This window comes from Amblyraja radiata, chromosome 32 (assembly GCF_010909765.2).
Source record: "Amblyraja radiata isolate CabotCenter1 chromosome 32, sAmbRad1.1.pri, whole genome shotgun sequence".
Taxonomy (NCBI): Eukaryota; Metazoa; Chordata; class Chondrichthyes; order Rajiformes; family Rajidae; genus Amblyraja; species Amblyraja radiata.
This window is the reverse complement of record NC_045987.1, coordinates 10,336,221-10,446,604: the sequence shown is the minus strand read 5'-3', so window position 1 is coordinate 10,446,604 and position 110,384 is coordinate 10,336,221. Positions and strand designations below refer to the sequence as shown.

The following is a 110,384-nucleotide window of genomic DNA, read 5'->3' as shown; positions in this document are numbered from 1 at the left end:
GCAGTTGCAGGCTTATAAACGCCATATCCACAGATAATATACGATAACACAATATTACAATTAATAACCCCAATATTAGATTTTAAAATCCCGAAGTCCTTACTGCAACCACAGACCATAATAGGGAGGTTTCACGGCAGTCGGGTCACGACCCATGACCCGTACTGTTGCTAGGCTACTCCAAATGGATTACACGCGATGAACTGCAGGTAGGCGCTTACCATCAAAGAGCTCTGCTATAGGATCTTTGCTTACCATTGTTTCCAGCGTAGCGGGCCCGTTAAAACCCGCTGAAATTGTCAATTTTTGCGCTGTAAATGATTATGGAAATCGGGATAAGCGTGTGAGACATTTAGCCCACTTCAGAATTCCAAAGGTGAGGAGAAATTACGGTAGATAGAAGTGAGAGCTGAAGGGACAACAACAGCCAGAGTGCTTGGCGAACATTGGCCGTTTGCTCACTGCATTTCATCAACAGTAAGGCATTATTTGTGTTTTTTCTTGATACCTTTGGCATCTAAAAAGTTTCAGAAGTGATAAATCCGGATGTAATTTTTTTAAATCGCCCATGGTTCTCGTGCGTTTTTACATACAAAATGAAAACGCATCTGAAGAAAAATTTACAGCCAGATTTATCACTTCTGAGAATTTTTAGATACCAAAGGAATCAAGAAAAAACACAAATAATGCCTTACTTGATGAAATACAGTGAGCAAACGCGATAATTCCCAATATTTTCAATGTTTACCAAGCACTTTAGCTGCTGTAGTCCCTTCAGTTCTCGCTTCTCTATACCTTCATTTCGCTTCACTTTTAGAATTCTAAAGTTGGGTACATGTCTCTCACACTTACCCCAACCCACTATTTTTTTCAGCGCAAAAATTCAACATTTTGGCAGTTTTTAACAGGTAGGAAAGTATGCGTTTCTAGCATTAATAACATATACCGGAAGTGACGGATGTCTTCCAGTTGGATTTAGCGGCTCTGTGTGTCGAGCCCTATGACCCAGTGACCTTTCGTGCAACCTCCCTATACATAATTGAAGTTGTGTGAGGAGGGGAGGACAGCAAGAAAAAAAGATCTGTTTTCATCTCTGGGAGAATTCAAAGCATTATAATCAGAAGATAAGCTTTATTAGTTTTTAGATGAGAGAGGCAAGGTATAAAGGAAATGTCAAGTCAAGTCAAGTCACATTTATTTATATAGCACATTTAAAAAAACAACTCTCGTTGGCCAAAGTGCTTTACATTTGTTATAAGAATAGTATAAACAAACAAACTACATACATATAGCCCTCGCTCAGTGGACGTCAGGAAAGGCTTGGGAGTATAGATAAGATTTTAGTCTTGACTTAAAGGAGTCGATGGAGGGGGCAGTTCTGATGGGAAGGGGGATGCTGTTCCACAGTCTAGGAGCTGCAACTGCAAAGGCGCGGTCGCCCCTAAGCTTATGCCTAGACCGCGGGATATTCAGCAGCCCCAAGTCGGCCGATCTGAGGGACCTGGAGGTGGAGTGGTGGGTGAGAAGACTTTTAATGTAGGAGTGGGCGAGCCCATTGAGGGCTTTGTAGACATAGAGGAGGGTCTTGAAATGTATACGGAACCGCACAGGGAGCCAGTGGAGAGAGGCCAGGATCGGGATGATGTGGTCCCTTTTTCGGGTGCCCGTCAGGAGTCTCGCTGCGGCATTTTGGACCAGTTGCAGGCGGGACAGGGAAGATTGGCTGATGCCAGTGTAAAGAGAGTTGCAGTAATCTAGGCGGGAGGAGATAAATGTGTGGATGATCTTTTCGAGGTCATCAAATGTGTAGTGCAAGTTATATGCAGATAATGGTGACTGCCCGGAACACGTTGCTAGGGGGTATGGTGGAAACAGATGCAACAGTGGCATCTAAGAGGATTTTGAGTTGGCACATGGATATGCAGGAAATGGAGTGATGTGGATCATGTGCAGGCAGATGAGATTACTTTAACTTGGCATCATGTTTGGCATGGACATTGTGGGCCGAAGGGCCTGTTCCTGTGTCGTACTGTTCTGTGTTCTAAAAGGCTCGGTGACTGTATCCGGTAGAGTTTGTTTACTGTGAGCTCCTGGCAAGGCAAAGATGTGGGTGCTGGAGGTAGCACCAGTGCAGTCGTCGATGTAGCGGAGGTAGAATTCAGGGATAGGGCCACAGTACGTCTCGAACAAGGATTGTTCGACGTACTCTACAGATTTGTAGCCTACCCTACAAGTCTGAAGAAGGATTTCGACCCGAAATGTTGCCCATTTCCTTCGCTCCATAGATGCTACCTCAGCTGCTGAGTTTCTCCAGCATTTTTGTCTACCCCCAATTCCAAGTGTTTGGGATTCCCTCACAGTTACTCCTTGTGCTATGGCTGCAGCAAACCTCAATTACCCAATCAATCACACCTCTGGAACTTGGACCAAGAAGGCAACAGAGGAACTGAAAAAAGACGAGTTGCTAACTTGTTAAAAAATTCCACAGATGTGCATTGAATGATTTCATTACGGAGTCAACGGTTTGTTTCCACTTTGAAATTGCAACACGGTACTCTCATGCCTATTTTAGTGGAATTGCACAGTGTGGTGAAATTACCAAAACCTGCTAAATACGTCAGTGATTTACACTGCCCAAGTGTTATCTCGTGTAACCTGCTATATTATACGAGACATATTCATAGATGATGTGTTGATATTCATTTAAAATGAGATTGCCATCAGAATATTAACCACAAAGCTAACCTGATCTGAATTTAAAAGCAAAGTATCAGACAACTATTGTAGGTACACAAAAATGCTGGAGAAACTCAGCGGGTGCAGCAGCATCTATGGAGCGAAGGAAATAGGTGACGTTTCGGGCCGAAACCCTTCTTCAGACTGATGGGGGGTGGGGGGGAGAAGGAAGGAAAAAGGGAGGAGGAGGAGCCCGAGGGCGGGTGGATGGGAGGAGACAGCCTGAGAGTTAAGGAAGGGGAGGAGACAGCAAGGGCTAGCAAAATTGGGAGGATTCAATGTTCATGCCATCCGGACGCAAGCAACCCAGGCGGAATATGAGGTGCTGTTCCTCATATGGATACAACTATTGTATCCATTTTCATTGCAGCACTGAGACCTGACATTTAATGCTTGGCTTATTATGAACTTATTGAAGCTATTCCAAATACAAACATATCAAAGGAGAAACTAGATAACAAGTATATTGAGATCACAATCCAAAACAGATTCCTATCATCAATGCTCTACTTTCCGCTGTCTAACATTGTCAGAATTATTTACCCAAGATATTTGAAGTAAGAAAGAAGGAGCCGACCAGATGAATAATGAAAGATGATTCTGCAGATACAGTGTTTAACAAATCAACACATCACTATATATATCCTGTTGCTGTATCCAAACTGGTTCAGAGGGTTGCTGTCATTTATTTGGATGATGGTATTTTTGAAATTATGATTTATTTATATTCATGAGTGCTGCAAATATTTGACAATTTTTAAGACACAATTCGCCAAGGTGTCCAGGACAGTGACTACCAAAGCCACTGTACTCAAGCGTACAATGTGGTTTTGCAGGGATTGCTTTGTGAATTGGCACATTTATCAATGTAAAGAAAAAGCCTAAGATAGACACAAAATGCTGGAGTAACTCAGTGGGACTGGCAGCATCTCTGGAGAGAAGGAATGGGTTATCCAGAGTTACTCCAGCATTTTGTGTCTATCTTCCATTGAAACCAGCATCTGCATTTTGTGTCTATCTTCCATTGAAACCAGCATCTGCAGTTCCTTCCTACACATAAAGTAAAAGCCTGATTATCCAGCATGTTACAAACTGACATGGAACTGGAATGGCTAAGCCAGTGGAGGGACAGTAGTAAAAGAGTACCCGGCTGGCATCAGGATTCCGCTGAAGGATGAACCAGGCTAACCTCAGGATAATGTTGAGGGAATGCTTGGAATGAGATCTGGACAGAGTTGAAGAGCACCTGGGCAAACTCTGGAATAGCACTGAGGGAGTATTTGCACTTATTTATTTATTTAGCGAATGCAAAGTCCTTTAGCCAAGCAGTTGCCTCTTGATCTGCTGTATGAAGGGTGACAAGTCCTCCTTTGAGTCTTTGTTGAGGGCATGCTTCAATGATGTGTTGCATTGTTTGCTGCTCTACACAAGCACACCGTGGGGTTGGGCTGCTGCCCCATTTGTGAAGGCTGGCCAAGCAGGGGCCATGTCCAGTCCTGATTCTATTCAGCGTCGTCCACTGCTTCCTTGGAAGATTGGTGCCAGGGACCAGTAGGGTGGGGTCTGACACCAAATGTTTATTTGGGACGTCCTTGGACTCCCATTCCTTTTTCCTAGCTGATTGGATGGTGAAATCAGCTGGTGGTGGGTTCTTCCAAATTGGTCGTCTAGATGGAAGTCGAGCAGTGGGTGGGTTGAAGATGTCCATGTGAATTGGCAGGTGAGAGGAGTTTTTGGTCTTTTGGAGCATCCTTTGAGTGATGACTACTCGCCGGATGTGTGGAGGGGCTATGTTGGATAGGACAGGGAGCCAGGGGAGTGGTGTTGAGCGGATTGTTCCTGTGATGATCCTCATTGTTGAGTTCAATTGGGTGTCCACATGGTGTGTGTGGGATGACCTGGACCAAACAGGGGCACAATATTCGGCTGAAGAAAAAGCAAGGGCTAGTGCTGAAATGCGCAGTGTGGGGGCTGCTGCCCCCCACTTTGAGCCAGCAAGCTTACTGAGGAGATTGTTTCTGGACTTCACCTTAGCTGCTGTTCTTTTGAGATGTTCCTTGAAGGATAGGGTCCTGTCAAGGGTCACTCCGAGGTAGGTTGGAGTGGGGGCATACTTCAGTTTGGTCCTGCTCAGATAGATGTTTGGTTCTCTTGTGGCTTCTGCATTATGGAGGTGGAACACACTGGAGACCGTTTTTGCTGGGCTTGGTTTTAGGCGCCAGGCTTTGCAGTACTCGTCCAGTTTAGCAAGGTCTTCATTGAGCACCTGTTCCAATGTACCAAAATCTGGTGCTTGGAAGGCCAAACAGATGTCATCTGCATAGATGAATTTGCAGGATTTGGTGGTGGGTAGGTCATTTGTGTAAAGGTTGATCAAGGTTGGGGCTAAAACTGACCCTTGCGGGAGCCCATTCTTCTGCATTCTCCATGCACTCTTGTGTATTTGCACTGTCACTATAAGACCACAGGGTGGAGTTCCCAGGCTAACATCAGGTTAAAATGGATATATAATAAAATCACATGTGTCATGTCTGGCACCTGCTGGGTAACGTGCACACTGAAAGCCTGACCTGCAATCAAGGGGACTTTTTAAAAAAGTTGACAAATTTACTGCTTCAATGGAAATTACACAGACCGTAAAACACTGAAGCTTCTAGATAGCTTCTTTGCAGAACCAGAAGCCGCGGTCTCCGGTAAGGAAGCTGCCGTCCCAGGTGGCCCAGCCGCTGAGAGGACTCTCCCGACGCCGGGGCAACAGCACCCGGCGAGAATGGCCAGGAACATCGGGCCTCTGTAGAGGAGGTCTCAATAACGGAGGCCTCAATAGGCCTGACTTTGGGAGAACTGGGGATGGGGACTGGACATTGTGATTGTTGGGATGATTTTTGTGTGTAAGTGATTATTTTAGTTTGTGTCCAAGATGGCTGTCGGAAGGGAGAGTGTACGCTGGCGCGGTTTAGCTGCCGCTGCTCTCTCTTCACATTGTGTTTTTGATTTTTTTTGTCTTTGGATCGAATTCTGTCTTTAATTTGTGTATTGGTGATGTCTTTATTATTTATTTTACTCCGACTATATGTTTTTTACTCTTGTTAAGTCCTGTAAGGTGTCCTTGAGACTTTTGAAAGGCGCCCACAAATAAAATTTGTTATTATTATTATTACCTGACAATAGGGTGATTTCACGAAAGGTCACTGGATCAGAGATCCTCACCCACGTGACCGCAAAATCCAACTGGGGTACAAGCGTCACTTCCGGTACATGTTATTGATGCTGAAAACGCGCACTTTCAAAGCCGTTAAAAACCGCGAAAACGGCCCGTTTTTGAGCTGTAAATAACTGTGCCAGTCGGGGTGACCGCGAGGCACAATTATCTTACTTTAGAGTCCAGAAGATAGATAAAAACGAAGGTAAATACAAGAGGGAGCTGAATGGGCAAAAACAGTGGAAGTGTTTAGCAAACATTGGCCGTGGAGATATAAAGATAGAAAATATCGGGATTTATCGCGTTTGCTCACTGCATTTCATCAAAAGTAAGGCATTATGTTTTATCTTTATTCATTTGTTATATAAAAAGATTTAAAAGTGAAAAATCCATCATTAAAATTGCAAAATCTTCCATGGTTCTCAGGTGGGTTTTAACATGCAAAAAGAAAATGCTTCTGAAGCTACATTTACCATTTAAATAATCGTAAACCATAAATGCGTTTTGAAATGAATTTTACTCAGATGCAAGCTAAGGAATGGGATAATTGTCAGCTGTTAATTGGATAATAATAATAAAATGTCCTGATTTTGTCCAATTAACAGCTGTAATTATACCGGAAGTGACGCTTGTACCCCAGTTGGATTTTGCGGTCACGTGGGTGAGGATCTCTGATCCAGTGACCTTTCGTGAATCTTGAGCAAAGACTCCTGGGAACGTCACGCCCAGTGCCTAGTGGGTAATGTAGTCCAAATAACCGGAAGTGCGTTGGCAGACCGGAAATGTCCATCTGCCAGAACCTTCCTCCCCGTTGTTAATGCGCAACGTAGCTCGGAGTGGAAAGACGGTTGTCACTTGAAGTGAAGAGTGAGAATCGCAGGAGAAATGCCGGCGGGGAAAAGTTACAGGAAGAGGCGAGAGGAGGAGTCGGAGTCGGACGAAGAAGATGAGCAGAGGGTGGTGGAGGTCAGGTAGGAGCAGATACCCCGCTGGTCAACAGGAAAACAGTCCAGCCCGGGCTTTGGCTGAACCACTGATTAATGCAGGCAGGCTCCCTACAACTTCTCGACACCTACAATAGGCCTTGATTTGAAGAAGGGTCTCCCCCCCCCCTCCCCCCCTCCTTCCCCCCTCCTTCCCCCCTCCTTCCCCACTCCCCCCACAGATAGACTCAAAAAGCTGGAGTAACTCAGCGGGCCAGGCACCCTCTTCAGACTGAGAGTCAGGGGAATGGGAAACTATATATATATATATATAATAGATGGTTATTATAGAACAAACGAATGAAAGATATACAATGAGGCTAAACAAGATGACTCTGAAGCTAGTAAGTTCAAGTTCAAGTGAGTTTATTGTCATGTGTCCCTGTATAGGACAATGAAATTCTTGCTTTGCTTAAGCACACAGAAAATAGTAGGCATTTACTACAAAACAGATAAATGTGTCCATATACCATGATATAAATATATACACACATGAATAAATAAACTGATAGTGCAAATAACAGAAAGTGGTTGGTAATAATCAGAGTTTTGTCCGAGCCAGGTTTAATAGCCTGATGGCTGAGGGGAAGTAACTATTCCTGAACCTGGTTGTTGCAGTCTTCAGGCTCCTGTACCTTCTACCTGAAGGTAGCAGGGAGATGAGTGTGTGGCCAGGATGGTGTGGGTCTTTGATGATACTGCCAGCCTTTTTGAGGCAGCGACTGCGATAAATCCCCTCGATGGAAGGAAGGTCAGAGCCGATGATGGACTGGGCAGTGTTTATTACTTTTTGTAGTCTTTTCCTTTCCAGGGCGCTCAAATTGCCGAACCAAGCCACGATGCAACCGGTCAGCATGCTCTCGACTGTGCACCTGTAGAAGTTAGAGAGAGTCTTCCTTGACAAACCGACTCTCCGTAATCTTCTCAGGAAGTAGAGGCGCTTGGGTGGGGGAGGGACGGAGAGAGAGAGTGTTGCAAGGGTTACTTGAAGTTAGAGAAATCCATATTCATACCACTGGGTTGTAAGCTGCCCTCCAAAGACGCTGCCTTCCCTGCTGAGTTCCTCCTGCTCATTGATTAAAATGTAACTGCCCTATACTTCATCCAGTCTTCATCCTCAAAATATCCTTCAGCTTGGAGAAATTGGGAAAAGTTACTACTTTTCCTGTAATATGTCCTTTATGTTGATAATCCTGTCTGTTTAATGATTATTTAGATATGGGAAGCATGGAGGCATATTCTCTCATTAATTGACTGACACATCAAGGTTGCATAGAGCAAATGAAGACACAAGGAACTGCACATGCTGAAATCTTGAGTAAAACACTACTCGAGTAACTTAGTAAGTCCGGTGATGTCTGTGGAAAGAATGGATTTGATATTTCAGGTCAGGAGCCTTCAAACCAGAAAGTGAAGACATTGAGATACTGAAATTGGTTATGTTGTGTTTGAAACTATCTTTTCCAACCACAAATTGAAATCCTCATCAGTCTCCTAGGAAATGTCTACGAACAAGCCAGGCTATTTACAGAGGCATTGTTATTAATGAAGTTGGGATTGCATGTTTCCCTCAATTAGACAGATTATATCACCTTTGACTTTGCGCAGACTGCTTCTGCTTCAGTTTATGTTGTAAAACCATCATTTCAAACCTATCTTCCCTCTACATATGAGAATCCCAGTGCATTTCCCTTCTAACTCTTTCATTCTCTTCTCTGTAAACATGGTCATCCACAAATCTGCTGTCCATGTCCTAATTTGTACCAAACTCTATTTGTCCATCACCTCTATTTTTGCTGACTAACATTGGCTCTTGGTTTTTACAACTCTTGCCATGTATTTAGATCCCCACATGTCTGCACTTTTCCACAACCTATTCAGTTATTAGCATTTCTCTGATTCTGGCCTTTTATTCCATAAATGTAGTAATCCTATCATTCAGCTGCCAAGACTGTAAATACAAGTCGGAAGAAGGGTCCTGAATAGAACCATCGGCTATCCATTTCCTCCACGGATGCTGCGTGAGCCACTGAGTTCCTCCAGCACTTTGTGCTTTTTTTTGTCAACTAGCATTTGTAGTTCCTTGTATCTAAATAAAAGATGTTGTGCATGACACACAATTGTGTGGTCAATTGGGTTACTGATCTCTACTGCGTTGTAGTAAATTAGCTTCGGGCATTGTAATATGCCATGTTACAGGTCATGTTTTTATCAGTTATATTTATTTTCTTTGTATTTTCAAGTCGATGGAGACATGGAGCCTCTATAAATGATTCTGATTGACATGCAATCTATATAGTTATGCTTTCGAAATATTTTGTGCAGATCTTGATGTTTATTTATTTATGACAAAACAGTGTACCAAATCCGTTTTTGTAAAGCTTCTTGTTTCCTAGGTCAAAACTAGACGAACTGAAGGAAATTCAGAGTTTAAGGAAGAGACAAAATGGAGTGAGGTAGGTACAATTCACGTGGTGTGAAAAGAGCATGTGAGCATTACATACAAGGTGTGTGCATCAAATTACATGCCTGGTTTACAAATAAATTATTTTATTTGGTGGAGCCAGTGAAAATGGATTTAGGAGGAGCCACGTCAGCTAGTTGTATCTACCAACACAGTTCCTTTTTGGCGTGGTACCCAAAGGTGGGTGAGGTTTTAAATGTTAGTGACTGTAGCATGATTACATTTGAAATATTAAAAATCACAAATAATAAAGAACCCCAGAATAAATGACTCAATTTTAACTGTTTGCTAAACCTTGGCAAAGTGGGCCTATGCGTTTTGAAGGCGGAGGAACTTCCTACAAGGAGGTGAGTCCAATGGATCAATGAGTATACATGTAAAGCCAATATTCCAAGTTTAAAGACTTGGTCTGAAGAAAGGACCCAACCCGAAACGTCATCTGTCCATTCCCGCTACAGATGCTGCATGTCTGGCGGAATTCTTCAAAGCCTCCTTTGTACTTTGCTCAAAATTTTAACATCTGCACTTCCTTTGTCGCCCAAGTATAAAGTCTGCTATTTAATAAAATAAAAATTTCAAGCCATTCATAAAAATAGGTGAAAATCGATATAATCTTTAAAGCAAATGTTACAAAATTAATACTGATTCCTACTCAAAGGCATATTTGGAACATTGTCTCTCCCTATCGCTATTCCTTTAAGTTGATCTCTTTGACCAAGCTCTTGGTCATCTAATATTCCTGTGTCTGACTAATGCCAGATTTTGTAAAATGTCAGCCTGCCTTAAGTCAACTCTTTCTCTGCCTGTCACAGTGCTGCCGCCCTGCTGGTTGGGGAACAAGCACCGGAAGAAAGTTCAAATGTGGTAAGTTGTTACGTTGTTTGTCAATGTCACTGCAGCGATATAGAGAAGGGTCTGTTTATTTAGAACATGAGGCAAAATATAAAGCATAAGCCCTGGAGATTAATGCAGTTTAGTCAATGTTACCAAAGATGCGGTGCCACAGCCGCGGTCTCTGGTTGGGAAGAGCCGATCCTGGACTCACCTTGACTTTGACTTTGTCCCTTACCATCTGGACGCCCGCAGCAACGGCTGTGGAGGGTGGTGGTCCCGACCACGGGGGGAAATGGAGGAGGACTGGCCAAGCTCTGTACCTTCCACCACAGTGATGAATGCTGTGGTGGATGTTTGTGTAAAAATTTTATTGTGGTTGTGTTCTTTATTATTGTACCGCTGCTGGCAACCCAAATACCACCGACCTTGGTTGTGTGGCAATTAAATTATATCAATCAAATTATATCAATTATATCAATATAACCAGAGAGAACAACAGTAAGGCATTCATTCTATTGTCCCTTTCCAGCTCTTTGACAGTTATTCATCTAAATCCACCCATCATCTTCTGTCATTATCGTGTAAGTTTTACTCCAGGAAATAACTTGTAGACAGTAATTGCAGGTGAAATAGAACCAAAGGGTCTTAGTGCTCATGAATACATTTGTGTGCCCGAGTAACTGGCCAAGGGCAGATGCATCAAGACTTCATCCACTATTATACTTCCTTATTAGTAAATGCATTGCCACACTTGTATGTACACCTGGCAATAGGTCCACCTGAAGTTTAATAGTTGCTCATGAGTTAGTCCACCAACTGCCTGGATGCCTTGGACAGGTACATAAATAGGAAAGATTTAGAGGGATATGGATCGAATGCGATCAGGTGAGACTTGCGTAGATGGGGCATCTTGGTTGGCATGGACAATTTGGGCCAAAGGGACTGTTTCCATGCGGTGTGACTGACTCTAAAGTGTAGCAAATAAATGTTGTATAGGTTTCTTCCATCAAAATTCTACTCGGAACATGAATTTTCATCAATGTTTGCATTTTCCCTCCGGATCTTTCTTGGCACTTCTGTCATCCTCTTGTACAGCACAGGTGACTGTTTACATGACTAATGTGTATAAAAGCAAATAGTGAATTCCCTGAGATTGTTATAATTTGTCACTGAGCTGGGATGTTAACCTAACTGCTTTACCTGGGGGTGGGGGGGGGGGGGAGAAAACTTGCAAGAGAATATTTTTGTTTAGCATCTGTTTTGCAGCATTTTTTTTCCTTTTGGATAGGATGACCCCTTTAAACTGAAGACGGGAGGTATGATTGATATGAAGATCCTGAAGGACCGAAAGCGAGAAAAGTGAGGAATCGGAAAAGCCATTTATTTGTTCATTTCATTATTATACACAATAATAAAGCCCAGGAGTCAGCCTTTCAGCCCGTGCTGCTTCGACATGGTGTTTTTAAATAAAGCTATACTTGAGGCCCAAATAAAGCCTGTTGCAGCTTTAAGACTAAATAGCAATCATGTAACTATATGTTGTGTCACACCCACCAGTATGGTTATGCTGTTTCTGTGGTATAGAAGAATATGATGTAGCTTTACTGTTTTTATTTTCCATTCATTCACCCAAATGACAAAAATGCAAAGTACATAAAACAGAAGTTTTGTTCATTTAAGATGTGTCTGAAAAAGGAACGAACTACATGGACTAAAACTCCTATAATCTGCTATCTGCATGTATGGAAATTACTATAGCCTAGCATTTGGCTCACCTGATTGTGTTTGCTGTACACCCTTTATACTGGCCAGGGTCCCATTTTGACACACTCCATTCAAACTTACCTGCTTCATTAGAAAAATTATCATTTTACAGTGGCACGCCTTTTCTTGTAATGAAGGTGAATTAGAGAAATGTTGATGTACTAATAGGAGCAATACCCAACCGTCCAAAAAAATGTGCCAGTTCTGCACCACAGTGTCGAAGGTGCTGAATTATCGGAGTTTACTGTAATGTGAAGGGCAGAAGGCAGTGAAGTACCTTAGTAGTATGAGGTGCCTTAGTATAATTTAGACTTGACGCCTCTTTTCTCTCCTCCCCCTTCCCCGCCACATCTCTCCTTGTACCTCCATTCATAGAATGGTACCGCATGGGAACAGACCTTTCAGTCCAGGTCGAACATGACACCAAGTTAAAATGATCTCTCTCTTGCCTACATGTGATCCATTTCTTGCCATACCCTGCATATCCATGTGTCTATCCAAAAGCCTCTTAAATGCTATTATTGTATCTACCTGCACCACAACCCTGGCAGTGCATTCCAGGCACCCACCAATATGGGTAAAAGCAACTTGCCCTGCACATCTCTCTTAATCTCTGCTCCCCTCACCTTAAACCTATGCCCCCTAGTCTTTGACATATTCACCCTGACGGAAAAAGGGCTCCATCTATCTTATCTAGCCCTTCCATAATTTTTTATAACATCTATCAGGTCTCCCCTCAGCCTCCAACACTCCGGAGAAATTAATCCAAGATAGTCCAACATGCCCTTATAGCTACCTCCCTGCCTTTAACCTGTCTGAAAGCACTTGGCCTATTTTCTGCACTCTTCTGCAACTTTGGGAAAGTGTTAAGAATGAAATGCAAGCTATCAGCCCTTGGTATCAGTTGCAGGCATTGTGATGATCATTATAAACTCTCCAATCTTGCAATTGTGCCAATGGAGCCCAGAATTGCCATTGAAGCAGAATATTGCTTAATCTGGGAAGTAATTGTGCAACTGACCCTTTTACTGCAGTCACAATGTATTTGGTTTCTAGAAACTGACCTTTTATTTTCCCTTTTCCAGGGTAGAGGAGGAAGACACAGACTTGAACTTGGGCACATCATTTTCGGTGGAGACCAATAGACGTGACGAGGATGCTGACATGTATGTTTGGCCTTACGTGGCACATTTTTGAAATGAAAAATAGCCTTTTCCCCGAAAATAAGAAACTGTAGGTGTTTGTAATTTGAGATTAAAACAGAAAATGTGGGATCATCCTCCTGTCTTTGGCTAGTGCACTTTATCCACTCTTGCAATTTATTTCAATTATTTATCTGGTTCCCTTTTGTAAATTAATATTCAATTTGCTTTCCTGCTCTTTAGTCAATGAATTCCAAATCAGAACTTGTAATTTTTAAACAAAAACAAAAAAACATTTGATAGTTACTGTAAATCCTGCTCTCCCAAGTTATTGACGCTTTTCCTGGTGGAAATGCTTTTGTTTTATTCACTACATCAAAACCGTCATAATTTTACACCTTTTTAAATCTTGGCTTCCTTTTTGAACTACATCTGTAGTTCATTGTTCCTCTGCAATATAAAGTCTGTTGTATCATCCTGGTAAATTTCTAAGGCTGGGCATCCCATTTAATGTTAAAAATAAGGAGGACAGATACGTTGTTGCTATATTGATGTTTCTGCTATGGGCATTGGGGAATGCCAAAAGTAGATGGATCTAATTGCTGTTAAACTTCTAACACAGGACAGTAAGAATCTTAACCTGTCATTGCATACTAAGCACAACACAAAATGCTAGAGTACCTCAGCGGGTCAGGCAGCTCCAGTGGAGAGAAAGGAGAGATGATGTTTCAAGTCACGACCCTTCTTCAGAATGATTGTCATAGAAACGTAGAAAATAGGTGCAGGAGTAGGCCATTCGGCCCTTCGAGCCTGCACCGCCATTCAATATGATCATGGCTGATCATCCAACTCAGTATCCTGTACCTGCCTTCTCTCCATACCCTCTGATCCCTTTAGCCACATCTAACTCCCTCTTAAATATAGCCAATGAACTGGCCTCAACTACCTTCTGTGACAGAGAATTCCAGAGATTCACCACTCTCTCTGTGAAAAATGTTTTCCTCATCTCGGTCCTAAAAGATTTCCCACTTATCCTTAAACTGTGACCCCTTGTTCTGGACTTCCCCAACATCGGGAACAATCTTCCTGCATCTAGCCTGTCCAACCCCTTAAGAATTTTGTAAGTTTCTATAAGATCCCCCCTCAATCTTCTAAATTCTAGCGAGTACAAACCGAGTCTATCCAGTCTTTCTTCATATGAAAGTCCTGACATCCCAGGAATCAGTCTGGTGAACCTTCTCTGTACTCCCTCTATGGCAAGAATGTGCGTCATGGGGGAGAAAGCTGGAAAAGAGCTTTTGGGGGCAGAACAAAGCCTGGCAAATGATAGGTGGATACAGGGGTTAGGGCTGCGATTGGGTGGAGTAAATGACAAAGACTAGAGTGAAAAGTCGATAAAAGGGCGTCAGATAAGGAGGAGTCAAATATAAAGACAATATTGGGGGAAGATGAGGTAGGATAGTTGGAGAAATGATGGGGGTGGGACACGGGAAACTGAGAGGGTGAGGGTGAATATTGCTTGAAATTGAAGAATTCAGTGTTGATACCTTTGGGTTGTCAGCTACTCGAGCGGTGCATGATGTGCTGTTGCTCCAGTTTGTGTTTGGCCTTCCTCTGGTAATGAAGGCAGCCCAGGACAGAAAGGTTGGATATATTGATCCCTTTGCTTCGTCTCAGGATGAAGTATATTGAGACGGAATTAAGGAGGAGGAAAGGAATCCTGGAAAATGAGGAACTGAAGACAAAGGTGAAAAATCCAGAAGATCTGCTCTATGAACTGCCTGATAATATCAATGTTTCTTCCGCCAAGCGTACAGAAGAAATGCTATCCAATCAGATGCTAAGTGGCATTCCAGAGGTTGATCTGGGGATCGAGTAAGTATTGAATCTTTCTTTTGTCCCAGTGAGAGCCATTTGAAATCTCCCTGAAAATTCTGGTTACATGGTTCCTATTGCACAATACACTTCATCCAGAGAACTACTCCATCTCATTGGCCTACAAGGGTTAGCAGCAATAATCATAACAACAGATAATAAATTACAGAATTTATCTTGCTTTAGCCAAAATGTTCGAAAGAATGGATACATTTTGCCAATTATTTAACATGGTTAGATGCAATATGTTGTTTGGGTAGACCTTTCTTTGTCTTTAATTGAATTGATTGAAAAATGCAGCATGGAAACGGGCCCTTTGGCCTACCAAAACCATGCCGACCATCACTCATTCACACTAGTTCTATGTAATCCATATTCTCATCCATCTACTTTTCATTGGGGGTAATTTACAGAGGCCAACTGGAATTCCATGTTCTGCCATTATGAGATTCTCTGTAAACATTCATTTGTGAATCTACCCACTATCCATTGAATTTCCCCACCAAATCATTTTGAGGCATTCCTAAAGTTCTGTAATCCAGAATTCTTTTTAACAGGCACGGCTAGTCTCTTTTAAAAACAGACTTATTTCTGGACCTTTCAGATGGTCTGTTCTACACTTACCACTGTTTGAAAAATTGTTGGCTGAATTTCTATTTAATTATATTCTTTCTCTGAAATGTGATCCTATGTTCTTTAATTTTGTACTTTTGCAAAAGGAAATGTGATTTTCAGTTTATTTTAAAAAAAAAAAAGAAAAACAATTCAACAAACCAATGATGTGTATATGTTGATACATTGACTTTGCATTGCTGCACAAATGGGAACTTATTCAAGACCATGTATGCTCAGGAAGCCTGAATTTACTTGTTCAATTGCTTCACCATGCTTTCCCTACGGTTCTGAAAATATTTTCATTTCAACTATTTATCCCTTTAGAAATTCCTGCAACCATTCTGTTGGACAGTGTGTGTCAGATTTTCATCTACTGCATGATATTCCTTTCCTTAAATTGTTATGTTCTTCCTTTTATTTTTAAGTGCAAAAATAAAGAATATTATCAGCACTGAAGAGGCAAAAGCCCTGCTCTTAGCTGAACAACGCAACAAAAAGAAGGATAACAGCACCTCCTTTGTACCCACGAATATTGCAGTCAACTATGTCCAGCATAACCGGTGTAAGTAAAACCTACTTAATGACTAAAAGTGCTGGAGGAATGTACTGAGCTGGACTGCATCTATGGAGGGAATGGACAGACAACATTTTGGGTCGGGATCCCACAGACTGCATTATAATATTGGGATTGGTATTGAGTGAGCGGGAGGCAGCTTGTTCGGAGAAAGAGGTTAGAATGGGTAAGCAAAATGAATAAGGCGAGACAGTTGATATTGTGGCATATATGCTGCCTAACACACTGCATTCCTCCAGCACTTTGTTTTTAGTTTGAGATTTCAGCACCTGCAGTTTTTGTAGATATAAAGTAAAAGCAAGAAGACTAAATATGTCAGAAACCTGAAATAAAGGGAATCTTAGTCGCCTGGCCAACAATCTCCTTGCCACCAATCAGTCAATTTTGTCTTGGGGATCTTACTGTGTACACTCTCATTTTGCATTCAATGCAACTGCTCCACATCAAAGTTATTACACCGTTTGAGATGCAGGATAAGCTATTGTTTGAATGCTAGCCTGCCACAACATCAGTTTAAATCCAGAAGTACCAACTATTTTGTTGGACTGAATTCGTAATGGCCTTACATATTAGTGACCCCTGAATGTATGGAACGATGCCCGTAATACCAGCCACACCCTCAGATTGCTCAGATATTCACTTAATGCAGTCATTGTATTATGAATTTCCAGATTCAAAGATATTATCCGAAAACCAAAAAGACCTGAGAGTAAATAGATTGTGTTCTTGTCTGTTAGGAGCTGATTGCACAGTAAGGAGAGGGCATTGGGTGATTATCCAGTTCTTGTCAGAGATTTTATTTTAAACACTTGTTAGCTTCCAAACCTGACCTATCTCAAGGGCACATGCAATGCCCCTAAATGGTGCTGCCTTGTGTTTTTACTGATGCTGAGTAGTTTAATTCTCTTCGGGTCATCAGAGGTACTTGGCTGCGTAGTTTTCTCTTTGTTTCGATCTCTCCCGAGAGTTTACAAGTGGAGAAAGAGAGAGGTTTTAAGTTAACAACGTTCCAGTCATCAGCTGTGAAAAGGACCTGATCGACCAACCTAACTTTTCATGCCTGCCAGTTTCCTAGGTCCTACATAACCAAGTGCAACCTCGTGCAATTTGTATTTGTCAGTCAAAAAATAAGGATCTTGGCAGCAAAAAGTTGTTTTCTACACTGCAATGGGAACAAAATCAGTTTTCCGTTATTGGTCAATTGAGACATCTGGTTCTAAGGGCGGTTGCTGATACAGACAATTTAATTCCATGTTCAATACAGGTTTTAAAACTATGCAGTTGCTTTTTTGGCCAACTGTTATGGAACTGCTTTCAGCATTGCTGTTTTCTTCTCCTGTAGTCTACCGAGAGGAATTGCATGCACCTGCAAAACGCCATAAAGAGGAAGCCAAACCTCGGCCCTTGAGAGTGGGAGACACTGATAAACCGGAGCCTGAACGTAAGTAACATCTGTCTTAGGAACATCACAGCAATGGATTACAACAATAAAATAGGGTTAGAATCATTCTAATGATTTGCAACTTAAAATCATGGTTAACTGCTTGTAATTACTTTGGGACTTGATCATGTGGAGCATGCTTTGTCGCTTTCTGTGCTTTGCAGCCCTTCAGGATGGAAGTTCGAAGTCCTGTTAAAATAACATTTACACTAAAACACTTATTATCTGTAGCTGTCTCCCTCATTAAAATCAACGTGGAAGAACAAATTCTCCACTGTAAATGACAAATGGAAACTGGTGCAACCCTCACTAGATTCCGAGTTCTCCAATATTGGAGTGCGCTAAATATGATTACAAACTGCTGACATTTCCCAGCAAAGCAAATGGGCTATTATTTACACTCAGATCTTTCAACCGTCAGTGATTTTAAAATTCCTTCTGAAATGTATTCTCTTGCATTGCATCTCACTGACAATCATTGTAAGTCCTACTTGATGTATGCTGAAATACAAATGGGTTTAACCAAACAATATTGTTTGTTTCAATTCTGAGCTTTTTCCACATTAAACAGCATGAGTCCTTTAAAGTACATCGCTCGAATGCTAATATTTATGTTCCATCCCTTTTAAAGAGTGATTCTGTGTCGACTATATTGACATACATTTGGATCTGTGTCACAACAACAAAGCTATTAAAATGTTGCTCTTACATATGCAGAAACTCCTCCAAATCGCAAACGGCCTTCGAATGAAAAAGCAACAGATGACTACCATTATGAAAAGTTCAAGAAAATGAGCAGAAGATACTGAAGAGTTGCTCAAACTATTCCAGGTGTTCGTGTATTTTAAATGTCTTGTGGCAACGAAACTGCAGACCGAATCTGGAAAAGTGAACAGGAGTTTATCTTTCAAGAGTGAACCTATAATTCTATCCAATGTTTGTCAAAAAGATCTAAACCACAGAATATTTGTATAACGATGCAGACCAAACCACAACCACCCTGAGAAATGGTCACTCCATACTGTTCTGAACTATTTTCATTGCTTTGTATCTGAGTTGAATGGTGGTGAAAATGTATAGACTTAATAGGTGAGGGAGAATTGGAGCACAATAACTTTATTTGACTAGCCTACTCCAGTTTGTTTGACAATTTCCTCACCTGAATTTTGTGTAAAACTTGAATTGCAGGAACGTGGTAGAACACAAATCATTAAAAAAAACATGATACCATTGGTTCCAGTGCTTCTGTTTGTAAATCTGAGTGATACATTAAAAGCAGCACTGTCACATATAGTGTTCCACAGTAACACTGCTGTTGTAAGAGCTAGTTAATCTCATCTCTTAAAGTAGGATTTGAATTCCTCTATTTTATCTTCTGCAAACCTGAAAATTTGCAAAGATTCTTTAGATTAAGTTACGGATTTTTTTTTTTTTTTGGGGATTGTCTGTAGTGAATGTATCCAAGATAAATTTCTTGTTGAAAGATTTTCTATAAATGCTTTTCTAAATTTAATTTGCTTGGCCTTTCTGCATGCAATTGGTACTGTATTTGAGAAATTGTGCTTTGTTCAGGAAGCTGCAATTTTAGGATAGATGTGAAGGCTTTGGAAAGACTGCAGAAAATAATTTCATGGATGACGGATAGACTGGAGAAATTGGGATTGTTTTCTATGAAGGAAAGTAGGTTGCAAGGAGATCTTAATAGCATTATTTACAAACCATAGGGAGGAAATACCATTTATTATGTTCTAGGAGCAGAATTTGCTCATTTGGCCCAAGTCTACTCTGCTATTCAATCATGGCTGATCTATCTTTTCCCCCACAACCCCATTCTTTTGCCTTCTCCCCATAACCCAAACACCATTCCTAATCAATAATCGTGTCAATCTCTGCCTTAAAAATATAGATTGACAAGGCCTCCAAGTTGTTAATTATTCGAGTGTCTCAAATGGCTGACAATTTTTGAAATAGCTTGCAGGTCTGGTACATTTAATGTTTATGTGGGTAAGGCATTTTTTTTAATGTATACAGTCTAGCATCTCAGTACTCCACAATTTGAGAATTGTAATAGAAAAAAATCACATGTGGTTAAAGTGCACATTCAGATTTTAATAAAGGCCATTTTGATACATTTTGGTTTCACCATGTAGAAATTAGAGCCACCCGGGTTCCTCTGGAGTTGAAGCGGGGCTGGGCTGAAGTTGCTGTTGGCTGTGGGTCTCTGGGTTCTCCGTGCTTGCAGTGGGCCTGGGGGTCGGTGTCCCATTGGTCCTGACGTCTCCGGCGACTGGCACCTGCTGGCATCGCCGACGTGAAGAAAGTGCAAAGCCCCCGCGCCGGTGCAATGGGCAGGGAGCTGGAGAGGGGAGGGAAGGGGTCACACACATGGCAGGGAAGCAGAGGGGTGTAGGTGGGGGTGGTGACAGATAGGGCCAACAATGAGTGGAGAAAGACAGAAACACCGACGTGCAAAGGAGACCTACAACAGTGCATGATCTCTCTCGCGTTATGGCAGGTGATTGTCGCCTGCCCACTGTTCCTGACGCCTTGGGGTCGTTGCCCTTCGTGTTGGCGTGGAGGGGGGGGTTATTGTGCTGTTTGATCACCCCCTGCTATCCCAGGGACAGGGAGACACAGTGGCTTTTGAGACTGGTGGGCAATCACTTCCAAAGTGTCTGCCCACACAGTCAGTACACCTCTCCTACATTTGTCTCCCGCACTAAGACCATCCCGCAGAGAATGATCCCAGCCTAACCCAAGAGCCATGTCACCCCAGACAGATTAATGACGCCCCCCCCCCCCCCTCCCCCTCAACTCACGCCTGGGCACCAAAGCAGCTCAGGAGGCGAACCCTGAGCTCCGTCTCACAACGATCTGATGTGCACATCCGTCCACATTCAAAGATTTAATCTCCCGTCTCCCCGCAGTGTGTAGACATGGCAGTAAATTCAATTAAAACATATCAAACCTGTGTGTTTGAAACAAATCATAAGTATAGGGTTATTTCACGAAAGGTCACCCACGTGACCGAAAATTTTAACTGGAGTACATGCGTCACTTCCGGTACATCTTAGAGAATGGGAAAACACGCACTTTCACACCCGTTAAAAACATCAAAAACGGCCAGGTTTTGAGCTGCAATTAACTGTGCCAGTCGGGGTGACCGTGAGGAACAGCTACCTAAATTTACAGCCCAGAAAAAAGATAGAAACTAAGGTAAATACAAGAGGGAGCTGAAGGTGTCAAAACGGTGGAAGTTGTTATCGGACATTTGCCGTGGAGATTTAAAGATCGAAAATATCGGGAATTATCGCGTTTGCTCGCTGCATTTCAATAAAAGTAAGGCATTATTGACTTTTTATCTTTATTCATTTGTTATATGAAAAGTATTAAAAGTTAAAAATCCGTCAGTAAAATTGCAAAATCGCCCATAGTTCTCAGGTGGGTTTTAACATGCAAAATGAAAACGCTTCTGAAGCTCCATTTACCATTTAAATAATCGTAAACTATCAATGCGTTTTGAAATAAATTGATAAATGGGATAATTGTCAGCTGTTAGTTGGACAAAAGCAGGACATTTTATTATTTGCCAAAATATATTTCTCAATGTTTCTTGTTTAAAGCCTGCACAATCACCCAAACTACTTATTTATTTATTTATCATCTAATAACAGACAAGCCTGCAGCATGGAATGATGTCAACAATCCTGCTTGGGCACCCACTGTGAGCAGGATAGACAATGTGCACAAGAACGCCATCAACTTGCAGAGCTATAGATGCTTGAGCTACAACCAAATCTGCTTTAATACTCTCTTCTTGTTGCACGTGCATGGCGTTCCCATTCCTTAGCTTGCATCTCAGTAACATTTATTTCAAAACGCATTGATAGTTTACGATTATTTAAATGGCAAATGGAGCTTCAGAAGCGTTTTCATTTTGCATGTTAAAACCCACCTGAGAACCATGGGCGATTTTGCAATTTTACTGACGGATTTTTAACTTTTAATACTTTTCATATAACAAATGAATAAAGATAAAAAGTCAATAATGCCACTTTTGATGAAATGCAGCGAGCAAACGCGATAATTCCCGATATTTTCCATCTTTAAATCTTCACGGCAAATGTCCGCGAACAACTTCCGCCGTTTTGACACCTTCAGCCCCCTCTTGAATTTACCTTAGTTTATATCTTTTTTCTGGACTGTAAATTTAGGTAGCTGTTCCTCACGGTCACCCCGACTGGTACAGTTAATTGCAGCTCAAAAATGGGCCGTTTTCGATGTTTTTAACGGGTGTGAAAGTGCGTGTTTTCCCATTCACTAACATGTACCGGAAGTGACGCATGTACTCCAGTTAAAATTTTCGGTCACGTAGGTGCGGATCTACGCTCCAGTGACCTTTCGTGAAGTCACCCTATAACTGCTCTGGCACTGGATGGTGCGCATTTTCCCTTTGTAGGTCACATATATAGATGCGGCCGCGCTGAATTCTATCTTTAAAACAAAGCCACAGGATGGAGAGGTCTTCTTTAACACTGTTACTTATTAAAACATAACACTGTTGCTTATTAAAACAAACCTTCAATCAAGATTGGCTCAAGAGTAATTCGGGAGACGAACTTGGAACATCGCAGAAATGACAAGTAAACGGCAAACTAGTCATACCCGTGGGAACTCGGTTAAACTCTTGATCATCCACTTGCAATCTCGTACACAACCACGAGTCTTTCACTCGGGGTACCTCTTGTGTCAACTCGCAACGTGAGACTCAGCTTTAAGAGAGCTGCAAGATTATCTCAAGAAGTATTAAAAGTGAAGCATCCAGGACTTCATTAACTTCACCACTAATTTCCATTCTATACTCAAATTCACTTGGACCATCTCTGACACCTCGTTCTGTGCACCCCTCTTGAACTATTGACTGTTGCCTGTTATAAACCTACTGACTCCCACAACTATCTAGATTACACTTCTTCCCACCCTACTTCCTGCAAAGACTCTATCCCCCTACTCCCAATTCCTCTGTCTACGCTGCATCTGCGCCCAAGATGAGATTCCATTCCAGGACATCTGAGATGTCCTCATTCTTTAGGGAACGGGGGTTCCCCACTTCCATCATTGATGAGGCCCTCATACGTGTCTCCTCGTTCCCCCTCATCTCCGCTGTTAGTTCCCGCCTTGTCACAACAGGGACAGAGTCCCCCTAGTCCTTGCTTTTCACCCCATCAGCCGTCACACACAACACACAATCTTCCAACATCTCTGAAACACGGTGGTGGGAGTATTATGGCCTGGGTATGTATGGCTGCTGAAAGTACTGGCTCACTTATCTTCATTGATGATACAACTGCTGATGGTAGTAGTGTAGCGGCCCCTAGTGGTGGCCTTGTTAATATCGAACCCTCGCGTTTGGCTGGAGCGGTCACATGAGCGCGGGAGCTTCGTTGCGGATTTTTTCTGTAACCGTTTATTCAAGCGCCACCCGAATAGATTACACATCGTTAAAATTTGGCTGTCTATCTCGACTCGGGTGACTACGTTGTTTGCGTTTCAAAATAAAGAATTCTTGCACACCTTAACGTCTCGACTCGCCAAAGTAGAATAATGAATTCTGAAGTCTATCGACATAACCTGTCTGCTCAAGTTCAAACAAATGTCTCAAAACTCATTGGCCGGCGGTTCATTCTACAGCAAGACAATGATCCCAAACATACTGCTAAAGCAACAAAGAAGTTTTTCACAGCTAAAATATCACCCGATCTGAACCCAATTGGGCATGACTTTAATATGCTGAAGAGAAAACTGAAGGGGACTAGCCCCCAGAACGAGGATAAGCTAAAGATGGCTGCAATACAGGCCTTGCAGAGCATCACCAGAGAAGATACCCAGCAACTGGTGATGTCCATGAATCGCACACTTCAAACAGCCACTGCATGCAAAGTATATGCAACAAAATACTAAACATTTACATGACATTGCTGTGTCCCAAACATTTTGGTGTCCTGACATGGGGAGACTATGTATAAGCACTGTTGTAATTTCTACATGGTGAAACCAAAATGTGTAAAAATGGCCTTTATTAAAATGTGACAATGTGCACTTGAACCACATGTGATTTTTTCTATTACAAATCTCAAATTGTGGAGTACAGAGGCAAATAAATAAATTATGGGTCTGTAAACTAATGTATTCTTGTTTTACAGTGCACTGTAAATATATAATGTTCCAACACCAGTTATTTTAGATCTAAATTGCTTTAGAAATGCAATTCACAAAAAAAATCCAATTGAAAATAATCTGAGAAAATAACATGTATTTTCACATGGTGAAATTAAAAAAATAAAATAAAACCTCTCTACAGTGGAAAAAATGTAGTTAAAATATCAGACTTTTCATGTTTTACCAAGTAACATGTATTTATTTTAATCATGAGCCTGTCACATAACTGGACACTATAACAAAGTAATAAGATTATTCTGGTATCTGTATGAAATATTTTGTATAGTAAAAGTAATTGCTAAAACTAGCAATGTTACAAAATTTGCTAGTTAGATTTTAAGTCTGCAATTTATCCCATCAGATAAAGCATAAAAATAAGTTTAATTTGACACCTAATTCACTTTCATATCTCAAGTATTTAAAAAGTTATGGCCATTTTCATACTCGGAAATGAGCATCTTGTTCCCTATTGATTTTCTATGGACATAACAAAAAAGCTGTGATCGTGAACAGTCAAAAGCCCATAACTTTCTTAAAAATTAAGAGAACTGAATGAAATTTTCAGTTATCATAGATTGAAGCATTCTGAAACAAATATGAAATAATCTTACTTGGATGACCTGAAATTAAAGCATATAATTAGTTAGTTACCTAATTGTAGCTAATTTCAGACTTCAATTACTAGATCTAAACATCTATCCATTTCTTAATAAATGATTAACATTTTTAAATAGCCTAAATGTCCAAATAATATTCACAAATAATTCACAATAAAACATGATTTTAAAATCTCATTTACATTAATTTATAGACCAAATGGAAGGAATTTGGTGTTTAATTGCTGTAAATAAATGCCCATTTAAATCAGCTGTCTAGTGGGATCCTGTGAACTCGCTGGTTTAGAACGTTCACATTGCGGTAGATTTGTGCCCCCAAATGCCGAGAAAAATACTGTGGGATATAATGGGCCCAAAATGAGCTACTCGCAATATTAAACTTTGTATAAAGGGATCTTTAGAAGCCCTTTTTAATGTAAAAATATACAGCCTTCCTTCAGTTGTCTGCTTTATGAGACCCTGCGGTTGCTGGTGGTCGCGGGTTTAGAGATTGATTTTTAAACTACTATAACTATTATTCAAGGCCTTTAAAACTAATAATAGCTTTTGCGACGGGGTCTTTCAGCGATTTTTCGTTAATATTTTACAAGGCTGAACATCTTCGATTTGAACAGCCTAGAGAAAATCGCATTTTAAACCCGCCCCCCTCTAAACGGCGCCAAAATCGCGCACTCGCAGCGACAGATTTTCAGCGACGCTTCAGGTAGGCTTTGCAACATACCTACTAAAACAGACACTATTTGCCTTTTTAGGGAAATGTATCTATCTTAACTGGCTTTAGTTATATATAAAAAAAATACACTTTACATGATTTGACCTGTAAAAATGTTGACACAAAAATATCAGTAAACGCAAAACAAGAAAATTGTTGAACAAAAATCCCATGTTGAATATGCTTTTTCACATTTGCGACGAAGGAGAAATTGAGTACCTTGTGCATGAATGGATCATTAGTGCATTGCAAAATAAATTAGTCTCTTCTCTTTGTCATTTCTTTAAGTGGGACAGTGGGATTAAACTTGAACATAATACATTGCTGATTTCTTAGCAGGGTTCATTCGTCAAGAACATTTACTCAATTTTAAAATTATACAAAAAGTGTATTTTTCAAAGAAGTGCAGTGGCTCAATCTATGCAATCTGTCAAGCTATGCAATCATTTTCAACTAATTACTTCCCTACTGTATGTATGTAAACATGTATGAAATTCTCAATCTTTAAATAGCAGCTTAAAATCACTACAGGAACAAACTGACAAATTCAGATAGATTGAAATAGCGCGATCCCCAGGTAAATCCATCAACTGCAGCAATCAATGACCCCATTAATTTTATTTTTTTTATTAAAAAAGTGTCCAGTGTCGAAAAGCAAAATATATTCAATTAAAAAAACACACATTCTACAAGTAAAAATCCACCTTGGTGGCTACGGTTTTGCAGCCTTTGTCTGAATAGATCTTTTCATTTTCTGGGAAGTATGTCATTTCATCAGCTACAGCAGTAATAATTTCCTCATCCGCCTGATAACCCCTGGCTACCAGTTCATCCTTGACACACAACTTGACATGTTTATATTCCAGAGGAAGGAATGGGATAAAGTAGTCAATCACGTTTCTATCAATGAGGCTGGTGTGCCAGAATCCACCTATCCAATTAAACAAAAATACATTAGTTTACAAAGATCACATCAGGCAAAGCGTCAAAATCATACAGCCATTCATATCTGAACTTCGGTTTTGTACCATTTCCATTTGCATGGTATTAAAATTCTTCATTACCCTAAACACATCACAATCTACGTAATCTTGACCAAACCATAAATCCGTCAGGATCTCTATAGATCACCAGCTCTGGTCCTGCATAATCATTCCACCATTTGTTCAGCTATCAGCATCAGCATCCTCCAGTTCCTTCCCTTAACCTCTGTCTTTAAGATGCTTCATTGACCAATCATTTGGTCACCTGTGCTATTATCGTTTCAAACTTTTATTGGATAACAATTTTTATAGAAGTGAAGCCTTTTCAATATTTTACACGCTTCAAGCTCCTGCTGCACTGAATTAGCCTTCAACCAAACATTGTGGAAACTTAGCAATAAATGTCTGTGCTCCGGAGACTCCAAGAAGAAACGGCAATCCGCCAGTGCAGTAACCTTTGATGGAAAACAATAAAACTGTAGATGCTGTAAATCTGAAACAAAAGCAGAGATGCTAGAAGAACTCAAGCATTATCTGTGGAAATATAAACCAGTCAACATTTCCAGTCAGTGATCCTTCCTCAGAAGAACTTTCAGCACTTTGATTACCCTCAAGTAGTCAATACTGGAAAGCGCATAAATGCAAACAGCAAGCATGTCAGAATAGAATTAGATGTATGCAGCTCCCAACATGAGCCCGTCATCCCTGTATAAGGAATGCCATAGGTGTGCACTGGTAACTAGAATACTCATGGAAGTGAAAAAAGATATGAACAGATAAACAAAGTCACAATGTCCAAAAACGTCCAGCAGAGCCTTCATAAAATTGACAAGGATGTTTAATTTAGTTTAGAGATACAACATGGAAACAGTCCTTTCGGCCCAGCCAGTCCACGCCGACCAACGCTCACCCATACACCCGTTCTATCCCACTCTAGGGACAATTTACAGAAACCAATTAACCTACAAACCGGCACCTCTTTGGAATGGGGGAGGAAACCCACACCGTCACAGGGAGGATGTACAAACTCCATACACACAGCACCCGTAGTGAGGATCAAACCCAGGTCTCTGGCACTGTACGGCAGCAATATTGCTGCTGCGCCACTGTGCCGCCACAATGATTGTACAGGTTTCCAATTGGCGAGCATATTTTGTTCCAGTGTTCTTCATTGCACATTCCTCATTTTAAGCAAAAAAGTATATATTAATTAAATTGTACAAAGAAGATTCCAATAATTCTAAGTTGAACCAGTGTAGCTCATTTCAAACTGCCAACATTTAGCATACATACTTACTGTTTTTGTTATTGAAGACTCCGATAGACAGTTTACTGTCAAGATCTTTCAATTGAATTTCCTCCCTTTTGCTTCCTCTGTGCCAAAAGTCCAGTGCAATCTCAGTAATCCTCTCTCCACCGGCATTGCTGTTCACAACAAACAATAGTGATTTATAACAAAGAACCAAACACTAGCTGCCATAGGCTTAAGGTGAGAGGGGAGAGATTTATGGGGCAAATTTTTCACTTGGAGTATAGTCTGTGTCTGGAATGAGCTGCCAGAGGAAGCTGTAGAAGTGTAAACAATTATGCCTTTTAAAAGGCATTTGGACATCTATATGGATAGGAAGGTTTTTGAGGGCTACAGGCCAAATGCAGGCCAACAGGACCAGGCCTGTATACCAACTTTGGTCAACTAGACATGATGGACCAAAAGACCAGTTTCATGCTGTACAGCTCTATGACAATTCACAAAGGGTATCCACTGGAGCTTTAATACACCTCAACTCAACAAAACATAACTACCCCATCCTTCTCAAGCATTTCTCCATCATGAGGCTCCACAGAATTTATCATGAAATCTCTGATGGCATCTCACTGTAGTACTGATGAAGTGATGGAACAGTTAGAGATATCTTCTTTAAAATAAAATGTTAAATATGCCCTCCAAGCTGATTGTCGAATATTCTATTGTGTTATTTTGCAGAAGACCAGGGAGGCTCCCTCCCGTGTCCTGACCAATACAAATCCCACAATCAATTTCAGGCACAGAAATTATCTGACATTATCGAATGTGTTTGTGGGAGCTGTTGTGCTCTGATCAGCTGGCCTGCTTCCTATGGGCAGCACAGTGGCATAGATATGAGAGCTCCTGCTTCAGCGCCAGTTGCCCAAGTTCAAATTTGATTAGGTGCTGACTGTGTGGAGCTTACATTCTTTCCTGTAACAACGAGTTTCTTACTGGGGTCTCAAATTTTCTCTCACATCCCCAAAAAGTGCTGTATGGTTGGTTAATTAGCCTTGCGTGGGGTTGGGTGGTAGAACCTGGAGGGAATTAATGAGAGTGTATGTGAATAGGGAAAATTAGTGGGGGGGGGGGGGGGAGAATGGGACTGTTCTGACTGGTCATAGGTTCAATAGGTTAAAATAAACTCCTTCCATTAGGAAATATGGAAATTACCACTTCCAAGGTATTTCATGGACTGTATAGTATTCTGGTCAGTATTATATAACAAGATATTACATGAATGCAAGTTAATTCTTATTCTTTAAGATGGCTTGTTTGGTGTTAAGGGGTTATGGGAAGAAGGCAGGAGAATGGGGTTGAGAGGCAAAGATAGATCAGCCATGATTGAATGGCAGAGTAGACTTCGCCTTCCGGTACACATTTAACATTGAATTCTCCCAATTTTGCTATCCCTTGCTGTCTCCTCCCCTTCCTTAACCCTCTAGCTGTCTCCTCCCACCCTCCCATCTGCCCGCCAGCGGGCTCCTCCTCCTCCCCTTTTTCCTTCCTTCTCCCCCCCACCCCCCATCAGTCTGAAGAAGGGTTTTGGCCCGAAACGTCGCCTATTTCCTTCGCTCCATAGATGCTGCTGCACCCGCTGAGTTTCTCCAGCAATTTTGTGTACTGGCAGAGTAGACTTGATGGGCTGAATGGCCTAATTCTGCTCCTAGAACTTATGAACAAACACAAATATAGGTCTTGAGGTTTAAATTGAACATCATGTAAAATGGCATGCTTCAGTTGTTGCTCAGCTCTTAGACCACTGTTTGCTTTGTTGTCTGTTGTTCTACAATGACTGATCGTGCATTACATTTATTCCCTCCATTATAATTTCAATAGCATTTACAATATATTACAAAGCCTTCAGTAAATGTGCAATAATTGTCAATAAAATAATGTGCCCAATTACATTTCTATTTCAAATTCAGTATCTTTATTCCTTAAAGTTGATGATAGACTTTGTTCATGTGATTCACTATAAATATATCTTTTACCTCAGAAAAATGAAAATCGCCTTCCGGTACACCACTCCATCAATGTTATCATAGTACTCCAAATAAGGCTTAATGGCATCAATAAGGCCTGCTTGCATCTTGTCCATTTCATCAAAAATGAACATGGACCTGTCACACGTGGACACATTACCACGGATCCATTTCTGCAGCTGCTCCTAAGGATAGACATTTATTTTGTATGAAATATATTCACAGAAGCAACAACTCTTCACCCCACCACCACAAATCCCCAAACACACCTATTCTCAACACAAACACTGTTTCATACAGCATCACTGAGATGATTATATATTATCCCCAAGTCAGGGTTGATGATATTACAGGACTTTGCCTCGTTATGGCAAGAACAAAAGTCACTATAAATAATTGGTTGGCTGTTGAAGACGAGTAAATTTGACACTTGATATGCACGTATTGTTATGTAGCTGTCTGGTGAAGCAAGAAATTTAAGTTCAGAAGAGGCTTAGTTTGGTCGATTCTGCCTGTTTCACCACATAATAGAAAAACAAATATTATCTCCACTTGAATCACCAACTCTCACATATAGAATGTCTCAAATACATGTTTATACTTGGATTTGGATATTGCTGCTTCTTATAAGGATCTCTGTTGTCGTTGATGCCATTTCCATGAAGAGACTAAAGAACAATTTATTCCACAAATCCTTTAGCTGTGGGGCAGCCATTTTTAAGGATGTAAATACATATGCACTCAAGTCAATAAACTTCACATGAATTACAAATTTAAGCAGAAGTACTCGGCGATGTAACCAGAATCATTATTTGGATGGCAAATGGTCTGATTTGATGTGATACCCATTCCCAATTTTCTTTCCTACATCTGCCAAGGTCTATCTCCAAAGCACCGTACCAGTTCCAATAGCTCTCAGAATGTACCTACATTACATGTGTAACAGGTTATTCTCCCTGATACCAGTCAGGCATCAGAAATGAGTCAGATCATCAAACATAGCCAATTTATCAGTATATGAAGCTTATCTGTCCTGCCCAACTCAAAGGCACCAATCTGCATTATTGATTCTCCCAATGTAAGGGTGGGTGGCCTCAATGTGTTATGATTTTTTTTTAAATGAAAGAACTTTTATTTTCATCAATGCTACATTTATTGCTTGTAATAAAATTGGCTCATTTTCTAGCACTGTGATAGTCCCTCGTGAATGATTTTCAATAATTGCCTTAAATCTAGCATAAGGAAAGTCTTGTTAAGTGTTGGCACTATAGCTTTTTATGATTAAGTCCTATCAATTGACCAAAACAAAATTGATGACATATTTGTCAATTCCTCAATGAGTATGCTACCAAGTTATCTGCACTGAGTATTTAGAGCTCAACGTTCAGTTGGGTGGGATATCCCAGGCAGCCTCGTTTGTTTTATCTTCTGTAATCTTATGACCACCCAGTTAATCACACCAAGTCACTTTTGGGGGCATTTTTTCCCAATGTATGATTACAATTGCTTTGTTTGAGAACAATCCTCTCAAATGTCTTCGGACTTTTATACTACGTTAAAAAGGCACATTACAATGAAGCTATTGTGATGACATGCAGGAGAAGAGTAGAAGCAAATAATCAGTATTGTTTTAATTTATATAATGAAACATTAAATACAAAGAACTGATTTTCATGCACCACTTTAATCTCAAGGTTTGGAGGTTGTTTAACTACTTATATTTTTTCTTATGCATTCACCAAAAGTCTACAATTAGATTAAAACCATAATTCACTTGGTGATCCATTATTTTATAAAGAAACTTTTTAAACTGCATGTTTAAAACACAGCATTCACCATGCACCAAATTTCCATCGTTTCATTTATAATCCTTCTGAACACCTTAATTAAAATGCATAACTCACTGCTGATATCCAATACTCTCTATGCTACCCTTCACGTTTTGATTCTTTAACTGCGAGGAGCATTGCCCCACACAAAATATCCCATCTAACAATTTAAAATGTACCCATACTCTGATGTTACCTTATAGTGGCTGAGATATTCAGGGTGAGGGAAGTGCAAAGTAGAGATAAACTGATGAACATATGCACTCTGCAGTCCATTCGTGTAAATGTTCTCAGCTATTATTTTACTAATTAGGTTTTTGCCTGTCCCGGTCCAGCCATGTAGAGACAAAGCTAGAGGTTTTTTAGGGTTTGGATTTGTGATGAAACCATTAACAGCCTTCAAAACAGCTTGCTTGGCAATATGTTGTCCAAATAGTTTGTTATCCAAGTCCATCTTCAAACCTGGTTATGGAAATAAAAGGTTCAGATTATCACACAAAGAACAAAATTCCTTAAAATGCAGTTTAACTGTTACACACATGTTCCACATTTTTAGTGCATAGCTGAAGGGATGTTAAACATTTGGAGATATTGCCTCTCCATCAGTACATAAAGCGGAGGCACTTTGCTTTCTAATGTGGACATCACAGATCCCAAAGCATGAGGAAAGGGGGAATTATCCCTTGTGTCCTGGCCAATGTCTACCCTTAAGCAATGATCGAGTTATGATGTTCTTTGGTGCACACTTACTCTACACCAATTGGCTGGCATATGAAGCAGGTTTATAATAGAGGCTATACTTCATTGGTTGATGAACCACTTTGAAATAGCCCAAGGATAATTTTCCAGCGATTCAATGCTTAAAAATGAAAGCACCATATTAATGTGAAGTGCATTGGACCAAGTGCAGTACATTAAAAAAGCAATCATAAGAGTGAAAATGTCTAATTTCTGACCTCGGACTGTTTCTGTACTCAGTTACACATCTGCCATTCCTTAACGTCTTAAATTTGCTTCTTTTCTTACCCTGTAAATGTTTTTGACATTCCTAACGTCATAAAGACCGCCTACAATTCCAACTAGGAGAGAAGTACTGTACATGGGTTAAATTGTTATATTCTAACCCAACAGCTAGAATATTAACAAACAAAATGTTATCAACTAAATTTAATCTCTCTAGAGGCTGTAGACAAGGATGCTCACTATCCCCACTATTATTTGCTCTTGCAATCGAACCCCTAGCAGAAAGCGTTAGAAACAATCCAGGAATATTTGGATACAATACTAGAGACACAAGGAATAAAATCTCCTTATATGCAGATGATATACTAATATATATTACAAAATTAGAAACTAGTATTCCAAACCTATTAAATCTAATAACTCAATTTGGTCAGTTTTCGGGATATAGAATCAATTGGAATAAAAGCGAAATCATGCCAATAACAAAATTCAATTTGCATACAATACAACAATCCCCTTTTAAAATAGTTAAAGATAAATTTAAATACTTAGGAATCTATGTAACTAAGACATATACCTCTTTATTTAAACTAAATTTCCCACCCTTACTGAATAAACTACATAAGAATATTCAATACTGGAAAACACTCCCCATTTCAATGCTTGGGAGAATTAATGCTATAAAAATGATTTTTTTACCGCAACTGCTGTACCTACTTCAATTAATTCCGGTATATATCCCAAAAACCTTTTTCAAAAAAGTCGATTCCATTGTTACAAGTTTTGTCTGGGATTATAAGAATCATAGAATAAGTAAAAAACATTTATGTAAATCAAAGATAAATGGAGGTCTGGCTTTGCCAAATTTCTTATTTTATTTTTGGGCAGTCCATATTAAAAACATGAATTTTTGGCTGGAAGAAATGGATCAACAACCAGATTGGCTAATGATGGAAAAGGAAGACTGTCTACCTTTTGAAATTGGACCGATCATATTTGCCCCCACAAAACTGCACAAAAAAACTTATAAAGAAAACCCCATAATACATAGTGGAATACGAATTTGGAAACAAATAAAAAAAGATTTAAAATTGAATAATATACCACTCTGCCTTCCCATTGTAAATAATCCTTTATTCAAATCATACTTTATGGACAAAGGTTTCACACAATGGAAAAATCATGGAATCAAAAATATAGGACATCTTTATGGGAAAGGTACTTTTCTTTCATTTCAAGAGTTACAACAGAATTATGGACTGCACTCAAATAATTTCTTCAGATATCTACAAATTAGAGATTATGTTAAATCTAATACACAAGTTTACAGGAATAGGGAATCAGAAATTCTTGATGAATGTCTGAACAAGCATCCTAATACTGAAAAACTAATAGCTTATATTTATAACACCCTACTAAATAATGAGGTACCACCGACCGAACCATATAGATACAAATGGGAAAATGAAATCGGTCATCCTATCACGAAAGATATGTGGGACGAAAGTTTACAACAAATACATCAATGTTCATTAAATGCCAGACATACTTTAATACAATTCAAGGTCTTACATAGACTACACTTCTCTAAAATAAAACTAAATAGAATCTTCCCACAAATCTCTCCTATTTGTGATAAATGTCTACATTTAGAGGCTAATTTAACACATACGTTTGCAAACTGTATAAAACTTAAACATTTCTGGACAGATATTTTTGAAATAACTTCAGAAGTTATTAATACAAAACTGGACCCAGACACAAAATTAATAATACTTGGAATATCAGAACAAAGCTTAAAACTCACAACAAACCAAAGAAACGTCCTCAATTACAGTATAATAACCGAAAAAAAAATAATATTAAAATTTTGGAAAGGCCCTACAACCCCCACAATTAAAATGTGGATTACGGAAATGTCGGAGACCCTATACTTAGAAAGAATTAGACTTGTCTTAATGGACAAACAAGATCTTTTCCATAAAATTTGGGCTCCATTCATTAACTATCTGAAGGGATAGATTGGCACAGCACGAGGACCCAGCTGAAACTTGAACTCAGGAACAGATGAAAAGCTATACTTTATAACCTACGAACCTATCTCCATTGATGTATTACAGGTAACCCATTCCACCTCCCTTGTTTTTCTGTTGTGTCTTTTTTTTTTTGCTTTCTTTTTTATTTGTAACTTTCTACCCTCTCTTTTTCTCGCTTTCCATAAAAAATAAAAATACTAGAAGTAGAAGTAATTGATAATGGAAAATTTTAATAATGTATGACTGATGTATATGAAAAGTTCTTTTTTACTATAATATGTAACTACATTTTATAATATGTCTACTTCTAATAAATAAAATAAATAAAAAAATAAAGACCGCCTACTTCCATCTTTGTTTCATCATCTGTCCTACTTCATCTAATATCCTTAGAAAAACCTCATTCATTTACTTGTGTCACTCCAGATTCCAGTCCAGGCAAGTCCTGGCAAGTCTTCTATCCCCATATCTGGAATCTTCAATGCAGGCAGATTCCTGCTGCTGGGCTGTGACAGGAATCAGTGTTGACCCTTCATGATTTATATTACAAATTAGATTAAGAGACTGTATGAAGCTAAAACAAAATATGCGAGTAAAGAATAGAACAACATGTTGATTGGTTTAGATGGTTTAGAAGTTTATTGATAATACTGATAGAGGTGGATGTTTCAATGTAAAGAGGAGTTCAAAATCATGATAGATATGGACAAATGACATGACTTGGAAACAGGGGGCAAAGGGAATTCATTCTCTTTGATAGGAGATATAAAAACAAATATTTTAAACATTGAGATTGGTAAATAGTGATGTACAGTGTAATCTTGACACATTGGTTCATTTAAATGTGTAAATAAATGTAAATAAGTGAGTACCAGCAATTGGGAAAGTAAATGATTTGAACATCTTAATTGCAGAGTTTTTAGTATTAGTTTTAGAGATACAGCATATTTTGGTCCACCAAGTCCATGTTGACCATCAATCACCTGTACACTAATTCTATGTTACCCCACTTTTGCATCCTACACTATAGGGGCAATTTACAGAAGCCAATTAACCTACAAACCGGCACGTCTTTCGAATGTGGGAAGAAACCGAAGCAGTCGCAGGGAGAACACGCAAACTCCATACAGGCAACAACCACAGGATGTGGAAGTACAATCTCATTTTAGAATGACTGATAACTAGAACCACCGTCTCAGAGAAATAAATGAGGATCACAGCCAGAACGTAGCAATTGGACAGGCGCATGGATTTGCAGGGAATGGAGGGATATGGGTTACGTGCAGGCAGAGATTAATTTTAGCCCAGCATCAATGTTCAGCACCGATATTGTGGGCTGCAGGGCCTGTTCTTGTGCTGTATTGTTCTATGTTCTTTGAGTGTTGGAGGTCAGGAGAGACTAATAAACGTATATCAATTTATGCGAGGCTTCCTGTGGTGTACTGTTTTATCTATTTATTACATTATTATAGAAACAACACTATTTCAATGACCACATTTCACTCTCCATCCATCAAAAGAGACAAATAAAGTTAAGATTAAAAAAACAATTGCTTCTCCCTATTATTTAGGGCCAAGTTATTACTGGATTTGTATCCAAATCTGAATTTGCATTGTAATTCCCATCAGCAAATATGTGTTGTGCATTGTTCATTGTCACAACTACACTGGGGAGAGCAGACGTGTTGCAAGGTGGCCTGTGCAATCTGCATGCAAAAGTCCTGTGGATGCAGCACAAATAAATAGCCGGTGTATGTTAACGTGGCGGTGAGATGTCACCATTTACCTGTCAGGTTGAGTTTCACCCACTCGTCCTCACAACACTCCTGGAACTTGCAGTACAGTTTGGGGAAGGTGGTTAAGAGGCCGGTCAGAGCGGTGGCCACGCCGACTGCGATGCCCATACTGATGGGCTCCATGGCCGCCAGAAAAGGGGTGGACAAGAGCACGAGCAGTACAGCCCGGACCATCACCTTCATGTTTTCGGTTTCCTGGCGGCCGCCCCCTAACAGGCGACGAGGCACAAGACCCCGCCTCAGCGCAGCGGCCAGCGAACCCTGACAACCCGGCGGAAGAGCAGGCAGCGTCACATCCGCCCCTCTGACCTTTCCCGCCCGAACCCCTCAGCCAGACATGTTTGTGAGGGGCATCCACACACGCAGGAACAAAGATCTTATAGCGGAGCAAGATGGCCTGCTCCTACGCAAAACACGTAGTACGATCATGCGCAGATTCATGGGCGATTATAGGACCCATTTTAGCAACCAGCCTCCGCCATCTTGCTTCCGGCCAAAGATCGGATCTTTGCTTCCGCCTCCGCTCTCGTATCTTCACTTTGGTCTTTGACCATGCCGTCCACATCTACCAGTGTTGCCCAAAGATCTTATAACGGAGCAAGATAGGCCACTTCTGCGAAATGTAATGGGCTGACGTGTAGTACGCTACGGAGCGGATCCTGGGCATTTCCCCCCGCCCATTTTAGTAACCGGAACCTACCCGACTCGCAGTGTAATTAACGTTGCGGTGGAGCAGTTTGTGTGTGATATAGGGTTAGATTCATAATTCTGTTAGTTCATAATTCGGTTAATTCTTGTCAAGAATAAAATTTGACTCTGGTAATTGTCTTTTTTAATGTTTTTTTAAATCATTTCTTTTTAAATGGCTCATAAGTTGTGTTTGAGTTGATTTTGTATTAACCAGAACCTACCCGACCCGACTCGCAGGGTAATCAAAGTTGCGGGGGAACAGTTTTTGTGCGTGATATAGGGTTAGATTCATAATTCTGTTAATTCTTGTTAAAGAATAAAATGTTTATAAATTTTGACTGGTAAATTTCTTTTTTAATGTTTTTTAAATCATTTCTTTTTAAATGGCTCATCTGCTGTGTTTGAGTTGATTTTGTATTACACTTGCACTCTGTAATTCATTCATCTAATCACACTGATGTAATCACACTGTTCACAATTGCAGTATTTGGGAAAATAATAGCAATATGAAGATTCCAGTTGCTCTAGCCCTGGAATGTTACTGAATGTTTTTGTGCTTATTTTCTATTTTCTATGGAGTTGGTTCTCCACAAATAAAAAGGGGTCTGGTCTTCCCAATACCCAGAGAGTGGAATGAGATCTGCCTGTAATGGTGGGGTTATCTAATTGAAGAATTTCACAAAATTAAATTTGTTTTGAGCAAGATTTACAAAAGATGTATAACTTAAGGATGGTTTTATTCCATGAGCATACAACTGACTAGATTGTGCTGGAAAGAACACACATACATGAATGTGATATAGATGTATATAATCATATAACACACACAATTATATTTCTGAATATAAGGGTTTCTGAAATTATATTTCTGAAGAAGGGTTTCGGCCCGAAACGTTGCCTTTTTCCTTCGCTCCATAGATGCTGCTGCACCCGCTGAGTTTCTCCAGCTTTTTTTGTGTACCTTCGATTTTCCAGCATCTGCAGATCCTTCTTAAACAATTATATTTCTTCTGATTTTTATATCCAATGATGAACTTTATTTCAGACTAGAGAAGGGACATTAAATAATAAACATTGTAAACCTCCCCGCAACTTCACTCTGGTGTCTTGGCCGTGCTGATCCGGGCCAGGCTCCCCGCACGCTGTGGAAGGAACATAGGCATCTTTTCGCTTTTATTGTAATTTATTTGTCTTTTCATACCTTTCCTCCTTAACGGGGAACCTGAAGAAAGACAAGTCGGGTCGCCTACATTGGCGATTGGAACAATTCACCGCAGAGCAGTAGGCAACACCAAAGAACACCAAAGGCCCCCGACCGAGGAAGAACAAAAGGAAGGGACTTGAACTTTATTTCGCCTTCCATCACAGTGAGGAATGTGTAGGAGTCACTGTGGTGAATGTCCGTATTAAAATGTGTTTTTGAGTGCTGTTGCTTTTAATTGTATGTCTGACCTGGCCAATGAAATTCCTCGTATGTTGCAAAACATGGCAAATAAAATCTGATTATGATTCTGAAAAGCCTTTCCCTTCCATACTCTTTCCTCTCTGATCTTTTTGCAGTTGCCTGCCTTTCTGTACTTGTTGCAAGAGATTGTCGTGGCATCCAGCATCCTCGGAGAATGTAGAATTAAAGGCAGGCAATGCCAGTTTTAAAGATGGTTATTTGCCTCAAGATTGGATTATTGTATCTCCAGAACCTCCCCAGAGGCTCTGGGAGACACAAGGTTCAAGAGGGAACACAAAAAGCCTAATTAGGAAGAATATTAAGAGTAAGATTTTCAATTAAAATACTGTAATCGATGGAACCTTGCCTTTAAATTGGTTCTTGGATGAAACCCTGATGGTTCTCACATTGTCTCTTTAAATTTACTCTCCTTTTCACACTTGCATTAAAACACACAGCCACCGCCATTCACAGTGATACTGCCCGGCAGTCTCATAATTACAGTCAACACAGCCACCTTGACAGCCACACAAAATGATGTAAATAAAAATTGTTTTCCTTGTTTAAGAAGTTCAATTTACAATTATTTGAAATTGTGGGGGTTGGTACAAAATACTGCTGACCCACAAATGTGTTGCTATGAGACATTCACATTTAAAAAATCCATGTCTCAAAAAAAGCAAGAAGGTGCCCATGTTATTTGACCAACTTATCAGATGAATTTAAATATGTAGGTATGTATGCATTAGTTTTGCTCCTAATTCCCTTTCCAAATCATTAATATTTATGGTAAACAGTTGCGGCCCCAACACCAAGCCTTGCGGCAAAAAAATCCAGAAGATTAGTCAAACATGATTTCCCTTTCATAAATCCATGTTGACTTGGACTAATTCTTTTACTGCTATCCAAATGCCCCATTATTACATCTTTAATAATTGACTCCAGCATCTTTCACACCACCAAAGTCGGGCTAACTGGTCTGTAATTCCCCGTTTTCTCTCACGCTCCTTTCTTGAAAAGTGGGACAGCATTAGCTATCCTCCAATCCACTGATCGTAAATCTATTGATCGTTGGAAAATGATCATGTGTATACATATATATGTATGTGTATATATGCATGTATGTGTATAAATGCATGTATATGTATATGTGTGTATATATGTATGTATATATATGTTTATATGTGTGTGTATGCATATAAATGTATCCATATGTATGTGTGCATTTGTATGTGTATACGTATGTATGTATGTGTGTATATATATGTATGTGTATAAATATATATATATGCATATATTTATTACTATATAATTATATATATAATTGCCTTTATGGTTTATGCACATCATCTTACAAGACAAATTAATTAATAGTGATTATTTAAATCAAAGTTGCTTCTGATCCATGAGAATAAACTTTATTATCTCTAACTTGCCTCTCACACACAGACACACATTCATATAAATATATAAAATATATATACGTTAAATTTAATTTTGTGCAGTGTGTGTTAAAGGGAAACTGCACAATACAATGCAAGGGAAACTACGCAAAGGAGGGGGCTGTTCCCGCTACAAGATACTCGAGGATCTTTGCTTTGGATCAAAGATTATAGAGGAGCTCTATAATCTTTGCTTTGGATCATAGCGGGTGGCATACCGGAAGTCGCGTGTCGCTTAAAGAAATGGCGGCCGTGACGTTCCATCACGTACTACACGTCAGTCCATTGGATTTCGGAGGAGTGGTCTATCTTGCTCCTCTATGATCTTTGGTTTATTCTAGCGCCACGCGAATAGAATACACATCATTAAAATGTTGCTGTCTAACTCGACTTGGGTGACTACTTTGTTTGCGTTTCAAAATAAATAATTTTTGCACACCCTAAGTCTCGACTCGCCAAACTGGTGACCCCGTTAGTCCGAACGGATTTTGGGCATTTGACATGCAAGCCGACGCCCAGCAAAACGTAGTGGGTCTGAAGCTGCCCGTGTTCTGGGCAGAGCAGCCTCAAGTGTGGTTTGCCCACATAAAGGCCCAGTTCGACCTCAGGAATATCGTGGTCGACGACACCCGGTATTTTTACGTCGTCGGGGCACTTAAACCAAGAGACGGCTTCGCGGTTGCTGCCATACTTACAAGACCCACCGGTGCTTGGCAAGTACGACAGCCTCAAGGCCCTACTGCTCCGCACCTTCAGGCTCATCCGCCGATATCGCGCCGCCCGCCGGCTCCACATGGGTGACCGAAAACCGTCCTCCTTGACGAGCAAGATGCTCGCCTTGATGGACGGCCATCGATCAAATGTTTCTCAACCTGTTTCTCAAACAAATGCCGGAAGACATCCGCTTGCTGCTCGCCGGGTCCGACTTCGCCGACCCTATGCAGCTCGCCGAGCGGGCCAACGAATTGTGGCTCGCGAAGCGGCAGGTCCGCACGCCAACCGCCCCGCAGAGATGCCCAGCCCTCCACACCGTCGCGGAGCCGCAGCCGCACGCTGGAGACCGGGGTAAGCGCCAGTGGTTCTTTTATCACCTCCACTGGGGCGCTGAGGCCTGCCGATGCCGCCCCCCCCTTGCACGTTTTCGGGAAACGCCTCGGCCGATCGTCAGTAGGGGCTATCGCGATCGGCCAAAACAACCGCCTCTACGTGCGCGACCGCCATTCTGGACTTCGTTTCCTGGTGGACTCCGGGGCCATCGTGAGCATCCTCCCCCCAACTGGGCTGGACTCCGGTGCTGGTAAGCGTGGCCCTGTCCTGACTGCTGTCAACAGCAGTACTATCCGCACCTACGGCACGCGGCACCTCTCCCTAACCTTCGACTCCCGCCCGTACGTATGTACCTTTACCGTCGCGGACATGGCCCAGCCGCTCCTGGGCGCCGACTTCCTTCGGGCCTATTCCTTCATGATGGACGTGGCCTCATTCCACCGGCGGACCTCGGCCCCATGACCCAAGGCAACACCCTGCCCGCAGCTGAAAGCGGTGGCTGAAGTCGAGGGCCCGTATGCCTCCCAGCTCGCGGAGTTCCCGTTGCTCCTCACCCCTCCCGTTTCCGCACGGCGGCCCCCAAGCACGGGGTGGTGCATCATATACCCATCGCAGGATCGCCATTGCATGCTCGGGCGCGCTGGCTCCCACCCGACAAGCTGCGCATCGCCAGGGAAGAATTCCAGCTGATGGAGGACATGGGGATCATGTGGCGCTCGGACAGCTCGTGGACGTCCCCATTGCACATGGTCCCTAAATCATCTGGGGGGTGGAGACCATGCGGGGATTACAGACGCCTTTATGACCGCGGACCGCTACCCGGTCCCACATATCCAGGACTTTTGGCCCATTTATGTCTGTGTTGGACTATGGTGATGTTTTATATATGAATGCATCTTCAAAATGCCTACAGTCTTTGGACACGGTCTACCACGGAGCACTGGGATTTGTTACTAATTTTAAAACCCTCACGCTCCACTGCACTTTGTATGCTCAAGTTGGATGGTTTGCCCTGTCCACCCGCAGACTCCATCATTGGCATATCCTTATTTATAAGACTATCCTCGGTGTTCTTCCTTCATACCTGCAGAAGTATGTATTTCGAAAAAGCACAGGAACTTATCAGCTCCGCTCTGAGGACTTGTTCTTACTAACTGTACCTAAAGTCCGTACTGAACTGAGGAAAAGGGCATTTAGTTATGCTGCTCCCTTCGCATGGAATCAGCTGCAGAATGAACTAAAACTTAAGGAGCTAGTTTCTATAAACAGATTTAAATCCCTTCTTAATGATGTTGAAGCGGGCTCTTCTGTCTGTACATGCTTTGTTTGATGATGTTCTGACTGTGACTCTATTTATATGTTCTCTGTTGTTTTTTAATTATTGTCTGTAACTGTGGAACTGTGCTGCTGCCTGTCTTGGCCAGGACTCTCTTGTAAAAGAGATTTTTAATCTCAATGAGACTTCTCCTGGTTAAATAAAGGTTAAATAAAAATAAAATTAAATAATCTGGAGGGCGCTACTTTTTTTCGAAGGTGGACCTGGTCCACGGTTATCACCAAATCCCTGTTCGCCTGGACGATGTGCCCAAGACCGCCACCATCACCCCCGTTTGGGCTTTTTGAGTGGCTCCGTATGCCTTTTGGTTTGAAAAACGCAGCGCAGGCGTTCCAGCGTCTAATGGGCATGGTCGGTCGGGTATTGAACTTTATTTACATCTATCTAGATGACATCCTGGTTGCGAGCCGCTCCCAACAGGAACACCTCACACACCTGCGGACGCTGTTCCAGCGGCTCCAAGACCATGGACTTGTCATCAATCCCGCAAAATGCCAGCTTGGCCTCCGCACTATTTTGTTCCTGGGGCACAACGTCACCTCGCAGGGCTCCACCCCATTGCCCTCTAAGGTGGAGGCCATCCGGCAGTTCCCTAGGCCGCTCACTGTGAAAGGCCTACAGGAGTTTGTCAATATGGTCAACTTCTACCACCGTTTCGTGCCGGTGGCGGCCAGAATCATGCGCCTCCTCTTCCAGTGCCTTGCTGGTAAGCCTCAGGAACTTGTGTGGTCCACCGAGGTGGAGGCCGCGTTCGAGGGCGTGAAAGCGGCGCTAGGTGGAGCCACCATGCTGGTACACCCGTGGGCCATGGCCTCGACGGCACTCACGGTGGATGCCTCCGATTCGGCCATGGGTGGGGTGTTGGAACAGCTCATTGACGGCCGCTGGCAGCCGTTTGCCTTTTTCAGCCGTCAGCTGAGGCCCCCCGAGCGCAACTACAGTGCTTTTGACCGAGAGCTCCTTGCCCTCTACCTGGCCATCCGGCACTTTTGCTACTTCCTGGAGGGCAGGCCTTCCCAGCCTTTGCCGACCACAAGCCCTTGACGTTCGCCTTGGCCAAGGTGTCCGACCCATGATCCGCTCAGCAGCAACGACACCTGTCATTCGTCTCGGATTTACGACACGTACAACACGTGGCCGGGAAGTGCAACAGTCGCCGACGTCCTGTCCCGCCCAGCCCTCCCAGCTGTGGACCACGGTGTGGATTACAGGGAGTTTGCTGCAGCACAGCGTGCGGACGTCGGGCTGGCGGACTACAGGACGGCCGCTTCAGGGTTGCGGTTGGCCGACGTTCCATTCGGTCTAACGGGAGTGTTGGTGCTGTGCGACGTATCCATCGCCTGGCCCACTCTTCAATCCGGGCAACTTCCGCGCAGGTGGCAGACAAATTCGTCTGACCGGGCCTCCGCAAACAGGTCGCGGTTTGGCCTAGAGCCTGCGTCCCCTGCCAGACATCCAAGGTGCAACGCCATGTGCGGGCCCCGGTGCACAACTTTGTGGTTCCCTCGGGCCGCTTCCATTACATCCATGTGGATTTAGTGGTCCGGTTGCCGCTGTCCCGCGGCGCCACGCATCTCCTCACGGTGGTGGATCGGTTCACGAGGTGGCCTGAGGCTATTCCGCTGTCGGACACCTCCGCCACATCTTGTCCCCGGGCCCTCGCGGTCAATTGGATAGCTAGGTTTGGGGTTCCGTCAGACATTTCCACCGACTGGGGGGCTCAGTTCACGTCCTCGTTGTGGGCGTCGCTGGCGAAGTTATACGGGGCGCGGTTGCACCACACCACCGCTAATACCGCCAGGCAAACGGGCTCGTGGAGCGGTTCCACCGCCACTTGAAAGCGGCACTAAAGGCACGGCTCACGGGTCCGGACTGCATCGACCAGTTGCCTCGGGTGCTCTCAGGCATCCGCACGGCCCCCAAAGTGGACTTGGATGCATCGTCCGCTGAGTTGGTCTACGGCTCGGTTTTGCGGGTGCCCGGGGATTTCCTCCCTGCGGTTCGAGGGCAGCTGGAAGATACCCCGGTGGTGTTGGCGAGTCTCCGGCAGCGAGTGGGCGGCCTGGCTCCTGTGCATACCTCGCGGCATGGGACAGCCCCGGTCCATGTGTCGCCAGAAAATAAAAACTGCTTATTTGTTTTTGTCCGCAGGGATTCGCATCGGTCCGCACTGCAGCGTGTCTACGAAGGTTCGTTCCTGATGTTGCGTCGCGACTTTCCGGTTGAACGTTGGGGGCCGCGAGATCGTCTCCGTCGCTCGGCTTAAACCGGCTCTCCTGGATGTCGACAGCCCAGTGGTGGTGGCGTAGCCTCGGCCTAGGGGCCGTCCGCTGGCCGATCCAGTGGCACCTGCTGTGCCAGTTCTCCCCGCACCTCTTGCTTCTGTTCCTCCACACCGTCAAGGTCCCCTGGCTTTGTTCCGCCAGCCTCACGTGTACCGCCTGTCGGGTCCGCCCTCCTGCTCAGTTCCGTACCTCGGGTTCTGGGGGTGGGGGTCCTGTAGCAGCCCCTAGTGGCGGCCTTGTTAATATCGAACCGTCGCGATTGGCAGGTACGGTCAATTGAGCGCGGGAGCTTCGTTGCGGATTTTTTCTGTAACCGTTCATTCTAGCGCCACGCATCTACACATCGTTAAAATTTGGCTGTCTATTTCGACTCGGGTGACTACTTTGTTTGCGTTTCAAAATAAATAATTTTTGCACACCTTAACGTCTCGACTAGCCAAAGTAGAATAATGAATTCTGAAGTGTATCGACACAACCTGTCTGCTCAAGGTCAAACAAATGTCTCAAAACTCATTGGCTGGCGGTTCATTTTACGGCAAGACAATGATCCCAAACATACTGTTAAAGCAACAAAGGAGTTTTTCATAGCTAAAAAATTCTTGAGTGGCCAAGTCAATCACCCGATCTGAACCCAATTGAGCATGACTTTTATATGCTGAAGAGAAAGCTGAAGGGGAATAGCCCCCAGAACAAGGATAAGCTAAAGATGGCTGCAATACAGGCCTGGCAGAGCATCACCAGAGAAGATACCCAGCAACTGGTGATGTCCATGAATCGCAGACTTCAAACAGCCATTGCATGCAAAATATATGCAACAAAACACTAAACATGACTACTTTCATTTACATGACATTGCTGGGTCCCAAACATTATGGTGCCCTGAAATGGGAAGACTGTATAAGCACTGCTGTAATTTCTACATGGTGAAACCAAAATGTGTTAAAATGGCCTTTATTAAAATGTGACAATGTGCACTTGAACCACATGTGATTTTTTCTATTACAAATCTCAAATTGTGGAGTACAGAGGCAAATAAATAAATGATGGGTCTTTATAAACTAATGTATTCTTGTTTTACAGCGCACTGTAAATATATAATGTTCCACCACCCCAGCACCAGTCATTTTAGATCTAAATTACTTTAGAAATGCAATTCACAAAACAAATCCAATTGAAAAGAATCTGAGAAAATAACATGTATTTCCACATGGTGACATTTATTTTTTTAAATAAAACCTCTTTACAGTGGAAAAAATGTAGTTAAAAATATCAGACTTTTCATGTTTTACCAAGTAACATGTGTTTATTTTAATCATGAGCCTGTCACATAACTGGACACTATAACAAAGTAATAAGATTATTCTGGTATCTGTATGAAATATTTTGTATAGTAAAAAAAATTGCTAAAACAGACACTATTTGCCTTCTTAGGAAATGTATCCATCTTAACTGGCTTTAGTTCAAAACAAATATATACACTTTACATGATTTGACCTGTAAAAATGTTGACACAAAAATATCAGTAAAGGCAAAACAAGAAAATTGTTGAACAAAAAGCCCATGTTGGATATGCTTTTTCACGTTTGCTACGAAGGAGAAATTGAGTACCTTGTGCATGAATGGATCGTAAGTGCATTGCAACATAAATTAGTTTCTTCTCGTTGTCATTTCTTTAAATGGGACGGTGGGATTAAACTTGAACATAATACATTGCTGATTTCTTTGCATGGTTCCTTCGTCAAGGGCATTTACTCATTTTTAAATTTACACAAAAAGTGTATTTTCAAAGAAGTGCAGTGGCTCAATCTATGCAATCTGTCAAGCTATGCAATCATTTTCAACTAATTACTTCCCTACTGTATGTATGTAAACATGTGTGAAATTCTCAATCTTTAAATAGCAGCTTAAAATCACACTGGCAAATTGAGATAGATTCAAATAGCGCGATCCCCAGGTAAATCCATCAACTGCAGCAATCAATGACCCCATTATTATTTTTTTTATTAAAAAAGTGTTCAGTGTCGAAAAGCAAAATATATTCAATTAAAAAAACACACACATTCTACAAGTAAAAATCCACCCTGTTGCCTATGCTTTTGCAGCCTTGGACTGAATAGATCTTTTCATTTTCTGGAAAGTATGTCATGTCATCAGCTACAGCAGTAATAATTTCCTCATTCGCCTGATAACCCCTGGCTACCAGTTCTTCCTTGACACACAACTTGACATGTTTATATTCCAGAGGAAGGAATGGGACAAAGTAGTCAATCACGTTACAATCAATGAGGCTGGTGTGCCAGAATCCACCTATCCAATTAAACAAAAATACATTAGTTTACAAAGATCACATCAGGCAAAGCGTCAAAATCATACAGCCATTCATATCTGAGCTCCGGTTATGTGCCATTTCAATTTGCATGGTTTTAAAATTCTTCATTGCCCTAAACACATCACAATCTATGTAATCTTGACCAAACCATAAATCCGTCAGAATCTCTATAGATCACCAGCTCTGGTCTTGCATAATCATTCCACCATTTGTTCAGCTACCAGCATCCTCCAGTTCCTTCCATTAACCTCTGCCTTTAAGATGCTTCATTGACCAATCATTTGGTAACCTGTGCTATTACCATTATGTGATTCAGTTTCATACTTTTATTGGATAACAATTTTTATAGAAGTGAAGCCTTTCCAATATTTTACAAGCTTCAAGCTCCTGCTGCACTGAATTAGCCTTCAACCAAACATTGTGGAAACTTAGCAATAAATGTCTGCTCCTGAGACTACAAGAAGAAAAGGCAATCCGCCAGTGTTGTAACCTTTGATGGAAAACAAATAAAACTGTAGATGCTAAAATCTGAAACAAAAGCAGAGAATAGGGAAGATTCAAACAAGAGGACATGACTTCAGAATTAAGGGACAGAAGTTTAGGGGTAACATGAGGGGGAACTTCTTCACTCAGAGTGGTGGCGGTGTGGAATGAACTTCCAGTGGAAGTGGTGGAGGCAGGGTCGTTGGTATCATTTAAAAATAAATTGGATAGGCATATGGATGAGAAGGGAATGGAGGGTTATGGTATGAGTGCAGGCAGGTGGGACTAAGGGAAAAAAGTTGTTCGGCACGGACTTGTAGGGCCGAGATGGCCTGTTTCCGTGCTGTAATTGTTATATGGTTATAGATGCTAGAAGAACTCAAGCGTTATCTGTGGGAAGATAAACCAGTCAACATTTCCAGTCAGTGATCCTTCTTCAGAAGAACTTTCAGTACTTTGATTACCCTCAAGTAGTCAATGCTGGAAAGCACATAAATGCAAACAGCAAGCATGTCAGAATAGAATTAGATGTATGCAGCTCCCAAACCTGTCAAACCTGTATAAGGAATGCCATAGATGTGCACTGGAACTAGAATACTCATGGAAGTGGAAAAAGATATGAACAGATAAACAATGTCCAAAAACGTCTAGCATAGCCTTCATAAAATTGACAAGGATGTTTAGTTTAGTTTAGAGATACAGCATTGAAACAGTCCTTATGGCCCAGCCAGTCCACGCCGACCGACGCTCACCCATACACCAGTTCTATCCCACACACTAGGGACAATTTACAGAAACCAGTTAACCTACAAACCCGCACCTCTTTGGAATGGGGGAGGAAACCAACACCGTCACAGGGAGGATGTACAAACTCCATACACAAAACACCCGTAGTCAGGATCAAACCCAGGTCTCTGGCACTGTACGGCAGCAATATTGCTGCTGCGCCACTGTGCCGCCACAATGGTTGTACAGATTTCCAATTGGTGAGCATATTTTGTTCCAGTGTTCTTCATTGCACATTCCTCATTTTAAGCAAAAAAGTATATATTAATCAAATTGTACAAAGAAGATTCCAAGTGCAGCTCATTTCAAACTGCCAAAATTTAGCAAACATACTTACTGTTTTTGTTATTGAAGACTCCGATAGACAGTTTACTTTCAATATCTTTCAATTCAATTTGCTCCCTTTTGATTCCTCTGCGCCAAAAGTCCAGTGCAATCTCAGTAATCTTCTTTCCACCGGCATTGCTGTTCACAACAAACAATAGTGAGTTATAACAAAGAACCAAACACTAGCTAGCATAGTCTTAAGGTGAGAGGGGAGAGATTTATGGGGCAAATTTTTCACTTGGAGTATAGTCTGTGTCTGGAATGAGCTGCCAGAGGAAGCTGTAGAAGTGTAAACAATGATGCATTTTAAAAGACATTTGGACATCTATATGGATAGGAAGGTTTTTGAGGGCTACAGGCCAAATGCAGGCCAACAAGACCAGGCCTGTATACCAACTTTGGTCAACTAGACATGGTGGACCAAAAGGCCAGTTTCATGCTGTACAGCTCTATGACAATTCACAAAGGGTATCCTCTGGAGCTTGTAGGCTTTAATATACCTCAACTCAACAAAACATAACTACCCCATCCTTCTCAAGCATTTCTCCATCATGAGGCTCCAGAGAATTTACCATGAAATCTCTGATGGCATCTCACTGTAGTACTGATGAAGTGATGGAACAGTTAGCGATGTCTTCTTTAAAATAAAATGTTAAATATGCCCTCCAAGCTGATTGTCGAATATACTATTGTGTTATTTTGCAGAAGACCAGGGAAGCTCCCTCCCGTGTCCTGACCAATACAAATCCCATAATCAATTTCAATTGTGGGAGCTTTTGTGCTCAGACCAGCTGGCCTGCTTCCTATCGGCAGCACAGTGGCATAGATATGAGAGCTCCTGCTTCAGCGCTAGTTGCCCAAGTTCAAATTTGATTGGGTGCTGACTGTGTGGATGGACTGTATAGTATTCTGGTCAGTATTATATAACAAGATATTACATGAATGCAAGTTAATTCATATTCTTTAAGAATGCTTGTTTGGTGCTCAGGGATTATGGGAAGAAGGCAGGAGAATGGGTTTGAGAGGGAAAGATAGATCAGCCATGATTGAAAAGCAGAGTAGACTTGATGGGCTGAATGGCCTAATTCTGCTCCTAGAAGTTATAAACAAACACAAATATAGGCATTGAGGTTTAAATTGAACATCATGTAACATGGCATGCTTCAGTTGTTGCTCAGCTCTTAGACCACTGTTTGCTTTGTTGTCTGTTGTTCTACAATGACTGATCATGCATTACATTTATTCCCTCCATTATAATTTCAATAGCATTTACAATATATTACAAAGCCTTCAGTAAATGTGCAATTATTGTCAATAAAATAATGTACCCAATTACATTTCTATTTCAAATTCAGTATTTTTATTCCTTAAAGTTGATGATAGACTTTGTTCATGTGATTCACTATAAATATATCTTTTACCTCAGAAAAATGAAAATTGCCTTCCGGTACACCACTCCATCAATTTTATCATAGTGCTCCAAATAAGGCTTAATGGCATCAATAAGGCCTGTTTGCATCTTGTCCATTTCATCAAAAATGAACATGGACCTGGCACACGTGGACACATTACCACGGATCCATTTCTGCAGCTGCTCCTAAGGATAGTCATTTATTTTGTATGAATTATATTCACGGAAGCAACAACTCTTCACCCCACCACCACAAATCCCCAAACACACCTATTCTCAACACAAACACTGTTTCATACAGCATCACTGAGATGATTATGTATTATCCCCAAGTCAGGGTTGATTGATATTCAGGACTTTGCCTCATTGTGGCAAGAACAAAGTCACTATAAATAACTGGTTGGTTGCTGAAGACAAGTAAACCTGACACTTGATATGCACGTATTGTTATGTAGCTGTCTGGTGAAGCAAGAAATTTAAGTACAGAAGAGGGTTAGTTTGGTCGATTCTGCCTGTTTCACCCCATAAGAGAAAAAAATATTATCTCTACTTAAATCACCCACTCCCATAGAAACATAGAAACATAGAAAGTAGGGCCGTCGAGCCCGCACCGCCATTCGCTCATGGCTGAACACTAAACAGTCACACTTACCCACAAACAGTAGACACAAGACACAGAACACAAGACACTACCCTCCCCTTTATACCGCTATCACCCCTCTCCACCCCAAGAACCGCGTGATCTCCTGGGGGAGGCAAAAAAAACGGATAAAAACCCTGGTCCAATTCGGGAAAAAAATCCGGGAAATTCCTCTCCGACCCCAATCCAGGCGATCGACACTTGTCCAGGAGATCACTCAGGTCTTACTATACTAACCATACCTAGGTCCATATCCCTGCCCTCTCCCCGTAGCCCCTTATCCCCTTGGCAGCTAAAAAACCATCTATTTTAGACTTAAATATATTTAACGTTTCTGCTTCCACTGCTCCCCGGGGCAGTGAATTCCATAAATTAACCACCCTCTGGGTGAAGAAGTTCTTCCTCATCTCAGTTTTAAAAGAGCCCCCCCTTATTCTGCGACTATGTCCCCTAGTTCTAGTTTCCCCGATCATTGGGAACATCCTCGGTGCATCCACCCGATCAAGGCCCCTCACGATCTTATATGTTTCAATGAGATCGCCTCTCATTCGTCTAAACTCCAAAGAGTAGAGTTCCAGCCTACTTAACCTTTCCTCATATGTCAATCCCCTCATTGCAGGAATTAATCTTGTAAACCTTCGCTGCACTGCCTCCAGGGCTAGTACATCCTTTTTTAAGTATGGACCCCAGAACTGTACACAGTATTCCAAATGTGGTCTCACTAATACTGTGTACAGCTGCAGCAAGACCTCCGTGTTTTTATACTCAATCCCCCTAGCAATAAAGGCCAAAACTCCATTGGCCTTCCTGATTGCTTGCTGCACCTGCATACTAACTTTTAGTGATTCATGTACTAATACCCCTAGATCCCTTTGCGTTGCATTACAACGCAGCTCCTCCTCATTTAGAAAATAACTTGCCCCATCATTTTTTTTCCCAAAGTGAATGACTTCACATTTATTAGTATTAAATTTCATCTGCCAAGTTGTTGCCCACTCACCTAGCTTATCTATATCCTTTTGCAGACTCTTCCTATCCTCCTCATCCCCTACTTTTCCTCCCATTTTTGTATCGTCCGCAAATTTTGATATATTACACTTGGTTCCCTCCTCCAAATCATTTATATAAATTGTGAACAACTGGGGTCCCAGCACCGACCCTTGCGGAACCCCGCTAGTTACCGGTTGCCATCCCGAGTATGAACCATTTATCCCCACTCTCTGCTTCCTATTTGTTAGCCAATCCTCTACCCATGCTAATATATTACCCCCAATCCCATAATTTTTTATTTTTAGCAATAGTCTCTTATGTGGCACCTTGTCAAAAGCCTTTTGGAAGTCCAAGTATACCACATCCACCGGTTCCCCTTTATCCACCCGGGTTGTTACTTCCTCAAAGAATTCGAGCAGATTCGTTAAACAGGACTTCCCCTTCACAAAACCATGCTGGTTCTGTCCGATGAGGTCATGTTTATCCAAGTGCCCCGTTAGTGTTTCTTTAATAATTGTCTCTAACATTTTACCCACCACCGATGTTAGACTAACCGGTCTATAGTTACCCGCCTTCTGTTTACTTCCTTTTTTAAATATAGGTGTTACATTGGCCATTTTCCAATCCACTGGGACCGTTCCTGCCTCCAGGGAGTTTTGGAAAATTATCACCAATGCATCCACAATCCCCACCGCTATCTCCCTCAAGACCCTTGGATGTAATCCATCAGGCCCAGGGGATTTATCCTCCTTCAGTCTCATTAATTTCCCTAATACCACCTCCTTGGTGATCTTAATAGTATTTAGCTCCTCCATTCCTACCGCCCCCTGTTTATCCAGCGTTGGAATATTTTTTGTGTCTTCTATGGTGAAGACTGATACAAAATACTCGTTTAATGCCTTTGCCATTTCCATGTTCCCCACCAACAACTCTCCAGTCTCACCCTCCAATGGACCAACGTTCACCTTAGCCACCCTTTTTCTTTTTATATAGCTATAAAAACTCTTACTATTAGTTTTTATGTTGTTCGCTAAATTCCTTTCATAGTCTATTTTCCCCGTCTTAATTAATCTCTTAGTTATTTTTTGCTGACCTTTAAATGCTTCCCAATCCTCTGCCCTCCCACTATCTCTGGCTACCTTATATGCCCTTGCCTTCAGCCGAATACTATCCTTTATAGTTTTACTGAGCCATGGCTGACTGTTCTTACCCTTACCCCTTTTTTTCTTCATAGGAATAAATTTTTCTTGAAGGTTATGCAGTAGATCCTTAAACGTACACCACTGCTCATGTACCGTCTTATTCTTGAGTCTGCTATCCCAGTCAACTTTGATCAGCTCAGTCCTCATACCTTCATAATCCCCCTTATTTAGACTAAGCACCCTAGCCTGAGTTTCAACCTGCTCCCCTTCTATTTGAATATGGAATTCGACCATATTGTGGTCACTTGTTCCCAACAAGTCCCTAACTATGACATTTTTAATTAATCCTGCTTCATTACACAGGACCAGATCCAAGATTGCCTCCCCCCTTGTCGGTTCTATGACATACTGTTCTAGGAACCCGTCTCTAATACATTCTATAAACTCTTCCTCTAGTCTACCCTGCCCAGTTTGGTTTGCCCAATTAATATGAAAATTGAAGTCCCCCATGATTACAGCAGTTCCCTTTTTACATGCGTCAACTATTTGCAGATTTATGTTCTGACTAACAGCGTCACAGCTATTTGGAGGTCTATAAATTACACCCACTAGTGTTTTTTTCCCCTTGTTATTCTCTATCTGTACCCAAGCTGTTTCACTATCCTGATCCTTCAACGCAATATCCTTCCTCTCTATTGCCGTTATTCCCTCCCTTATTAAAAGGGCCACCCCTCCTCCCTTTCTTTCCTGTCTATCTTTTCTAATTGTCGAGTACCCCTCTATATTTAACTCCCAGTCCTGATCCCCTTGCAGCCATGTCTCCGTAATGGCCACGATATCATAACTATATATACTTAATTGCACCGTTAATTCATTTATCTTATTTCGAATACTCCGTGCATTTAGATAAAGCACTTTCAGATGATTTTTACTACCCTTCCTTTCCGTTTTTGCCCCTTTTACATCTAGAGCTTTATCTTCACACATTCTGGATCCTCCTGTCACATTTTGATTTTCCGCTTCCCCACTGATACCCTGCTCTATTTCCTCTACCCCTGCCGTTATTACCCCCCTTGACACCTCCCCCCCGCTACTTAGTTTAAAGACCTCTCTACTGCCCTAGTTATATGATTTGCCAGGACCCCAGTCCCAGCACCGTTCAGGTGAAGTCCGTCCTTACAGAACAGATCCCCCCTGTCCCAGTACTGGTGCCAGTGGCCCAAGAAACCAAACCCATTTTTCCCACACCAGTCTTTGAGCCACGCATTCAGCTTTTTAATTTTACGTACCCTCGCCGATTTGGCCCGTGGCTCAGGTAGCAATCCGGAGATCAGTACCCTCGAGGTTCTGCTTTTTAATTTATTCCCTAACTGCTCAAACTCCTTCAGCAGATCCTCCTTCCTCGTCCTTCCTATGTCATTGGTCCCCACATGGACCACGACCACTGGATCCTCCCCCTCCCTCTGCAAATTTCTCTCCAGCATCGCAGAGATATCCTTAACCCTAGCACCGGGTAGGCAACACAGCCTTCGGGACATGTTCTGCTGGCCGCAGAGAACCTTATCTACCCCCCGAATAATACTATCCCCTATCACAACGGCATTTCTTCTAACTCCCCCCTCTTGAATGGCCCCCTGATCCACGGTGCTGCAGCCAGGTTGCTCATCCCTCCCACAGCCCCTGATCCCGTCCTCACATTGAGTAAGAGCCTCGGTCATGCTCGTCAGGGACAAGGGCTGTGGCTCCTGCCGCATCTCCTCCTGGTTCCCCTTACCTGCCTCGCTTATGGCCACACCTTCCTTTCCTTGCTCACTAACTACTGAATTAGTTAAACTGGTCGGTGTGACCATCCCCTGGCACAAAACATCCAGGTAATACTCCCCCTCCCTGATGTTCCGCAACGTATGAAGTTGGGTCTCCAGCTCATCAATGCGGAGCTCGAGTTCCGCTAGCCTCAAACACTTACTGCAGCTGTAGGGATCATCTACATCAATGGTGTCGACAAATTCCCACATCTCACAGTATTGGCACATCTCCTGGCCGCCCATCTTGTGATAGCAATAGGACCAATTTGTGCCTATCGATGGTATAAGTGGGGGGGGAAGGGAGTGTGGGAAGCTCGCACACTGCTCACCCCGCATCTTCAGCTTTCGGCCTCACGCAGCAGCTCTCGGTCCCACGCCGACCCACATATAGAATGTCTCAAATACATGTTTAAGCTTATTAATACCAAACTTTTGGATATTGCTGCTTCTTATATGGATCTCTGTTGTCGTTGATGCCATTTCCGTGAAGATACTAAAGAACAATTTATTCCACAAATCCTTTAGCTGTGAGGCAACCATTTTTCAGGATGTAAATACAGTATCAAGGAGAATCCAGTAAATTAATATGCACTCAAGTCAATAAACTTCACATGAATTACAAATTTAAGCAGTAGTACTCGGCGATGTAACCAGAATCATTATTTGGATGGCAAATGGTCTGATTTAATGTGCACCCATTCCCAATTTTCTTTCCTACATCTGCCAAGGTCCATCTCCAAAGCACCGTACCAGTTCCAATAGCTCTCAGAATGTACCTACATTACATGTGTAACAGGTTATTCTCCGATACCAGTCAGGCATCAGAAATGAGTCTGATCATCAAACATAGCCAATTTATCAGTACATGAAGCTTATCTGTCCTGCCTAACTCAAAGGCACCAATCTGGGTAGGTGGCCTCAATGTGTTATGAAATTTAAAAAATGAAGTAACTTTTATTTTCATCAATGCTATATTTATTGCTTGTAATACAATTGCCTCATTTTCTAGCACTGTGATAGTCCCTCATGAATGATTTTCAATAATTGCCTTAAATCTAGCATAAGGAAAGTCTTGTTAAGTGTTGGCACTATAAAATTTTATGATTAAGTCCCATCAATTGACCAAAACAAAATTGATGACATATTTGTCAATTCCTCAATGAGTATGCTACCAAGTTATCTGCACTGAGTATTTAGTGCTCAACGTTCAGTTGGGTGGGATATCCCAGGCAGCCTCGTTTGTTTTATCTTCTGTAATCTTATGACCACTCAGCTAATCACACCAAGTCACTTTTGGGGGCATTTTATCCCAATGTATGATTACAATTGCTTTGTTTGAGAACAATCCTCTCAAATGCCTTAGGGCTTTTATACTACGTTAAAAAGGCACATTATAATGAAGCTATTGTGATGACATGCAGGAGAAGAGTAGAATCAAATAATCAGTAGTTTTAATTTATGTAATGAAACATTAAATACAAAGAACTGATTTTCATGCACCACTTTAATCTCAAGGTTTGGAGGTTGTTTAACTACTTATATTTTTTCTTATGCATTCACCAAAAGTCTACAATTAGATTAAAACCATAATTCACTTGGTGATCCATTATTTTATAAAGAGACTTTTTAAACTGAATGATTAAAACACAGCATTCACCATGCACCAAATTTCCATCATTTCATTTATAATCCTTCCGAACACCTTAATTAAAATGCATAACTCACTGCTGATATCCAATATTCTCTATGCTACCCTTCACGTTTTGATTCTTTAACTGCGAGGAGCATTGCCCCACACAAAATATCCCATCTAGCAATTTAAAATGTATCCATACTCTGATGTTACCTTATAGTCGCTGAGATTTTTACGGTGAAGGAAGTGCAAAGTAGAGATAAACTGATGAACATATGCACTCTGCAGTCCATTCGTGTAAATGTTCTCAGCTATTATTTTACTAATTAGGTTTTTGCCTGTCCCGGTCCAGCCATGTAGAGACAAAGCTAGAGGTTTTTTAGGGTTTGGATTTGTGAAGAAACCATTAACAGCCTTCAAAACAGCTTGCTTGGCAATATGTTGTCCAAATAGTTTGTTATCCAAATCCATCTTCAAACCTGGTTATGGAAATAAAAGGTTCAGATTATCACACATAGAACAAAATTATTTAAAATGCAGAGTTTTACAACTGATACACATTTTCCACATTTTTATTGCAGAGCCGAAGGGATGTTAAACATTTGGAAATATTGCCTCTCCATCAGTACATAAAGCAGAGGCACTTTGCTTTTTAATGTGGACATCACAGATCCCAAAGCATGAGGAAAGGGGTAATCATCACTTGTGTCCTGGCCAATGTCTACCCTTAAGCAATGGCCGAGTCATGATGCTCTTTGGTGCATATTTACACAAATTGGCTGGCATATGAAGCAGGTTTATAATAGAAGCTATACTTTATTGGTTAATGAACCACTTTGAGATAGCTCAAGGATATGAGAACTATACAATTTATTATTTTACTTCCTGTATATCTCTGCCTCGCATAGAACATGCCTCAGTTGTTACAACTGCAGGAGCTGATACCGATCAATTTTCCAGCGATTCATTGCTTAAAAATGAAAGCATCCTATTAATGTGAAGTGCTTCGGTCCGAGTACAGTCCAATAAAAACACAATCAATACCCCACCCGATAAGTCAAGTCAAGTCAAGTCAAGTCAAGAGAGTTTATTGTCATGCATCCCAGATAGGACAATGAAATTCGGCATGTTCGCAGAGCTCGGATTCAGTCGCGGGAATTACTTACCATCACCCGGCGGGGTCCCAACATCGGAAGCCTGGATCGCCTCAGTGCAGAGGGAGAACAAGGAGAGAAGAGACAAGGACTTAAGACTTTTGCCTTCCTTCACAATGAGGAAGTGCATGGTAGACTCACTGTGGTGGATATTAAATCTGTGTTTATTGTGTGTTTTGTTATTTTATTCTATGTTATGACTGCAAAGCAAACAAATTTCGTTCAGACTGAAAAGTCTGAATGACAATAAAGGAATACAATACAATACAATACAAAATTCTTGCATTGCTGCAGCACAACAGGATATTGTAGTCATAAATACAGATCAGATCAGTGTGTCCATATACCATGGAATACATATATACACACACACATCAGTAAACAGATAAAGTGCAATAAGTTGTTATAGTTCATAGTTTGTTTGAAGTTGTGTTTAATAGTCTGATGGCTGTGGGAAATAAGCTGTTCCTGAATCTGGATGTTGCAGATTTCAGGCTCCTGTACCTTCTACCCAATGGCAGCGGAGAGATGAGTGTGTGGCCAGGATGGTGTGGGCCCTTGATGAGGTTGGCAGCCTTTTTGAGGCAGTGACTGCGATAGATCCCCTCGATGGTAGGGAGTGAAAATGTCTAAATTCTGACCTCGGACTGTTTCTGTGCTCAGTTACACATCTGCCATTCCTTAACAATGTCTTAAATGTGCTTCTTTTCTTACCCTGTAAATGTTTTTGACATTCTTAACGACACAAAGACTGCCTACTTCCATCTTTGTTTCATCATCTGTCCTACTTCATCTAATATCCTTAGGAAAACCTCATTCATTTACTTGTGTCACTCCAGATTCCGGTCCAGGCATGTCCTGGCAAGTCTTCTATCCCCATATCTGGAATCTTCAATGCAGGCAGATTCCTGCGACTCGGCTGTGACAGGAATCAGTGTTGGCCCATCATAATTTATATTACAAATTAGATTAAGAGAATGTATGAAGCTAAAACAAAATATGCGAGTAAAGAATAGAACAACATGTTGATTGGTGTAGAGGTTTATCGATAATACTGATAAGAGGTGGATGTTTCATGTAAAGATGAGTTCAAAATCATGATAGATGTGGACAAATTACATGACTTGGATGCGGGGGGAAAGGGAATTCATTCCCTTTGATAGGAGATATAAAAACAAAAATTTTAAACATTGAGATTGGTAAATAGTGATGTACAGTGTAATCTTGACACGTTGTTTCATGTAAATATGTAAATAAGTGAGTACCAGCAATTGGGAAAGCAAATGATTTGAACATCGAAGGGCTGAATGGCCTCCTCCTGCACCAATTTTCTATCTTAATTGCAGAGTTTTTAGTATTAGTTTTAGAGATACAGCATATTTTGGTCCACCAAGTCCATGTTGACCATCAATCACCTGTACACTAGTTCTATGTTACCCTACTTTTGCATCCTACACTATAGGGGCAATTTCCAGAAGCCAATTAATCTACAAACCGGCACGTCTTTCGAATGTGGGAGGAAACCGAAGCACCCGGAGAAAACTCATGCAGTCGCAGGGAGAACACGCAAACTCCATACAGCCAACAACCACAGGGTGTGGAAGTACAATCTCAGTTTAGAATTACTGATAACTAGAACCACCATCTCAGACAAATAAATGCGGATCACAGTCAGAATCTAGTAATTAGACAGGCAAATGGATTTGCAGGGAATGGAGGGATATGGGTTATGTGCAGGCAGAGGAGATTAATTTAACCCAGCATCAATGTTCAGCACCGATATTGTGGGATTTAGGGCTTGTTCTTGTGCTGTATTGTTCTATGTTCTGTGAGCATTGGAGGTCAGGGGAGACCTAATAAAAGTATATGACAGGCTTTCTGTGGTGTACTGTTTTATTTATTTATTACATTATTATATAAACAACACTATATCAATGACCACTTTTCACTCTCCAGTCATCAAAAGAGACAAATAAAGTTAAGATTAAAGAAATCAATTTCTTCTCCCTATTATTTAGGGCCAAGTTATTACTGTCTTATTACTGGATTTGTATCCAAATCTGAATTTGCATTGTAATTCCCATCAGCAAATATGTGTTGTGCATTGTTCATTGTCACAACTACCCCGGAGAGAGCAGACGTGTTGCAAGGTGGCCTGTGGCATGCGGATGCAACACAAATAAATAGCCGGTGTATGTTAACGTGGCGGTGAGATGTCACGACCATTTACCTGTCAGGTTGAGTTTCACGCCCTCGTCATCACAACACTCCTGGAACTTGCAGTACAGTTTGGGGAAGAGGCCGGTAACAAAAGTGCCCAAACCGATGGGCTCCACGACCGCCAGAAAAGGAGTGGACAAGAGCACGAGCAGCACAGCCCGGACCATCACCTTCATGTTGTCGGTTTCTTGGCGTCCGCCCCCTAACAGCCGACGAGTCACAAGACTCCGCCTCAACCAAAGATCTTATAGCTCCCAAACCTGTCAAACCTGTATAAGGAATGCCATAGGTGTGCACTGGTAACTAGAATACTCATGGAAGTGGAAAAATATATGAACAGGTAAACAGACACAATGTCCAAAAACGTCTAGCATAGCCTTCATGAAATTGACAATGATGTTTAGTTTAGTTTAGAGATACAGCATGGAAACAGTCCTTTCGGCCCAGCCAGTCCACGCCGACCAACGCTCACCCATACACCCGTTCTATCCCACACACTAGGGACATTTTACAGAAACCAATTAACCTACAAACCAGCACCTCTTTGGAATGGGGGAGGAAACCAACACCGTCACAGGGAGGATGTACAAACACAGCACCCGTAGTCAGGATCAAACCCAGGTCTCTGGCACTGTACGTCAGCAATATTGCTGCTGCGCCACTGTGCCGCCACAATGGTTGTACAGATTTCCAATTGGCGAACATATTTTGTTCCAGTGTTCTTCATTGCACATTCCTCATTTTAAGCAAAAAAGTATATATTAATCAAATTGTACAAAGAAGATTCCAAGTGCAGCTAATTTCAAACTGCCAAAATTTAGCATACATACTTACTGTTTTTGTTATTGAAGACTCTGAAATACAGTTTACTTTCAAGATCTTTCAATTGAATTTCCTCCCTTTTTCTTCCTCTGTGCCAAAGGTCCAGTGCAATCTCAGTAATCCTCTCTCCACCGGCATTGCTGTTCACAACAAACAATAGTGATTTATAACAAAGAACCAAACACTAGCTGGCATAGTCTTAAGGTGAGAGGGGAGAGATTTATGGGGCAAATTTTTCACTTGGAGTATAGTCTGTGTCTGGAATGAGCTGCCAGAGGAAGCTGTAGCAGTGTAAACAATGATGCATTTTAAAAGACATTTGTACATCTGTATGGATAGGAAGGTTTTTGAGGGCTACAGGCCAAATGCAGGCCAACAGGACCAGGCCTGTATACCAACTTTTGTCAACTAGACATGGTGGACCAAAAGGCCAGTTTCATGCTGTACAGCTCTATGACAATTCACAAAGGGCATCCTCTGAAGCTTGTAGGCTTTAATACACCTCAACTCAACAAAACATAACTACCCCATCCTTCTCAAGCATTTCTCCATCATGAGGCTCCAGAGAATTTACCATGAAATCTCTGATGGCATCTCACTGTAGTACTGATGATGTGATGGAACAGTTAGAGATGTCTTCTTTTAAATAAAATGTTAAATATGCCCTCCAAGCTGATTGTCGAATCTTCTATTGTGTTATTTTGCAGAAGACCAGGGAAGCTCCCTCCCGTGTCCTGACCAATACAAATCCCACAATCAATTTCAGGCACAGAAATGATCTGACTAATTATCAAATGTGTTTGTGGGAGCTGTTGTGCTCTGATCAGCTGGCCTGCTTCCTATGGGCAGCACAGTGGCATAGATATGAGAGCTCCTGCTTCAGCGCCAGTTGCCCAAGTTCAAATTTGATTGGGTGCTGACTGTGTGGAGCTTACATTCTTTCCTGTGACAACGAGTTTCTCACTGGGGTCTCAAATTTTCTCTCACATCCCAAAAAAGTGCTGCATGGTTGGTTAATTAGCCTTGCATGGCGTTGGGTGGTAGAACCTGGAGGGAATTAATGAGAGTGTAGGTGAATAGGGAAAATTTGTGGCGAGGGAAATGGGACTGTTCTGACTGGTCATAGGTTCGATAGGTTAAAATAAACTCCTTCCATTAGGAAATATGGAAATTACCACTTCCAAGGTATTTCATGGATTGTATAGTATTCTGGTCAGTATTATATAACAAGATATTACATGAATGCAAGTTAATTCTTATTCTTTAAGAATGCTTGTTTGGTGCTCAGGGGTTATGGGAAGAAGGCAGGAGAATGGGTTTGAGAGGGAAAGATAGAGCAGCCATGATTGAATGGCAGAGTAGACTTGATGGGCTGAATGGCCTAATTCTGCTCCTAGAACTTATGAACAAACACAAATATAGGTCTTGAGGTTTAAATTGAACATCATGTAACATGGCATGCTTCAGTTGTTGCTCAGCTCTTAGACCACTGTTTGCTTTGTTGTCTGTTGTTCTACAATGACTGATCATGCATTACATTTATTCCCTCCATTATAATTTCAATAGCATTTACAATATATTACAAAGCCTTCAGTAAATGTGCAATAATTGTCAATAAAATAATGTACCCAATTACATTTCTATTTCAATTTCAGTATTTTTATTCCTTAAAGTTGATGATAGACTTTGTTCATGTGATTCACTATAAATATATCTTTTACCTCAGAAAAATGAAAATCGCCTTCCGGTACACCACTCCATTAATGCTATCATAGTACTCCAAATAAGGCTTAATGGCATCAATAAGGCCTGTTTGCATCTTGTCCATTTGATCAAAAATGAACATGGACCTGGCACACGTGGACACATTACCACGGATCCATTTCTGCAGCTGCTCCTAAGGATAGTCATTTATTTTGTATGAAATATATTCACGGAAGCAACAACTCTTCACTCCACCACCACAAATCTCCAAACACACCTATTCTCAACACAAACACTGTTTCATACAGCACCACTGAGATGATTATATATTATCCCCAAGGCAGGGTTGATTGATATTACAGGACTTTGCCTCATTGTGGCAAGAACAAAAGTCACTATAAATAATTGGTTGGTTGCTGAAGATGAGTAAATTTGACACTTGATATGCACGTATTGTTATGTAGCTGTCTGGTGAAGCAAGACATTTAAGTACAGAAGAGGGTTAGATAGGTCGATTCTGCCTGTTTCACCCCATAAGAGAATTTTTTTAAATCTCTACTTGAATCACCCACTCCCACATATAGAATGTCTCAAATACATGTTTATACTTATTACTACCAAACATTTGGATATTGCTGCTTCTTATAAGGATCTCTGTTGTCGTTGATGCCATTTCCGTGAAGAGACTCAAGAACAATTTATTCCACAAATCCTTTAGCTGTGGGGCAACCATTTTTACGGATGTAAATACAGTAAATTAATATGCACTCAAGTCAATAAACTTCACATGAATTACAAATTTAAGCAGTAGTACTCGGCGATGTAACCAGAATCATTATTTGGATGGCAAATGGTCTGATTTAATGTGCCACTCATTCCCAATTTTCTATCCTACATCTGCCAAGGTCCATCTCCAAAGCACCGTACCAGTTCCAATAGCTCTCAGAATGTACCTACATTACATGTGTAACAGGTTATTCTCCCTGATACCAGTCAGGCATCAGAAATGAGTCTGATCATCAAACATAGACAATTTATCAGTATATGAAGCTTATCTGTCCTGCCTAACTCAAAGGCACCAATCTGCATTATTGCTTCTCCCAATGTAAGGGTGGGTGGCCTCAATGTGTTATGAAATTTTAAAAATGAAATAACTTTTATTTTCATCAATGCTACATTTAATAGCTTGTAATAAAATTGAACAAAACAAAATTGATGACATATTTGTCAATTCCTCAATGAGTATGCTATCAAGTTATCTGCACTGAGTATTTAGAGCTCAACGTTCAGTTGGGTGGGATATCCCAGGCAGCCTCGTTTGTTTTATCTTCTGTAATCTTATGACCACCCAGCTAATCACACCAAGTCACTTTTGGGGGCATTTTTTCCCAATGTATGATTACAATTGCTTTGTTTGAGAACACTCCTCTCAAATGCCTTTGGACTTCTATACTACGTTAAAAAGGCACATTACAATGAAGCTATTGTGATGACATGCAGGAGAATATTAGAAGCAAATAATCAGTATTGTTTTAATTTATGTAATGAAACATTAAATACAAAGAACTGATTTTCATGCACCACTTTAATCTCAAGGTTTGGAGGTTGTTTAACTACTTATATTTTTTCTTATGCATTCACCAAAAGTCTACAATTAGATTAAAACCATAATTCACTTGGTGATCCATTATTTTATAAAGACATTTTTTAAACTGCATGATTAAAACACAGCATTCACCATGCACCAAATTTCCATCGTTTCATTTATAATCCTTCTGAACACCTTAATTAAAATGCATAACTCACTGCTGATATCCAATACTCTCTATGCTACACTTCACGTTTTGAACTGCGAGCATTGCCCCACACAAAATATCCCATCTAGCAATTTAAAATGTACCCATACTCTGATGTTACCTTATAGTGGCTGAGATATTCAGGGTGAAGGAAGTGCAAAGTGGAGATAAACTGATGAACATATGCACTCTGCAGTCCATTCGTGTAAATGTTCTCAGCTATTAATTTACTAATTAGGTTTTTGCCTGTCCCGGTCCAGCCATGTAGAGACAAAACTAGAGATTTTTTAGGGTTTGGATTTGTGAAGAAACCATTAACAGCCTTCAAAACAACTTGCTTGGCAATATGTTGTCCAAATAGTTTGTTATCCAAGTCCATCTTCAAACCTGGTTATGGAAATAAAAGGTTCAGATTATCACACAAAGAACAAAATTCTTTAAAATGCAGAGTTTTACAACTGATACACATTTTCCACATTTTTATTGCAGAGCCGAAGGGATGTTAAACATTTGGAGATATTGCCTCTCCATCAGTACATAAAGCAGAGGCACTTTGCTTTCTAATGTGGACATCACAGATCCCAAAGCATGAGGAAAGGAGGAATTATCCCTTGTGTCCTGGCCAATGTCTACCCTTAAGCAATGACCAAGTCATGATGCTCTTTGGTGCATATTTACTTTACACAAATTGGCTGGCATATGAAGCAAGTTTATAATAGAAGCCATACTTTATTGGTTAATGAACCACTTTGAGATAGCCCAAGGATATGAGAAGAACTATACAATTTATTATTTTACTTCCTGTATATCTCTGCCTCGTATAGAACATGCCTCAGTTGTTACAACTGCAGGAGCTGATACTGATCAATTTTCCAGCGCTTCATTGCTTAAAAATGAAAGCATCCTATTAATGTGAAGTGCTTCGGTCCGTGTACAGTCCAATAAAAACACAATCAATACCCCACCCCACAAGTCAAGGCAAGTCAAGAGAGTTTATTGTCATGCATCCCAGATAGGACAATGAAATTCGGCCCTTTCGCAGAGTTCGGATTCAGTCGCGGGACTTACTTACCATCACCCGGCGGAGTCCCAACATCGGAAGCCTGGATCGCCTCAGTGCAGAGGGAGAACAAGGAGAGAAGAGACAAGGACTTAAGACTTTTGCCTTCCATCACAATGAGGAGGTGCATGGTAGACTAACTGTGGTGGATATTAAATCTGTGTTTATTGTGTGTTTTGTTATTTTATTCTATGTTATGACTGCAAGGCAAACAAAATTTCGTTCTGACTGAAGTCTGAATGACAAAGGAATACAATACAATACAAAATTCTTGCAATGCTGCAGCACAACAGGATATTGTAGTCATAAATACAGATCAGATCAGTGTGTCCATATACCATGGAATACATATATACACACACATCAGTAAACAGATAAAGTGCAATAAGTTGTTACAGTTCATAGTTTGTTTGAAGTTGTGTTTAATAGTCTGATGGCTGTAGGAAATAAGCTGTTCCTGAATCTGGATGTTGCAGATTTCAGGCTCCTGTACCTTCTACCCGATGGCAGCGGAGAGATGAGTGTGTGGCCAGGATGGTGTGGGCCCTTGATGAGGTTGGCAGCCTTTTTGAGGCAGTGACTGCGATAGATCCCCTCGATGGTAGGGAGTGAAAATGTCTAAATTCTGACCTCGGACGGTTTCTGTGCTCAGTTACACATCTGCCATTCCTTAACAATGTCTTAAATGTGCTTCTTTTCTTACCCTGTAAATGTTTTTGACATTCTTAACGACACAAAGACTGCCTGCTTCCATCTTTGTTTCATCATCTGTCCTACTTCATCTAATATCCTTAGGAAAACCTCATTCATTTACTTGTGTCACTCCAGATTCCAGTCCAGGCAAGTCCTGGCAAGTCTTCTATCCCCATATCTGGAATCTTCAATGCAGGCAGATTCCTGCGACTCGGCTGTGACAGGAATCAGTGTTGGCTCATCATAATTTATATTACAAATTAGATTAAGAGACTGTATGAAGCTAAAACAAAATATGCGAGTAAAGAATAGAACAACATGTTGATTGGTGTAGAAGTTTATCGATAATACTGATAGAGGTGGATGTTTCATGTAAAGATGAGTTCAAAATCATGATAGATGTGGGCAAATTACATGACTTGGATGCAGGGGGAAAGGGAATTCATTCCCTTTGATAGGAGATATAAAAACAAACATTTTAAACATTGAGATTGGTAAATAGTGATGTACAATGTAATCTTGACACGTTGGTTCATGTAAATATGTAAATAAATGAGTACCAGCAATTGGGAAAGCAAATGATTTGAACATCGAAGGGCTGAATGGCCTCCACCTGCACCTATTTTCTATCTTAATTGCAGAGTTTTTAATATTAGTTTTAGAGATACAGCATATTTTGGTCCACCAAGTCCATGTTGACCATCAATCACCTGTACACTAGTTCTATGTTACCCCACTTTTGCATCCTACACTATAGGGGCAATTTCCAGAAGCCAATTAATCTACAAACCGGCACGTCTTTCGAATGTGGGAGGAAACCGAAGCGCCCGGAGAAAACTCATGCAGTCGCAGGGAGAACACGCAAACTCCATACAGCCAACAACCACAGGGTGTGGAAGTACAATCTCATTTTCGAATTACTGATAACTAGAACCACCATCTCAGACAAATAAATGAGGATCACAGTCAGAATCTAGCAATTAGACAGGCAAATGGATTTGCAGGGAATGGAGGGATATGGGTAGCAATGTTACAAAATTTTGAGATTTTAAAAATCAAGTCTGTAATTTATCCCATCAGATAAAGCATAAAAATAAGTTTAATTTGACACCTAATTCACTTTCATATCTCAAGTATTTAAAAGGTTATGGCCATTTTCATACTCGGAAATGAGCATCTTGTTCCCTATTGATTTTCTATGGACATAACAAAAAAGCTGTGATCGTGAACAGTCAAAAGCCCATAACTTTCTTAAAAATTAAGAGAACTGAATGAAATTTTCAGTTATCATAGATTGAAGCATTCTGAAACAAATATAAAATAATCTTACTTGGATGACCTGAAATTAAAGCATATAATTAGTTAGTTACCTAATTGTAGCTAATTTCAGACTTCAATTACTAGATCTAAACATCTATCCATTTCTTAATAAATGATTAACATTTTTAAATAGCCTAAATGTCCAAATAATATTCACAAATAATTCACAATAAAACATGATTTTTAAATCTCATTTACATTAATTTATAGGCCAAATGGATGGAATTCAGTGTTCAATTGCTGTAAATAAATGCCCATTTAAATCAGCTTTCCAGTGGGTCCCTGTGGAACGCGCTGGTTTAGAACGTTCACATTGCGGTAGATTTGTGCCTCAAATGCCCAGAAAAATACTGCGGGATATAATGGGCCCAAAATGAGCTACTCGCAATATTAAACTTTGTATAAAGGGATCTTTAGAAGCCCTTTTTAATGTAAAAATATACAGCCTTCCTTCAATTGTCTGCTTTATGAGACCCTGAGGATGCTGGCGGTCGCGGGTTTAGAGATTGATTTTTAAACTTCTATAACTATTTTACGAGGCCTTTAAAACTAATAATAGCTTTTGCGACGGGGTCTTCCAGCGATTTTTCGTTAATAATTAGCTAGGCTGAACATCTTCGATTTGAACAGCCTAGAGAAAATCGCGTTTTAAACCCGCCCCCTCTAAACGGCGCCAAAATCGCGCACACGGGCAGCGGAAGATTTTCAACGACGCTTCAGGTAGGCTTTGCAACATACCTAATATGGGTTATGTGCAGGCAGAGGAGATTAATTTAACCCAGCATCAATGTTCAGCATGGATATTGTGGGCTTTAGGGCCTGTTCTTGTGCTGTATTGTTCTATGTTCTGTGAGCATTGGAGGTCAGGGGAGACCTAATAAAAGTATAGGGAGGTTTCACGAAAGGTCACTGGGTCATAGGGCTCGACGCACGGAGCCGCTAAATCCAACTGGAAGACATCCGTCACTTCCGGTATATGTTATTAATGCTAGAAACGCATACTTTCCTACCTGTTAAAAAAAATTTCTTCAGATGTACTGTTTTATTTATTTATTGCATTATTATAGAAACAACACTATATCAATGACCACATCTCCCCAGGCCCGCAACCTTGGCGTGATCTTTGATTCCACCCTCTCCCTTGAGCCTCACATCCGCCATGTCATTAAAACCTTTCTTTCATCTCCGCAACATCGCCAAACTCAGACCCTCTCTCACACCTCCCGCTGCTGAAAGACTCATCCATGCCTTCATCTCGTCCCGACTGGACTATTGCAACTCACTTCTCCTTGGCATCAGCTCCACCTACATCAACCGACTCCAACTGGTCCAGAACGCAGCCGCCCGACTCATCACCCACACCAAATCCTGGCATCACATCACTCCAGTCCTCAAGCAACTTCACTGGCTTCCCATCTCCCACCGGATCACCTACAAAATCCTGATCCTCACCTACAAAGCCCTCCACCATCTGGCCCCCCCATATCTCACTGAACTCCTCTCCCCCTACCAACCCTCACGGTCCCTCAGATCCACATCAGCCGGTCTCCTCTCCATCCACAAGTCCAACCTCCGCAGTTTTGGGGACAGAGCCTTCTCCAGGGCAGCTCCCAGGCTCTGGAACTCCCTCCCCCAACTGATCCGCAATTCCGTGTCCCTCACCATCTTCCAGTCCCGCCTCAAGACCCATCTGTTCACCTCTGCCTATCCTTAGCCCCACGTCCCCCTCCCTTTTCATCTGTGCATTAATTGCCTCATATTGTGTTTTGTATTGAATTCTGTCTTTACTTTGTGTACTAGTCATGTCTCTACTATTTATTTCATTCCCCTTACATGTTTTTCCTCTACCTGCTAAATTTTTGTAAGGTGTCCTTGAGACTCTTGAAAGGCGCCCATAAATAAAATGTATTATTATTATTATTATTACTTTTCACTCTCCACTCATCAAAAGAGACAAATAAAGTTAAGATTAAAGAAATCAATTTCTTCTCCCTATTGTTTAGGGCCAAGATATTACTGGTTTATTACTGGATTTGTATCCAAATCTGAATCTGCATTGTAATTCCCCACAGCATTGTCCATTGTCACAACTACCCCAGAGAAAGCAGACGTGTTGCAGGGTGGCCTGTGGCATGCGGATGCAGCACAAATAAATAGCCGGTGTATGTTAACGTGGCGGTGAGATGTCACGACCATTTACCTGTCAGGTTGAGTTTCACGCCCTCGTCCTCACAACACTCCTGGAACTTGCAGTAGTTTGGTGAAGAGGCCGGTAACAAAAGTGCCCATACCGATGGACTCCACGACTGCCAGAAAAGGGGTGGACAAGAGCACGAAGAGCACAGCCCGGACCATCACCTTCATGTTGTCGGTTTCCTGGCGTCCGCCCCCTAACAGGCGACGAGGCACAAGACCCCGCCTCAACGCAGTGGCCAGCGAGCCTTGACAACCCAGCGGAAGAGCAGGCAGCGTCACATCCTCCCCTCTGACCTTCCCCCCCCCCAACCCTCAGCCAGACATGTTTGTGAGGGGCGTCCACACAGGCAGGAATATGGTGCTGACAACAGTCAACTGGTCCCACTCACTCTCTCTCACTCTCACTCTTTGTCTCATTTTCTGGAGAGTTGGAACTATTCAGTAAGTCCAGCAGCATTTGTGACGAGAAGGAAAAAAAACAAATAAGTCTTGGAACTAATTCAATTAAGATTATAGAACCCCATCTAATCCAATCAACATATTATTCTATTCCCTACTCACCTATTTATTTTCGTTTCATTTAACGTGAATCTACTAATAATATGACAATTTTCTGATAACTAGAGCCACCATCTCAGACAAATAAATGAGGATCACAGCCAGAATCTAGCAATTAGACAGGCGCATGGATTTGCAGGGAATGGAGGGATATGGGTTACATGCAGGCAGAGGAGATTAATTTAACCCAGCATCAATGTTCAGCATGCATATATTGTGGGCTTTAGGGCCTGTTCTTGTGCTGTATTGTTCTATGTTCTGTGAGCATTGGAGGTCAGGAGAGACCTGATAAATGTATATGACAGGCTTTCTGTGGTGCACTGTTTTATTTATTTATCACATTATTATAGAAACAACACTATTTCAATGACCTCTTTTCACTCTCCACTCATCAAAAGAGACAAATAAAGTTAAGATTAAATAAATCAATTTCTTCTCCCTATTATATAGAGCCAAGTTATTACTGGCTTATTACTGGATTTGTATCAAAATCTGAATTTTCATTGTAATTCCCATCAGCAAATATGTGTTGTGCATTGTCCATTGGCACAACTACCCCGAAGAGAGCAGACGTGTTGCAAGGTGGCCTGAGGCATGCGGATGCAACACAAATAAATAGCCGGTGTATGTTAACGTGGCGGTGAGATGTCACGGCCATTTACCTGTCAGGTTGAGTTTCACGCCCTCGTCATCACAACACACCTGGAACTTGCAGTACAGTTTGGGGAAGAGGCCGGTAAAAAAAGTGCCCATACCGATGGGCTCCACGACCACCAGAAAAGGAGTGGACAAGAGCACGAGCAGCACAGCCCGGACCATCACCTTCATGTTGTCGGTTTCCTGGCGGCCGCCCCCTAACAGGCGACGAGGCACAAGACCCCGCCTGACAACGCAGCGGCCAGCGAGCCCTGACAACCCAGCGGAAGAGCAGGCAGCGTCACATCCGCCCCTCTGACCTCCCCCCCCAACCCTCAGCCAGACATGTTTGTGAGGGGCATCCACACAGGCAGGAATATGGTGCTGACAACAGTCAACTGGTCCCTCACACTCACTCTCAGTGTCTCATTTTCTGGAGAGTTGGAACTATTCAGTAAGTCCAGCAACATTTGTGACGAGAAGGAAAAAAAAACGAATACGTTTTTGAACGAATACAATTAAGATTATAGAACCCCATCTAATCCAATCAACATATTATTCTATTCCCCAAAGATCCTATAGCGGAGCTATAAGATCTTCGCTATCCCTACTCACCTATTTATTTTCGTTTCATTTTACGTGAATCTACTAATAATATGACAATTTTCTGGATGTTAACTGTTATCTTCGATCTTTTCCCCATAGTTTTAGACACATCCATATTTGTCCCCCTTGCAGAATTTATTTCTGGGGGGAGTCTCCAAATATCCAAATATACAAGGGCGGAAGATTCTTCTAAGTTTTGATTTGTGCTCAGATCCGTAATGCCTTGACAGAGCTTGATGATTCAGGCACACGTCAAACGCAGGACAATTTTTTTGGACTTGAAATAAGATCTCCGAGGAAAAAAAATTCAGGGGATGCACAAAGTCCTCAAAAGCATTTTAATACTCATGTTTTTGGCATAATCTGTAAATAGAAATATAAAACCTGTTATATGCCCGGGATGGTGGGCAGGTTATATAGACTGGGCTGCGGGTTCAATGATTTTCAAAAGTGAATTGATTAAGTATTTGATACAAAAGATGACAGAGGTCTGTGAAGGATAAGTGGGTGGAAGAAGCTGAAAAGAGAGATATTACAAGAGACATCATGAACACGATGGAATAAAAACAAGACGCAACTTGGGAGCATGATGGAATACTCCCTACTTGCCTTAAATCGGTGCAGCTCTTAATACCATCCATTACTAAATACTAATTTCCTCACTACCTGTATGTTCTATCTATACAATGCACAGCACTTGATTTGGCTGCTCCACTAACATTTTGGTGCAGAAGAGGTTTACCACAATTTTGCTTGCATTATAGAGGGTATTAGCTATAAGGTTGGACAAACTTGGATTATTTTCTCTGGAATGTAAGAATTTGAAGGGGAACCTGACGAGGGTTGCCAACTGTCCCGTATTAGCCGGGACATCCCGTATATTGGGCTAAGTTGGTTTGTCCGCACTTGTCCCGTATTTGACTGCGACTACTCGGGTCAAGGGGACTGTTGGTTCGGAGCGCTGCGACTGGCCCCGTCTCACCCGTCTCGATGCAGTGCAGCCCATGGAGTGCAGCAGCAGTGCCTAGCCCGTGGCCCCGCCTGTCAGCAGCCCGGCCAGCTGTCCGACCTTCGCTTATTCCTTCTCATGGCCGATCATCAGTTCATGAGTTGGATGGGGTGCAGGATGTTGCATACAACATAGCGTGGCCTGGATCAAAACTCCTCTACTGGCCCGCCGGCTGGGATTTGTATGCAGTCCAGCACCCGGGCTAACTCATCATTTACCCAGCCACGGCCGAGTCAGTCAACTAATTGATATTGGGAATTTGCCCCTAATTTTGACCTTTTGTCCCTTATTTGGGAGTGAGAAAGTTGGCAACCCTAGACCTGACAGAAGTATATGAAATTATGAGAGGCATAGATAAGGTGGACAGAACCTTTTCTCAGGGTGGAAATGTCAAAGACTAGATGAAAGAGCTTTAAGGTGGGAGGATGGAACTGCTCCTCTGCACCTCAAAGACATGCGGGTAACTGCAGCATTACTTTCCTAATTTTGTATTCAATTCCCCTTGTGACAAGGGTCAACATATCTGTCTGTTCTCTACCTGTTCATGTGTCTGTCTAAATGGCTCTTAAATGACAAACCACCTGCACTTGTTTGTCAAGGTCCAAGTGTGCCGGCTTAAGATGGTCCACAAAGACAGTCTCATGCCTGCCGCCCATGTTGATGACAAAAGTCGTGGTGCCGTGTTGCAGAACCTGGAAAGGTCCCTCATAAGGCCTTTGCAGTGGTGTATGGTGAGAATCCCGGCGAAGGAAGACGTACCGGCAGTCCTGGAGGGCAGGTGGGACGTACGTGGTGGTGAGTCCATGGCGGGACGTTGGGACTGGAGAGAGCGCACCCACCTTCTCCCAGAGGCGTGTCAGCCTGGTCGTGGGCGGTTCCTGATGTCCACGTGCCGCCGGGATGGTGGGCGCGCTCTCTCGTCCCAACGTGACGACTCCGGCTCGCAGCACACGGAATGGGCTTTCATAGACCCGTTGTAATGGCGAGCGGTGAGCGTCCCTGCGGAAGAAAATATAGTCACACTGTTGTAACACTGTGGGCACATGCACCGCAGACGAATCGTGCCTAGCAGTGGGAACTGGGGCCAACGTGCTCACCCTTTCTCGAAGGCCGGCCAGCAGCGCTGGGGCTGATGCGACTTGACCGCGGGCGACAGGCAGAAAATCCCCGGGCCACCCAGTCCGTGCCCGTAAGCCGAGCTTTCAGTGCCGACGGAACCTTTCGACCAGCCAATTGGCCTGCGGGTGGTAGGCAATCGTATGGTGCAACTGGGCACCGTAGAGCTGGGCTAGGGCAGACCACAAGGAACTGGGCCCCCCGGTCGGTGGAAATGTCAGATGGCACCCCGAACCTGCGATCCAGTGGGCCGCCATAGCCTGAGCGCAAGCCGCGGCGGAGGTATCAGTAAGTGGGATCGCCTCTGGCCACCCCGTGAAACGGACCACGATGGTGAGCAGGTGCGTGGCACAGCGGGACTGTGGCAAGGGACCTACAAGGTCGACATGCACGTACAGGAACCTACCCTCGGAGACCTTGAACTCCTGCACAGGGTGGCCGCACGTGTCGCTGGTGCCGCGCAGGTGTTCCAGCGTCTAATAGGCATGATCGGTCGGGGATTGAAATTTATTTACATCTACTTAGATGACATCCTGGTTGCGAGCCGCTCACAACAGGAACACCTCATACACCTGCGGGCGCTGTTCCAGCGGCTTCAAGATCATGGACTTGTCGTCAATCCCGCAAAATGCCAGTTTGGCTTCTGCACTATTTCGTTCCGGGCCACAACGTCACCTCGCAGGGCTCCACCCCATTGCCCTCTAAGGTGGAGGCCATCCGGCAGTTCCCTAGGCCGCTCACTATGAAAGGCCTACAGGAGTTTGTCGATATGGTCAACTTCCGTTTCGTGCCGGCGGCGGCCAGAATCATGCGCCCCCTCTTCCAGTGCCTTGCTGGTAAGCCACGGGAACTCGTGTGGTCCACCGAGGCGGAGGCCACGTTCGAGGGCGTGGAGCCACCATGCTGGTACACCCGCGGGCCACGGCCTCGACGGCTCTCACGGTGAATGCCTCAGATTCGGCCGTGGGTGGGGTGTTGGAACAGCTCATTGACGGCCGCTGGCAGCCGCTCGCCTTTTTCAGCCGTCAGCTGAGGCCCCCTGAGCGCAACTACACTGCATTTGACCGAGAGCTCCTTGCCCTCTACCTGGCCATCCGGCACTTTCGCTACTTCCTGGAGGGCAGGCCTTCCTAGCCTTTGCCGACCACAAGCCCTTGACGTTCGCCTTGGCCAAGCTGTCCAACCCATGGTCCGCTCGGCAGCAACGACACCTGGCATTCGTCTCGGATTTACAACGGACGTACAGCACGTGGCCGGGAAGTGCAACACAGTCGCCGATGTCCTGTCCCGCCTGGCCGTCCCAGCTGTGGACCACGGTGTGGATTACATGGAGTTTGCTGCAGCACAGCCCACAGATGACAGGATGGCGGATTACAGGACGGCCGCTTCAGGGTTGCGGTTGGCCGACGTTGACCATTCGGTCTAACGGGAGCGTTGGTGCTGTGCGACGTATCCATCCATGGCCTGGCCCGCAGGGATTCGCATCGGTCCGCACTGCAGCGTGTCTACAAAGGTTCGTTCCGGGTGTTGCGCCCCGACGTTCCGGTTGGACGTTGGGGCCCGGGAGATCGTCTCCGTCACTCGGCTTAAACCGGCTCACCTGGATGTCGACAGCCCGGTGGTGGTGGCGTAGCACCTAGGGGCCGTCCGCTGGCCGATCCATGGCACCTGCAGTGCCTGTTCTCCCCGCACCTCTTGCTTCTGTTCCTCCCACACCGTCAAGGTCCCCTGGCTTTGTTCCGCCAGCCTCACCTGTACCGCCCGTCCCGTCTGTTGTTACCACGTGGGCTGGACGTCGGGTCCACCCTCCTGCTCAGTTCCGTACCTCGGGTTCTGGGGGTGGGTCCTGTAGCGGCCCCTTGTGGTGGCCTTGTTAATATCGAACCCTCGCGATTGGCTGGTACGGTCACATGAGCGCGGGAGCTTCTTCGATTTTTTCTGTAACCGTTCATTCTAGCGCCACGCGAATAGAATACACATCGTTAAAATTTGGCTGTCTATCTCGACTCGGGTGACTACTTTGTTTGCACAGCTAACATCTCGACTAGCCAAAGTAGAATAATGAATTCTGAAGTATATCGACACAACCTGTCTGCTCAAGGTCAAACAAATGTCTCAAAACTCATTGGCCGGCGGTTCATTTTACGGCAAGACAATGATCCCAAACATACTGTTGAAGCAACAAAGGAGTTTTTCACAGCTAAAAAATTATTGAGTGGCCAAGTCAATCACCCGATCTGAACCCAATTGAGCATGACTTTTATATGCTGAAGAGAAAGCTGAAGGGGACTAGCCCCCAAAACAAGGATAAGCTAAAGATGGCTGCAATACAGGCCTGGCAGAGCATCACCAGAGAAGATACCCAGCAACTGGTGATGTCCATGAATCGCAGACTTCAAACAGCCATTGCATGTAAAGTATATGCAACAAAATACTAAACATGACTACTTTCATTTACGACATTGCTGTGTCCCAAACATTATGGTGCCCTGAAATGGGAAGATTATGTATAAGCACTGCTGTAATTTCTACATAGTGAAACCAAAATGTGTAAAAATGGCCTTTATTAAAATGTGACAATGTGCACTTGAACCACATGTGATTTTTTCTATTACAAATCTCAAATTGTGGAGTACAGAGGCAAATAAATAAATGATGGGTCTTTATAAACTAATGTATTCTTGTTTTACAGCGCACTGTAAATATATAATGTTCCACCACCCCAGCACCAGTCATTTTAGATCTAAATTACTTTAGAAATGCAATTCACAAAACAAATCCAATTGAAAAGAATCTGATAAAATAACATGTATTTTCACATGGTGACATTTTTTTTTAATAACAAATCTCTACAGTGGAAAAAATGTAGTTAAAAATATCAGACTTTTCATGTTTTACCAAGTAACATGTGTTTATTTTAATCATGAGCCTGTCACATAACTGGACACTATAACAAAGTAATAAGATTATTCTGGTATCAGTATGAAATATTTTGTATAGTAAAAGTAATTGCTAAAACAGACACTATTTGCCTTCTTAGGAAACGTATCCATCTTAACTGGCTTTAGTTAAAAACAAATATATACACTTTACATGATTTGACCTGTAAAAATGTTGACACAAAAATATCCGTAGGCAAAACAAGAAAATTGTTGAACAAAAAGCCCATGTTGGATATGCTTTTTCACATTTGCTACGAAGGAGAAATTGAGTACCTTGTGCATGAATGGATCGTTAGTGCATTGCAACATAAATTAGTTTCTTCTCGTTGTCATTTCTTTAAGTGGGACGGTGGGATTAAACTTGAACATAATACATTGCTGATTTCTTTGCATGGTTCCTTCGTCAAGAGCAATTACTCAATTTTAAATTTACACAAAAAGTGTATTTTCAAAGAAGTGCAGTGGCTCAATCTATGCAATCTGTCAAGCTATGCAATCATTTTCAACTAATTACTTCCCTACTGTATGTATGTAAACATGTGTGAAATTCTCAATCTTTAAATAGCAGCTTAAAATCACGACAGGAACAAACTGGCAAATTGAGATAGATTGAAATAGCGCGATCCCCGGGTAAATCCATCAACTGCAGCAATCAATTACCCCATTATTTTTTTTATTATTAAAAAAGTGTCCAGTGTCAAAAAGCAAAATATATTCAATTAAAAAAACACACACATTCTACAAGTTAAAATCCACCTTGGTGGCTACGGTTTTGCAGCCTTTGATTGAATAGATCTTTTCATTTTTTGGAAAGTATGTCATTTCATCAGCTACAGCAGTAATAAGCTCCTCATCCGCCTGATAACCCCTGGCTACCAGTTCTTTCTTGACACACAACTTGACATGTTTATATTCCAGAGGAAGGATGGGACAAAGTAGTCAATCACGTTACAACCAATGAGGCTGGTGTGCCAGAATCCACCTATCCAATGAACCAAAAATACATTAGTTTACAAAGATCACATCAGGCAAAGCATCAAAATCATACAGCCATTCATATCTGCGCTCCAGTTATGTACCATTTCAATTTGCATGGTTTTAAAATTCTTCATTGCCCTAAACACATCACAATCTACGTAATCTTGACCAAACCATAAATCCGTCAGGATCTCTATAGATCACCAGCTCTGGTCTTGCATAATCATTCCACCATTTGTTCAGCTACCAGCATCCTCCAGTTCCTTCCATTAACCTCTGCCTTTAAGATGCTTCATTGACCAATCATTTGGTCACCTGTGCTATTACCATTATGTGATTCAGTTTCAAACTTTTATTGGATAACAATTTTTATAGAAGTGAAGCCTTTCCAATATTTTACAAGCTTCAAGCTCCTGCACTGAATTAGCCTTCAACCAAACATTGTGGAAACTTAGCAATAAATGTCTGTGCTCCTGAGACTACAAGAAGAAAAGGCAATCCGCCAGTGCAGTAACCTTTGATGGAAAACAAATAAAACTGTAGATGCTGAAATCTGAAACAAAAGCAGAGATGCTAGAAGAACTCAAGCATTATCTGTGGAAAGATAAACCAGTCAACATTTCCAGTCAGTGATCCTTCCCACAGAAGAACTTTCAGCACTTTGATTACCCTCAAGTAGTCAATACTGGAAAGCAAAGATCTTATAGCACATCAATGCAAACAGGAAGCATGTCAGAATAGAATTAGATGTATGCAGCTCCCAAACCTGTCAACCCTGTATAAGGAATGCCATAGATGTGCACTGGTAACTAGAATACTCATGGAAGTGGAAAAAGATATGAACAGATAAACAAAGGCACAATGTCCAAAAACGTCTAGCATAGCCTTCATAAAATTGAAATGGATGTTTAGTTTAGTTTAGAGATACAGCATGGAAACAGTCCTTTCGGCCCAACCAGTCCACGCCGACCAACGCTCACCCGTACACCCGTTCTATCCCACACACTAGGGACAATTTACAGAAGCCAATTAACCTACAAACCCGCACCTCTTTAGAATGGGGGAGGAAACCAACACCGTCACAGGGAGGATGTACAAACTCCATACACACAGCACCCGTGGTCAGGATCAAACCCAGGTCTCTGGCACCGTATGGCAGCAATTTTACGGCTGTGTCACTGTGCCGCCGCAATGGTTGTACAGATTTCCAATTGGCGAACATATTTTGTTCCAGTGTTCTTCATTGCACATTCCTCATTTTAAGCAAAAAAGTATATATTAATCAAATTGTACAAAGAAGATTCGAAGTGCAGTTCATTTCAAACTGCCAAAATTTAGCAAACATACTTACTCTTTTTGTTATTGAAGACTCCGATATACATTTCACTTTCAATATCTTTCAATTGAATTTCCTCCCTTTTGCTTCCTCTGCGCCAAAGGTCCAGTGCAATCTCAGTAATCTTCTCTCCACCGGCATTGCTGTTCACGACAAACAATAGTGATTTATAACAAAGAACCAAACACTAGCTGGCATAGTCTTAAGGTGAGAGGGGAGAGATTTATGGGGCAAATTTTTCACTTGGAGTATAGTCTGTGTCTGGAATGAGCTGCCAGAGGAAGCTGTAGAAGTGTAAACAATTATGCCTTTTAAAAGACATTTGTACATCTATATGGGTAGGAAGGTTTTTGAGGGCTACAGGCCAAATGCAGGCCAACAGGACCAGGCCTGTATACCAACTTTGGTCAACTAGACATGATGGACCAAAAGGCCAGTTTCATGCTGTACAGCTCTATGACAATTCACAAAGGGTATCCTCTGGAGCTTGTAGGCTTTAATACACCTCAACTCAACAAAACATAACTACCCCATCCTTCTCAAGCATTTCTCCATCATGAGGCTCCAGAGAATTTATCATGAAATCTCTGATGGCATCTCACTGTAGTACTGATGAAGTGATGGAACAGTTAGAGATGTCTTCTTTTAAATAAAATGTTAAATATGTCCTCCAAGCTGATTGTCGAATATTCTATTGTGTTATTTTGCAGAAGACCAGGGAAGCTCCCTCCCGTGTCCTGACCAATACAAATCCCACAATCAATTTCAGGCACAGAAATTATCTGACTAATTATCAAATGTGTTTGAGGGAGCTGTTGTGCTCAGATCAGCTGGCCTGCTTCCTATCGGCAGCACAGTGGCATAGATATCAGCGCTCCTGCTTCAGCGCCAGTTGCCCAAGTTCAAATTTGATTGGGTGCTGACTGTGTGGAGCTTACATTCTTTCCTGTGACAACGAGTTTCTCACTGGGGTCTCAAATTTTCGCTCACATCCCAAAAATGTGCTGCATGGTTGGTTAATTAGCCTTGCATGGGGTTGGGTGGTAGAACCTGGAGGGAATTAATGAGAGTTTAGGTAAATAGAGAAAATTAGTGGGGAGGGAAATGGGACTGTTCTGACTGGTCATAGGTTCGATAGGTTAAAATAAACTCCTTCCATTAGGAAATATGGAAATTACCACTTCCAAGGTATTTCATGGATTGTATAGTATTCTGGTCAGTATTATATAACAAGATATTACATGAATGCAAGTTAGAAGGCAGGAGAATGGGTTTGAGAGGGAAAGATAGAGCAGCCATGATTGAATGGCAAAGTAGACTTGATGGGCTGAATGGCCTAATTCTGCTCCTAGAACTTATGAACAAACACAAATATAGGTCTTGTGGTTTAAATTGAACATCATGTAAAATGGCATGCTTCAGTTGTTGCTCAGCTTAGACCACTGTTTGCTTTGTTGTCTGTTGTTCTACAATGACTGATCATGCATTACATTTATTCCCTCCATTATAATTTCAATAGCATTTACAATATATTACAAAGCCTTCAGTAAATGTGCAATAATTGTCAATAAAATAATGTACCCAATTACATTTCTATTTCAAATTCAGTATTGTTATTCCTTAAAGTTGATGATAGACTTTGTTCATGTGATTCACCATAAATATATCTTTTACCTCAGAAAAATGAAAATTACCTTCCGGTACACCACTCCATCAATGCTATCATAGTACTCCAAATAAGGCTTAATGGCATCAATAAGGCCTGCTTGCATCTTGTCCATTTCATCAAAAATGAACATGGACCTGTCACACGTGGACACATTACCACGGATCCATTTCTGCAGCTGCTCCTAAGGTTAGACATTTATTTTGTATGAAATATATTCACAGAAGCAACAACTCTTCACCCCACCACCACAAATCCCCAAACACACCTATTCTCAACACAAACACTGTTTCATACAGCATCACTGAGATGATTATATATTATCCCCAAGTCAGGGTTGATGATATTACAGGACTTTGCCTCATTGTGGCAAGAACAAAAGTCACTATAAATAATTGGTTGGCTGCTGAAGACGAGTAAACTTGACACTTGATATGCACGTATTGTTATGTAGCTGTCTGGTGAAGCAAGAAATGTAAGTACAGAAGAGGGTTAGTTTTGTCGATTCTGCCTGTTTCACCCCATAAGAGAATTTTTAAAATCTCTACTTGAATCACCCACTCCCACATATAGAATGTCTCAAATACATGTTTAATCTTATTACTACCAAACTTTTGGATATTGCTGCTTCTTATAAGTACCTCTGTTGTCGTTGATGCCATTTCCATGAAGAGACTAAAGAGCAATTTATTCCACAAATCCTTTAGCCGTGGGGCAACCATTTTTCAGGATGTAAATACAGTATCAAGGAGCATCCAGTAAATTAATATGCACTCAAGTGAATAAACTTCACATGAATTACAAATTTAAGCAGAAGTACTCGGCGATGTAACCAGAATCATTATTTGGATGGCAAATGGTCTGATTTAATGTGCTACCCATTCCCAATTTTCTATCCTACATCTGCCAAGGTCCATCTCCAAAGCACCGTACCAGTTCCAATAGCTCTCAGAATGTACCTACATCACATGTGTAGGAGGTTATTCTCCCTGATACCAGTCAGGCATCAGAAATGTGTCTGATCATCAAACATAGCCAATTTATCAGTATATGATGCTTATCTGTCCTGCCTAACTCAAAGGCACCAATCTGCATTATTGCTTCTCCCAATGTAAGGGTGGGTGGCCTCAATGTGTTATGAAATTTTAAAAATGAACTAACTTTTATTTTCATCAATGCTACATTTATTGCTTGTAATACAATTGGCTCATTTTCTAGCACTGTGATAGTCCCTCGTGAATGATTTTCAATAATTGCCTTAAATCTAGCATAAGGAAAGTCTTGTTAAGTGTTGGCACTATAACTTTTTATGATTAAGTCCCATCAATTGACCAAAACAAAATTGATAACATATTTGTCAATTCCTCAATGAGTATGCTACCAAGTTATCTGCACTGAGTATTTAGTGCTCAACGTTCAGTTGGGTGGGATATCGTTTGTTTTATCTTCTGTAATCTTATGACCACCCAGCTAATCACACCGTCACTTTTGGGGGCATTTTTTCCCAATGTATGATTACAATTGCTTTGTTTGAGAACACTCCTCTCAAATGCCTTAGGACTTTTATACTATGTTAAAAAGGCACATTACAATGAATGAATGAATGAAAACTTTATTGTCATTCAGATATACACCTAGACACAATGCACCTTGAACGAAATTTCGTTGCATTTGACTCTCCAAATCAGGTAAATAGTAAAAGTAAAAGTGCTAGGTGCGTCCATAAAAATGCCTCATGTGCATGGTTCTGTAAAATAAATATATATTAAAAGTTTTTTAAAAGTGTCGATATTTAAAAAGTTCTAGCCTCGGTTTTGTTGATTGTTCAGTAATCTTATGGCCTGGGGGATGAAGCTGTTGCAGAACCTGGTTGTCCCGCTCTTCATGCTGCGGTACCTCCTCCCAGAGTTAAGCAGTATAAACAGTCCAAATTGTGGGTGTGTGGGGGCTCTGGTTAGAATGCTATTGTGATGACATGCAGGAGAAAATTTGAAGCAAATAATCAGTATTGTTTTAATTTATGTAATGAAACATTAAATACAAAGAACTGATTTTCATGCACCACTTTAATCTCAAGGTTTGGAGTTTGTTTAACTACTTATATTTTTATGCATTCACCAAAAGTCTACAATTAGATTAAAACCATAATTCACTTGGTGATCCATTATTTCATAAAGAAACTTTTTAAACTAAATGATTAAAACACAGCATTCACCATGCACCAAATTTCCATCATTTCATTTATAATCCTTCTGAACACCTTAATTAAAATGCATAATTCACTGCTGATATCCAATACTCTCTATGCTACCCTTCACGTTTTGATTCTTTAACTGCGAGGAGCATTGCCCCACACAAAATATCCCATCAAGCAATTTAAAATGTATCCATACTCTGATGTTACCTTATAGTCGCTGAGATATTTAGGGTGAGGGAAGTGCACAGTGGAGATAAACTGATGAACATATGCACTCTGCAGTCCATTCGTGTAAATGTTCTCAGCTATTATTTTACTAATTAGGTTTTTGCCTGTCCCGGTCCAGCCATGTAGAGACAAAGCTAGAGGTTTTTTAGGGTTTGGATTTGTGAAGAAACCATTAACAGCCTTCAAAACAACTTGCTTGGCAATATGTTGTCCAAATAGTTTGTTATCCAAGTCCATCTTCAAACCTGGTTATGGAAATAAAAGGTTCAGATTATCACACAAAGAACAAAATTCTTTAAAATGCAGAGCTTTACAACTGATACACATTTTCCACATTTTTATTGCAGAGCCAAAGGGATGTTAAAAATTTGGAGATATGATGGCCTCTCCATCAGTACATAAAGCAGGCACTTTGCTTTCTAATGTGGACATCACAGATCCCAAAGCATGAGGAAAGGGGGAATTATCCCTTGTGTCCTGGCCAATGTCTACCCTTAAGCAATGACCGAGTCATGATGCTCTTTGGTGCATATTTACTTTACACAAATTGGCTGGCATATGAAGCAGGTTTGTAATAGAAGCTATACTTTATTGGTTAATGAACCACTTTGAGATTGCTCAAGGATATGAGAACAACTATACAATTTATTATTTTACTTCCTGTATATCTCTGCCTCGTATAGAACATGCCTCAGTTGTTACAACTGCAGGAGCTGATACTGATCAATTTTCCAGCGATTCATTGCTTTAAAATGAAAGCATCCTATTAATGTGAAGTTCTTCGGTCCGAGTACAGTCCAATAAAAACACAATCAATACCCCACCCGATAAGTCAAGTCAAGTCAATTCAAGAGAGTTTATTGTCATGCATCCCAGATAGGACAATGAAATTCGGCCTGTTCGCGGAGCTCGGATTCAGTCGCGGGACTTACTTACCATCACCCGGTGGGGTCCCAACATCGGAAGCCTGGATCGCCTCAGCACAGAGGGAGAACAAGGAGAGAAGAGACAAGGACTTAAGACTTTTGCCTTCCATCACAATGAGGAGGTGCATGGTAGACTCACTGTGGTGGACGTTAAATCTGTGTTTATTGTGTGTTTTGTTATTTTATTCTATGTTATGACTGCAAGGCAAACAAATTTCGTTCAGACTGAAAAGTCTGAATGACAATAAAGGAATACAATACAATACAATACAAAATTCTTGCATTGCTGCAGCACAACAGGATATGGTAGTCATAAATACAGATCAGATCAGTGTGTCCATATACCATAGAATACATATATACACACACATCAGTAAACAGATAAAGTGCAATAAGTTGTTATAGTTCATAGTTTGTTTGAAGTTGTGTTTAATAGTCTGATGGCTGTGGGAAATAAGCTGTTCCTGAATCTGGATGTTGCAGATTTCAGGCTCCTGTACCTTCTACCCAATGGCAGCGGAGAGATGAGTGTGTGGCCAGGATGGTGTGGGCCCTTGATGAGGTTGGCAGCCTTTTTGAGGCAGCGACTGAGATAGATCCCCTCGATGGTAGGGAGTGAAAATGTCTAAATTCTGACCTCGGACTGTTTCTGTGCTCAGTTACACATCTGCCATTCCTTAACAATGTCTTAAATGTGCTTCTTTTCTTACCCTGTAAATGTTTTTGACATTCTTAACGACACAAAGACTGCCTACTTCCATCTTTGTTTCATCATCTGTCCTACTTCATCTAATATCCTTCGAAAAACCTCATTCATTTACTTGTGTCACTCCAGATTCCAGTCCAGGCAAGTCCTGGCAAGTCTTCTATCCCCATATCTGGAATCTTCAATGCAGGCAGATTCCTGCGACTCGGCTGTGACAGGAATCAGTGTTGGCCCGTCATAATTTATATTACAAATTAGATTAAGAGACTGTATGAAGCTAAAACAAAATATGCGAGTAAAGAATAGAACAACATGTTGATTGGTGTAGAGGTTTATCGATAATACTGATAGAGGTGGATGTTTCATGTAAAAATGAGTTCAAAATCATGATAGATGTGGACAAATTACATGACTTGGAAGCGGAGCGAAAGGGAATTCATTCCCTTTGATAGGAGATATAAAAACAAACATTTTAAACATTGAGATTGGTAAATAGTGATGTACAGTGTAATCTTGACATGTTGGTTCATGTAAATATGTAAATAAGTGAGTACCAGCAATTGGGAAAGCAAATTATTTGAACATCGAAGGGCTGAATGGTCTCCTCCTGCACCTATTTTCTATCTTAATTGCAGAATTTTTAGTATTAGTTTTAGAGATACAGCATATTTTGGTCCACCAAGTCCATGTTGACCATCAATCACCTGTACACTAATTCTATGTTATCCCACTTTTGCATCCTACACTATAGGGGCAATTTACAGAAGCCAATTAACCTACAAACCGGCACGTCTTTCGAATGTGGGAGGAAACCGAAGCACCCGGAGAAAACTCATGCAGTCGCAGGGAGAACACGCAAACTCCATACAGCCAACAACCACAGGGTGTGGAAGTACAATCTCATTTTTCAATTACTGATAACTAGAACCACCATCTCAGACAAATAAATGAGGATCCCAGCCAGAATCTAGCAATTAGACAGGCAAATGGATTTGCAGGGAATGGAGGGATATGGGTTATGTGCAGGCAGAGGAGATTAATTTAACCCAGCATCAATGTTCAGCATGGATATTGTGGGCTTTAGGGCCTGTTCTTGTGCTGTATTGTTCTATGTTCTGTGAGCATTGGAGGTCAGGGGAGACCTAATAAAAGTATAGGGAGGTTTCACGAAAGGTCACTGGGTCATAGGGCTCGACGCACGGAGCCGCTAAATCCAACTGGAAGACATCCGTCACTTCCGGTATATGTTATTAATGCTAGAAACGCATACTTTCCTATCTGTTAAAAACCTGTTATATTTCTCAATGCTCACAGTGGGTGCCCAATCAGGATTGTTGACATCATTCCATGCTGCAGGCTTGTCTGTTATTAGATGATAAATAAATAAGTAGTTTGGGTGATTGTGCAGGCTTTAAACAAGAAACATTGAGAAATATATTTTGGCAAATAATAAAATGTCCTGATTTTGTCCAATTAACAGATGACAATTATCCCATTCCTTAGCTTGCATCTGAGTAAAATTTATTTCAAAACGCATTGATAGTTTACGATTATTTAAATGGTAAATGGAGCTTCAGAAGCATTGGCGATTTTGCAATTTTACTGACGGATTTTTCACTTTTAAAACTTTTCATATAACAAATGAATAAAGATAAAAAGTCAATAATGCCTTACTTTTGATGAAATGCAGCGAGCAAACGCGATAATTCCCGATATTTTCGATCTTTATATCTCCACGGCAAATTCCGTTGTTTTTGCACCTTCAGCTCCCTCTTGAATTTACCTTAGTTTTTATCTTTCTTCTGGACTGTAAAGTTAGGTAGCTGTGCCTCACGGTCACCCCGACTGGCACAGTAATTTACAGCTCAAAAACTGGCCGTTTTCGCGGTTTTTAACGGGTGTGAAAGTGCGTGTTTTCAACATCACTAACATGTACCGGAAGTGACGCTTGTACCCCAGTTAAATTTTGCGGTCACGTGGGTGAGGATCTACGCTCCAGTGACCTTTCGTGAAATCACCCTATAGAGAAGCGAGAACTGAAGGGACTACAGCAGCTAAAGTGCTTGGTAAACGTTGAAAATATTGGGAATTATCGCGTTTGCTCACTGCATTTCATCAAGTAAGGCATTATTTGTGTTTTTTCTTGATTCCTAGCATGACCCGTACTGTTGCTACGCTACTCCAAATGGATTACCCGCGATGTACAGCAGGTAGGCGCTTACCATTGTTTCCAACGTGGCGGGCCCGTTAAAACCCGCCGAAAATGTCAATTTTTGTGCTGCAAATAATTATGGAAATCGGGATAAGCGTGTGAGACATTTAGCCCACTTCAGAATTCCAAAAGTGAGGAGAAATGACGGTAGATAGAAGTGAGAGCAAAGGGACAACAACAAACAGAGTGCTTAGCGAACATTGGCCTTGCTCACTGCATTTCATCAACTAAGGCATTATTTGTGTTTTTTCTTGATTGCTTGGGCATCTAAAAAGTTTCAGAAGTGATAAATCTGGCTAATTTTTTTAAATCTCCCATGGTTCCCAAGTGGGTTTTTACATACAAAATTAAAACGCATCTGAGGAAAAATGTACAGCCAGATTTATCACATCTGAGAATTTTTAGATACCAAAGGAATCAAGAAAAAACACAAATAATGCCTTACTGTTGATGAAATGCAGTGAGCAAATTCCATAATTCCCAATATTTTCAATTCCGATATCTGCACGGCCAATGTTTACCAAGCACTTTAGCTGCTGTTGTCCCTTCAGTTCTCGCTTCTCTATACCTTCATTTCGCTTCACTTTTGGAATTCTAAAGTTGGGTACATGTCTCTCACACTTACCCCGACCCACTATTTTTTTCAGCGCAAAAATTCAACATTTTGGCGGTTTTTAACAGGTAGGAAAGTATGCGTTTCTAGCATTAATAACATATACCGCAAGTGACGGATGTCCTCCAGATGGATTGAGCGGCTCCGTGCGTCAAGCCATATGACCCAGTGCCCTATGACGTGCAACCCCCCTATAGGGTGATTTCACGAAAGGTCACTGGAGCGTAAATTCCCACTCACGTGACCGAACATTTTAACTGGGGGACAAGCGTCACTTCCGGTACATGTTAGTGGATGGGAAAACACGCACTTTCACACCCGTTAAAAACATCGAAAACGGCCCGTTTTTGAGCTGCAATTAAGTGAGCCAGTCGGGGTGACCGTGAGGAACAGCTACCTAAATTTACAGTCCAAAAAAAAGATAGAAACTAAGGTAAATACAAGAGGGAGCTGAAGGTGTAAAAAAGGCGGAAGTTGATTGCGGACTTTTTTCTTGGAGATTTAAAGATCCAAAATATCGGGAATTATTGCGTTTGCCCGCTGCATTTCATCAAAAGTGGCATTATTGACTTTGTTATCTTTATTCATTTGTTAGATGAAAAGTATTAAAAGTTAGAAACCCGTCAGTAAAATTGCAAAATCGCCCATGGTTCTCGGGTGGGTTTTAACATGCAAAATGAAAACGCTTCTGAAGCTCCATTTACCATTTAAATAATCGTAAACTCTCAATGCGTTTGGAAATCAATTTTACTGAAATGCAAGCTTACGATTATTTAAATGGTAAATGGAGCTTCAGAAGCGTGTTCATTTTGCATGTTAAAACCCACCCGAGAACCATGGGCGATTTTGCAATTTTACTGAAGGATTTCTAACTTTTAATACTTTTCATCTAACAAATGAATAAAGATAACAAAGTCAATAATGCCACTTTTGATGAAATGCAGCGAGCAAACGCGATAATTCCCGATATTTTGGATCTTTAAATCTCCAAGAAAAAAGTCCGCAATCAACTTCCGCCTTTTTTACACCTTCAGCTCCCTCTTGTATTTCCCTTAGTTTCTATCTTTTTTTTGGACTGTAAATTTAGGTAGCTGTTCCTCACGGTCACCCCGACTGGCTCACTTAATTGCAGCTCAAAAACGGGCCGTTTTCGATGTTTTTAACGGGTGTGAAAGTGCGTGTTTTCCCATCCACTAACATGTACCGGAAGTGACGCTTGTCCCCCAGTTGAAATTTTCGGTCACGTGAGTGGGGATTTACGCTCCAGTGACCTTTCGTGAAATCACCCTATATGAGAGGCTTCCTGTGGTGTACTGTTTTATTTATTTATTGCATTATTATAGAAACAACACTTATTTCAATGACCACTTTTCACTCTCCACTCATCAAAAGAGACAAATAAAGTTAAGATTAAAGAAATCAATTTCTTCTCCCTATTATTTAGAGCCAAGTTATTACTGGCTTATTACTGGATTTGTATCCAAATCTGAATTTGCATTGTAATTCCCCACAGCATTGTTCATTGTCACAACTACCCCGGAGAGAGCAGACGTGTTGCAAGGTGGCCTGTGGCATGCGGATGCAGCACAAATAAATAGCCGGTGTATGTTAACGTGGTGGTGTGATGTCACGACCATTTACCTGTCAGGTTGAGTTTCACGCCCTCGTCCTCACAACACACCTGGAACTTGCAGTACAGTTTGGTGAAGAGGCCGGTAACAAAAGTGCCCATACCGATGGGCTCCACGACCGCCAGAAAAGGAGTGGACAAGACCACGAGCAGTACAGCCCGGACCATCACCTTCATGTTGTCGGTTTCCTGGCGGCCGCCCCCTAACAGGCGACGAGGCACAAGACCCCGCCTGACAACGCAGCGGCCAGCGAGCCCTGACAACCCAGCGGAAGAGCAGGCGGCGTCACATCCGCCCCTCTGACCTTCCCCCCCCCAACCAGACATGTTTGTGAGGGGCATCCACACAGGCAGGAATATGGTGCTGACAACAGTCAACTGGTCCCTCTCACTCTCTCTATGTCTCATTTTCTGGAGAGTTGGAACTATTCAGTAAGTCCAGCAGCATTTGTGACGAGAAGGAAAAAAAACGAATAAGTCTTGGAACTAATACAATTAAGATTATAGAACCCCATCTAATCCAATCAACATATTATTCTATTCCCTACTCACCTATTTATTTTCTTCATTTTACGTGAATCTACTAATAATATGACAATTTTCTGGATGGTTGCAGGAGGGCTGTGAGGTTGCAGGAGGGCTGTGATTGGAAACTAAATATTCCAGGATTTCGTTGCTTCAGGTGTGATAGAATTGGAGGGGCAAGAGGTGGAGGTGTTGCATTGCTTATCAGGGAAGATATTACAGCAGTGCTTTGGCAGGATAGATTAGAGGGCTCGTCTAGGGAGGCTATTTGGGTGGAACTGAGAAATGGGAAAGGGGTAGCAACACTTATAGGGGTGTATTATAGACCGCCAAATGGGGAGCGAGAATTGGAAGAGCAAATATGTAAGGAGATTGCAGATATTAGTAGTAAGCACAAGGTAGTGATTGTGGGAGATTTCAATTTTCCACACATAGACTGGGAAACACATTCTGTAAATGGGCTGGATGGGTTGGAGTTTGTAAAATGTGTGCAGGATAGTTTTTTGCAACAATACATAGAAGTACCTACTAGAGAAGGGGCGGTACTGGACCTCCTGTTAGGAAATGAGATGGGTCAGGTGGCAGAGGTATGCGTTGGGGAACAGTTCGGGTCCAGTGATCACAATACCATTAGTTTCAATATAATTATGGAGAGGGACAAAACTGGACCTAGGGTTGAGATTTTTGATTGGAGAAAGGCTAACTTTGAGGAGATGCGAAAGGATTTAAAAGGAGTAAATTGGGACAGTTTGTTTTATGGGAAAGATGTGGAAGAGAAATGGAGTACATTTAAAGGTGAAATTTTAAGAGTACAGAATCTTTATGTCCCTGTTTGGTTGAAAGGAAATCGTAAAAATTGTAAAGAGCCATGGTTTTCAGGGGAAATTGGACACTTGGTTCGGAAAAAGAGGGAGATCTACAATAGTTATAGGCAGCATGGAGTAAATGAGGTGCTTGAGGAGTATAAATAATGTAAAAAGAATCTTAAGAAAGAAATTAGAAAAGCTAAAAGAAGATATGAGGTTGCTTTGGCAAGTAAGGTAAAAGTAAATCCGAAGGGTTTCTACCGCTATATTAATAGCAAAAGGATAACGAGGGATAAAATTGGTCCATGAGAGAGTCAGAGTGGCCAACTATCTGCAGAGCCAAAAGAGATGGGGGAGATATTGAACAGTTTCTTTTCTTCGGTATTCACCAAGGAGAAGGATATTGAATTATGTGAGGTAAGGGAAACAAGTAGAGTAGCTATGGAAACTATGAGGATCAAAGAAGAGGAAGTACTGACACTTTTGAGAAATATAAAAGTGGATAAGTCTCCAGGTCCGGACAGGATATTCCCTAGGACATTGAGGGAAGTTAGTGTAGAAATAGCAGGGGCTATGGCAGAAATATTTCAAATGTCATTAGAAACGGGAATAGTGCCGGAGGATTGGCGTACTGCGCATGTTGTTCCATTGTTTAAAAAGGGGTCTAAGAGTAAACCTAGCAATTATAGACCTGTTAGTTTGACGTCAGTGGTGGGCAAATTAATGGAAAGAATACTTAGAGATAATATATATAAGCATCTGGATAAACAGGGTCTGATTAGGAACAGTCAACATGGATTTGTGCCTGGAAGGTCATGTTTAACTAATCTTCTTGAATTTTTTGAAGATGTTACTCGGGAAATTGATGAGGGTAAAGCAGTGGATGTTGTGTATATGGACTTCAGTAAGGCCTTTGACAAGGTTCCTCATGGAAGGTTGGTTAAGAAGGTTCAATGGTTGGGTATTAATGGTGGAGTAGCAAGATGGATTCAACAGTGGCTGAATGGGAGATGCCAGAGAGTAATGGTGGATGGTTGTTTGTCAGGTTGGAGGCCAGTGACGAGTGGGGTGCCACAGGGATCTGTGTTGGGTCCACTGTTGTTTGTCATGTACATCAATGATCTGGACGATGGTGTGGTAAATTGGATTAGTAAGTATGCAGATGATACTAAGATAGGTGGGGTTGCGGGTAATGAAGTAGAGTTTCAAAGTCTACAGAGAGATTTATGCCAGTTGGAAGAGTGGGCTGAAAGATGGCAGATGGAGTTTAATGCTGATAAGTGTGAGGTGCTACATCTTGGCAGGACAAATCAAAATAGGACGTACATGGTAAATGGTAGGGAATTGAAGAATGTAGGTGAACAGAGGGATCTGGGAATAACTGTGCACAGTTCCCTGAAAGTGGAATCTCATGTAGATAGGGTGGTAAAGAAAGCTTTTGGTGTGCTGGCCTTTATAAATCAGAGCATTGAGTATAGAAGTTGGGATGTAATGTTAAAATTGTACAAGGCATTGGTGAGGCCAATTCTGGAGTATGGTGTACAATTTTGGTCGCCTAATTATAGGAAGGATGTCAACAAAATAGAGAGAGTACAGAGGAGATTTACTAGAATGTTGCCTGGGTTTCAGCAACTAAGTTACAGAGAAAGGTTGAACAAGTTAGGGCTTTATTCTTTGGAGCGCAGAAGGTTAAGGGGGGACTTGATAGAGGTTTTTTAAATGATGAGAGGGATAGACAGAGTTAACGTGGAAAAGCTTTTCCCACTGAGAGTAGGGAAGATTCAAACAAGGGGACATGACTTGAGAATTAAGGGACTGAAGTTTAGGGGTAACATGAGGTGGAACTTCTTTACTCAGAGTGGTAGCTGTGTGGAATGAGCTTCCAGTGAAGGTGGTGGAGGCAGGTTCGTTTTTATCATTTAAAAATAAATTGGATAGTTATATGGATGGGAAAGGAATGGAGGGTTATGGTCTGAGCGCAGGTATATGGGACTAGGGGAGATTATGTGTTTGGCACGGACTAGAAGGGTCGAGATGGCCTGTTTCCGTGCTGTAATTGTTATATGGTTATATGGTTAACTGTTATCTTCAATCTTTTCCCCATAGTTTTAGACACATCCATATTTGTTCCCCTTGCGGAATTTATTTCTGGGGGGTGTCTCCAAATATACAAGGGAGGAAGATTCTTCCCAGTTTTGATTTGTGCTCAGAACCGTAATGCCTTGACAGAGCTTGATGATTCAGGCACACGTCAAACGCAGGACAATTTTTTTGGACTTGAAATAAGATCTCTGAGGAAAGAAAATTCAGAGGATGCACAAAGTCCTCAAAAGCATTTCAATACTCATGTTTTTGGCAAAATCTGTAAATAGAAATATAAAACCTGTCATATGTTATAAAACACTGGACAGCGGGTTCAATGATTTTCAAAAGTGAATTGATTAAGTATTTGATACAAAAGATGACAGAGGTCTGTGAAGGAAAAGTGGGTGGAAGAAGCTGAAAAGAGAGATATTACAAGAGACATCATGAACACGATGGAATAAAAACAAGGCGCAACTCGGGAACATGATGGAATACTCCCTACTTGCCTTAAATCGGTGCAGCTCTTAATACCATCCATTACTAAATACTAATTTCCTCACTACCTGTATGTTCTATCTATACAATGCACAGCACTTGATTTGGCTGCTCCACTAACATTTTGGTGCAGAAGAGGTTTACCACAATTTTGCTTGCATTATAGAGGGTATTAGCTATAAGGTTGGACAAACTTGGATTATTTTCTCTGGAATGTAAGAGTTTGAAGGGGAACCTGACTAGGGTTGCTAACTGTCCCGTATTAGCTGGGACATCCCGTATATTGGGCTAAGTTGGTTTGTCCGCACTTGTCCCGTATTTGACTGCGACTACTCGGGTCAAGGGGACTGTTGGTTCGGAGCGCTGCGACTGGCCCCGTCTCACCCGTCCCGATGCAGTGCAGCCCATGGAGTGCAGCAGCAGTGCCTCGCCCGTGGCCCCGCCTGTCAACAGCCCGGCCAGCTGTCCGACCTTCGGACCTTCGCTTATTCCTTCTCATGGCTGATCATCGGTTCATGAGTTGGATGGGGTGCAGGATGTTGCATACAACATCGCGTGGCCTGGATCAAAACTCCTCAACTGGCCCGCCGGCTGGGATTTGTATGCAGTCCAGCACCCGGGCTAACTCATCATTTACCCAGCCACGGCCGAGTCAGTCAACGAATTGATATTGGGAATTTGCCCCTAATTTTGACCTTTTGTCCCTTATTTGGGAGTGAGAAAGTTGGCAACCCTAGACCTGACAGAAGTATATGAAATTATGAGAGGCATAGATAAGGTGGACAGAACCTTTTCTCAGGGTGGAAATGTCAAAGACTAGATGAAAGAGCTTTAAGGTGGGAGGATGGAACTGCTCCTCTGCACCTCAAAGACATGCGGGTAACTGCAGCATTACTTTCCTAATTTTGTATTCAATTCCCCTTGTGACAAGGGTCAACATATCTGTCTGTTCTCTACCTGTTCATGTGTCTGTCTAAATGGCTCTTAAATGACAAACCACCTGCACTTGTTTGTCAAGGTCCAAGTGTGCCGGCTTAAGATGGTCCACAAAGACAGTCTCATGCCTGCCGCCCATGTTGATGACAAAAGTCGTGGTGCCGTGTTGCAGAACCTGGAAAGGTCCCTCATAAGGCCTTTGCAGTGTTTGCAGTGGTGTATGGTGAGAAACCCGGCGAAGGAAGACGTACCGGCAGTCCTGGAGGGCAGGTGGGACGTACGTGGTGGTGAGTCCATGGCGGGACATTGGGACTGGAGAGAGAGCACCCACCTTCTCCCAGAGGCGTGTCAGCCTGGTCGTGGGCGGTTCCTGATGTCCACGTGCCGCCGGGATGGTGGGCGCGCTCTCTCCAGTCCCAACGTGACGACTCCGGCTCGCAGCACATGTAATGGGCTTTCATAGACCCGTTGTAATGGCTAGCGGTGAGCGTCCCTGCAGATGAAAATATAGGCACACGGTTGTAACACCGTGGGCACATGCACTGCAGACGAACCGTGCCTGGAAGTGGGAACTGGGGCCAACGTGCTCACCCTTTCTCGAAGGCTGGCCAGCAGCACCGGGGCTGATGCGACTTGACCGCGGGCGGCAGGCAGAAAATCCCCGGGCACCCACAGGGCCGAGCTGTACACGAGCTCGGCCAAGGAAGCAGCCAAATCCTCCTTCGATGCGGTGCATGTACCAAGGAGGACCCAGGGCAGTTGGTCCACCCAGTCCGTGCCCGTTAGCCGAGCTTTCGGCGCCGACGGTACCTTTCGACCTGCCAATTGGCCTGCGGGTGGTAGGCAATCGTATGGTGCAACTGGGCACCGTAGAGCTGGGCTAGGGCAGACCACAAGGAAGAGGTGAACTGGGCCCCCCGGTCGGTGGAAATGTCAGAGGGCACCCCGAACCTGGCGATCCAGTGGGCCGCCATAGCCCGAGTGCAAGCCGCGGCGGAGGTATCAGTAAGTGGGATCGCCTCTGGCCACTCCGTGAAACGGACCACGATGGTGAGCAGGTGCGTGGCACAGCGGGACTGTGGCATAGGACCTACAAGGTCGACATGCACGTACAGGAACCTACTCTCGCAGACCGCGAACTCCTGCACAGGGTGGCCGCACGTGTCGCTGGTGCCGCGCAGGTGTTCCAGCGTCTAATGGGCATGATCGGTTGGGGATTGAAATTTATTTACATCTACCTAGATGACATCCTGGTTGCGAGCCGCTCACAACAGGAACATCTCACACACCTGCGGACGCTGTTCCAGCGGCTTCAAGATCATGGACTTGTCGTCAATCCTGCAAAATGCCAGTTTGGCTTCTGCACTATTTCGTTCCGGGCCACAACATCACCTCGCAGGGCTCCACCACATTGCCCTCTAAGGTGGAGGCATCCGGCAGTTCCCTAGGCCGCTCACTGTGAAAGGCCTACAGGAGTTTGTCGATATGGTCAACTTCCGTTTCGTGCTGGCGGCGGCCAGAATCATGCGCCCCCTCTTCCAGTGGCTTGCTGGTAAGCCATGGGAACTCGTGTGGTCCACCGAGGCGGAGGCCACGTTCGAGGGCGTGGAGCCACCATGCTGGTACACCGTGGGCCACGGCCTCGACGGCTCTCAAGGTGGATGCCTCAGATTCGGCCGTGGGTGGGGTGTTGGAACAGCTCATTGACGGCCGCTGGCAGCCTTTCGCTACTTCCTGGAGGGCAGGCCTTCCCAGCCTTTGCCGACCACAAGCCCTTGACGTTCGCCTTGGCCAAGGTGTTCAACCCATGGTCCGCTCGGCAGCAACGACACCTGGCATTCGTCTCGGATTTACGATGGACGTACAGCACGTGGCCGGGAAGTGCAACACAGTCGCCGACGTCTTGTCCCGCCCGGCCCTCCCAGCTGTGGACCACGGTGTGGATTACAGGGAGTTTGCTGCAGCACAGTGCACGGACGACAGGATGGCGGACTACAGGACGGCCGCTTCAGGGTTGCGGTTGGCCGACGTTGACCATTCGGTCTAACGGGAGCGTTGGTGCTGTGCGATATATCCATCCATGGCCTGGCCCACTATTCAATCCGGGCAACTTCCACGCAAGTGGCAGACAAATTTGTCTGACAGGGCCTCCTCAAACAGGGCGCGGTTTGGCCTAGAGCCTGCGTCCCCTGCCAGACATCCAAGGTGCAACGCCATGTGCGGGCCCCGGTGCAAGAGTTTGTGGCTCCCTAGGGCCGCTTCCATTACATCCATGTGGATTTATTGGGCCCATTGCCGCCGTCCCGTGGCGCCACGCATCTCCTTACGGTGGTGGATTGGTTCACGAGGTGGCGTGTGGCTATTCCGCTGTCGGACACCTCCGCCACATCTTGTCCCCGGGCCCTCGCGGCCAATTGGATAGCTAGGTTTGAGGTTCCGGCAGACATTTCCACCGACTGGGGGGGCTCAGTTCATGTCCTCGTTGTGGGCTTTGCTGGCGAAGATATACGGGGCGCAGTTGCACCACACCTTCGCCTATCACCATCATGCAAACGGGCTCGTGGAGCGGTTCCACCGCCACTTGAAAGTGGCACTGAAGGCACGGCTCACAGGTCCGGACTACGTCGACCAGTTGCCTTGGGTGCTCTTAGGCATCCGCATGGCACCCAAAGCGAAGTTGGTCTACGGCTCAGTTTTGTGGGTGCCCGGGGATTTCCTCCCTGCGGTTCGAGGGCAGCTGGAAGATACCCCGGCCGTGTTGGCGAGTCTCCGGCAGCGAGTGGGCGGCCTGGCTCCTGTGCCTACCTCGCGGCATGGGACAGCCCTGGTCCACGTGCCGCCAGAACATAAAAACTGCTTATTTGTTTTTGTCCGCAGGGATTCGCATCAGTCCGCACAGTAGCGTGTCTACAAAGGTTCGTTCCGGGTGTGTTGCGCCCCGACGTTCCGGTTGGACGTTGGGGGCCGGGAGATCGTCTCCGTCACTCGGCTTAAACCGGCTCACCTGGATGTCGACAGCCCGGTGGTGGTGGCGTAGCACCTAGGGGCCGTCCGCTGGCCGATCCATGGCACCTGCAGTGCCTGTTCTCCCCGCACCTCTTGCTTCTGTTCCTCCCACACCGTCAAGGTCCCCTGGCTTTGTTCCGTCAGCCTCACCTGTACCGCCCGTCCCTTCTGTTGTTACCACGCGGGCCGGACGTCGGGTCCACCCTCCTGCTCAGTTCCGTACCTCGGGTTCTGGGGTTGGGGGTCCTGTAGCGGCCCCTTGTGGTGGACTCGTTAATATCGAACCCCCGCGATTGGCTGGTACGGTCACATGAGCGCGGGAGCTTCTTCGATTTTTTCTGTAACCGTTCATTCTAGCGCCACGCGAATAGATTACACATCATTAAAATTTGGCTGTCTATCTCGACTCGGGTGACTACTTTGTTTGCACAGCTTAACATCTCGACTAGCCAAAGTAGAATAATGAATTCTGAAGTATATCGACACAACCTGTCTGCTCAAGGTCAAACAAATGTCTCAAAACTCATTGGCCGGCGGTTCATTTTACGGCAAGACAATGATCCCAAACATACTGCTAAAGCAACAAAGGACTTTTTCACAGCTAAAACATTCTTGAGTGGCCAAGTCAATCACCCGATCTGAACCCAATTGAGCATGACTTTTATATGCCGAAGAGAAAGCTGAAGGGGACTAGCCCTCAAAACAAGGATAAGCTAAAGATGGCTGCAATACAGGCCTGGCAGAACATCACCAGAGAAGATACCCAGCAACTGGTGATGTCCATGAATCGCAGACTTCAAACAGCCATTGCATGCAAAGTATATGCAACAAAATACTAAACATGACTACTTTCATTTACATGACATTGCTGTGTCCCAAACATTATGGTGCCATGAAATGGGAAGACTATGTATAAGTACTGCTGCAATTTCTACATGGTGAAACCAAAATGTGTAAAAATGGCCTTTATTAAAATGTGACAATGTGCACTTGAACCACATGTGATTTTTTCTATTACAAATCTCAAATTATGGAGTACAGAGGCAAATAAATAAATTATGGGTCTTTATAAACTAATGTATTCTTGTTTTACAGCGCACTGTAAATATATAATGTTCCACCACCCCAGCACCAGTCATTTCAGATTAAATTACTTTAGAAATGCAATTCACAAAACAAATCCAATTGAAAAGAATCTGATAAAATAACATGTATTTTCACATGGTGACATTTTTTTTTTTTTTAATAAAACCTTTATACAGTGGAAAAAATGTAGCTAAAAATATCAGACTTTTCATGTTTTACCAAGTAACATGTGTTTATTTTAATCATGAGCCTGTCACATAACTGGACACTATAACAAAGTAATAAGATTATTCTGGTATCTGTATGAAATATTTTGTATAGTAAAAGTAATTGCTAAAACAGACACTCTTTGCCTTCTTAGGAAACGTATCCATCTTAACTGGCTTTAGTTAAAAACAAATATATCCACTTTACATGATTTGACCTGTAAAAATGTTGACACAAAAATATCAGTAAAGGCAAAACAAGAAAATTGTTGAACAAAAAGCCCATGTTGGATATGCTTTTTCACGTTTGCTACGAAGGAGAAATTGAGTACCTTGTGCATGAATGGATCGTTAGTGCATTGCAACATAAATTAGTTTCTTCTCGTTGTCATTTCTTTAAGTGGGACAGTGGGATTAAACTTGAACATAATACATTGCTGATTTCTTTGCATGGTTCCTTCGTCAAGAGCATTTACTCAATTTTAAATTTACACAAAAAGTGTATTTTCAAAGGTTCAATCTATGCAATCTATCAAGCTATGCAATCATTTTCAACTAATTACTTCCCTACTGTATGTATGTAAACATGTGTGAAATTCTCAATCTTTAAATAGCAGCTTAAAATCACTACAGGAACAAACTGGCAAATTGAGATAGATTGAAATAGCGCGATCCCCAGGTAAATCCATCAACTGCAGCAATCAATGACCCCATTATTTTTTTTATTATTAAAAAAGTGTCCAGTGTCAAAAAGCAAAATATATTCAATTAAAAAAACACACACATTCTACAAGTAAAAACCGACCTTGGTGGCTACGGATTTGCAGCCTTTGACTGAATAGATCTTTTCATTTTCTGGAAAGTATGTCATTTCATCAGCTACAGCAGTAATAATTTCCTCATTCGCCTGATAACCCCTGGCTACCAGTTCTTTCTTGACACACAACTTGACATGTTTATATTCCAGAGGAAGGAATGGGACAAAGTAGTCAATCACGTTACAACCAATGAGGCTGGTGTGCCAGAATCCACCTATCCAATGAACCAAAAATACATTAGTTTACAAAGATCACATCAGGCAAAGCGTCAAAATCATACAGCCATTCATATCTGAGCTCCGGTTATGTACCATTTCAATTTGCATGGTTTTAAAATTCTTCATTGCCCTAAACACATCACAGTCTACGTAATCTTGACCAAACCATAAATCCGTCAGAATCTCTATAGATCACCAGCTCTGGTCCTGCATATTCATTCCACCATTTGTTCAGCTACCAGCATCCTCCAGTTCCTTCCATTAACCTCTGCCTTTAAGATGCTTCATTGACCAATCATTTGGTCACCTGTGCTATTACCATTATGTGATTCAATTTCAAACTTTTATTGGATAACAATTTTTATAGAAGTGAAGCCTTTCCAATATTTTACAAGCTTCAAGCTCCTGCTGCACTGAATTAGCCTTCAACCAAACATTGTGGAAACTTAGCAATAAATGTCTGTGCTCCTGAGACTACAAGAAGAAAAGGCAATCTGCCAGTGCAGTAACCTTTGATGGAAAACAAATAAAACTGTAGATGCTGAAATCTGAAACAAAAGCAGAGATGCTAGAAGAACTCAAGCATTATCTGTGGAAAGATAAACCAGTCAACATTTCCAGTCAGTGATCCTTCCTCAGAAGAACTTTCAGCACTTTGATTACCCTCAAGTAGTCAATACTGGTAAGCACATCAATGCAAACAGGAAGCATGTCAGAATAGAATTAGATGTATGCAGCTCCCAAACCTGTCAAACCTGTATAAGGAATGCCATAGATGTGCACTGGTAACTAGAATACACATGGAAGTGGAAAAAGATACGAACAGATAAACAAAGGCACAATGTCCAAAAACGTCTAGCATAGCCTTCATAAAATTGACAAGGATGTTTAGTTTAGTTTAGAGATACAGCATGGAAACAGTCCTTTCGGCCAAGCCAGTCCACGCCGACCAACGCTCACCCATACACCCGTTCTATCCCACACACTAGGGACAATTTACAGAAGCCAATTAACCTACAAACCCGCACCTCTTTGGAATGGGGGAAGAAAGCAACACCGTCACAGGGAGGATGTACAAACTCCATACACACAGCACCCGTTGTCAGGATCAAACCCAGGCCTCTGGCACTGTACGGCAGCAATTTTACTGCTGTGTCACTGTGCCTCCGCAATGGTTGTACAGATTTCCAATTGGCGAACATATTTTGTTCCAGTGTTCTTCATTGCACATTCCTCATTTTAAGCAAAAAAGTATATATTAATCAAATTGTACAAAGAAGATTCGAAGTGCAGTTCATTTCAAACTGCCAAAATTTAGCATGCATACTTACTGTTTTTGTTATTGAAGACTGTGATAGACAGTTTACTTTCAAGATCTTTCAATTGAATTTCCTCCCTTTTGCTTCTTCTGCGCCAAAAGTCCAGTGCAATCTCAGTAATCCTCTCTCCACCGGCATTGCTGTTCATAACAAACAATAGTGATTTATAACAAAGAACCAAACACTAGCTGGCATAGTCTTACGGTGAGAGGGGAGAGATTTATGGGGCAAATTTTTCACTTGGAGTGTAGTCTGTGTCTGGAATGAGCTGCCAGAGGAAGCTGTAGAAGTGTAAACAATGATGCCTTTTAAAAGACATTTGGACATCTATATGGGTAGGAAGGTTTTTGAGGGCTACAGGCCAAAAGGACCAGGCCTGTATACCAACTTTGGTCAACTAGACATGATGGACCAAAAGGCCAGTTTCATGCTGTACAGCTCTATGACAATTCACAAAGGGCATCCTCTGGAGCTTGTAGGCTTTAATACACCTCAACTCAACAAAACATAACTACCCCATCCTTCTCAAGCATTTCTCCATCATGAGGCTCCAGAGAATTTATCATGAAATCTCTGATGGCATCTCACTGTAGTACTGATGAAGTGATGGAACAGTTAGAGATGTCTTCTTTTAAATAAAATGTTAAATATGTCCTCCAAGCTGATTGTCGAATATTCTATTGTGTTATTTTGCAGAAGACCAGGGAAGCTCCCTCCCGTGTCCTGACCAATACAAATCCCACAATCAATTTCAGGCACAGAAATTATCTGACTAATTATCAAATGTGTTTGAGAGAGCTGTTGTGCTCAGATCAGCTGGCCTGCTTCCTATCGGCAGCACAGTGGCATAGATATGAGCGCTCCTGCTTCAGCGCCAGTTGCCCAAGTTCAAATTTGATTGGGTGCTGACTGTGTGGAGCTTACATTCTTTCCTGTGACAACGAGTTTCTCACCGGGGTCTCAAATTTTCGCTCACATCCCAAAAATGTGCTGCATGGTTGGTTAATTAGCCTTGCTTGGGGTTGGGTGGTAGAACCTGGAGGGAATTAATGAGAGTTTAGGTGAATAGGGAAAATTAGTGGGGAGGGAAATGGGACTGTTCTGACTGGTCATAGGTTCGATAGGTTAAAATAAACTCCTTCCATTAGGAAATATGGAAATTACCACTTCCAAGGTATTTCATGGACTGTATAGTATTCTGGTCAGTATTATATTACAAGATATTACATGAATGCAAGTTAGAAGGCAGGAGAATGAGTTTGAGAGGGAAAGATAGAGCAGCCATGATTGAATGGCAGAGTAGACTTGATGGGCTGAATGGCCTAATTCTGCTCCTAGAACTTATAAACAAACACAAATATAGGTCTTGTGGTTTAAATTGAACATCATGTAAAATGGCATGCTTCAGTTGTTGCTCAGCTCTTAGACCACTGCTTGCTTTGTTGTCTGTTGTTCTACAATGACTGATCATGCATTACATTTATTCCCTCCATTATAATTTCAATAGTATTTACAATATATTACAAAGCCTTCAGTAAATGTGCAATAATTGTCAATAAAATAATGTACCCAATTACATTTCTATTTCAAATTCAGTATTGTTATTCCTTAAAGTTGATGATAGACTTTGTTCATGTGATTCACCATAAATATATCTTTTACCTCAGAAAAATGAAAATCGCCTTCCGGTACACCACTCCATCAATGTTATCATAGTACTCCAAATAAGGCTTAATGGCATCAATAAGGCCTGTTTGCATCTTGTCCATTTCATCAAAAATGAACATGGACCTGTCACACGTGGACACATTACCATGGATCCATTTCTGCAGCTGCTCCTAAGGATAGTCATTTATTTTGTATGAAATATATTCACAGAAGCAACAACTCTTCACCCCACCACCACAAATCCCCAAACACACCTATTCTCAACACAAACACTGTTTCATACAGCATCACTGAGATGATTATATATTATCCCCAAGTCAGGGTTGATGATATTACAGGACTTTGCCTCAATGTGGCAAGAACAAAAGTCACTATAAATAATTGTTTGGCTGCTGAAGACGAATAAACTTGACACTTGATATGCACGTATTGTTATGTAGCTGTCTGGTGAAGCAAGAAATGCAAGTGCAGAAGAGGGTTAGTTTTGTCGATTCTGCCTGTTTCACCCCATAAGAGAATATTTTTAATCTCTACTTGAATCACCCACTCCCACATATAGAATGTCTCAAATACATGTTTAATCTTATTACTACCAAACTTTTGGATATTGCTGCTTCTTATAAGGACCTCTGTTGTTGTTGATGCCATTTCCATGAAGAGACTAAAGAGCAATTTATTCCACAAATCCTTTAGCTGTGGGGCAACCATTTTTCAGGATGTAAATACAGTATCAAGGAGCATCCAGTAAATTAATATGCACTCAAGTGAATAAACTTCACATGAATTACAAATTTAAGCAGAAGTACTCGGCGATGTAACCAGAATCATTATTTGGATGGCAAATGGTCTGATTTAATGTGCTACCCATTCCCAATTTTCTTTCCTACATCTGCCAAGGTCCATCTCCAAAGCACCGTACCAGTTCCAATAGCTATCAGAATGTACCTACATCACATGTGTAGGAGGTTATTCTCCCTGATACCAGTCAGGCATCAGAAATGAGTCTGATCATCAAACATAGCCAATTTATCAGTATATGAAGCTTATCTGTCCTGCCTAACTCAAAGGCACCAATCTGCATTATTGCTTCTCCCAATGTAAGGGTGGGTGGCCTCAATGTGTTATGAAATTTTAAAAATGAAATAACTTTTATTTTCATCAATGCTACATTTATTGCTTGTAATACAATTGGCTCATTTTCTAGCACTGTGATAGTCCCTCGTGAATGATTTTCAATAATTGCCTTAAATCTAGCATAAGGAAAGTCTTGTTAAGTGTTGGCACTATAACCTTTTATGATTAAGTCCCATCAATTGACCAAAACAAAATTGATAACATATTTGTCAATTCCTCAATGAGTATGCTACCAAGTTTTCTGCACTGAGTATTTAGTGCTCAACGTTCAGTTGGGTGGGATATCGTTTGTTTTATCTTCTGTAATCTTATGACCACCCAGCTAATCACACCAAGTCACTTTTGGGGGCATTTTTTCCCAATGTATTACAATTGCTTTGTTTGAGAACACTCCTCTCAAATGCCTTAGGACTTTTATACTACGTTAAAAAGGCACATTACAATGAAGCTATTGTGATGACATGCAGGAGAAAATTTGAAGCAAATAATCAGTATTGTTTTAATTTATGTAATGAAACATTAAATACAAAGAACTGATTTTAATGCACCACTTTAATCTCAAGGGTTGGAGTTTGTTTAACTACTTATATTTTTTCTTATGCATTCACCAAAAGTCTACAATTAGATTAAAACCATAATTCACTTGGTGATCCATTATTTTATAAAGAAACTTTTTAAACTGCATGATTAAAACACAGCATTCACCATGCACCAAATTTCCATCATTTCATTTATAATCCTTCTGAACACCTTAATTAAAATGTATAACTCACTGCTGATATCCAATACTCTCTATGCTACACTTCACGTTTTGATTCTTTAACTGCGAGGAGCATTGCCCCACACAAAATATCCCATCTAGCAATTTAAAATGTATCCGTACTCTGATGTTACCTTATAGTGGCTGAGATATTTAGTGTGAGGGAAGTGCACAGTGGAGATAAACAGATGAACATATGCACTCTGCAGTCCATTCGTGTAAATGTTCTCAGCTATTATTTTACTAATCAGGCTTTTGCCTGTCCCAGTCCAGCCATGTAGAGCCAAAGCTAGAGGTTTTTTAGGGTTTGGATTTGTGAAGAAACTATCAACAGCCTTCAAAACAACTTGCTTGGCAATATGTTGTCCAAATAGTTTGTTATCCAAGTCCATCTTCAAACCTGGTTATGGAAATAAAAGGTTCAGATTATCACACAAAGAACAAAATTCTTTAAAATGCAGAGCTTTACAACTGATACACATTTCCCACATTTTTATTGCAGAGCCAAAGGGATGTTAAAAATTTGGAGATATGATGGCCTCTCCATCAGTACATAAAGCAGAGGCACTTTGCTTTCTAATGTGGACATCACAGATCCCAAAGCATGAGGAAAGGGGGAATTATCCCTTGTGTCCTGGCCAATGTCTACCCTTAAGCAATGACCGAGTCATGATGCTCTTTGGTGCATATTTACTTTACACAAATTGGCTGGCATATGAAGCAGGTTTGTAATAGAAGCTATACTTTATTGGTTAATGAACCACTTTGAGATTGCTCAAGGATATGAGAACAACTATACAATTTATTATTTTACTTCCTGTATATCTCTGCCTCGTATAGAACATGCCTCAGTTGTTACAACTGCAGGAGCTGATACTGATCAATTTTCCAGCGATTCATTGCTTAAAAATGAAAGCATCCTATTAATGTGAAGTTCTTCGGTCCGAGTACAGTCCAATAAAAACACAATCAATACCCCACCCGATAAGTCAAGTCAATTCAAGAGAGTTTATTGTCATGCATCCCAGATAGGACAATGAAATTCGGCCTGTTCGCAGAGCTCGGATTCAGTCACGGGACTTACTTACCATCACCCGGCGGGGTCCCAACATCGGAAGCCTGGATCGCCTCAGCACAGAGGGAGAACAAGGAGAGAAGAGACAAGGACTTATGACTTTTGCCTTCCATCACAATGAGGAGGTGCATGGTAGACTCACTGTGGTGGACGTTACATCTGTGTTTATTGTGTGTTTTGTTATTTTATTCTATGTTATGACTGCAAGGCAAACAAAATTTCGTTCAGACTGAAAAGTCTGAATGACAATAAAGGAATACAATACAATACAATACAAAATTCTTGCATTGCTGCAGCACAACAGGATATGGTAGTCATAAATACAGATCAGATCAGTGTGTCCATATACCATAGAATACATATATACACACACATCAGTAAACAGATAAAGTGCAATAAGTTGTTATAGTTCATAGTTTGTTTGAAGTTGTGTTTAATAGTCTGATGGCTGTGGGAAATAAGCTGTTCCTGAATCTGGATGTTGCAGATTTCAGGCTCCTGTACCTTCTACCCAATGGCAGCGGAGAGATGAGTGTGTGGCCAGGATGGTGTGGGCCCTTGATGATGTTGGCAGCCTTTTTGAGGCAGCGACTGCGATAGATCCCCTCGATGGTAGGGAGTGAAAATGTCTAAATTCTGACCTCGGACTGTTTCTGTGCTCAGTTACACATCTGCCATTAAGATTAAGAGACTGTATGAAGCTAAAACAAAATATGTGAGTAAAGAATAGAACAACATGTTGATTGGTGTAGAGGTTTATCGATAATACTGATAGAGGTGGATGTTTCATGTAAAGATGAGTTCAAAATCATGATCGATGTGGTCAAATTACATGACTTGGAAGCGGGGCGAAAGGGAATTCATTCCCTTTGATAGGAGATATAAAAACAAACATTTTAAACATTGAGATTGGTAAATAGTGATGTACAGTGTAATCTTGACACGTTGGTTCATGTAAATATGTAAATAAGTGAGTACCAGCAATTGGGAAAGCAAATGATTTGAACATCGAAGGGCTGAATGGTCTCCTCCTGCACCTATTTTCTATCTTAATTGCAGAGTTTTTCGTATTAGTTTTAGAGATAGTGTATTTTGGTCCACCAAGTCCATGTTGACCATCAATCACCTGTACACTAATTCTATGTTACCCCACTTTTGCATCATACACTATAGGGGCAATTTACAGAAGCCAATTAACCTACAAACCGGCACGTCTTTCGAATGTGGGAGGAGACCGAAGCACCCGGAGAAAACTCATGCAGTCGCAGGGAGAACACGCAAACTACATACAGACAACAACCACAGGGTGTGGAAGTACAATCTCATTTTAGAATTACTGATAACTAGAGCCACCATCTCAGACAAATAAATGAGGATCACAGCCAGAATCTAGCAATTAGACACGCGCATGGATTTGCAGGGAATGGAGGGATATGGGTTACATGCAGGCAGAGGAGATTAATTTAACCCAGCATCAATGTTCAGCATGCATATTGTGGGCTTTAGGGCCTGTTCTTGTGCTGTATTGTTCTATGTTCTGTGAGCATTGGAGGTCAAGAGAGACCTAATAAAAGTATATGACAGGCTTTCTGTGGTGTACTGTTTTATTTATTTATTACATTATTATAGACCTCTTGACCTCTCAATGACCTCTTTTCACTCTCCACTCATCAAAAGAGACAAATAAAGTTAAGATTAAATAAATCAATTTCTTCTCCCTATTATATAGAGCCAAGTTATTACTGGCTTATTACTGGATTTGTATCAAAACCTGAATTTGCATTGTAATTCCCATCAGCAAATATGTGTTGTGCATTGTTCATTGTCACAACTACCCTGGGGAGAGCAGACGTGTTGCAAGGTGGCCTGAGGCATGCGGATGCAACACAAATAAATAGCCGGTGTATGTTAACGTGGCGGTGAGATGTCACGACCATTTACCTGTCAGGTTGAGTTTCACGCCCTCGTCATCACAACACACCTGGAACTTGCAGTACAGTTTGGTGAAGAGGCCGGTAACAAAAGTGCCCATACCGATGGGCTCCACGACCACCAGAAAAGGAGTGGACAAGAGCACGAGCAGCACAGCCCGGACCATCACCTTCATGTTGTCGGTTTCCTGGCGGCCGCCCCCTAACAGGCGACGAGCCACAAGACCCCGCCTGACAACGCAGCGGCCAGCGAGCCTTGACAACCCAGCGGAAGAGCAGGCAGCGTCACATCCGCCCCTCTGACCTTCCCCCCCCTAACCCTCAGCCAGACATGTTTGTGAGGGGCATCCACACAGGCAGGAATATGGTGCTGACAACAGTCAACTGGTCCCTCACTCTCACTCTCTCTATGTCTCATTTTCTGGAGAGTTGGAACTATTCAGTAAGTCCAGCAGCATTTGTGACGAGAAGGAAAAAAAAACGAATACGTTTTTGAACGAATACAATTAAGATTATAGAACTCCATCTAATCCAATCAACATATTATTCTATTCCCTACTCACCTATTTATTTTCGTTTCATTTTACGTGAATCTACTAATAATATGACAATTTTCTGGATGAGTTAACTGTTATCTTCGATCTTTTCCCCGTAGTTTTCCCCACATCCATATTTGTCCCCCTTGCAGAATTTATTTCTGGGGGGAGTCTCCAAATATCCAAGGGCGGAAGATTCTTCCCAGTTTTGATTTGTGCTCAGAACCGTAATGCCTTGACAGAGCTTGATGAATCAGGCACACGTCAAACGCAGGACATTTTTTTTGGACTTGAAATAAGATCTCCGAGGAAAAACCCCCCAGAAAAAAAGCATTTCAATACTCATGTTTTTGGCAAAATCTGTAAATATAAATATAAAACCTGTTATGTGTTATAAAACACTGGGCAGCGGGTTCAATGATTTTCAAAAGTGAATTGATACAAAAGTGGACTTCTTACAAAAGATTACATAGGTCTGTGAAGGAAAAGTGGGTGGAAGAAGCTGAAAAGAGAGATATTACAAGAGACATCATGAACACGATGGAATAAAAATAAGGCGCAAGTCCGGAGCATGTTGGAATACTCCCTACTTCCCTTAAATCAGTGTTGCTCTTAATTTCATCCTTCACTAAATACTAATTTCCTCACTACGTGAATGTTCTTTCTATACATTGCACAGCGCTTGTTTTGGCTGCTCCACTAACATTTCGGTGCAGAAGAGGTTTACCATAATTTTGCTTGCATTATAGAGGGTATTAGCTATAAGGTTGGACAAACTTGGATTGTTTTCTCTGGAATGTAAGAGTTTGAAGGGGAACCTGACGAGGGTTGCCAACTGTCACGTATTAGCCGGGCCATCTCGTATATTGGGCTGAATAACCTACCTGACCTCCCGGTGGCTCAGCACTTCAACTCCCCCTCCCATTCCCAATCCGACCTCTCTGTCCTGGGTCTCCTCCATTGCCAGAGTGAGCAACAGCGGAAATTGGAGGAACAGCACCTCATATTCCGTCTGGGGACCTTGCGTCCTTATGGCATTAACATAGAATTCTCCCAATTTGGCTAGCCCTTGCTGTCTCCTCCCCTTCCTTAACCCTCCAGCTGTTTCCTCCCACCCTCCCATCCGCCCGCCCTCGGGCTCCTCCTCCTCCTCCCCTTTTCCTTCCCCCACCCCCCATCAGTCTGAAGAAGGGTTTCGGCCCGAAACGTCGCCTATTTCCTTCGCTCCATAGATGCTGCTGCACCCGCTGAGTTTCCCCAGCAATTTTGTGTACCTTCGTATATTGGGCTGGTGGTTTGTCCGCACTTGTCCCGTATTTGACTGCGACTACTCGGGTCAAGGGGACTGTTGGGTCGGAGCGCTGCGACCGGCCCCGCCTCACCCGTCCCGACGCATTACAGCCCATGGAGTGCAGCAGCAGTTGGTCAGCAGCCGGCCAGCTGTGCGACCTTTGGACCTTCGCTTATTCCTTCTCATGGCCGATCATCGGTTCATGAGTTGGATGGGGTGCAGGAAGTTGCGTGCGACGTTGCGTGGCCCGGGCCAAAACTCAACTGGCCCGCCGGCTGGGATTTGTGTGCAGTCCAGCGCCCGGTCCAACTCATCATTACCCAGCCACGGCCGAGTCGGTCAACGAATTGCCATTGGGAATTTGTCCCTTATTTTGACCTTTTGTCCCTTATTTGGGAGTGAGAAAGTTGGCAACCCTAGACCTGCCAGAAGTATATGAAATTATGAGAGGCATAGATAAGGTGGACTGAACTTTTTTTCTCAGTGGAAATGTCAAAGACTAGACAAAAGAGCTTTAAGGTGGGAAGTTTCCTCTGCACCTCAAAGACATGCGGGTAACTGCAGCATTGCTTTCCTAATTTTGTATTCAATTCCCCTTGTGACAAAGGTCAACATATCTGTCTGTTCTCTACCTGTTCATGTGTCTGTCTAAATGGCTCTTAAATGACAAACCACCTACACTAGTTTGTCATTGTCCAAGTGTGCCGGCTTAAGACGGTCCACAGAGACAGTCTCATGCCTGCCGCCCATGTTGATGACAAAAGTCGTGGTGCCGTGTTGCAGAACCTGCAAAGATCCCTCATACGGCCTTTGCAGTGGTGTATGGTGGGAATCGCGGCAAGGAAGACGTACTGGCAGTCCTGGAGGGCAGGTGGGACGTACGTGGTGGTGAGTCCGTGGCGGGACGTTGGGACTGGAGAGAGCGCGCCCACCTTCTCCCAGAGGCGTGTCAGCCTGGTTGTGGGCGGTTCCTGATGTCCACGTGCCGCCGGGATGAAGTCCACTGGGACCGTAAGCAGGGCACTGTACACCAGCTGTGCCGAGGAAATTGCCAGGCCCTTTATTGGAGCTGTGCGTATGCCCAGCAGGACCCACAGCAACTCGTCCATCCAGTCAGGGCCCATGAGCCGTGCCTTTAGAGATGCCTTCAGGTGCCGGTGAAAGCGCTCCACTAGGCCGTTTGCTTGCTGGTGATAGGCCGCAGTGCGGTGAGCGCCAAGCAGCTGGGACATTGCTAACCACAACTCGAAGGTGAACTGCGTACCTCTGTCGGAGGAGATGTCCACCGGCACACCAAAGCGGGCGATCTAATGAGCAGCACGTGCACACACCGCAGTGGAAGTACCCGAGGGCAGGACGGCTTCCAACGGTTCAATACAAAAATGGCTCAGGCCGCCACAACATATAGATTGGGCCAATAAAATTTGGTAGCAGCGCTGAGGAGGAGGATTTCCTGGAATGTATACGGGATGGTTATCTAAATCAATATGTAGAAGAACCGACTAGAGGATAGGCCATCCCAGACTGTGTATTGTGTAATGAGGAATGATTAGTTAGCTAAAACTCACCAAAGCACTCCCTGCCTGGGCATCAGAAACCATCAAATCTCTGCTCTCCAATCGCAGGTTCAGAGTTCACCTTGGTCAGAACAAGAGTGCATGGAGAACGCAGAAGAATGGGCGCCCGCAAGGGTCAGTTTTAGCCCCAACCCTGTTCAACCTTTACACAAATGACCTACCCACCACCAAATCCCGCAAATTCATCTATGCAGATGACATCTGTTTGGCCTTCCAAGCACCAGATTTTGGTACATTGGAACAGGTGCTCAATGAAGACCTTGCTAAACTGGACAAGTACTGCAAAACCTGGCGCCTAAAACCAAACCCAGAAAAAACGGTCTCCAGTGTGTTCCACCTCCATAATGCAGAAGCCACAAGAGAACCAAACATCTATCTGAGCAGGACCAAACTGAAGTATGCCCCCACTCCAACCTACCTCGGAGTGACCCATGACAGGACCCTATCCTTCAAGGAACATCTCAAAAGAACAGCAGCTAAGGTGAAGTCCAGAAACAATCTCCTCAGTAAGCTTGCTGGCTCAAAGTGGGGGGCAGCAGCCCCCACACTGCGCATTTCAGCACTAGCCCTTGCATTTTCTTCAGCCGAATATTGTGCCCCTGTTTGGTCCAGGTCATCCCACACACACCATGTGGACACCCAATTGAACTCAACAATGAGGATCATCACAGGAACAATCCGCTCAACACCACTCCCCTGGCTCCCTGTCCTATCCAACATAGCCCCTCCACACATCCGGCGAG

At 42.3% G+C, this 110,384-nt stretch overlaps 3 protein-coding genes across 7 annotated transcripts; 1 reads left to right on the top strand and 2 right to left on the bottom strand.

Moving 5' to 3' along the window:
* The first annotated feature begins 6,713 nt into the window (after positions 1-6,713).
* On the top strand, positions 6,714-19,140 carry c32h9orf78 (chromosome 32 C9orf78 homolog). Its single transcript, XM_033048589.1, has 9 exons — positions 6,714-6,909; positions 9,318-9,377; positions 10,198-10,249; positions 11,508-11,578; positions 13,069-13,149; positions 14,803-15,000; positions 16,041-16,177; positions 17,532-17,630; positions 18,348-19,140. Exons 1-9 carry the CDS (start codon positions 6,824-6,826, stop codon positions 18,437-18,439), a joined length of 876 nt encoding a protein of 291 aa, XP_032904480.1. The 5' UTR covers positions 6,714-6,823; the 3' UTR covers positions 18,440-19,140.
* Positions 19,141-25,784: 6,644 nt separating this feature from the next.
* LOC116990865 (torsin-1A-like) lies at positions 25,785-36,343 on the bottom strand. Its single transcript, XM_033048944.1, has 5 exons — positions 36,046-36,343; positions 31,457-31,722; positions 29,441-29,616; positions 27,459-27,586; positions 25,785-26,109 (listed from the first exon to the last, which is right to left on the bottom strand). Exons 1-5 carry the CDS (start codon positions 36,236-36,238, stop codon positions 25,865-25,867), a joined length of 1,008 nt encoding a protein of 335 aa, XP_032904835.1. The 5' UTR covers positions 36,239-36,343; the 3' UTR covers positions 25,785-25,864.
* Positions 36,344-44,558: 8,215 nt separating this feature from the next.
* LOC116990864 (torsin-1A-like) lies at positions 44,559-106,468 on the bottom strand. 5 transcript variants are annotated; one of them, XM_033048940.1, is made up of 9 exons: positions 106,248-106,467; positions 103,366-103,631; positions 101,332-101,507; positions 99,682-99,809; positions 82,062-82,327; positions 49,646-49,821; positions 48,235-48,362; positions 47,119-47,156; positions 46,434-46,606 (listed from the first exon to the last, which is right to left on the bottom strand). In XM_033048940.1, the coding sequence occupies exons 1-9, from the start codon at positions 106,411-106,413 to the stop codon at positions 46,568-46,570; spliced, it is 1,383 nt and encodes a 460-aa protein (XP_032904831.1). In that variant the 5' UTR covers positions 106,414-106,467; the 3' UTR covers positions 46,434-46,567. The 5 variants fall into 5 exon arrangements, with proteins under 5 accessions (XP_032904834.1, XP_032904831.1, XP_032904830.1 ...); XM_033048943.1 differs by lacking the exons at positions 46,434-46,606; positions 47,119-47,156 and adding an exon at positions 44,559-44,621; XM_033048939.1 differs by lacking the exons at positions 46,434-46,606; positions 47,119-47,156 and adding an exon at positions 47,952-48,136.
* Positions 106,469-110,384: the final 3,916 nt, after the last annotated feature.

What these genes read in the sequence shown, in the direction of transcription:
- c32h9orf78 (XM_033048589.1), top strand. Translation starts at nt 6,824, where the DNA reads ATGCCGGCGGGGAAAAGTTACAGGAAGAGGCGAGAGGAGGAGTCGGAG. An exon ending in CGGAAGAAAGTTCAAATGTG is followed by an intron (nt 10,250 to 11,507) that starts GTAAGTTGTTAC and finishes CCTTTTGGATAG; the next exon opens with GATGACCCCTTTAAACTGAA. An exon ending in CTATGTCCAGCATAACCGGT is followed by an intron (nt 16,178 to 17,531) that starts GTAAGTAAAACC and finishes CTTCTCCTGTAG; the next exon opens with TCTACCGAGAGGAATTGCAT.
- LOC116990865 (XM_033048944.1), bottom strand. Translation starts at nt 36,238, where the DNA reads ATGAAGGTGATGGTCCGGGCTGTACTGCTCGTGCTCTTGTCCACCCCT. An exon ending in GGTGAAACTCAACCTGACAG is followed by an intron (nt 31,723 to 36,045) that starts GTAAATGGTGAC and finishes TTCCATAACCAG; the next exon opens with GTTTGAAGATGGACTTGGAT. An exon ending in AATATCTCAGCCACTATAAG is followed by an intron (nt 29,617 to 31,456) that starts GTAACATCAGAG and finishes GTCTATCCTTAG; the next exon opens with GAGCAGCTGCAGAAATGGAT.
- LOC116990864 (XM_033048939.1), bottom strand. Translation starts at nt 106,413, where the DNA reads ATGAAGGTGATGGTCCGGGCTGTGCTGCTCGTGCTCTTGTCCACTCCT. An exon ending in AATATCTCAGCCACTATAAG is followed by an intron (nt 101,508 to 103,365) that starts GTAACATCAGAG and finishes GACTATCCTTAG; the next exon opens with GAGCAGCTGCAGAAATGGAT. An exon ending in GCGATTTTCATTTTTCTGAG is followed by an intron (nt 99,810 to 101,331) that starts GTAAAAGATATA and finishes TGTTATGAACAG; the next exon opens with CAATGCCGGTGGAGAGAGGA.